We start from the raw sequence: 144,179 nt of genomic DNA on the forward strand, positions 1-144,179 counted from the left end.
TTGAGACTTCCAGAAGCTCATCCATCACGCACGGTCACCAGATCGACATCAGATATGAGAGGTACGCTCGTCAACACTGACTCTAAGTGTTGTTTACTTCAGTTAGTCGCAAAACCTCGCCAGCATCACAATCACAACCTGTGCACACATACGGTAGACCGGTTGTTAGGGAGACCTAGAGGCCACCAAATGGAACCAAAATTGAAAGACACAATGCCTATAGATTAGGGATCAAGCCTATGACCTCGGAAAGCGCGAAGGAAGCCGCTCAGAAAACCTTAATTTCACAAGACCTGCAAAAGGGCAACTGAACCAAGGTGATCGAAAATGAGCCAAAACTCATAGACAGCAAGCCAATAACCTCGACAAACCGACTGAAGGGTTAGATCATGAAAAAGTTCGTCAAAACGGAGCCTAAAGTCCCTATCTGATGGAAACTGCACAAAGCGTCACGATACTCTAACGGGCCGACTAAATGACAAAATGACACCAAATTTAACAAGGTACATCCAAAAGAGGTCAACTACGAGATGGAATGTGTCCACTCAGGAAAAAAGCTCTTCCACTAGGACAAATGCCAGCAACAGGCCAGAAAGATGTCCAAATGGTCGTTTTTCGTGTTGTAAACACCAAAACAACAACCGACTGCTTTGATGGAAGGTCAAAAGGAAATAAAAGAAAGCCGGAGTCATACAATGACCAAAAGGAATGGCGACCATCACCTAAGTGGTCTACTTCGACTCCAGGACTAGCTAAGTGCTGCAAACAGAGAGTACACTCTTCTAAATTGATTAAAACTTGATGTGTGTGTCTAGGAGAGCCTATTAACACCATTGTGGTCAACTAACATAAAAAAAACTGGTAAAAATGACTAAGTACTAGTCTATCGCGATAGACTTGAATTTACAATTAGACAAGTAAAATTTTGATTTTGGCTTCATGAGGAGTTCTAACAAGGAATATTAACCACCATTATCAAATCAAAGTGCAAAAGGGATCTCTTTTGGCCAAATAACCTAGTCTATCGCGATAGACTTGCTACTACAATATTTGGGGGAAAGACTTTTCAAAATTTTCACAAAACAGACTTGGGAAAGCACATGAAGGCAATACACCAAATTTGGTGACAGGATGGACTCATATGGCAAGCCGAGAAAGACATGACGACAACTCAGAGTCAGAACAGGACATCTCAAGGGCAGACAGTTAAAATTCACATGTGAGAGGTCAAGAAACCTTACATCAACTTGGAGAAGGTAGACAGATGATCACAGAGCCAAAAAATGACAAATTGACACTGAGTACCAGTCTATCGCGATAGACTAAGCAGAGGGATACTAGGCCATCTAACCAAAAATTTGAATTAACAGTTGGATTCAACATGATGCAAGAAGACTACCCACTAAGTTTGAGCCCAAAACAACACAAAATGAAGGAGATAGACCAACATCTCCTTGGAAGGAATGTGGAAAAAATGGGAGTTGATCCAAAAAGGGGTCACTTGACATTTGAGGTGAAAATGGGATCAGATCATGTGCAAGGTATGAAAAACCAATTGGTGGAGGCACAACTGCAAAATAGGACCCTTGTCAAAAGATGGCTAGTCTATCGCGATAGACTGAGCAAAAGTTGCAAATGAACTGATTTTCAATTTGGGATTATAGAGTGACCTTACATGCCCTATGAACATACACCACACAAAATTTCAAGGCATTTGGACTTGTTCTCCTTCACCAACAACATTAATTTGAAGCCGTCAGAGTCGCACAATGGAAGAGCTTGTCTATCTGCTAACATTTTACCTTAACTCATCTTGGGACTAAGAAGGCTCATCTAGATGCATGATTAAGTGGTAATCAATTTAGAAGAGAAGTACTATGTTTGTACATTAACTGTTAATTGTGAATACAGGATCCATGGATGCTTCTCTGGGGAAAAGAAAAGGCAAGAACCAACGGAAGGTGCAATACCCTATGCACTTCTACCCAATTCACTAAAGCCAGCGGCCACCTGGATACTTGCAGACGTGCAACAGGCAGCAGCCTTTCAGATCTATCAAGGTTCATATGTGGATGACAAAAGAAATTTAGTGGATACAGTGATGATCCCCAAGGAGGCAGAAAATTACTTGAAAAGATCACCGCAAAGGTCATGGCTCAAAAAAGTTGGCTTATGGAACTTTGTATCACTACCACCAGTAGGGATAGATTTCAAGAGGGTACAACACCTAATTGAGACTATCCAAGAAGATGGAACTTGCAGAGTGGCAGGCATGGATAATGAAGTGATGGAGATCCAGATCACCAAAGAAATCATCAAGGAGGCATTGAAATTGTCTGATCAAGGAGCCAACATGAGAGAAAGAAGGAAAAACCTCACAGTCTACTTGCAAAAGTCCAAACTACCATCTTTTGAACTCATAGCAAACCCGGAAGTAAGAGAACTGACACAGATCTATAGTCAGTGTTTGTTGAGCTACAGCAAAAGACCGCCAAGATACACTACACCACACGGGAGCATCTCAACCACACTGACATGGGCTATGGGAATGACCCATGAGTTCTATATAGATCACGCATCATATCTGTTTGAAGAAGTGACAAAGCTAAGGCAGGACAAGCCAAATTACATTGCAGGAGGAGAAGTCCTCACCAGAATCATATACCAGGCCATAGGCGCGGCAGATCAGCTACCACCTGCTCCCCATCAAAACGATTGGCTGGTGTTAAGAGAGAATATCGAAGACAGATCACAAAGGAAAGTACCGGCCTCTATTAACACCATTGGAGGACGCAGGCTGGAAAGAGTAACAAGAAGTGCACAAGAAAAGATGGAAGAAGAAAGAAGAACTGAAGAGGAAGATGTCCGACTAAAGAAGCGGAAATGGAAAACAACACCAGGTTGCAGAAGATAGTAAAAATGGAAAGGATGCTAGAAGGATTTGTTCTAGAGAGATCTCTACGAGGCGATGTAGGCGCCACTTGGAAACCTTCTAGTAGCACTTACACACTGAGAACGAAGAATAAAAACAACCCAGCTTTTGAGTTGGACTGGTTCGAGAGGTACATCCAAGAAAGAAATGCTAGGGACGAACCAGAATTGCTACTAGAAGAGGAGGATCTCCAAACTTTGAGAGATCAGTTGAGGCCAACTTCACGAGATCAGGAAACACCACCGCCATCTCCAAGGCCAGAGACAAGTGAGAGGCAATCTACCCCACCTGCTGACTCTCCTTTGCATTCAGAAAGCTCACATCGTGATGAGAGAGTTCATACACCACCCAGTGAAGAAGAAGAAGAAGAAAGAACAGATGGTCACCCAAACACTGGAACCATATCACAAATCGATAAAGGCAAGAAAAAGGAGGTGGATCAGACAAAAGATAAAGCTTCCTCCTCTCAAGAAATTGAGCTGGAAGCTACTATAGATGAAGATTTGCAGTCAATGGAGACAATACTAAACCGAACAAGACTGCACAGTCAATGGTTAGCTGATCAGAACAGGTCCAACAAAACGAAGTTAGAAAAAACCCATCAAGAAGTTATGAGACTGCAGGAGCAAAGAGATGACACTCTAAAATTGATCAGCATCAGAGATGCTGAGATCTTGGGAATCAAAAGCACGGTAAATCTCCTCAAAGACAATTTACAGGAGTTTGAAGATTTCAATGCCATTTGTGAAGATACAATCAACGTATTCCTTGAAGATGTCAGTGACAAAGATGAACACATCCATAAGTTGGAAAAAGAAAAGCAAGATGCGCTGGAGACAGTCAAAAGTTTGCAAGTCGTCATCGATGACTTACAAATTGAAGTCAAAGATTTGAGGGCAGTAACAGATATACAAGCAAGGGAAATCGAACGAGGTAAGAAACAAAAAACGTCGCTACCAAAAACACCGGTAGTCCACCCACAAGAAGAAGTGGCTGCACTGAAGAGGGAGCTGGAGTTGGAAAGAAAACAGCGCTTAATGATAGCCGAAAGTGCTCTTAGAGCAGAGGATCAACTACAAAGGCAAAGTTCAGACTTACAAAGTGAACAGCAACAAGGACCAGCTCCTGACAGTGAAATGGAAAGCATTGTTTCCAAATCACTCAGGGAAGAAAATGAAAACTTTCACATCAGGGTAAAGCAGTTAGAGGAGTCTGCAGCTCAAAAAGAGATGGAATTTCAAGCTCTCCAAATCAACAGTAGAACAATGGCTGCGCAAATCGCAAGTCTTCAAACTGCAAGGCAACACCAAGGACAGGTACGAGTGCACTTGGAGCAAGCAGCCACGGATTTGGCTGGACTTGCCGAAGTATATGGGGGTCAAGATGACTACGAGGGAGAATCAGATGATCAGGAAGCCCCAGATACACAAACTGATCAAACTAGCTCCAAAGACAAAGAAATAGACGAAGATTCGGTCACGAGATTGGAAGAGCAGAGGCTGGCCGAGCAAATGGAAAAACAATCAGAGATGATATGGTACAAGGCAATGCAACTAGAAAAGGAGATGCTACAAGGGCTCTCCAGATCATGCAAAACAGCAGCAAAGCTACGGGAGGAATGGAATGCCCCTATGTTACCCTATGCTCTGCTGAAATACGAAACTCTAACACATCAACGGCAGCTCGCAAAAGAAGAACAAGTGTCAGTGTTTGAAGGAGAATTACAGGATCGGGAACAGCAAAACAGAATAGTAGACAGCAAGCCAAAGTGGAGGCGTCAATGGCTCTTGGATCATCCTAATAACCTGATCCACTTAGTCAACGCACCGCCTGAGCTGAGGAATGACATAACTTTTTGCCCAACTCCCTGAACATACACCTACAGCCAACATAAAGCACTACAAAGCAGAAATCCGACATGGCTAAATTATCCAGTATTGCCAGGGCCTGCAGAGGGAGAGAGAATATCCGGTTCTTACATGGTGAAAACCCTTCAGGGCGCCATTGCAGAATTCGGAGGCTCTCCCGACCTATCCTGCAAGATGCTATGTAAAATAGCTCGAACCTTTTTGGCCTGTCTCACAGTCTTCTCAGAAAGCTGGACTTCAGAGTATATGGATACCGAAAGAAGCATCTCATAGCTGTCATACAATCTAAGTGGGCCACCCACAGAGCCAGTATTGTATGCCTATTTCAGACGGCTAATGTTTCTGCCAAGATACCATCTCCAAACCTTCGAAGAAGCATTTTACACAGGCTTCTTCATGTACAAGTCCAAAATTTTTGGCCCATTAATGGCAAGCGAGTCTATGCGATATGATGCGTTTCTACATCAAATCAACCAAGAAGGATGACAACGACACTGAAGACAAAGACGATCATGTCATGGTAGACATGAATTAGGAGGGGGGGAGTGTTGGAGCCCATTTTTCCAACTGTTGTAATGAGGCCATCTTGTAAAGCATATCAAATTCCCATTTTATGTCAAAGACGTCTTATCATTTTGATCCATTTGTCTGGGTCATGTAAAGATTAATCAGTTAGTCAGTACTCAGATTTGTTCCCACTTTGTAATAATGAGTAAGAGAATCCCATGTACATTTTTGAGCTAAGGTGACTAAAGTATAAAAGTCACCTTAGAATCATTTTGCAATAACATTGTTTTTTAATATTAATCCTATGTCGTACGAGTCTGAGAGAGAGAGAGAGAGAGAGATTCTTATCCTCTTCGCTAGGCATTCTCCCTCACCGGATTCACGACGTGACTACACCATCGTGGTAGTCTCTCCGAGAGCTACGCGCCCACGCCACGCATTCACATTTTTGAGCTGTTCGCGATCGATCCTTCCTCGAGCTTGTTTTGTTTGTAAGTAGCACAAACAATGTCTGTTTTCAACAATCAAGTGCTTTATGGAATGAGAAAGAGATTAGCTACACATAGATACTCATGAACTTAAGTTTCGCCCACTTTTGGATTATGACCTGTTAGTCTATCGCGACTGTATTCGAGATAACTAGGGTTCAAATCTGGTGAGATTAGACTTATAGGTAAGTATATCCTAGTGAGAGGATGGTGCCTACAAGGTTTGATGCGATTCCGAGTTCATTGGAAGTGTAAACGGTGTTGTGAGCGGTTAGGGATAGAGTGGGTTGCATTCTTCCAGGGTTAGTGATTGATGCATCATAAAAGTGTGTATGTGTAGATTGGTCTCAGCCTGACAAGATAACGAGATTTCCTACGTGCACCTACGGGTTAGTCGTGTCATCGGATGATAAGTATGTTGTCTGTGTCGTGCTTGTGAGTATGAACAGGGGAGTAGTTAAGCCCTAAAACATCGGGATTTGCAAACAACTAGTGGTCACGCAATAACTCAAAGACAATATGCAGGTGATTTTTGTGTTCATGCTCATCATGCCTAAAAATCAAAATGTCATCAAAGAACACAATAACAAAGTCTTGATAATCAAGAAATATTTTGTTCATCATCCTAGCAAATGTGGCAGGTGCATTTGTGAGACCAAACGGTAAAACAATAAACTCATAATGACCAGACTGGGTACGAAATGCAGTTTTAAAAATATCATTAGGGTGCATACGGATCTGATGGTATCCTGATTTCAAGTCAATTTTGCTAAACAGTTTGGCTCCTCGTAAGCGATCTAGGAGATCGTCTATACGTGGGATGGGATAGCGGTTTTTGACAGTAACCTTGTTTAATGCACGGTAGTCTATGCACATGCGAAAAGTTTTGTTTTTCTTTTGGACTAGGAGAACTGGTGCACCAAAAGGGGATGCACTAGGACGGATGAGGCCCTTATCTAGGAGTTCGGTGATTTGTTTTTGGATTTCTTATTGGTGCAAGGGACTGTGTCTATATGGTGCTCTGTGTGGAGGTTGTGAGCCTGGAAAAATTTCAATTTTATGATCTAATTCACCACGAGAGGGTGGGAGGTGAGGGGGGTAATCATCCACAAAGCAATCATTATACTGTGAGAGGAAACCTTACGTGTGTGAGAGAAAGATGATTGTGTGTGCTCCACTTCAGTAACAAATATCATGTATGCTTTGTCATCCTTTCGTAGTGCACGTTTTGCTTGTGTGTGGGATATCAAGGGAAACATAGCAAGTGATGCAGCAGTAGAAAGTGAAATAGATTTGCCATTGAAAGTGAAATTCATTGTGTGTGTGCGATAGTCAATTTGTGGATTATGTTAGTGTCGAAATGGCATGCCCAAAATGATATCGGTGGATTGCAATGGTGCAATTAAAAAATCACGTTGTTCTGTGTAATCACCAATGGTAATTGTGAGAGATTTAATTTCACGTGTGCCATTGTACTTAGTTCCTTGAAAAGCACATTTAACTTTGTATGCAGATGGTGTGGTGGTTAAATTCAATTTTCTTACCAATTTTTCAGAAATAAAGTCGTGTGAACTACCATCATCATGTAAAATAGACACGCTTGAATCTTGAATTTTTCCTATTTGACGGAGCAAGGCATGAATTGAAATTGGCTTACCTGGTAGGTGAGGTGGTGTTGCAGCTGTCCAATCAGCCATGTCATCGTCTAGGGGTTCTGATGCATCTTCGATGTTGTGTATGCGAGCTGTGGGTTGGCGAGGTCCGGGTGGCCGATTGTTGGTGCAGTTGGCTTCAACATGGCCGTATTGGCGGCATTTGAAGCACCGAACACCATTACGACATGCTGGGGAATTGGGATATGTGTTTGAAATTTGAGGTGCAGTTGCAGTAAAAACACGGGAATGGTGATGATGCAGTATGCCTCTGCAATATATTCGCGCACAGAGTTGTTCCTCTTCTTTTGATTGAGCCTAAACCTCACGCTCTTTTTTCACGATAATTGTGTCGCCTATGTCAAGGAGGTAGCACCGATTGTTAACAGAGAATCCCGATTCTTCTAATTACTTCCTCAAAACTCCACCATTCAAAAAATCTTGTTCAATGTCTCCTGTTTCTTTAAATCTCTATGCATAGACTAAGTATTATAATTATATATGGGGGATGCTTAATACATTGTAAGTAAACGCTTAAACAAGTTAATTCTATTGAGTTTCATACTTAATTATTCTTCAATCATCTTTTAATTCCATGATAATTCGTGTTGATTATTTTATTTATTTTAAACTTCAAGCAAGGTTTGTTTTAATTGAATTATATAACGATGTTTAGACACTTGTCGAAATAAAAAATTGATACCAATGATACTAATAAGATAAGTAAGGCAAACTTAGCTGTGGGATTGATTGGTCATGAATCTCCTCGCATGCTCGTATCTAGCACTATCAAGAGCATTTTAATCTGGCTCAAATACCACTGCTACAGACGGGGGCGTGGCTGCCCTGCAAAATACTCAAAAGAACACGCTGCAATCCATGAAAAAGCACAAATCAACATACCTCGAATCACACAACGCATAATCCAAGTTGTACACGAGCAGAGACAGAAAGAGAGTGTGATAGAACGAGAGAGCACGTGTAGGCGCACCACCTAGAGCAGAGTGCTACGCCGGCATGGCAAGAGAGAAGAGAAGAATAACACAGACACTGGGTACAATCTCCCCCCGTGCAAGAGTGACCATGTCCCTCTTGCACGTATTTAATTTATAGAGAAGTTCATGCTCAAAATTGAGTTACATCCAATTCACACTTGGGCATAAAATAGTCATGGCTCATAAAGAGCTCAATGTAACAATTAATAGCTGTCTACATCTCAACTTATAACTAAACCATAAATACTAAGGCTTGCCACAGAAATCCACTGGTGGCAATTTTATTCCAAATAACTGCTATCGCTTTATTGTCCAGCACGTGCCAATCACTGATCTGCTCACACAACACCCAGCAAGTGATCATATTCCACAATTCAAATCAACATTGCAATGCTTCATCAGAATATCAAATATTTCACAAATATATCATCAAAATATCAATTCCATTACATTCTTGGACGTAGTGTGATCTAAAAAAATTCAATTTTCTATGTGCTCAAGATGGCATTCTTATCAAGTAAAGATTGGTGAAGGCATAACCGAGGTGTATCCATTGGAGTGTACATTTGTTGGGGTGTCCATGGTAGCTTCTTCATCACCTTGGTCTTCCCAGTCCACTATGAGCTCCACAGAGGGTATTAAAGTAACAGCATCTCAAGTGAATAGCCCAATGTGATCCCAATATTTATTTTGGCTTTAGGTATTTATTTTACTTATTTGTCAATTCTTGGGTGGGGCAATTTGAGAAGGTGCGTATATAAGCACCACCTTGCCCCCATTGTAAATCATCAATTCATTGCCAAGGTTGGTTGGTTCACCAGTATTTCTCTCTGTTTCCCTTTCTCGTGTGTTCTCCCCATTGTTTTATGCTTCCGCATCGTTGACTTTGACAGACGCCACCCTCTATTCTGTGAGTCGGGAATGTAGTACCCCTACGTTTGAGCAAATGATTCTCTGCCAACACCTCCCCTCCACACTATCTCGCACGGGCAGCTTCAAATGGGATCCACGGTTGAGGTGATTCGGACCGCTAGATGCACATTTGTAAATTCGGGACATTTGGTAAAATCGGGGAGAAAAGTAAATTCGGGTAGGCTTGTGAATTCGGGGCGGTCCGCACCCATATCTTGAACCCGCGACCTCCCCACTACGAGCCATGAGCACTAACCACTACGCCCGCATGCGTTCGTTGAAATATAGGTGATTCTAGTATGTCATATTGTAAATGTGGACCGAGTAGTAAATTCGGGGCAAATTTGTAAATTCTGGCAGACTAGTAAATTCGGAAAAAATGTCGAATCTGACGGTCCACGATTGGCGCGCCCTACGTTTTCCTCCTCCACCATTGATCCCATTTGACCATGCCCGTGTGATATAGTGATGAGGCCCACCCCCACAAGCTCTCTGTCACCACCTTCCACAAGCTCTCTATCACCACCTTTTCAGCGAGGAATACAGAGATTGCAGATTGAACTTAGATCAGTGGTGTGCAATCGCTGGAGTCGAACCAGCACGCTAACGTTCATTGGATGCCAAAAATGTAGAAAACCAAATTAAAAATTACCATCGCCTCTTGTGAACAAGGGGGAGGCGGCACTTGAAAAAGAGAACGGGTGTCGTCGGCTTCGTCTGAATCCGCCCTAAAAATCGATACTTACAAAGATGCTATTGCATCTAATTTTTCAACACTCAACTATCTCTACTTCTTCCTCTGTGCAAAGCATGCCTCACCTAGCCCCCCTTGGAAGGTATGCCATGGCGCTGCTGCAATTTCCTAAGCACTCATCCCCTCGCAAATTGCTGATTGTTTGTCCTCAAGGTGGACCCGAGAGAGAGAGAGAGAGAGAGAGAGAGAGAGAGAGAGAGAGAGAGAGAGAGAGAGAGAGAGAGAGAGAGAGAGAGAGAGAGAGAGAGAGAGAGAGAAATGAAAATGAAATAAAATGTTATATTAACGTCTTCAAAAGGCCAAAGTGACCTATGGGACAGAAAGTTACAATGTGGTGGATCTGATACAAAGTCAGAGTAACAAGATGACAAAATGACAGAATGACAAAATGACAAAATAAAATACTATGGAATCCTAAACTTCTAGGTGTGGACGCTTAGCAGCTAAACAACTAGCTGGGATAGCTAGATCACATGAGATCCAGCATTGGTACTGGTGGATCTCATCAATCTCCTCCATGGTCAATAGTCTGGCTGGGCGTCGTGCATGTCGAGCCAAAGTGACCCGAAACCTCTTATGCAACCTCCGTCGATGCTGTGTAGTCCTCCGCAGTCATGGGTGTCTGGATCTCCCCAGCTCAGTCGCTCGATCGATCAGTATGCCTCTGGTGTAAAACGACGAGCTCTGCTGTGGTAGTAACTCCTTCGGGTGTCCAGTGGTAGCTCTAAAGAAGTATGTGATCTGTCTCTGAGACTGGCTAGCCTCTCCTCTCATCAGGCTCTCTCTGTGTCTGTGCAGCTCGAGCAAGAACAAACCCAGGCATCTCTAATCCTCGTACCGCATGACTCTAGAGAATGGTCCAAATCCCTCTCTGAAAAAGCAATAAGCGGCCTCGTATCTCGTAGTAGACGGGGCAGTGGCATGTGTAGTGCAACTCTGTCTCAGGCTCGATGTCACACAAGGGCATGTCCTGGCCTCTGCTGGAGAGAGAGAGAGAGAGAGAGAGAGAGAGAGAGCACACAAGCAGGACACAGATTGATTCAATTTTAGTTTCATTCTAGATTGACTGCTGCCATGTTAGCTTGCATGTCCACCCCTTCAATTTCCCTTTCCATCGCATCATGGATTCTCCCCTCTTGCAAGAAGGCTGGTGCATAGATTGTAGTTCTCATCGGGATGGGCGCGCATGTGAGAGAGAGAGAGAGAGACCGCTATGAGATCTCATTTTTTCAATGAAAGAAGATAGAGAATTTAAGAAGATTCTCTTCTCTTTTATTTTTCAAAATGGATATTTCCTACTCAATTATACCCTAAGTAAATATAATGCTAAAAGATTTACTTAAGGAACATACTCTAAGTAAATATAATGCTAAAAGGTTTACTTAAGGTACATATCCTAAGCAAATATAATGCTAAAAGGTTTATTTAGTGTACATACAGGTAGGTTTTCAAAGAAATCTATGTAGGAAATTGCCTACATAGATTCCAAGGAATCTTGAAAGTAATAAGTCATTTTTGAAACCTACTTGTATGTACCCTAAGTAAAAGGTCATTCTAATAGTTTTTTTTTTTTAATCATCACTACCAAGATTCCTGGGAATCGATGTAGGTGATTTCCTACATAAATTTTGTTCCAAACCTACTAGTATATACCCTAAGTAAACCTTTTGCAAGCATCTTTTCAGATTCCATTTAATTCACCTGCTTTCGAAAATTGACTGGGCCTATTAGTATATACCCTCAGTAAACCTTTTAGCATTATATTTATTTAGGTCACATATCATAAGTAAATATAATACTAAAAAGTTTACTTAAGATACATACTTGAGCCATGGACAACCACTATTCTTGAGAGATACCCTTTCCCAAGGGCCTATGCAAAAATTACACAATTTGTAAATTTGTGAAATTTTAATACACAACAAAGTTGAAAAAGCGTTTATAAAGGGGAGGAGTTCTCGGCGTCCGGCTTAGCATGGAGTTTAAGTGATGAGCCAGACGGCATCAAGAGGCACCTAGCAACTAGTGCTACCTCTAAATGGGGGGTATGAATAAAAGCGTACCCCAAAAAATGACCAAGTGGAGGGTGAATATATGTGTACACAGCATTGCGGGAAGAGAGAGAGAGAGAGAGAGAGAGAGAGAGAGAGAGAGAAATAGAGTGCGCACAGACATAGAAGAATGAAAAAAGAGAATCTTTACATGCTCCATCTAAATGAAATAGGCAACCATAAATTAATGCAATAACAGAATATGGGTATACCATAACATCAAAAATGTAAATGACTAGTAGAGCACTGGACCCTATGTAGCGATCAACCGGTTCACCCATCCACCTCCTCTCTACCATAGACAGAGAGAATTTTACTTTGTCAAGAGCCAGCTAGAACACTTTATAGATGGTGGGAACAACTAATTACAAAGGCCATTTTTACTGTGATAACTGATACAATGCACAGTAGTCAGAGGTCCAACCCGGTGGCTATAAATAGGACCCACTATTCATTTCGCGGGATCTCTCTCTCGATATCTCTTCTAGAGTTCTTTATGCTCTTGTATCTTTGTAACCCTAGTTGAGCTCGGAACAGACTTGGCTCACACTGTTGTATTGGCTTACACTAACCCTAAAATATATTCAAGTTCCAGTCTCCAGTTTTAGTGTTTAATCTCAGTTTCTAGTTCAGTCTATATTTCAGTTCCAATCTTACATTTCATTCCAGTCTTGTCTAATCTAAAGTCTTTGTCTGATCTGAATAACTCTAACTGACCAGCCTGGAATAGCTGTCATAAGGGTTCATTCTGGCGCGATCACGGTGGTTTGAGCTAAGTTGATCTTGACAAATGAATTATCTCACATTTGGTGTTAGAGTTTCCAGATATTGACAATGCCGTCCACACGAGTTTCACGCGGCAGAAGGCTAGCTACCAAATTCATGGATAATCCGGACTGTGTCAACCCAATCCCAAAAGTGTGAGCGAGGCTTTGATTGTGAGAGAGAACCCAGAAATGACATAGATGGATCAAGGGATTCTCAACATTCTACTCATTCCACGCATAGACGTATAGAGAGAGCGAAAAGACGGACCCGGTCTCATGGATCTCAGCGAAGCCGAAAACCCACTAAGGAAAGCGAGGGCAGTAAGCGAAGTTATCGGTCAGCAAGACATAAATCAACAAAGCAAGCTGAAGAGGACACAATGACTCAGATCTAGGATAACAAGGACTAGAAATCTGATACAGATCATTACACAAAAATAAGATCCAAAGATAGAAAGCCAGCTCACCTTCAACTTTCAAAGGAGGCAAGAAAGATGACCGAGATGTACACATCCAAGCTTTTGAATAGTATGTTGAACTCAAGGACATAGATGAGGACGAATGGGGGGAATATTTTCCTCACACACTAAAGGAGACAGGTAGAAAATGGTACTACCACTATCCAGCTTGCCAACTTAGATCCTACCATAAATTGCTTAAAGCTTTTCACTTGGAGTATTCAGATAATAGGGGTGATGAGGATATAATGTGCAAACTGGATAAGATCAAGCAAGGCAAGTTGTCGGCCAGAAGCTATGTAGAAAAGATTAAGGAATTGACCAGATAATTGTAAGAGCTTCCATCAGAGAAAAGGATGCAAGCCTAGTTCCTTAATGGTTTCAAAAGCAAGAAGTTAGGGGAACATGAGGTTCCAGCACCCACATAACAAATTTAATATCTAATTCAAAGGGCATTGAAGTTGGAACAACAAGCCAAAAAGGAGAAGAGCCACAAGAGAAGACAATTTGTTACCATATACATGTGGTAGTGATGTGTGTGAACACGTTAGGACCGTTGGGGCATTTTTTCCCTCTTTAGGAGGTTTTTTCCCCCGTGCATTGTATATATGCCCATCACTCTAGGGCTATCTATCTTTCCATTGCACACTAAGTAACACACTCTCAGTTGTGTGCCTTGAGCTTCCTTCATTTTCTCCAAGCTGTGTGTGTTTCTCTGCAACCCTAATTCCAACAATTGGTATTGGAGCAGGTTGCGTCCTCCCGGGCTTAGTCGCTAGCTGCTCCAACACATGCCTGCTCACTTTCTCCGATTTCAGTGAGCTTTGGCAAGCGTTCGTAGGTCGAAAAAAATTTTGGGACTGCTCAAAGAGCTTAGGTTTCTCAGATTTTTGAGTCGGGCTCATTTCGGCCTCTGTTTCCACTATAGGCAAGTCTGCACAGGCAATTTCATCATTTTGTGCAGAATTTCTGTCAGTGCTGTTTTCTACAGAATAGGTGTCTTACAGTCTACTACGGCTTGTGCTATATAGCACATGTTGTTCCCGCTTTGTTTCTCCTCTTTGCGGGCAGTTTTCACATCAGGTGCAGCATTTACCATGGTCTACAACAACAACATAGATGTGTTCAAGATGTTTGTTGTTGAGGACAGGTTGGATGGATACAATTACCCTATGTGGGCTTATATGATGCAACATGTTCTTGTGTCAAAGGGTGTCTAGAATATTGTGCACGGCATTGATGTTTGTCCTAGTTCTGAGGATGCAGGTGATGTTGAGGATGTGGCAAGTCTTGCTGCAATGATTGCTGCTATTAGAGTTGTTTTGCCTACGGTAGAACAAGCTCGTCGGGATGTAAAGGATGCGCAATATCATGCATTGATTGCGTTGTCTGTGAAGTGCACCATTATTCCTCACATTCGTTCAACAAAATCTGCAAAATAGGCTTGGGATATTCTAGCAGGTCTTTATGCAAGCCGCAATGAGGCTAAAATTGTTTTGCTGCGTAAAGAGCTAGAATCAAAGATTATGCATGAGGAAGATGATATGGACACTTTCCTTGCTGGTGTCAAGGATATCAATGAGAAACTTATTTCTGCAGGTGAAGTCATTTCAGACAGTTCCCTTGTGCAGACTGTTCTTGATGCCTTACCAGACTTTTGCTAGTACATGACCCAACGAAATCCTGAAGTTGTCAAATTTGATGCATTATGCACATTGCTGTTGCAAGAGTCACTTTCCAAAAAAACCAGGACTAGGTAGCTTGCAGCTGAACAGGCTTTTATTGCTTCTCAAAGAAAGGGTGGTAACAGCAGAGCCACTTCTTATGGTTTTGCTGCGAGTGGCAAAACTTTTGTTCCTAATGCTTTTGTTGGCAACAATTCATCTGGAAATTCTGGTGATAAGGGCAAAAAGAAGATGCGTTGCCACTATTGTAGAGCTAATGATCATTTTATCAAGCAGTGTCCTAAGTTGAAGGCTAAAGAGGCTAAGAAGAAAGAGGGTGGTTCCACTGCAAATGCTGATTCCACTACAAATGCAGCCATTGTTGAGTCTTCTGTAAAAGGAGACTGTGATGTTGATGTTGATGCAGAATGGGGTTTTGGTGCAAAGTGCACTTACAGTCCAGCTGTCCATGATGCATGCTTGTCAGTTGCTGCAAATTCACATGTGTGGTATTTCGATAGTGGTGCTACAAAGCACATTACCTCACATCGTGAATTGTTTACCTCTCTCGAATCTATCCCTAATGGGAATTCAGTCACTTGTGCCAACAATGCCTCTCATCCGGTTCAGGGAGTTGGAAAGATTGTGCTTATTGCTGCAAATGGCAGTTCCTTCACACTTGTTCATGCACTTTATGTACCTGGGATTAAGAAGAATCTATTGTCTGTATCTGCACTTGCTAGACTTGGACTTGTAGTCAAATTTGTGGATAACAGATGTACAGTTCATGATCTTGATTTTGGTGATGAAATTGTTGCATCTGGCCTTTTGTGTCGTGGGCTGTATAAACTCACTTTGTATGACAAGTGTGGACAAAATTTTGCAAATGCAGTTTCAGATTCAAGGGCTATTTCAGATGCAAAACTTTGGCATGCACGTTTTGGTCATCTAAATTTTGCCAGTTTGCTGCGTTTACAGAAATCTGATATGGTTGCTTCTTTGCCGCCTCTTGAAGCACCTGTCAAACATGTTTGTGAAGGCTGTATTTTGGGTAAAATGCAACATTCTAAGTTTCCAAAGGATGGTTCAGTTAGGGCCACATGAAGGTTGCAGCTTGTGCATAGTGATGTTTGTGGGCCCATGCAAACTCCGTCCTTGGGCAATTACCTGTACTTCGTGAATTTTATTGATGATTACTCCAGGCATGCATGGCTATTTCCGCTTAAAGCGAAGTCCTAAGTTTTTATGTGCTTCAAACAATTTCTGGCTATGGCTAAAAATGTATTGAAATGTACTATGGGCACCCTCCGTTTCGATCGAGGGGGGGAGTATATGTCTCATGAATTTAATGCATTTCTGGCTAGTCGTGGGATAAAACACCAATGTACAGTGCCGTATACGCCTCAGCAAAATGGTGTTGCTGAGAGGAAAAATAGGTCTCTTACGAAAATGGCAAGATGTATGGTCAAGAGTCAAGCTTTACCACATTCATTTTGGCTCGAGGCTGTCATGTGTGCCACTTATGTACTCAACAGGTGTCCTACAAAAGCGTTGCAGTCTGTGACTCCATATGAAGCATGGCATGATAGAAAGCCATCTATTGAGCACATGCATGTTTTTGGTTGTTTGGCTTATGGCTTAGTGCCACAAGTGCAGCGCAAAAAATTGGATGATAAGACTGTCAAATGTATTTTTGTTGGTTATAGCATTAAAAGCAAAGGTTACAGGTTGTATCATCCGTAAACAAAGCGTATTTTGGTTTCACGGGATGTAGTGTTTGTGGAAGATTCTGTTCAGCCCTTGCTGTCATGTACTAGAGACAGTAATGCAAGCTCACGGGACATTTATGACACTTTGTTGCCTCTTTTCAGTGGTGGAAGTTCGAATGTAAATTCCAATGAGGCAAATGTACAGCCTATGGGGGTTTTCAAAAATGTTACAAATCAGCCTATTACTGATGCAGATGTACATGATGTACTTGATGAGGAAAGGGCTGAAAATGAGCAGGCTAGAGGTATGCCCAAATGGCTGGTGCACACTTTGTGTGATAGTAAATTGGATGCACCTTTGTCTAGTCGTACTCGTTCAGGCTCTCGCCATGCATCTTATGCATCAGATTGTCATGCTTTGGCTGTGTCTAGCTTACATGATGTTGAGGAACGTCTGTCTTCTGACGGAGCACAAAATTCACAAAATTGGATGGCTGCCATGTAATTAGAATATGATGCACGTATAGAAAATGACACATGGACTTTATGTGATTTGCCTCCTGGTAAAAAGGCCATTGGTACGAAGTGGGTTTACAAGTTGAAACACAAGCTGGATGGTGAGATCGATCGTCATAAGGCTCGACTTGTTGCAAAGGGTTATGCACAGCAAAAATGCATAGATTATGAAGATACTTTTGCTCCCACTTGTCGTATGACTACTGTGCATTTTCTATGTGCATTGGCATCTCATTTTGGTTGGGATGTACATCAATCAGACATTGTTACTGCTTTCTTGAATGGTGACATATTTGAGGAAGTTTATGTAACACAGCCTCGCGGTTTTGTCAAGAAAGGACAAGAGAACAAAGTGTGTAGATGTAAGAAAGCTTTGTATGGGTTGAAGCAATCTCCACGTGCTTGGTATGAGAAAGCTGAAACTCATTTGATCAAACAAGGTTTTCGTAACAGTCCAACAGAAAGCACATTGTATGTAAATCATGAGGGTGATGTACTTCTCATTGTGGTTCTTTATGTAGATGATTTTCCGATCACTGGACCAAATGAGAGACTTATTGTTGAATTGAAGGCTGATTTGAATGCTACTTTCAAGATGAAAGATTTGGGGTTGTTGCATCATTATTTGGGTATACAGTTTAAGCAGTGTGATGGTGGAATTGCCTTGTGTCAGAAAAGTTACATAGAGACATTGCTATGTAAGTTTGGACTTGAGGATTGCAAACCTATTGCCACTCCCATGGAAACAGGTTTGAAATTGAGTCTTCATGATGCTGGTGATCGTGCAGATGTCACTCTATACCAAACTGTTGTTGGATGCCTCATTTATGTATGCAACACGAGACCGGATATTTAGTTTGCAGTCTCACAGGTCAGCAGATTTATGCATAGCCCAGGGTCTAAGCATTGGCAGGCTGTCAAGAGGATTTTCCGCTACCTTAGTGGCACTTTACATCTTGGCTTGTTTTATCCCAAGGGGGATCATTGCCGCCAGACTTACATGCTTTTTCGGACTCAGATTGGGCTGGTTGTTTTGACACGAGAGTGTCCACAAGTGGTTTTTGTTTCATGCTTGGCAGTTCATGTATATCATGGTTGAGCAAGAAGCAACCTACTGTGGCCACTTCAAGTTGTGAGGCTGAGTACAGGGTAGTCTTCACAGCTACGGTTGAGTGTGTCTGGCTCAGACGCCTTATGGCTGATTTGGGTGTTGGACAAGACATTTCCAACACTATCTACACTGACAGTCAGAGCGCATTGGCAGTTGAGAGGAACCCAGTTTTTCATGCTCGCACAAAGCACATTGAGGTGCATTACCACTATGTCAGGGAGAGGCTCTCAGCAGGAGAGATCATCTTGGCTTATGTGCCAACACAGGACAACCTTGCAGATCTTTTCACAAAGGCATTGTCTCGTGAGAAGCTTGAAGCTTTCCGCAAAGCTTTGGGCTTACTCCCCTTTGTGGACTGATCATGTCCTCAGGGCATTTTTGCCCTCTTTAGGAGGTTTTTTTCCTCGTGCATTGTATATACGCCCATCACTCTAGGGCTATCTATCTTTCCATTGCACACTAAGTAACACACTCTCAGTTGTGTGCCTTGAGCTTCCTTCGTCTTCTCCAAGCTGTGTGTGTTTCTCTGCAACCCTAATTCCAACACAATCTAGTGACAACGAGTCATCAAATGATGGGTCAGAGTCCAACACTACTTCCACCTTATCTAAAAGTGACTTAGATAATCAAGGGAAAACCAAGAAGAAGGGTTCCTAGACCAGAAAGCTGGAAGAGATATCAAAGCAAATTGCTGAAATGGCTCAGACGAGGTCTTCAATCAAAAAGATGGAGATCTGGTGTTCAAAATGCAAATCTAGAGACGACAAATCTAATGAATGCTCACAATGCACATATTGCAAGGTTTATGTGCATGTGTGGGGTAACTCTGGCATCAAGATTTGTCATTTCAAGAAGGGAAAAGACTTATCAATGATAGCACTGACAAATCCTAAAGCAGTGAACGCAAAGGGGCCAAGTGGATCCAAGGACAATGACACTAGTACCAGGTACTAGTAATGGCAGAGGCAACTTGCAAGGAGGTACTGGTAGGGAGAGAGGCAGATGTGACTTTGGCAAACAAAGCTTAAATTGTTATACATGTGGAAAGTATGGTCACTTTTCATCTCAGTACCCAAACGTTGCCAAACCAAAGGGGACTAAACAAAAATCCCCAAAATAGTAAGGGTGGTGACCAAAAGTAAAGGACTTATAATTAAAGAAATCCTAGATGAACCTGCAAAGAAGCAACCTACTGAAGCCAAGAAGTGGGAACAATAGAGAGCCACATGGAAAACCGAAGGCAAGGAAAAAGTAGTTGATGAATGGAAAGAACAGGGAGCGATGGAAATTAGAATCACAGAAAACCTGGCAAAGAAAATTCTAGAACAGCCAGAGTGTTCTGAGTCTTGAACAATATAGAAACTACAACCTCAACCTTCAGGGACTCAAGAGGAGCACTCAAGAGAAAAAGTAGTATCTGGATTGAATGAATCCTTGATAGCTACAGTGTAGAGCTTGGTTGAGGAAGTATGACAAGTCTGATCAGACTTGATCAAAGCTAGAGGCATTGAATTGATGAAGGAGCAGTCAGAGAGTCCACTGGTCAGTCAACGGCCAAACAAGGAAAGCCATCCCAGTGGAACTGTGAAGATAGTCAAATAGATGAGAAATCTTTCAGTTCAGATTGTAGTTCTGGTAATGAATAGGATGAAATTTATGTAAAGATCTGTGAACGAATCCAAAAGCTGACAGTGGAGCTAGATGATATCAGATGCGCATTACTAGAAGCTGCAAAATTTATCAAACAAAAGATAAAGGCACAAGTTAAAAGTAGGGCAATAGACTTGGCAGCCATAAGAGACGATGAGGTCCCAATTATACAAGTAGAATACAAGCTAAGGAAGCAATGGGAACCATTATTTGGAGTAATACTAGATGGGCAGCTGGAGTTAATATCCTCGGTGAGCATTTGAGGTAGAGATTGGGGATTCAAGATTTAGAACCAACACCATTGAAAGTAAGAATGGCTGATCACAGGGTAGTTCAAGCCACAAGTTTGATTGAGAACATGTAGTTCATAGTAGGAAAAAATAAATTCAAGCCCAGATTCTTGGTATTGGATGTGCAGGGAGCCTGTGGGATGCTTCTAGGTAGACCATGGCTAAGATTCTAAGAATGGCTAGAGCAATCCATGATTATGCTAATCAAACACTAACAATTCAGGGATCCAGTAGGAGAATAAAAGTGACACCAGAAGCTGGAAGAAAGATCTCAAACTAGAGGAACTACGCAAAAAGTACATCACTAAGAAGATCAAGTGAATTGGCTTCAATGAACATTTTCCCATTGACAGAGATAGATTTAATTACTCTATTGATTGACAAGAACAAGCAGAAAGGAAGAAAAGACAGTACCCATACCAGTTCACTGAACTGAATCCTGGGAAACACCTAGTTCATCTATTATATGGACGACCACCAGAACAACAAGCATAGGATAAGTTTGTTTTCAAAATAGCACCAGAAACCAGTCATATTGACTCTGAGCAAGGAAACCAAGCAGCTGATCAGAACACATAATGGACTACTAGAATTGATTGATCCCTTCAATAATTATGATGTTGGTATTAGGACTGAGAAGGAAGCTGAGTCATTGGATAAGCACAAGGGAGGAGGTCCAAATTGGCTACTTCCAAATGAACAAGAAGTGGAAGAATCTCAACTAAGAGGAGAACCCTCGAATGATAAAGATCAATAAGCACCTAAAGACAGAGATCAAGGAAAAATCAAAGGCACTGTTCCAGAAATACAAGGATGTATTTTCTTGGGAATATATTGATTTGAAAGGAGAAGATCCAAAGGTATGCCAACATCAAATACCACTAAAGCCAGATTCTAGACCAGTGAGACTGCAGAGATACAAGATGAACCCCAACTATGCTAAGAAGGTCAAGGAGGAGATAGACAATCTTCTCAATGCAGGGTTCATAATAGAGGTGGCGAGCAGTGACTAGTTGTTTCCAATAGTGGTAGTTCCCAAGAAGAATGGCAAGTTAAGGGTGTGTGTGGATTATAGGAATTTGATTGCTTGGATTATCAAGGACCCCTTCCCATGCCCTTTACAGACATGCTATTGGATGAGATTCTAGGCCATGAAATGTATAGCTTTATAAACGATCACAATGGCTACAATCAAGTTAAGATTGCACGTGAAGATTGAACTAAAACCACATTAATCACTGAATGAGAAGCATTTTTAAGGGAGGCAAATTAGTTCGGGTGGCCTCTACACCAAGACAATTCCCAGAGGCATCATCAATGCCGGGTTGGAAATCTTGGGGGGGGGACCACCTAGCAAATATGCTGCTAGGACGCAAGAGAACTTAGATCATGAATGAAATGCAGCATGCTAGTGGTGTTCAATCAGTGTGTCTCACAAAGATAAAAGTAATCATAATATGTATGTGACATGATGCACCAACAAAGAAACCATCAACCAATCAAAAGGAGTGTTTTTGGGCAGATACATTGCTTGGACAACAAACAAGATGTCAACCAAGAGCAGAGCTTGATCCGTAGGTGCATGGAAACAAATAGATGGGTGTCAATCATCTACTCGACCTCTCTAGATAATCACTACCAAGGGAAATCAACTCAAAGCACACTAGGTGTACACAACCGCTGCTTTACCTACGATGCTTGAACTCTCCAAAACATTTCCTAACGTCATCGAATCGTCATGAATCTCAAGGATAACGTCTACACACTTAGAAGACACTACCCTTTAGTCCCTAACCCAATCTACTACCTGCAACCACTTTGTGTGAAAATCGCGTATGAAGAGAGGCCCAAAATTATAAGTCATCGATTCTCAAAGTGCTTATGCCTAAGATGTAGCTTGGCTTTCCGTAAATGCAATGACATATAGCAATCATAAAACGGATGCACGGTTGGAGAGAAAACTCACCTCAAAGATCGTGGAGAGCTCTTTGCGAGGAGACCAAATTGTGCAAGCTTGGCGTTTTAACACAATGGTGTAGTCGCCTTTGCAATGTAGCTTTAGTAGCACATCTAAGGAAGAGAAGAAGCTCTCACTCACTCTGAACACACAACACACAATCACGATACACTTCCTAGAGCTCAAAAAGATGATTGATTCAAAAGTTGTCTTAGGTTTACAAAAATTGGCTTTTAAACCTCAGCCTTGGAGGTTCTAACTCATCAAAATTAAATTCTACTTTCTACCATGGGTTTTATTGATCTGCATATTCAATAGGTTACAATCTGGAAACTCAATGGAGTCCCAAAAAATAATTACAAATGTATTCGTCAAATTATATGATACAAAAATAGGCTTTCTTGTGTTCAGTTGTTAACACTCCCCCCCCCTCCGCGTCAATGTCGTCCTCGGCATGAGCTTTCCATGTGTTGGGGATTTGTTTTTTTGAGTTGGTGGCAGTCTTCTTCAGCTTTTGTCAATGGAAGCCTAGTGGCTTTATGTATGACTCATATCTCACGTTGCCCATGTTGATTGTAGGGCCAAAGATCCTGCTGTCATAAGTGAAGAAGTCGATGTAGAAGGCTTCCTTGAATGCTTGCATATGGAAGATTGGCAGGAACATCAATCTTTGATAGAATAAGTGGAGCACCTCCGAGGATGGCTTCTTTGACAAATCATAAATCATCTTGGTGACAATGTCGCTCGTTGATAGTAATGTTGAGTCTGTGGCTTTGGACGACGCGAACTCCTTGATGCAGGCTAGCATTGTTTTACATATCTTTCTAAGCATCACACAGCTCAAGTCAAGAGAGCCAGTGAAAAGCTTAATGGCACCGGTGAGGGTTTTCATCACATAAGTTCTTTTTATTGTCTCTGGCTCCTTGGATGTGGAAGATTAGGATAATTCAGCCAATTTGAATGCCTTTGCAACAACATTGCATGATCTTTCCAGGACCTCATTTGCGGCACTGGTAGAAGGAGACATCATCCCTTACTGACTTTGACGCGTCAACCAGACATACAAGGTATGTTGGATATTTGGAAAGCCACCCTTTTTTACATTTAGGATGTGAGTCCACTATACATTTGGAGGCCTTGTGATCTTTGATATCACCATCAAAAAGTGGTGCTGGCTCCTCCATTTAGATGCGCTTTTTCATGGTCATTACTTCATACTGAGTAGAGGATAAGGAAGGGATGGTTGCATCCTTTCTGTTGTGGTCACATTTGTGTCAATATTTTGGACACCCATGGAGTGTAGCATCCTCTGTTCCCACTCTATGGCAGCTTCTGAGCTCTCTTTGATTGCTTTCTCTATTAGAGTACAAAGATGAGCCTCGTCTTCTGCTTTTAACACTTGTCCTTCTTCTTGGATTTGCGGAGGTATCTCCACTAGTCATGGTTCTTTGGAACTATTAGGGAGTTCTAGAGGCTCGTATTGGGTGTTGTCTCTAAGGTCACTTGGACTTGGATTTGTAGTTTGGCCCCGTGCCCTTTCCACTTCTTGCCTCAAATCTATCATTTGATGTTGGGCTAGCTCATCTCTTTTCATGACCTCTTCTGCTTCCACCTGCGAGCGGACAACTTTGAAAAAACCCCTATATACGACTCATACTAGGGAATATGACCCCCCTTTCTACGCTTATACGATAATCAATGAAGATGTAATAGGACTAAATTTTGAAGTTCTTAAAGTCGAAAAGAATGTCGTAAGCCATATCTTTCGTTTAGCATGATTTCAAAGATTGTTGAATAGTCTATTAGATAGACACTACAAGAGGTTGTGTGCTCTTGTGACGCTGTTAGCGACGGAAATACACTGGGTTTTTATAACCCCCGGCGTCGCTAAAACCGTCGCTACGAGAGCGTCGCTATAGGCGTCGCTATATAGCGACGCTCATAGCGACGCTCTCACAGAAGAGTATAGCGACGCATATAGCGACGCTACAGAGCCATAAATAGCGACGCTTATAGCGACGCCTGAGAGAATATTTTTTTGGTGGCAGGGCATTGAATGCCCTGCCACCCATCAACCATATTGTACTTGATTCAGTTTTTAAAAAAAGTGCAAAAGTAGATAATAGACCCAAAATAGTCACCCACAAGACGCATTGTTTGCAAAATTGACAATTGTACACATCATAGGCAAACTGAATTGATTGGCAAATGTAATAATGACAATTGTACAACATCATAGGCATAAAGAATTGATTGGCAAAAGGAATTGCGGTGACAAATGTAATAATATACATGGTTCAAAAAGACGTATAAAATCCGTCTCATGATACATAAGCTACGAGAAACCCTAAACTAATGCTATCTAGCTACGGCTAAACTGACGTCGTCTAATCAGACGTCTCATCGCGTCCAAGCGGCGTATCTGTCGGATTCTGCAAAAAAAGACAATAAGACAGTTTTCAGTAAATATAAACATATAACGACATTTATAAAACAATACAAAAAATAAAAAAGAGTAAACCCTAATACTAACCATGCCACCGCGAGAACTGAGAATGTCCATCAGGGCGTTTAAGCCCTTCCTGCCTGCGTACTCGCACTCGTACGGTGTGGGATCACGTCCTGTCATCGACCACTGTCAAAACATACAAAGATTTCATTATGTTAGAACTAAAAAACTCATAAACCCTAAACTATCGAACATGCATAAAGAGCAATGTGAAAAGACTTACAAAATCGGCCTCGAATGATGCCCATCCACCGCTCCCCAAGTGGTGCGAGCTCCCTGCCTCTACTCGCGCTCTGGCTGCATCCTTTTGTTGCTTCCACTTGTCGGGATTCTCGCGCGCTGCTTTCTTCGCATTCTTCCAATCTTCTTTGGCCAGCCAATCTGGCCTATTCCACCCATTCTTGATTGCTTTTTGCACTTCGGAACGCTTGTGTTTGCAGTATTCGCGCATTCGAATCTTCATCAGGTCTTCATTGAAGCGTTGATCCCGTGTTGGAACGGGAAACTCATCATGAAGTATGCTGATGACTCTGTTTTTTAAATCACTTGGTACTTCACTCCATTTGTTTAGTATGTAGTGTCTAAACAGTTGAGAGCAAAGACCACGCATGCGCGAGATCACCTTCTTGCCGTCATCATCCATGATGATGCCGCCACTGATGTCGACGGAGTAAGGCAAGCCCTCTGGCCGGTGACGCGTGAACCTGGGTGTCCCGGCAGGGGTCTCTAGCGGCGTGTCGATGGGGGTACGGACGTCAGGTGTCTCCACCGGCGTCTGGGCGCCGAAGCGAGGAGTGTCGAGTGGGGTGGCTCCCGGCGGAGTAGGTAGAGGTGTGTAGCTGCTAGGAACAGTTAGCCGTGCAAAACCTGGCGTAGATGGCGATGCTGTGGCTGGTGTGGGGGCGGGCAAAGAAGGGGAGGGTAAAGAGCCTCGTCGAACACGAGGCGGTGTGGAGGCATCGGTGGCGGAATCCCCACAACAACCGCCACCGCCACCACTAGAGCACCGGTGTCTAGACGAGTGTGACGCTCGTCTCGTCGACGCCGAAGCTTCAGAGCGCGCCGAATGCTCCGAAAGAGAGGGAGATGCGGATGGTGTAGGAACGCGCGATGATGCGCCAGAGCGATGACGCTCCACGTACCACTGTCTCTGCTGCGGTGACAAAGAAGAAAGAAACTCCTCATCATCCATACCTGCATTCAACACACGAATATTTAAACTTAATATTGAATGAATAGAGTAGACAATGACGCAAAGACCATTAAATACAATGACGTAATGACGCATATAAATACAATGACGCAATGAATCGAGTGATAAAAGAGGCAAGTCGAAAACTCAGAATTTTCAATCAAAAGATGTGAGCGCGAGTAGAAAAGAGCGTTATACACCATGGAAGCTACTTAGAGAGCCAGAGCTTTTACAGCACGGAGCAAAATTGTTCAAATACAATATTTGTGGCTTTAAGAGATCTCTCTCTCATCCTCGCATAACTCAGCATAACTTCCTATATCTATATAGAGCTCTCCGTTTAAACACATATCCTCTGTTTCATTTTGTAGCTCCTCTACATGCACCCCATATAGAGTAGTAGCATCTTGATGCTCGTCTGGCACCACCGCAGCGGCTTCTGATTGAGCATCTTCTCTGATCTCCTCCATTCATGTCGTTGTGATTGGTACATGGTAGCCTTCATACGTCCTTGCACTACGAGGGGCTACCTCTATGACGTACCACCAGTTTGATGTAGACTTTGTAGGATGAAATACTACCTGCCAGAGCCACATAACTTACATGAGAGCTTTCAAGCACATAACTTGTAAAAGGGGGATGTTAACTATTTATATACTTACTTGTTCACAATGCTCGGGTAGTACGAAAGTGTCTCTTAGGTCAGTCCATTTCTTAGTAGAATCCACCTCAAGAAAACCAGACTCTCCTCTACGCACAGTAGCGTTTCGACCCTCCATGATTATCTTGAACCATTGCACGTCGAACAAGTCGACAAAAAATCCTCTGTAATCGATCCTCAAAATCTCTTGCAGCGTGCCGAAGTAAGTGAGTTCCGCCACCACGGGATCTGCATCAGAGGAACGTCGTCGACTAGACTGTTCAAATTTTTCCATGATTCCACAATCTTGAGTAAAACGCTTTTTGTCGGTTCGTTCCACCCTAAAATGTCGACCTTTACACCATGCTGCTGTGTATGACTTATACTACAACGAACAAAGATTATGAGTGGCCGTTCAAACATTTCGAAATAAAGTCACTAGCTAGTCGTACATTGCAAACTTACCTTGGTCGCGCAACCCTGAGAGTACTCCCACTCTTCCTCAGTCACTTCGTCATCGCATTGTTGTGCGCTTTTCAATTGGTTGTGCAACCATCTTAAGCTCATGAAGGTTGGTAGGCTCTCCAGAACCGTCGGATAGTGCATCGGTGGTCGTCTTCCCCGTCTCCACTCGATTCGTGCCCTTTGTCGCTCTTGCTTTGCATCCTCATATTGTGAAATCCACTTTTGCATCACTGGATTGTGAAGCATGCAAAATCGGTTGATTTTAGCCTCTAGATCTTCCGTCATCTTCTTCTCAACACCGAGATTGCACATGACAATCCCAGATATGCGCTCATCATCTATGGTTCGTCATAGCGTGTCCCGGGCTTTATCAAATCCGTCTAGCCACTCTCCAATGTACACTAGGGACTCTGATACCAACCAACCTTCTGCCATGCTACCCTCCGGACGTGCCTTTTGACGCACATATCCCTTAAGCGTTTTCATGAAACGTTCTAAGAAGAACATCCAGCTGGAATGAACTGTGCCAGCTATTTCCACCTCATCAACTATGTGAACAAGAAGATGCACCTGAATGGTTAGCATGGTAGTAGGAAAATGTTTCTCAAACATGCACACAAGCTCCGCAGCATTTAGTTTGGCGAATGGTATGGAGTCTACGTTGATCTCCTTTTGTGAGATCCATTGCACCAGCTTTGCAAGTTTGTAGATTGTGTTACGGATGTCGAGAGACAAACATCCCTCAATGGCAACCGGTAAAATAAACTGTAAAGTATGTGCAGCAATGATATTAAAGTCCACATTTTATGCAATGATATTAAAGTCCACTATGAACGTACCTGACACATTTTATGCCAATCGTGTGACTTCAAACCGGTAAGCTTTCCTTCTTTAGTAAAACACGTTCGGAGCGAGTGCATTACGCCAGTGGGGGTCCGCAAAGATCGAATGGCCTCTTTTACTTTGCGTTCTTGGGCTCCTGTGAAAATCCATGGTGCTTTAGGAAGTTTTATCGATCCATCAGACGCTGTTTGCGGCCAATATTGCTCCATACGATCCACATTTCTAAGGTCAACTCTGGCTCCCAAAGTATCTTTCTTGCCGGTCAAATGGTCCCATAGTAGATTACCCACATTCTTGAATATGTGCATTGGATCGAGCAAGTGATTGATCACGAGTCGGGGCCAGTATGGTAACTCGTACCATAGAGATAGTCTCTTCATCCCTGGAGGCAATCCGTCATCGCACATCTCCTTCTGCTCTAACCATGCTTGTGCAGACATCCTTGGTGGCTCTCTTCCCAAAAAGCCGTCGCGTAACACATGATTCTCCGGAAGATACGCTTGATGACCTTCGTAGATTTGCTTCTTCAGTGAGGGTGCCCTACGTGCATTCAGTCTAGGTCCACATGTGACACATGCTCTGTATCCGCTTGTTTGAAGCCCTGCATGTATACACATGATAATAGATCAACTATGGGGAAAAACAAGATTTACAGTGTCTGAGTGAGGAGTGTCAATAGATCACCTGAGCATTCTGTTAGCCCGGGATAGTCATGCATGGTCCACATTAGAATACCTCTGATCAAAGCATTCCGTCGTCCTGTGTGTCGGCTCATATCCACCACCTCTATGCCAATCCACAATTGTTGTAGCTCTTCCAATAGTGGACGAAGATACACATCCATATTCCCCACTTTATATCGCCCTGGCACAATCAAGCTTAGCCATAGGTGCCCCTTCTTCGTAGTCAACCACGGGGGAATGTTGTAGTTGACGATGACAACGGGCCATACACTGTAAGATGTTGATCTTTGACCAAATGGATTTACGCCATCCATAGCCAGGCCTAAGCGCAAATTTCGAGCTTCCCTGGCAAAATCCGACCATGTTCCATCTATATGTTTCCAGGCTGCGCAATCTGCAGGAATCCGTAGCACACCATCCGAAGATTTATTCTCCTCATGCCATGATGCTAGGGCGGCCATGGACTTACATTCGAAGAAATGCTTGATGCGAGGAAGCAAAGGAAAATGTCGCAAAACCTTTTGTGGAATTTTTGTCCCGTGGAGATCTACTCGATATCTTTCGGAATCACATTTCGGACACTTCTCCATGTCTGTGTATTCCCCTCTGAAAAGAATGCAGTCATTAGGACAAGCGTGGATAGAATTGTAATCCATCCCCAAGTTTCGCAAAATCTTTCTTGCTTCATCTCGGGAATCTGGTATCACATTGTCAGCTGGTAGAATGTGCTCTTTCAGCAATCTACACAACATAAAAATATGATACAGTCGTGTAAAAATCTATCAGATCATTATACATTTAGAGTTCTATTAAAGTAAACTAATTGTAATAGATCACCTGAAAAGCGTTGTGACGCTAATGTCACTCCATCCAAACTTTGCCTGCATGTTGAGAAGAACCAGGAGTGCTTTCAATCTAGACATACGTGCTCCATTATACAATGACGTATCGGCTTCACTTTTCATATCATCATAGATAAGCCTTTCTGAATCCATGATCGTCTCGATCATTTCATCAATCTCGGGCTCAAACATTGCCTCGTTGGGAATGTGCTCTGCATGATCATCCCCCGAGATGTCAGAGGGTACATCTTGTGGCCTCACATATGCTGCTTGACCAAAGCGCCTGCGAATACGTCTATTGGGTTGCAAGATTGCTGCTTGTTGGCCAGCGTCAGAGTCCGACGAGTTATAATTGGCAACAACTCGATCTATAATAGATGGATCGAACTCGCCAAATTCGCGAACGTGCTGCAAAGAAACACGTCTTGTCCGTCGCACAGCATGCTTGCATTGATTACAAGGACATAAGACCCTCGTTGAGAGATAGGTGTTTCGGTTGGACAGTCCCACATCCTCGTCGCTACTCATAATGAGGATAAAAAACTTATAACCTAGACAACAAATTTAATATTCTATTGGCATTCTTCGTCTTATCTCTCTCTCTCTCTCTCTCTCTCTCTCTCTCTCTCTCTCTCTCTCTCTCTCTCTCTCTTACCTCACATTCTCTAGTCATGTCCAATCCCCGCACACCTCGGTCTAGAGGTGCACGGAGATCAGAACCACCGGGTTATAATCTCGTCTTTATTGGTCAATACCTATATTTGTGGGTACAAGAAATCTACACACCCACGTCTACATGATACTGCATGTAGTGGACAAAATCCCTTTGCCTCTTCTCTAGCTGTAGCACTTCACTTCATCTTAACATCTTTTCACAGTAGATCTTTTCACTGTTCGTCTAACTCTAAACCCTAAACCGTAAGTAATTCTTGCGTGGACTCGATCTAACGTAAATAAACGTAAATCTAACTAAAAATAAAGCTAAATCTAATTTAACGTAAGTCTAATGACTAGAGGTTGTTTAGATGGTCATTGTGTCGGGGATGTAGTGACTCTTGTCGCCCTGAAGATCCACCTTCTTCCCTATCTTCTGAAGACATTTCACCAGTACTTTTGGATCGACGGAGCCCACCATGAGTGAAGGCAGCAATACCCTATATTCCATTGAGGGCTTTCTTCACCCGCTTCATGCAGGCATCGCAGTCTATGGAGACCCGCATCTAATCTAATATAACGTAAATCTAAATCTAGCTTAAATAAACGTAAATCTAGTTAAAAATAAACCTAAATCTAATTTAATGTAAGTCTACATATAACCTAATCTTTAACGTCTTTTAAGATAGTTTCCTACGACGTTATAACTCTCTTCTTGCTGTGTGTGTGCGCGTGTGTGGATGTGTGTGCCAATAAAAAGAGATAAATGGTATAACCTTTCTATCACCCATGCCAAGTATGATAGATTGATTATGCCATTTCCCTCTTGAATAATAGGTCTTCAGTTCAACTCCTCGTCGGCTAGATCTTTAGGTCTTTTAATTTTAATTAGTTTCCTACGACGCTCCCTTAGTTTCTCTTTCTTTCTCTCTCAATGTGTGTGCGTTTTTTTGGATCGTATGCATGTTTTCTTTCTCTTTTCCTCTCTCAATGTGTGCGTTTTTTGTTTATGCATGTTCTCTCTCTCTTTTCCTCTCTCAATGCGTGCGTTTTTTGTTTATGCATGCTCTCTCTCTCTTTTTCTCTCTCAATGTGTGTGTGCATTCTTTGTTTATGTATGTGTGTGCGTTTTTGTTTTTGTTTGTACTCTCTCTCTCTCTCTCTCTCTCTCTCTCTCTCTCTCTCTCTCTCGCTCAAAAACACTATGTGTGTGTGTATGTGTGTGTGTGAGAGAGAGAGAGAGGGAGAGAGAAAGAGGGGAAGGGAACATGAGAATGAGGAGAGGGAAGGAGCATACCTGGCTCTCCTTCCTCTCCTCGTGTGTGTGTGTGTGTGTGTGTGTGTGTGTGTGTGTGTGTGTGTGTGGAGAAGAAAAGAGAGAGAGAGAGAGAGAGTGAGGGAGAGCGTTACCTGCTCTTTGCTTGAGGGCGCCGAAAAACTCAGATCTGAGATCTGAGTTTTTGGGCGCGCTCGGTTATTTTTTTTACCCCAGCTGGCGTCGCTATGAGCGTCGCTATAAGCGTCGCAAATTTACAAATAAATTTGCGACGCTTATAGCGACGCTCATAGCGACGCCGGGAAATTTTTTTTTGAGCGTCGCTGTGTGAGCGTCGCTAATATGAAGAGCCTCTTGTAGTGAGAGCTTATATGAATGAGTTTAAGATATTAAGAGAAAAAATATACTCTCTTCTTTTCAAATACTACACCAAAGATATATTTTATAAAGATTAATGAACAACAGATAGTCTGTCTATGAACAGTATAATAAAAACGTAATTAAAACTGAGATTTTTATTAGTATCAATGTGTTATATTTATGTGTTTTAGCTTAAAATGCATGGGTAGGCTTGAAATAAGTTGAAAAAGTAGTGGAGACCCAAAAATAGTGTTTTTAGGAGTCGCGACCTAAAAGTTGAGTTTTCAGCCAAAAAAAATACGTTTTTCGCAATTCTGGCTACCATGCCTTGTAGACCAGATCTGTTCCCCTCGTTTTGAGTATCTGGAAGTCTATGTTCTGAGTTTGTTTGACCAAGTTGTGACAAAAAAAAATTGCCAGCAGCAACAGGGTAACCTACAAGCAGCCAACAGGTTAGCTTACAAACAAATATACAGTACAGGTAATATCTCTTTTGTTTGATCCAATCAAGAAGTGATTATACTCTTTTATGATGGTACAAAATGATGTTTTGAATTTGATTACCATGTTGATTTGGTTGCACGAGTATGTTCTTTTAGCTATTTTGTAGACGATGCAGGGTGTCATGATATTGGGATTGTGATCGTGTTGCGATTTCGATTATGATCGTTGTTGCCATTGATAGCCGTTTTTCAGCTTTCCATAATTGCCATAGTAAGCTACCTCACCCTATCAAATCACTCAAACATTTTGGTTATCCCTATCATTTCACTGTACATAGGCGTGTGTGAGTTAGAGACTTTCTCCATATTTTCTTAAAAACCCTCAATTAGCTAGTCACTGGGCTAGTTGAGCCAAAAAAATAATAAAATAAAAAATATAAGTATATTATGGTCCATTTGTGTGTAAATATTTTATTGTATATAGGGCCTAAATAAAATGATTTTCATAATTATTTGGTATTTATACTTAGGTGTGTGTTATTTATGCTATGTACATTGACTCACCATTACCATATTTTTTCTTACCATTTTGCATACTCTTTATTCCATATAAAAATAATTTCATGCAAGCTTCTTTTATTTTTGGTGTAACTCCATCCCAACAAAAATCCAAAAAAACTAGTTTTATTTATGTTTTTTCACTATTGTGATTTTTCCTTCCTACATATATTCTCTTTTACTCTCATAAATTAGAACACCAAAAATATTCATCTTTTTATGGTAGACTTATAATGAGAGAGATTTATTTTGACCCCTTTATATTTTTTCCACCTATATTATTTCTATTTGACATGTACATATTTTTTTAGACCCCTCAATATTTGATTTTCTTAGTTATACTATTCATTTATATCATGATCTCAACAATATCTTCAATTTTAGACCTACCAAATAAGGTCAAGGGTATGTGGAATGCATGCATGCACCATGGGGAGCTCACTCTTGGAGGTATTCAAAAGAATCATCCAAAGAAAGACCTCACAAGGACCTTGTGCAGTGGAAAAAACAGTCGGTTTTGCTGAATTTTTAAAGATCACATGCTCCCCGAATTTGAAAGGTGATACAAACAAAAGTTGTAGCTCGTGAGCTGAACTTTCACCTCAAATTTTTTATATTTTTTTTGAGCCATGAGCTGTGAGCTATGATTTTATTGGTGGATCCCAGTTTGCCCATGCTATGCAGCCACACTCCCTCTTCCACTTTATCATTTTCCTCTTTCACACACACTCCTCCCTCTCCTTCCCACTCCCAAACCTGCAACTCCCATGTCCTAATTCACCCTCTTCACCATTGCCACATCTCTCACACCTCAATAGCCTTCATCCTCCATTTCTACACCCTATGTGTCCCCCTTTCTCTTTACATATATGTCCATATTACCACACTCTCTTCAGCTTTGTAAAGAACTTCAAAAAATCAACAAAAATCCAAGGATAACCTCTGCAAATGAAGGCTTTTATCATGAATTTTCCAAGGTTTGAAGATAACATAGCTTCATCGACACGCGTTGCTTCACCATGCTGACCGCTTCTTCTAACGGTGCTATAAAGAGGTGAATGTCAACTTCTCCAAGCTTCAACCTTGCTTTACAAGTTTATCCCTTCTCTAACTTTTCTCATCATATATCTCACCATTTGGTGAATGATTTTGTAAATATTTTTTAGTCATAATTACTAACTACTAACCACTAACCTTATTGTAAGATGCACCCTCTACTGGAGTAGGCACTCCCAAATTATTCACTCAATCCTCTCTCCTTTCATCCTCAATAATTCTCTTCCCCTGAGCCCACATCCATGTGACTCAAAGGACAAGAGAGACCCACCCTCATTATATATATATATATATATATATATATATATATATATATATATATATATATATATATATATATATATATATATATATATATATATATATATATATATATATATATATATATATATATATATATATATATATATATATATATATGCATAATCTTTTATTCCTTCAAATAAACTTGATTAGGCCTAATCCTAATCGGGGCTTCTAAAACCTATAAATAGAGCCCTTCTCTCCCTTGTAAATCATCCCATGATCACACTACACCACACCATTCTCAACACATAACACACCACTCTTCAACCCTAGTTGTGTAGAGTGTGTGCATTGTGAGTGCTCTATTCCATCACTACACATAGGTGCATGGAGAAGCTTGAAGTTAGTTATGTCATCTAGAGGAGTGGAGTGATACTATACTCTACAATCACACTTGTAGCCTACTCTTGTCCATAAATAAGATTCATAGTTTTGGGTGCAATTATATGCTGCAACTAGGACTCTTCTCTCCAAATTGACTTGATAAGTTGGCTCATCAGGTGGTTGAAGGTATATTGTCCTTGAAGTTTGTTGTGCCATTTCATGCTTGGTAGTTTGAGGGCTTGTTGAATTGTTTGCCTAAAAGGTAAATTGTAAGAGGGTGCTCGGTGAGAGGGCTCCCGTGACCCTAAGACAATTTGTGTATTGGCAACAAGGTCAAGTTTTGTGTTGTCTCTCTATTTCTCATCAAGCTTTGTGTGCATCTAGTCTTTAAGGCTAAGACTGAGTTGCTCAAGTTGATTTGTGCTCTTTACCTCTCTCTGGCGTGGTGAATGTTTGTGTTTGGTGTGTGTGGCTATCTTGCATTCCCCTCTCTTTGTGCGTTTGAGTACAAGGAGATATCATGTGCGTCCTAGTTCGCATCTACAACTAGGTGGTGCCCCTTTTCTTGTTTCGTTTCTGACTGTGGGTTGTTGTTGTCTCTGATTGTGCTTGCCCCAGCCCCAATTGAGCAGCACGAGAGCCTTGAAGGGTGTTTAGAGGACGCTCTTCTTGTTGCCGTCCCCGGACCGCCTCACCATCAAGAGATTGAGATTGAGATTGAGAGTGTGATTGTGATTCACTACAAGAGGTTGTGTGCTCTTGTGACGCTGTTAGCGACGGAAATACACTGGGTTTTTATAACCCCCGGCGTCGCTAAAACCATCGCTAATAGCGTCGCTACGAGAGCGTCGCTATATGCATCGCTATAACCATCGCTATATAGCGACGGTTATAGCGACGTTTACACAAAAGTCTATAGCGACGCTACAGAGCAATAAATAGCCACGGTTATAGCGACACCCGAGAGAAAAAAAAATTTGGTGACAGGGCATTGAATGCCCTGCCACCCATCAACCATATTGTACTTGATTCACTTTTTAAAAAAAGTGCAAGGGTAGATAATAGACCCAAAATAGTCACCCACAAGACGCATTGTTTGCAAAATTGACAAGCGTAAAATTGACAATTGTACACATCATAGGCAAAATGAATTGATTGGCAAATGTAATAATGACAATTGTACAACATCATAGGCATAAAGAATTGATTGGCAAAATGAACTGTGGTGACAAATATAATAATATACATGGTTCAAAAAAACGTATAAAATCCGTCTCATGATACATAAGCTATGAGAAACCCTAAACTAATGCTATCTAGCTACGGCTAAACTGACGTCGTCTAGTCAGACGTCTCATCGCGTCCAAGCGGCGTATCTGTCGGATTCTGCAAAAAAAGACAATAAGACAGCTTTCAGTAAGTATAAACATATAACGACATTTATAAAACAATACAAAAAATAGAAAAGAGTAAACCCTAATACTAACCATGCCGCCGCGAGAACTGAGAATGTCCATCAGGGCGTTTAAGCCCTTCCTGCCTGCGTACTCGCGCTCGTACGGTGTGGGATCACGTCCTGTCATCGACCACTGTCAAAACATACAAAGAATTCATTATGTTAGAATTAAAAAACTCATAAACCCTAAACTATCGAACATAAAGAGCAATGCGAAAACACTTACAAAATCGGCCTCAAATGATGCCCATCCACCGCTCCCCAAGTGGTGCGAGCTCCCTGCCTCTACTCGCGCTCTGGCTGCATCCTTTTGTTGCTTCCACTTGTCGGGATTCTCGCGCGCTGCTTTCTTCGCATTCTTCCAATCTTCTTTGGCCAGCCAATCTGGCCTGTTCCACCCATACTTGATTGCTTTTTGCACTTCGGAACGCTTGTGTTTGTAGTATTCGCGCATTCGAATCTTCATCAGGTCTTCATTGAAGCGTTGATCCCGTGTTGGAAAGGGAAACTCATCATGAAGTATGCTGATGACTCTGTTTTTTAAATCACTTGGTACTTCACTCCATTTGTTTAGTATGTAGTGTCTAAACAGTTGAGAGCAAAGACCACGCATGCGCGAGATCACCTTCTTGCCGTCATCATCCATGATGATGCCGCCACTGAAGTCGACGGAGTAAGGCAAGCCCTCTAGCCGGTGACGCGTGAACCTGGGTGTCCCGGCAGGGGTCTCTAGCGGCGTGTCGATGGGGGTACGGACGTCAGGTGTCTCCACCGGCGTCTGGGCCCCGAAGCGAGGAGTGTCGAGTGGGGTGGCCCCTGGCGGAGTAGGTAGAGGTGTGTAGCTGCTAGGAACAGTCAGCCGTGCAAAACCTGGCGTAGATGGCGATGTTGTGGCTGGTGTGGGTGCGGGCAAAGAAGGGGAGGGTAAAGAGCCTCGTCGAACACGAGGCGGTGTGGAGGCATCGGTGGCGGAATCTCCACAACAACCGCCACCGCCACCACTAGAGCGCCGGTGTCTAGACGAGTGTGAAGCTCGTCTTGTCAGCGCCGAAGCTTAGGAGTGCGCCGAATGCTCCGAAATAGAGGGAGATGCGGATGGATTAGGAATGCGCGATGATGCGCCAGAGCGATGATGCTCCACGTATCACTGTCTCTACTGCGGTGACAAAGAAGAAAGAAACTCCTCATCATCCATACCTGCATTAAACACACGAATATTTAAACTTAATATTGAATGAATAGAGTAGACAATGACGCAAAGACCATTAAATACAATGACGTACTGACACATATAAATACAATGACGCAATGAATTGAGTGATAGAAGAGGCAAGTCAAAAACTGAGAATTTTCAATCAAAAGATGTGAGCGCGAGTAGAAAAGAGCGTTATACACCATGGAAGGTACTTAGAGAGCCAGAGCTTTTACAACACGGAGCAAAATTGTTCAAATACAATATTTGTGGCTTTAAGAGATCTCTCTCTCATGCTCGCATAACTCAGCATAACTTCCTATATCTATATAGAGCTCTCCGTTTAACACATATCCTCTGTTTCATTTTGTAGCTCCTCTGCATGCACCCCATATAGAGTAGTAGCATCTTGATGCTCGTCTGGCACCACCGCAGCGGCTTCTGATTGAGCATCTTCTCTGATCTCCTCCATTGATGCCGTTGTGATTGGCACATGGTAGCCTTCATACGTCCTTGCACTACGAGGGGCTACCTCTATGACGTACCACCAGTTTGATGTAGACTTTGTAGGATGAAATACTACCTGCCAGAGCCACATAACTTACATGAGAGCTTTCAAGCACATAACTTGTAGAAGGGGGATGTTAACTATTTACATACTTACTTGTTCACAATGCTCGGGTAGTACGAAAGTGTCTCTTAGGTCAGTCCATTTCTTAGTAGAATCCACCTCAAGAAAACCAGACTCTCCTCTACGCACAGTAGCGTTTCGACCCTCCATGATTATCTTGAACCATTGCACGTCGAACAAGTCGACAAAAAATCCTCTGTAATCGATCCTCAAAATCTCTTGCAGCGTGCCGAAGTAAGTGAGTTCCGCCACCATAGGATCTGCATCAGAGGAACGTCGTCGACTAGACTGTTCAAATTTTTCCATGATTCCACAATCTTGAGTAAAACGCTTTTTGTCGGTTCGTTCCACCCTAAAATGTCGACCTTTACACCATGCTGCTGTGTATGACTTATACTACAACGAACAAAGATTATGAGTGGCCGTTCAAACATTTAGAAATAAAGTCACTAGCTAGTCGTACATTGCAAACTTACCTTGGTCGCGCAACCCCGAGAGTACTCCTACTCTTCCTCAGTCACTTCGTCATCGCATTGTTGTGCGCTTTTGAATTGGTTGTGCAACCATCTTAAGCTCATGAAGGTTGGTAGGCTCTCCAGAACCGTCGGATAGTGCATCGGTGGTCGTCTTCCCCGTCTCCACTCGATTCGTGCCCTTTGTCGCTCTTGCTTTGCATCCTCATATTGTGAAATCCACTTTTGCATCACTGGATTGTGAAGCATGCAAAATCGGTTGATTTTAGCCTCTAGATCTTCCGTCATCTTCTTCTCAACACCGAGATTGCACATGACAATCCCAGATATGCGCTCATCATCTATGGTTCGTCATAGCGTGTCCCGGGCTTTATCAAATCCGTCTAGCCACTCTCCAATGTACACTAGGGACTCTGATACCAACCAACCTTCTGCCATGCTACCCTCCGGACGTGCCTTTTGACGCACATATCCCTTAAGCGTTTTCATGAAACGTTCTAAGAAGAACATCCAGCTGGAATGAACTGTGCCAGCTATTTCCACCTCATCAACTATGTGAACAAGAAGATGCACCTGAATGGTTAGCATGGTAGTAGGAAAATGTTTCTCAAACATGCACACAAGCTCCGCAGCATTTAGTTTGGCGAATGGTATGGAGTCTATGTTGATCTCCTTTTGTGAGATCCATTGCACCAGCTTTGCAAGTTTGTAGATTGTGTTACGGATGTCGAGAGACAAACATCCCTCAATGGCAACCGGTAAAATAAACTGTAAAGTATGTGCAGCAATGATATTAAAGTCCACATTTTATGCAATGATATTAAAGTCCACTATGAACGTACCTGACACATTTTATGCCAATCGTGTGACTTCAAACCGGTAAGCTTTCCTTCTTTAGTAAAACACGTTCGGAGCGAGTGCATTACGCCAGTGGGGGTCCGCAAAGATCGAATGGCCTCTTTTACTTTGCGTTCTTGGGCTCCTGTGAAAATCCATGGTGCTTTAGGAAGTTTTATCGATCCATCAGACGCTGTTTGCGGCCAATATTGCTCCATACGATCCACATTTCTAAGGTCAACTCTGGCTCCCAAAGTATCTTTCTTGCCGGTCAAATGGTCCCATAGTAGATTACCCACATTCTTGAATATGTGCATTGGATCGAGCAAGTGATTGATCACGAGTCGGGGCCAGTATGGTAACTCGTACCATAGAGATAGTCTCTTCATCCCTGGAGGCAATCCGTCATCGCACATCTCCTTCTGCTCTAACCATGCTTGTGCAGACATCCTTGGTGGCTCTCTTCCCAAAAAGCCGTCGCGTAACACATGATTCTCTGGAAGATACGCTTGATGACCTTCGTAGATTTGCTTCTTCAGTGAGGGTGCCCTACGTGCATTCAGTCTAGGTCCACATGTGACACATGCTCTGTATCCGCTTGTTTGAAGCCCTGCATGTATACACATGATAATAGATCAACTATGGGGAAAAAACAAGATTTACAGTGTCTGAGTGAGGAGTGTCAATAGATCACCTGAGCATTCTGTTAGCCCGGGATAGTCATGCATGGTCCACATTAGAATACCTCTGATCAAAGCATTCCGTCGTCCTGTGTGTCGGCTCATATCCACCACCTCTATGCCAATCCACAATTGTTGTAGCTCTTCCAATAGTGGACGAAGATACACATCCATATTCCCCACTTTATATCGCCCTGGCACAATCAAGCTTAGCCATAGGTGCCCCTTCTTCGTAGTCAACCACGGGGGAATGTTGTAGTTGACGATGACAACGGGCCATACACTGTAAGATGTTGATCTTTGACCAAATGGATTTACGCCATCCATAGCCAGGCCTAAGCGCAAATTTCGAGCTTCCCTGGCAAAATCCGACCATGTTCCATCTATATGTTTCCAGGCTGCGCAATCTGCAGGAATTCGTAGCACACCATCCGAAGATTTATTCTCCTCATGCCATGATGCTAGGGCGGCCATGGACTTACATTCGAAGAAATGCTTGATGCGAGGAAGCAGAGGAAAATGTCGCAAAACCTTTTGTGGTTTTTGTCCCGTGGAGATCTACTCGATATCTTTCGGAATCACATTTCGGACACTTCTCCATGTCTATGTATTCCCTTCTGAAAAGAATGCAGTCATTAGGACAAGCGTGGATAGAATTGTAATCCATCCCCGAGTTTCGCAAAATCTTTCTTGCTTCATCTCGGGAATCTGGCATCACATTGTCAGCTGGTAGTATGTGCTCTTTAAGCAATCTACACAACATAAAAATACGATACAGTCGTGTAAAAATCTATCAGATCATTATACATTTAGAGTTTTATTAAAGTAAACTAATTGTAATAGATCACCTGAAAAGCGTTGTGACGCTAGTGTCACTCCATCCAAACTTTGTCTGCATGTTGAGAAGAACCAGGAGTGCTTTCAATCTAGACATACGTGCTCCATTATACAATGACGTATCGGCTTCACTTTTCATATCATCATAGATAAGCCTTTCTGAATCCATGATCGTCTCGATCATTTCATCAATCTCGGCTCAAACATTGCCTCGTTGGGAATGTGCTCTGCATGATCATCCCCCGAGCTGTCAGAGGCTACATCTTGTGGCCTCACATATGCTGCTTGACCAAAGCGCCTGCGAACACGTCTATTGGGTTGCAAGATTGCTGCTTGTTGGCCAGCGTCAGAGTCCGACGAGTTATAATTGGCAACAACTCGATCTATAATAGATGGATCGAACTCGCCAAATTCGCGAACGTGCTGCAAAGAAACACATCTTGTCCGTCGCACAGCATGCTTGCATTGATTACAAGGATATAAGACCCTCGTTGAGAGATAGGTGTTTCGGTTGGACGGTCCCACATCCTCGTCACTACTCATAATGAGGATAAAAATCTTATAACCTGGACAACAAATTTAATATTCTATTGGCATTCTTCGTCTTATCTCTCTCTCTCTCTCTCTCTCTCTCTCTCTCTCTCTCTCTCTCTCTCTCTCTCTCTCTCTCTCTACACCTCACATTCTCTAGTCATGTCCAATCCCCGCACACCTCGGTCTAGAGGTGCACGGAGATCAGAACCATCGGGTTATAATCTCGTCTTTATTGGTCAATACCTATATTTGTGGGTACAAGAAATCTACAGACCCACGTCTACATGATACTGCATGTAGTGGACAAAACCCCTTTGCCTCTTCTCTAGCTGTAGCACTTCACAGCATCTTAACATCTTTTCATAGTAGATCTTTTCACTGTTCGTCTAACTCTAAACCCTAAACCGTAAGTAATTCTTGCGTGGACTCGATCTAACGTAAATAAGCGTAAATCTAAATAAACGTAAATCTAACTAAAAATAAACCTAAATCTAATTTAACGTAAGTCTACATCTAACATAATCTTTAACGTCTTTTGGGATAGTTTCCTACGACATTAAAACTCTCTTCTTCTGTGTGTGTGTGTGTGTGTGTGTGTGTGTGTGTGTGTGTGTGTGTGTGTGGTAAACCTAAATAAATCTAAATAAACCTAAGTCTAATCTAATATAACATAAATCTAAATCTAACGTAAATTATGTTATATTAAAAACAAAGAACTAAACTAACAGGGATTATAAGAACCTTAAAATTGATTTAACACATAATTTTTCACATAACTCGGCAAGAGTTGGCATTCTCATCACTAAAGATGTGAGAGTTAACTTCCGGCGGTGACGTTGCCTCATCTCCATCCACATCTGACAACAGCAATTGGCCCTTTAGACCGTTCTTGCTCTTGTTACTAACTTTGAAGTTGTTGTTGAATGACTAGAGGTTGTCTAGATGGTCATTGTGTCGGGGATGTAGTGACTCTTGCCGCCTGAAGATCCACCTTCTTCCCTATCTTCTGAAGACATTTCACCAGTACTTTTGGATCGACGGAGCCCACCATGAGTGAAGGCAGCAATACCCTATATTCCATTGAGGGCTTTCTTCACCCGCTTCATGCAGGCATCGCAGTCTATGGAGACCTAAATCTAATCTAATATAACGTAAATCTAAATCTAACGTAAATAAACGTAAATCTAATTAAAATAAACCTAAATCTAATCTAATTTAACTTAAATAAACCTAAATCTAATTTAACGTAAGTCTACATCTAACGTAATCTTTAACGTCTTTTAGGATAGTTTCCTACGACGTTATAACTCTCTTCTTCTTGTGTGTGTGCGCGTGTGTGGATGTGTGTGCCAATAAAAAGAGATAAATGGTATAACCTTTCTATCACCCATGCCAAGTATGATAGATTGGTTATGCCATTTCCCTCTTGAATAATAGGTCTTGAGTTCAACTCCTCGTCGGCTAGATCTTTAGGTCTTTTAATTTTAATTAGTTTCCTACGACGTTAAATTAGTTTCTCTCTTTCTCTCTCAATGTGTGTGCGTTTTTTTGTTTATGCATGTTTTCTCTCTCTTTTCCTCTCTCAATGTGTGCGTTTTTTGTTTATGCATGTTTCTCTCTCTTTTTCCTCTCTCAATGTGTGCGTTTTTTTGTTTATGCATGCTCTCTCTCTCTTTCCTCTCTCAATGTGTGTGTGCATTCTTTGTTTATGTATGTGTGTGTGCGTTTTTGTTTATGTTTACTCTCTCTCTCTCTCTCTCTCTCTCTCTCTCTCTCTCTCTCTCTCTCTCTCTCTCTCTCTCAAAAACACTATGTGTGTGTGAGTGAGAGAGAGAGAGGAGAGAGAAAGAGGGGAAGGGAACATGAGAGTGAGGAGAGGGAAGGAGCATACCTGGCTCTCCTTCCTCTCCTCGTGTGTGTGTGTGTGTGTGTGTGTGTGTGGTGTGTGTGTGTGTGTGTGAGAGAAAGAGAGAGAGAGAGAGGGGGAGAGCGTTACCTGCTCCTTGCTTGAGGGCGCCGAAAAACTCAGATATGAGATCTGAGTTTTTGGGCGCTCTCTGTTATTTTTTTAGCCCAGTCGGCGTCGCTATGAGCGTCGCAAATTTACTTGTAAATTTGCGACGCTCATAGCGACGCCGGGATTTTTTTTTTGAGCGTCGCTGCGTGAGCGTCGCTAATATGAATAGCCTCTTGTAGTGATTGAGATTGAGAGTGAGAGTGTGATTAAGATTGAGATTGTGCACAAGATTTAGATTGAGAGTGAGAGTGAGAGTGTGATTGAGATAGCTCGGGGGTGGTCGGGAGGTTATGAAACGAGCTATGCTCTTCTTGTAATGATTACTTTGTATCCATACAGACTCTTTATTCCCATTTGTTTACTCTGCGTACTCTGTATATTCTTTGTTTATTATCAATGTATTTCGCTCTCCCGTATCGCATGACAGAATAAAACTATCATACCCTTATCTTACATATAAAATTTAGGTCTCACATGATTTAACTGAGTAAAACTAGTCAAAGAGTGTGTAGCATAGTGACTGGCAATGTACTAAGGACCAATTCTGTTGATAACTAGATGTACCCTCAATGTGTCTTAGTTATACTTTCAAACTATGTGCCCGATCAACCTGCACTCTTGTGGCTACTCGTCTAATTCTACCCATCCAAAGCTAGCTTAAATCAACCCTTGACCTGCTCCAAATCAGTCCTTATCTATGATCGACTTGATGCAAAATTTGATTTGTGACCTGATAAAAAACTTCCCCTAAATTCATCCAATTTCTAGTGCACATTGATGACCAGTCGTCGTTACAAGTAATCAACCTGGGTCAAGTTCCCCCTCTCCCCATAAATATAACACCCCCCTCCCTTATTTTGAAGATAAATTACTAGGGGTCTAGCCCTAACTTATACGCTTATGTAACTTGTAAAAAAACCACCCTCCCCTGCACTTACGTGGTGCGGTAAGTTTTCCATGGTGAATCCCCCGGGGCCAGCCCTAAGAATAGGGGAGGAGAGAGAAACACACCCACACGCTCCAAAGCTTTCCCCTTGTTCACAAAGGGAATAAAGGACACATGGCAGGCTCTTAGCCCAATTCCCCCCAATCTTCCCTCAGATCCTATCGGATGGCCAAAGCGGTGGACCAACGAGAATTAGGCTAGAGTAAAATTAGTCTAATCAATTTAAAATTGCTTGATAAAAGAACGAATAGAAATTAAGCTCCGTAGGAGACTATTGGATAGTCTACCAAGGGGTCAAATGAGCATCAAGCAGCCCAATGGCTTGCTGGATTCCTATTGGCCAAAAGACTAAAAGGTTCAATGAGAGTTTAATAAATTATTTTAATTACCTAAAGCTCTCACAAAAGGGGAAAGGGGGACACTTGTCACAAGAATATTAAATTTACCTCTTAATTGTTATTGGCTAAGCCTTGCAGGAGCCAATGGGAGGCCAGAATGAGTAAATCCCAAGAGGGGTCGACCAAGAAGAGAGAGAGGGCTGCATTTTTTACTAATACAATTACACACACACACACACACACAACTCATGTGTGGAAGAAGAACTCCATCTCCTTCTCCAAGCATTGAGAAGTAGAGGCCTACACCAACAACTCTTGGCTATGAAGTGCAAATCCAACCAAGAGCCAAGCTTCAATGGCATGCTCATCTCCTCTACCATGCTAATTACTAAGCTAAGCTATGCTCTAAGAGTGATTATGTGAGGAGAATACTTCTTTCTTGTAAGATACATCTTCTTCCTCTTCATCTTTCCTCATTCCCTGCTAGCTCTCACCATCTTCGAAGGTGTGTGAGGTCTTGGGACTCAGGCTAGTCCATTATGTGTGTTTTTTAAGCATAATTTGGTGCATGAAGCTTCCATCTTCATTGCACCAATGAGTTTTGTCAAGGAACACAAAGATTGTATTGTACAAAAGTCTCCCTTGATGGGAGAAGCTATAATACAAAAGCCTTTTGGAGGGGGACCGGCTCCATGTAAATCCGATTCTCAACTGTTGTCAATTGTTCTATTTCTCTCTCTTTTCAAGTTTTGTCTATGCCAAACTAGCTAGGTGTAATTGCTATGTTGATTTCTCCAACCAAGTACTCTCTCTATGCTCATTAGGAACTTGTTCTTAATGAAATGCTCACTATGTCATTATTTTCCGCTACACACAAGTTACCAGTGCATTAAATGTTACATCAATTGTTCTATTTCTCTCTCTTTTCAAGTTTTGTCTATGCCAAACTAGCTAGGTGTAATTGCTATGTTGCTTTCTCCAACCAAGCACTCTCTCTATGCTCATTAGGGACTTGTTCTTAATGAAATTCTCACTATGTCATTATTTTCCGCTACACACAAGTTACTAGTGTATTAAGTGTTACATTGGTATCAGAGCTATTGGTTTCTCTTTTCCTGCTCAACAAGAGAGGTCCTCAAGCTTGCTACAAACGGTTGGTGTTATTAATTGCAAAAGAGTAAGTAGACTAGGGATTTTTTATCCTTGAAGCACGCCTACTCTATGAAGTTAACGGGATACCGGAGAGCTATGGTCTTAATAATGGAGTCCTATGGGGCTTGCCTATGGCTTAATCATTATTAAGCTATTAGAAGCTTGACAGGAACCAATGTTGTCTTGCTCTGTGAAACCCTCTCTTCTATTCCTTGCAATTTATAATAATCGAGCCACGGGTATAGATGCTTGAGTGCTTATCTTTGAAGGTAAAGAGGAGTAGCAACTAGGGCTTGAAGTGCCAAAGTACTTGTTGTGACTTGTTCTAAAGGGAGTGAAAGATTGGCAGCTGCAACTTCAAGACTGTTAATAGACCCGATAGCTATAGTGATCTGTGCTATTATGTCTCGATCACGGTCCCACCATTGGATTCATTCTTGACCTTGTTACTGACTTTCTCAAAAAGATGCTTGGTATCTTCCACGGGAGCAAAAATGACACACATTATGTGACTACCCATTGTAACATGCACCTAGTTGTCAAAGCATTGTATATACACATTGTATTTTCGTTGCATGGTGTGACCAATATTAGTTGATTATTCAAGGTATCTAATAATAATACAAAAAAGTTATGGGAACATTCATATCCATTGATATGTAATATGAGATCCACAAAACCTATAGCAATACTAATAGTTCCATTGAATCCGGTAAATGTTTTTTCCAAGGGGTGTAGGATCAATTTTGGAATTTGTTGCTACATATTCCAACTAATTGTATTCACATGAGATCAATGCATGAATAGGTAACATTCTGACTCCTAGCTTTACAGAAATATATGGATCCACATTTTTGTCATTGTCCTCAATGTTGGTAATCTAATAACTTTTGTGCTTCCTCTTTGCTACACATTCTCTGGCTTCTTGTTGTGCCTCTTGAATCTTGAGCTCTTGCTTCTTTTTCCTATTTTTAACTACATGTGTCCTTTTGAGCATGCATGTGTCAACGGCAAGTGATGTTTTAAAGCTTGCATCCACTAATCTAGTTTGCCATTTCCTGTCCATCCAATGTAGCAAGCTTAATGGCCCACTCGGTGATATGGAATGAATCACAAATGGTCCCATTCCATGCTTCTTTAATTTTTTGTTTTTTGCTTAAGAGTGTAGACAAGCACATAATTCCCTAGTGTGATGTCTTTGGACTTTACGCGCTTGTCATGAAACTCTTTCATGCATTTTTTTAGGCACATATTGTGACCACTGCCTTTAATTTAATTTCATGCAAATTTTCTAAGTCAATTAGACGGTCAGACCATTCATGTCTAGTCCATTCAAGTTTATTGGCTACTCCCAAGGTTGGAACCAAAAATTCTATGGGTAATATTGCATTAAGTCCAAACACCATGTTATAAGATGTAGTCCCTAAAATAGTTTTGTATGCAACTTTGTAATCCCAAATAGCGGAGTAAAACTTTTGATCCCAATCCAATCTATTGTTTTTCACAATTTTAGTGAGAACTATGCACAAGACTTTGTTGCTGCTCTTGGATTGACCATTATCTTGTGGGTGATACGAGGCCAATTTTCTATGTATGACAATGAATTCATCAAGCAAGTACTCAATGACTTCATTAACAAAATATGTCCCTCGATGGCTAACAATTTCTATAGGCAGATTGTACATGTGAAAACATTTTCATATAAGAATGTATTGTGGTGCATGCATCATATTTTTGTGTGGTTTTAGCTTCTACGCACTTGGTCAAATAGTATGTGACTACTATGATATATATTTTATGAGTTTCTGTAAGCCGACGGTGCTATGGGACCCAAAATTTGAACCCTACTTGGAAAATACACGTGCTCCTACCATCAGTCTCATCAGTATTTCATACCTTTTATGGGAATTTTTGTTCTTTGTTGACACTCATCACACCGCTTCACAAATGCTCCAGCATCCACGAAGAGTGTAGATCAATAAATTTTGACAAACATTATAGCCTTAGCCCTTTTATATATTGAAAGATGACCTCTCACTTGCTGTGAATGTGCTTTCCCCATGTAAGATTGGTATGTACTCATTTTTTGATGCACAAAGTGTGAGTTGATTATGCATGCACATAATTTGCAATTCCTAACACACATGTGTGCATCAAATTTCATACTAGGACAAAAACTCCCATTCTCATCAAATTTTGATACGTTTTGATTTTCCCATGATGGATAAAGTCCATCATGACACGTGCTTCCTTCAAGTACAAAGGAATATCAAAGGCTTTGATGCACAACTGCAAGATGCCATCCAAACTCCTAACATATAGTCATCCACTAAGTAGTTGGAAAGGATTTCTTTGCTCAATTATGCATCTGTCATCTATTTTGTCATGGTCTATTGACAATTGTCCTATAGACAAAACTAGGAATATATTATCACTCCACCTATGTATCATTTCTAGGTTAAAGAGATCAAACTCAAGCAAAATGATGAGCCATCTCACTATTCGGCATGTGTTGCATGGCTTATTGAGTAGATACAATAGTGCTTGGGTTATCCGCAAAGAAAATGAATTGGTTGGCTAGGAAATAATGCAAAAATTTCTTCATAACATAAACCATTCCCAATCCTTCCCTTTTCATAGTTGTGTAATTTTGTTTAACATTGTTCGGTTGAAGGCTAGCATAGCATATTAAAAATCCATAAAAAATCCATAACTCCCTCACCAGGTTGTGCCAGGATACATCCAATGGCAAAAGCAGAGGCATCTACATGAACATGAAAATTTGCTCTAATATGGTGCCGTGAGAATTGGTGATGATACCAATGGTTGCTTCAACTTTTAAACTAATTTCTCACAATATCAAGCTCAATCAAAGGTTACAATCAAACCATAGAGAGGCTTGGCAATGATTGCATACATGTAAACAAATTTTCAGTATTAACCACAATGTCCCATGAATGATTGGAACTCCTTCGCTATTTTTAGATGTGGCATATCCACAATCACCTTGATTTTGTCCATATGCATGGATATTCCATTTGTGGACATAATATGACCTAGGATCTTGTCCTACCTAACCATGACAACTCATTTTCTTGGATTCAGGTAGATTCGATAGGTGTCAAATTTCCAAACGCTTTTTAGGTGTTCTATATGGTCTTTGCATAACATTGAGTGCACAAATAAGTTATCCATTTACATTTCTAAAAATATATGCAAGCGCTATCTGAAAGCTTGATCCATGAGTCTTTGGAATGTGGTAAGTGCATTTGTCAGCCCAAATGGCATCAACCCATAAGCAAACATGCCCCATTGAGTCACAAAGGTTGTTTTGTGCTAATCTTTTGGTTTAATCACCAATTGATTATAACCTGAAAATCCATCCAAAAAATTGTATGTGTGCTTCCCCACTACTCTTTTCAAGACATGATCATTGATAGGAAGAGGATAACTATCATGGATAGTAGCTTCATTTACTTTTTTAAGATTGACACACACTCTTAACTTGCCATTGTTTTTAGGTACCACTACAATTGGGGATACCCAATCCATGTGCTCTATTCGTAAATGAACTCACCTTCCTTTAGCTTATCAATCTCGTCTTTGATTTTCTTTGCAAATGTCTCATTGTAAGTTTAATATTTTTGTCTCCTTGTCTTAGCATCACAATTTAAGGGAATTCTATGCTGACAAATGGAAGGATCAACCCCTTTCAAGTCTTTATAAGACCTCGCAAACACATCCTTATACTCCTTGAGCGTCTAGATCAACAATTCTTCCTTGTCAAGTGTTAGATCCATAGAAATATAAGAAACTTTAGGCTCTTTGCATGGCTTTGCTAGATCTATCCTTTTACCATTCTCAAGTCCAACATAAGATTTTCTTGGTTCAACCTTCTCCCTCATTGGTTGTTCAATGATGGTTTTGCAATCATGAATAGTGTACTTTTTGTAATGAGAGGATACACTTATTCCATACTTTCTCAATTCTTTCCCATTTTCATCATCAGTTTCCATTTTTGTTGTCCAAACCTCTCTAAGTGTGCGTTTCAATTCCCTATACTTCTTTTTTTGCTAAACTTTTGTCCATTTAGGTTCACTAGCTTGTCTTTGATGCGTCTTTTGGAGGTTTTATTGTTTGTCCCTTTTTTTGTTTCAATTTGTTTGGCTGAGAAGGTGTTGTTTCCTTTCTAGTTAACTTGTCATTTATGCAATCAAGGGCTCCCACTAGTTTCAAGTATGATTGTTTCCCTTTGATATATGGCATTGGATTGTTTCTCATCCTCTTTTTTGAGCGCTTATTTCTGTAACATTGTTGTCTTCTAGGTTTTTGGTTTGAAAAATCAAAGAATTGTTTTGATTGTGTTCAAGATCACTCTCATGACCTTCTAATTTTTCATTGTCTATGCGAAGATCCACGTACCTCGAGTATCAAGAGTGTCATAGTAACATTCATCACTTGATTCCTTATTTTTCTCCAAGATGTGGCTTGAATCAATTTCCATGGTAAGATCTCTAATAGAAATCTTGTCTCAGATACACAAACACTATACTTCAATCCCCACTTCTTGTTTCACCTCACCAATCTTGGTTGTTTCTCAGTGATTCACGCCTAGATCCACTCTAATCATGTGGAAAGGAACTAAGTCCAAGCCATTTTCATCACAAAACTTGGTAGCTGTGATCTCATTTGATGCACACATCTAAAGTGGCCTTAATTTGAGTTCACTCCAAGGGCTCCATTCTTTCTTTGAGAAAATGCTCCGTTATATAGTCTGGATCCTCAAATGGGCTTGTTCTCTTGCATTTGTCCTTGATAAAATTTTCATAGTTTGAAGCTCCAAACATCCATAGGTGAGATTTAGAGTTTAGCAATGCAGGTACTTTAAATTCTGTAGCAGTTGTAGAATTGAAATCCTCTACGGGTGTTCTCTGTCATCTTTGCATTTGTGGTCACTTAGGTTGATGAGTGTGGACCTGGTCTCCATGTGGCACAAGTACATATAATCATAGCTCTAGTCGTGAACCATCTCTAACTGGTGCATGAATGGCCTTCCTAGAATAACATCATAGTTATTCTTAGTACCTAAATCTACTATAGCAAACTTATGCTCATGCTTGATTCCACAAGAATTCATCACCACCTGTTCCAAAATACCAATAGATTTTGCAATATAGTCATTAGCTAGCTGCAAATTCATCCTATTTTTCCCAAGGTCATCTTTTCCCATTCCCCTAAATATGCAAGGAGTTCAAAGAACACAAGTTTGCATAGGATTTTCTTGGGGTGCCACTATAAAGCAGGACTATGGGTGGTACAAGTGAGGAGAAGTTCTTGCAGAGAGAAGCTTTCTCTTCTCAGGGCTTTTGGGGTTGACATCTAAGGGTTCATTATCTTACAAGAAATTTAATAAGCTGCCTAAGTGGGAGAAACAATATGTTTCAAGTATTCAAAGTGAATTGCAGGGATGTGTTGATGTGCTTGAGCTAGATGATATGATTTCAAGAATCTTTGAAGAGGTATCTTATGTTGATACTATGCCAAAGCTTGAGTAGATCAAGCAAAGCAGGTTACAAAGTGGAACTGACATTGTTAAAGTGCACTCAATGGACATGTATGAAGAACTAGACATATACACGGCACTTATTCATATTAAGGAAGATTTAGATGAAGCAGTTGAAGCACGGGTAGAGACCAAGTACAAGACGGTTGCAAGAAAGTGAGACCACTGGCTCCACCTCTACCAGAAGGAAGTGATGGGATGTTCAATGAAGCTTTTTGACATCCTATACTTAGAAATTAGAAGAACATTGGACACAAATTTACTAAGGAGACATTGGAGCAGTTGAAGATTGGAGAGGATGGTTTCCTCAATGAAGAGGAGATTAAATGCTTTCAAGGTATGCCTGAAAACCACGGTAAATATTTTTCTTTTGATCCAAGCAAGATTGGGTGTGTGGATCCGAGTGTTGTTTCACCTATGTTCATACTCATTGTTCCTCACATGCCATGGAGCTTACATCCCATTCCAGTTCCAAAATCTCACTTGCCAAAGATTATTGATTTGCTTAATGAGAAGATGCCATGGAGCTTACATCCCATTCCAGTTCCAAAATCTCACTTGCCAAAGATTATTGATTTGCTTAATGAGAAGATGCAAATGGGCATTTTGAAACCATCATTTGCACCCTACTACACTTGATGGTTCATTGTGCCAAAGAAGAATGGTACTTTAAGGTTCATACATGATATGTAGCTGGTTAACAAGGTAACAATCTGCAATGTGGGTATTGGTGGCCCAATTGTGAATGAATTTGTTGAGGCCTTTGCAGGTAGATTTATTTACTATATGGGTGATCTCTACTCTTGATACAATCAATCTTAGTTAGCTTTGGAGAGAAAGGATCTTACTACGATGCGCACAACTCTCATTTTGGTAAGGATGTGCACTCTACCACACGGTGCTACTAATTCAATAGCTCATATGATGAACGGCATGAATAAGGTATCAAGGGACTTTATTCCTCATGTGCCTTTCATTGATGATCTACCAATTAAAGAATGTGAAGAAGGGTCCAAAGATGAGGTGTTAGCAGCAGCTAACACATGCTACACCAATTATGCACCAAGCTATGGATGTGCTATTGTGCACAATATTTCCTATTCATTGTATAAGGATTTGGGATCATTTAGGAGTTCCATGTTGTATAAGATTTAGACAAAATGGCTCAACTTAATCCCATAGTTGAAGGGATTGAGGTCCAAACCTATAAAAGAGCCCTATGCTTAAAGAGAAGCCATTCTTGAGTAGTCACTCTTGAGTGTTCACTTTATGGATGGCATAGCCTTGAGCTTAATGCCCATGCTTAGAAGGCTAGTGCTAATCCTTTGTAATTAGAGTAGCTCTTCTTGATTAATCTAATCTCTATTTTGCTCATTAATCTAGCCTTCTCTATATTTCATTATGTCATGAAGTAGTTTTGCACTCTCATTATTCTAGATTTGAGAGAGGTAATGACTTCTTTCTTTGATCTTAACACTCTTCTTCCATGAGTACTTCAATTAGTTGATGACTCCTCTAATTCTCTTGATTAGTGTAGTGTGTGCACTATTCGTCATGTGATTAGATTTTGTGTCTAATTGTGTGCTTAATATGTGGAGGTTTAAGGGCCTTGAGCTTAATGTCACTTGTGTGTGATATGATTAGAGTACCTTGATTGGCATGTGATGATTGGGGAGGCCAACTTCAATGCAATTAGTGTGTGCTGAAAATTCAATCATTGGATAAGCCTAAATGCCAAAAATTTGGGCAAAGAAAGAGTGTGTGTGCCCAATTGAAGACCACTTGATTGAATGATTGATGGTCAATTGGGCCACCCAAATGCTTGTTGATTGTAAAATATGTATCAAATGTGCATGTAAACATTAGGGATAGGCCTAATTGCATGGCCAAAAGAGCTAATTTTGAATTTTGGTGCTTAATTTTTTATTGTGAGTATTGCTTGATTGGGTCAAATTAGTGTTAATCTTTGAGAAATTAAGCATGCATGCATTCATTCATTCATTCATGCTTGATTGAATATGCAATTTGAGCTATGTAATGTGAAGTCGATGGAATAATTGCATATAGTTTTGGTCTAAATTTGGGTGTGTGTGCCTACTCAATGGCATTTGATGTCCAAATTTGAGATGAATGATTGGTCTTGGTTACCAATCATAATGATTAATGGAGCTAAAGATTGGTGTGTATCATCAAAGGATTTGAGATGAATGACCCGATTGGTTCTCACTTGGGGATGATTTTAAGTGCACTACCATTACAATGTATGCCAAGTTCATTGGTATGGTCAAAAGTGCATTGATTTGTGTGTTTATAAGTACAAATGTGAGTAGCCATATAAACCAAAATGACAAATCCAATTGGGTTTGGATGATTTGAGCTATTGGAGATGAGAAATTCATATTGCAATGATTTTGATTGGTCTTAGAATGGCCAATAAGGGAATATATGCATTGTTTAAGTGTGCTACCCAAATGGCAATCAAATTGCATCAATTTTGAAATTGAAGCCCAATCTTTGTGCATGCATGATTTCCAATTCGTCTCATTTCATGTTGTGAATGCACGATTCATGGGCTCAAGCATGGATTATGATAGTTAGAATGAGGTCAAGTGTTTTATTGATAGAATATGGCACTCTTCATGAGAGAAAATGAGGCCGTAATTTTGTGCTTGTATTGCTAAAGTGGCATAAAATTGAACATATTTTTTTGTGTGCAAGCTCGAACATCAAGGTTGTATGCTTGATCCATCAATGACAAGAGGATTTTGTGATTATTATGTTTTTTGGGGAGTGTGCATGGCAAATGATTGCCATTTTTGGGTTAAGATATTATTATTGCAAAAATTTACAAACCTCGACACTCATATTTGTCCTCTTGCCATTCTCTTTATTGTATCATGTAAGAGACTCCCTCTCCCTCGCTAGTTAGCCGTGGGGGTTCACATTCAAAGGCCTTTGTCTCTGTGGGAACAAGATCTTATTGGTTTTCTCTTTTTAACATTTACACACCCTCCATTCTTGACATCATCTCGAAACTGGCTTGGCGCTATCTGCAAACTTGCATACCCTTTTTGGGCTCCCCTTGACCCACCCAAGCTGCACTATTTTTTAATCCAATGCCTTGTAGTTGCTCGCTTGTCTTTATCACATGAGCTCACCCACATGCTCCTACATGCTCATGCCCATAATCAACACGCCACAATTTTCTAGATCTCATCATTGTTCCCTCCCGACTTCTCGATGCCTCACCAACATCACACGCACGAGTTATGGTCTGATCATGGCCCTATCCTCCATACAATGCATACAGCACACAACCTGATCTTGCCTTGACTCCACTGAGTCAATAACCAGCCCACCAATATTAGGCGATAAGGTTGATTACTTAGCCTTCCTTGTATCCAATAATCTCATAGAGGGACCCACTGAAGGCATGTGGATCACTTTGTTCTGTCTCTCCAACTCAATAACCCTATGGATGACATCACAAACTCTTTGTTGTCGATCCTCTACACTAGTAGCACCCATTGTGGATTGTAGGACATCTAACCGACCCACGTGATAGGTGTGACTTGTGTATAGGTCGATTAGAGTTTCCATTTGTATTTCATACTCCAGTTCTCATTTAGAAACGCTCCATCTAGGATTGAGGTGCTAGGGTGTCCTTTGAACTAGATGCAACGTGGCTCTCAATGGGTTGACCCTAGTGGTTGCTAATCCATGAGCACTCAATTGCTCGACTAGCATGGATGTTGACATAGGGGCCTTTGCCTTAAGCTCTCTCCATTGCTCTACCTTGCGTAGGATCTCAATTTCCTTTTCCCTAGTCACAATGATATATCACTCAACCTCTTGCACTTCAGCAAGGCTTCTACCATCAGGTAATATAACCTTGGAGAGGAATAGCTCTGAAGAGTCACGGGGTCTAGTGAATGAAGTATTCACGTGCACACTCTCCAGGAGCATGGGTTCTACGTTAGTCATGAATGGCAAATTTACTTCCCCACTCCCTTCATTTACCTTGTTAGCTCCATGTTTGGAGCGAGTGGCTCTACTAAAAGTTTCCTTCAAGCGGCTAAGCACGCTCGGCCCGGACCGTGGGCCCATGGCATGCATGTCTTAGCTTTAACTATCATGATTAGGTATCGGGTAACCTTCCATGATGTTGTAGTCAGAGGAAGAGTCACTAGACGCAATATGTGGGTCCTGAGTGGTACTACCTTGGGTTCCCGTTGAGGGCCTAGAGCCTAAGGTGGAGGAATAATGAGTGCTCGCGTAAACAGAGATAATCTCTATGTGCTTGTCCTCTAGCACACAACCAAAGTGTAGGTGCATGTGATCTCAACACTCTGGAAGTATTGGCGAGTGCCCGTGAAGGCCGCTCACCTAGTTTTTTAGGTGTTTACAACCCAATTTTTTTGTTATTTTTTGTTTCTTTTTTTAAACCAAGCCACAAAATATGGCGTGTGATAGCTCAAAACGAGCGTCTTTGCTAGGGGGAGGTGCCATGCTTTACAGCTCCTAATTTGGTTATGTAAATCTCTCAGAATCCTAAAAATAGTATTTTCTAGGTGGGAAGAAGGCTAGAATTAGTAAGTCCCAAGGGTGAGTGTGAAGGGGATGGTGGAGGACTTGAGGAACTTATCCCGCATGCCCTCCCTTCAGTTGAGGTCCTAGTCTTTATGCATAAAGTAGTGTGTATAGTATATCATAAGATTGAGGACTAAGGCCTGGGTGGACTCGGGCTCGGGCTCGAGGGAATGACCCCGATCTCGATCCTTCCTTTTAAGAAAAGGTTTCTTTAATTTTCTTTCTGTTTTCGTTTTTTGTCTCAATATTTTTGAGCGTTTTTTTTAATTTAAATTATTTTTTAAAAAATCAATAAAGCTTTTTTTGAAGATAATGTTGCCGCGTAGACGACGAGCTTATGCGCACACACAAAAGCTCCTAATAGCTCTGTCTAACCTCCTTGCAGCTAACCCAGCTAATTACCACTAATTACCTTTGCTCACACATTCTCTAACACAGAGCTGCACACTCAAAGATAGTCAACTCTACTGCTCACTTTCTACACTATTATTCACTGTCTACACTAACTAATAGAACAAAACTGCTCACTCACAAAGTACTCAATCTACTCACAGAGCACATTACAGATTTACACCAGCTAATAGATCTATTAACACCTACACATTACATATCTTAGCAAACCTAACAGAAAATTTGCACATTTCAACAATAACAAATTCTAACAAACCTGCGCATTACAACCACTTAGCAAATCTACACAAACCCAGACAAAAACTAAAAATAGATGGAGAAAAGGCTTCCAGAGGTAGCCCTGAGTGCTCCTCAAGCTTTAGTGCAAAGCAGTCCTCGACAGAGGCACCAAAAATGTGTGCTTTTCCGCACGTGTCGAAGGCTGAAAACTTGTGTGCAAGCCTCGAAAGGCTGCAAGCACACAACTAGATAGTCCTAGCAAGCTCAAAGAAACAATGGTGTGTCACTCACTGCTCAATGCTTCCATCGTGAAGAATCCTGTGCTGCGAAGAACAAGGGCCGCCGCTGCAATGCTCTCTCTCTCTCTCTCTCTCTCTCTCTCTCTCCTCTCTCTCTCTCTCTCTCTCTCTCTAGCATACACACACACACACATACACACGTGAGAACACGAAGGAGAAGGAGACAGAGATGGAGCAAGAGCACTTATTAGCTTGCACCTCCAAGAATGAGGATTTTTAGGTCAAATGGACCTTTTATAAGAGTTTGATCCATTCACACATGGACGCCCACAATGGCCGGTCGTTGCAAAACTTCTGTAAAAATATGATAAGTGGTGCGCTTCTCATTGGCGATCACCTACACACCTATTGGACCAACAATCCCACTCCATGACTCAATCAAATAAATAATAAGGCGTCCATCGAAGGTGATAGGGTGTTTGTGAGGATTAACACTTTGACTAATGCACTTGTGTTCCAATTGCCTGGATTTGACCAACCATTCTTTTGTAGTCATTGATGCTAGTGGAAAAGGTATCGGTGCAGTTCTTATGCAAGATAACCACCCACTTGCATTTGAAAGTCGTAAATTTAAAGCCTCTGAATCTAAATTTAGTACATATGATACAAAATTGACTATTGTAGTAAATGTGCTGAAAATTTGAAAGCATTTTCTAATCAGTGCTAACTTGATTTTGAGGGCGAGGCATAAGGCTCTAAAATCTAGAGGAGCACCACTTCTCTAATGTGACTCTAGTGTCGTCGTGCTCCAAAAATATAGGAAGATTACAAACTCAAACTTTTGAAACGAATAATGACAAAATTAAAGGTGAAGGTTGATCGAGATGCACTTTAATTTGAACCTTCCAACTAGACTTTAATTTGAATTTGCACTTTAACTTGAATTTTGAGCCAGGGTTGACGCTTCAGGTTGACGACTGTCAGGAGCACTGGCAAACATATGACAAGTTCAGCTCCTTTGAGTCGTGAAGCTTTGTGGGACGATTGCATCAACCACATTGCGAAGGCTTTTTGTGTAGAAGAGCAAGGGTTGATTCGGTGTGAGACAAGCCGCGACTCTCAATACGATGAAGAAAGGGTTTATATATGTGGTGTGGTGCATGAGTTGTGTCGGTGGAGAGGAGAGGAACAAGGTGGAGCTAGTAGTAGTAATAGTAGCAGTTCAAGCACCACAATATTGCAGGGGGATGATCTTGCGATGTCTATGGTGGACTTCTAGTGATCTTCCCTACATAGTGTCTTATCATGCAGTGGGCATGCCGGTGAAATTTTGTGAAATGAGAAAGGGCGAGGCCGATAAAGTGGTGTGCACAAATTTGATGAGCATTGGGTTGTCCAACCCAAGGAAGAGGATGAGTGCCATGACATCGTTTTGGCACATGGCTCAACTGATGTCTGTGCTGGCGGACACATGTGCCGGGATGCGCAATGTGTACAGTGACTACAACAGGTGCCAGGGTGCAAAGCAGCAGCTGCAAGGCAATGAAGGTGATGATGTCACATGTGTGCAAGTGTATTAGAGTAGGAGGCGATGGGTAGCAGTGAATAGTATGTACGAGGTGTTGGTAGAGCAGCACATTCCCTATGCGGAATGGCTCTTGAGATGGGATGAGATGAGGTTGTCATTGGACTTCAAAGCCAAGAGGGTATCCCATCAAGCCTGCCTCCGTGGAGCGGCTTTTGAGGCGCTCAAATGGGTTTGCACGGCACTGGTGTCACTGCACAATATCTCCCTCATGCACTGCGACATAGTCTTCCAATAGTGACAATAAAACCTTAGTGGCATCGAAAATAGGTATTGGGTCTCTTACACACATGCGAATGGTAATGGCAATGGTGGAGCTGCAAGTGCAGGTACGATGAGTGCACCATTGAAAGCAAGGTCCCTTCTCTACCAAACTTTGCTCTCGTATCCCACTTAGATTATGGTTTGAAAGAGGTGTTAGCGTGAGTCACGATGCACACCATCTCACCAGTGGGTCGTGCTAAGAGGCGCTAAATGTGACTCATGATGAACACCATCATTAGGAGAACATTCTTTCTATAACTATAAGGTGACTTCCCCCACCAACACAATGCCCTTTTGATGTGTCAGCTACTAAGGGTTGGGAAGGAAGCTTATAGAGAAGAGCACCTCCACATATAAAAATTGAGAAGATCTCTACCATTTTCTAAGATGTTTTGAGCTAGCACTAACCCATGAGGGTGGATGCCAAGCTTATAATACCTTAACTCAAACCAAGCAAGCGTAGGATTGGTACCTATATGTGCGTAAATGAGGGGGAAGCATGGAGGCTTTGTGGGATTTGTACCTATAAGCAAGCATGGACGCTCGAACTTAAGTTCGAATCTCCATGCTTGTTCATGGTCATTATGTATGTAAATGAGGGGGAGGCATGGAGCCTCCATGCTTGAGGGGGAAGCATGGATGCTTGCAAAATTTGTACCTACTAGCAAGCATGGAGGCTCTTAAGTTCGAGCCTCGTGCTCATTATGTATGCAAATGAGGGGGACGATTGATTCATGCCGATCACATGCTTGAATGAGGGGGAGGCTTTCTTTTAGGGATTTAGATGAACTCTTTGTGTGAAGTCTCTTAGCAAAAGGGATATTGGTACAAAGTGGGTTTGCAAGTTGAAATGTAAACCTAATGGTAGTGTTGAATATTGTAAGCATAGACTTGTGGCAAAAGATTATACTAAAGAGAATGGCATTGATTTTGATGAGACTTTTTCTTGTCTCTTTTTGTAACTACCATTTATAACGGTTGGGCATTGAAAACTCATAATGCTTGGAATGATGGAAATTGAGAATGAATCTAACTAATGAAGAAACTGTATAAGGAGCTAAGGACTACTTATTCATGACATGATTATTAACAAGACAATCAAGACGAACAATAGGAGATTGATGCATAAAAGTGAGATAAATTTTTATTGATTGAAATGGGATTATACATGATGTTGTATACACGATGAACAACATAATTATCAATAAAATCATACTTGAATGAGATGGTGAATGATGTCATGTGAAGCATAGAGGTAGAGGTAGCTCCCACACTAGGATTATTACATGGCTTGTTTCTAATAGCCCCTCTCCATGTGAATGTAATGGAAATGGCCTATGAACTTTGAGAATAACGGAATTAGAAGAATTAAAGAGAGCATTTTTGTGAGATTACTTTGAGAACATAGAGGGTGAACTTAATTAGAGGTAGCAACATAACCATTATACTTAATTAACTTGGCATGAACAATACTTTTGTGAGAGAGAGAGAGAGAGAGAGAGATTAGAGAACTTGAGAACAGTTGAGGATCGGATTTATGTGGAGCTGGTCCCCCCTCCAATAGGCTTTTGTATTATAGATTCTTCCCTAAAGATAGACTTGGTAAAATAAAATCTTTGTGTTCCTTGTGACCTTGGTGATGCTATGAAGATGGAAAGCTTCATGCGTCACGAGCATAACATAAACTTTGTAAAAGCATTAACCATCCCCGGCCTCAGTCCCAAGGCCTCAAACACCTTCAAAGGTGGAGAATGAGGGTAGGGAAGAGGAAGAAGAAACATTCATAGAAGAAAGAAATAGTTCCTCACTTATCATTACTCTTCTTGCTTAGCATAGCATAATAGCATAGTAATGAAGATGGAGAAGATGGCAAGCTTAAGCATTGAAACATGGCTCTTGGTTGGATTTGCATTCCATAGCCAAGAGTGTTGGTGTAGGCTCTCAACTTCTCAACAAGCTTGGAGAACAAGATGGAGTTCTTCCACTTTCACCAAGTGAGAATGTGTGAAAAATGAGTGTGTGAGAGGGTGTATATCCCCAAGCACACCCCTTGCTTTACTTGGTCGACGCCTCCTTGTAGCTCAAGCTTGAAGCTCATTGGACCCCCTCTAAGCCTATCCAATCACACGCACACTGCATTTCAAGCAACAAGGGTAGCCTTTGCGCAAGTGTCCTCCTTACCCCTTGAGAGAGAGAGAGAGAGCTTGAAAATATCTAGATATTTGTTGAATTGAACTAGAAGCTCATTGGACCCCTCTTTAGCCCAGCCAATAGGATTCAAGCACACCATGTGGCTAAGCATAGGGAGAGTCTAACATGTGTCCATGTGCCCCTTGAGAAAGGGGGTGCCCTTTGGGTGAGTGGGAGGTTAAGTCAAAGATTCCCCTAACTTTGGGGCTTCCCCCTCCTTTGTAGGGTCTCTTTTTGACTCAAGCACCTTACCCCCCATGCATGGGAAGCTTCTCAAGCACCTTCCTCATCAAGCATGACAAGCACCTCGAGCACCTTCCTCATCAAGCACGACAAGCACCTTAAGCACCTTAGTCGGCAAGCACGACAAGCACCTCAAGCTTCGGTCGGGTTCCCACCTCAAGCTCAGCCCTAGCTTGCCTAAGGTCAAAGGACTTTTAACACTAACCTTTGGAGGTCTTTAATGAAGCTAACCCTAAGGTATTTAAGTTCCATTAGATGCACGTTGCTCTTTGATAGACTTCTCCTTTTGGACCCCTATTGAGATGTAACCATCTCTCCTCTTGGTCCCCTGTTGAGATAAGTCTAGGAGCACTTATTACACGTTGCTCTTTGGTAGACAATCTCGTTTTGGACCCCTATTGAGATGTAGCCATCTCTCCTCTTGGTCCCCTGCTGAGATAGGTCTAGAAGCACATGTCTCTATTCTAACTCTTGTTCCCGTTTATTATCCCACATTAAATGATCAATTTAATATGAGAAAATCATTTGGGTTAGCTAGATATTAGATTCTGTGACAGTGAATGTCCTATGTGAACAAGATTTTGATTTGTGTATGGGTGTGAGAATCAACTTATGGTATTGGCCCTTTAGGTTTTGACATTTTTATGACAGTGAATGTCCTATGTGAACAAGATTTTGATTTGTGTATGGGTTGAGATTCAACTTATGGTATTGGCCCTTTAGGGTTTTGACATTTTTTGGATCATGTGGTGTAGTTACTTGACATTGAGTTTGGACTTTTGGATCAATTGTTATGGTCATTTGACATTAAATTTTGGCTTGAATTTATGATTTTAGAGGAGAAAGTTTAGGATGTGAATTTTGACTCTAGTGCCTCCTAATAAACCTACTAAACTCATCCCAATAACTCTAAGGTTTGCTTCAAGATATGAAAATGCATCTTATATAGGATTGGCTTCAAGAGATGGTCGTGATTCTTTTGCTTGTTCCTCTCCTTACTCAATATGCTAGCATGGTTCTTTGGCTTGATTTTGACACATGTAGCTCTTGGGTAGCTCTTTGGAATGACAAGAGATTCTTCTTCTAGATTGATGGCTCAGACATGGTCTTTAACTCCTTATTCAATTCTCTTCTTGTATGGGCTTTGGTTGCACTTCCTTGTTCATGGACAACTCTTGTGCTTTGTATACCTTTTTTTTTTCGCAACAATTCAATAGGATGTAGATCCTTGTAGATAACTTCTTTAGGTATGCTCAAAAGGGTTTGATTGATCCTTATGGTTTGCAAGTTAAGGGCTAATTTGCAGCTCCTTGGCCTATAAAAAATCTATAGATCTATGAATAATGTTACAACACAACCTCAAAATTCCTAGAAATTATGAATCGTTACCTAGATGCATAGCAATTATTTTTGGATTCAATTGGAGTCCTTGATTTAGCAAAACGGATATCCAGAGCTCTGTTGGTCATGAAAAGACCCCAACAAAAAATTTACTAGCTATCCTTAGGGCTAACCTAAGGCAACACTTCTTGTAGAACCTGATACAAGGTATGGTAAAAGAAAGAGCTTGTAGAAGCTAATAATTGGGCTAACAAAGAGGCTAATTGGCTAAATTAATGCACACTTTATGGGATAATGGGGGTCTAATATGCATTCCCAACTAGAGGACTTTATTAGATGATGCTAATACACATCAATAAGAACTAACTTCTATTAAGATAGTGGTGACTGAAGGTATCGCCATGAACATATTTGTTGTTAGTAAATTCAAAGGTCTTTGGTACCAATTGAGTATGAAGCTAACTAATGAAGGATCTAATGATCCACTTATTAATGGAAAATTTATTAACAAGGGACTGATACATAAAAGAACGAGAAACTTTTATTGATTGAAATGGGCCTTGCATAGGCTCATGTACATGATGAGTGACAGAGTTAATGATGTCATACTAGGAGAACATAAGGAATGTTGTTCATGAAGCAAAGAGACAGAGTAATTCCCATACTGGGATTTTTACATGAAATGTATAACAATTTGACATAAAAACTACACTTTTGAATCGTGACAAGCATGAGGCAGGTAAAACAAGCTCCTCCTGCTTTTTGTATGAGAAAACACATGCTTAATTGATTGCACACAATTTTTAGAATAGTCCACTTGACAACACTTTGCATGTTAGGCATGCAAATATTGTTTTTTTTGCCATTTTTCTTTATGCTAATGGCATGTTAATGAAATAACCAATTTGATGAAGGTATTGTTTTGTCCTAGACAATGTATATCGAGACAATGCTATGTAGATTTGACCATAAGAACTACAAGCCTATCAATACTTATATGGAGATAGGTTTAAAGCTTAGTCTTTATGATGCTTGAGACAACACGTAGATGATTGCCTTATTTATATGTGATTACAAGGCTAGATGTTTAGTATGTAGTCTCACAAGTGAGCAAATTTATGCGTAGCCTAGGGTCTAAGAATTTGTAGATGTTAAACAAATCCTCCACTTGCTCTAGCCCAAGGGGGTATGATAGCTATGTGATTTACGTGATTTTATAAGGGTTGATTGCTATGGCACGTGCGTGCCCACAATTGGTGCCTTGATTTCTCCCAGGTAACTCATGCATCTTGTTTTAACAAAGAAGCACCCTATTATGGCTACTTCTAGTTACAAAGTTGAATACAATGTGGCTTTCACATCTACTTTTGAATGCATTTGGCCTAGAGGCCTTATGATTGATTTGGGCACTAGAGTGCAATCTGGCCACAAGCCCTCATTGAAAGTGAGACACATTATTGTTGTTCTTTGTTCAAACGACGTGCTACTAGCTGGACTGAATGAGAAGCACACTGCTAATTTAAGAATGATTTGAATGTTTCCCTTGAGATGTCACACTTAGGATTCTTGCATTGTTACATGGGCCTATACTTTAAGTGGTGTGATAGGTATATGCTTTGTGCCAAACAAACTCTATCGAGACAATGTTGCATTTGCATAATTCGACTTTGAGGACTATAAACCCATGGATACTCCTATGGAAATAAATGTGAAGCTTACCCTTCATGATGTCGAAGACTACTTTGATGTCTTTTTCTCTCAACAGACCATTGGCTACCTTGTTTATGTTTGCATTACTAGGCCAAGAATTGAATACGCAGTCTCATAGGTGAATAGCCCAAGATTTAACTATACTAGGATTTTGCTAGTCGAGTATACATCTTGGTGTTTTATCCAAGAGGAAATCATTGATGTCCGCTTCAGATGCTTTTTGGGCTCATATTGGGCTAGTTAATATCAAACCATCAAACTCTGTACACCATTAAAAATAACTAGAGATAAATCTTAATAGATAAAAGGCTCTTATCAAAATTCTATTATGATTACTTCTTGAGCCAAACTTGCAAAAACTAAGAAGGATCCAAACTTGGTTTTTGCCATCCTCAAAGATGATCTTGTTTTGGGAGCACTAAACCTGATATGTTGGATTCTCATTGCAATTTTTTTGGAAAGAGGATGGGCCTTGCAACCACAAAGGAGGAAGTCAAAACCAAATGTTGGCATGAGAATCAACATTGCTATATACTATTCTCCTTAATATCTGCCAACTTATTGGATTTCCCTCTAAACATCGTGCACGAGTGGACAAAGCCATCATCTTGCACCTTATTAATAGTTTATAATCGAATGGGTTCATCAAAATTGTGGACTTGTCTTGTCTTTATACAAGTTTTGCTATGTTAGGTCCATTTGGTTTTGTTATTATATCCTACAACATTGAATTCTTGAACATTGCCAATATGTTTGATTTTGTTGAGGCTTTAGAGTAAAGGGAATGAAAGCCAAACTTTGTGATCATAAATCTTGTAGATGGCAGATATGCAAGGCTTGAGGAGCTAATTCTATGGAATGCTCTTTTAGCACAATCTAAAAGCATATTTTAAAGCCCTTTATTGCCATTTAAAAGATATCCCTTAATGTCTTTTTGAGATAACCTATGGAGCCAATCTCCCTATTCTCTCTACTTACATGTAGTATACTCTTTGACCCAATGGTCATGCCATTAGGCTTCAATGTGGAAGTTCGAGGCTCAAGTCACATTTTTCTTCATCGATTTTGTTTAGTGAGAGTGGAGTCAAAAGCATGCGATCAAGCTATAGAATACAAATTGCATTACAATGCACCCCCACCCAAAATTTTCCTTCTCTTGAGTTTTCAACACTTGTCAACGAATAGATCTTTGAGGTATATTGAATTGTTTCTACGATGTTAAAAGCTTGTCTTCGCTTCTTTGCTTCTAAGATGGCGTGCAATATAGTAGCTTCACGATGATGAATCATTGGACCACACAATGAACGCGGCTTTCCTACAACGCCAATGTATCACGATGTGGGAAGAATCTGGAGGTTTGCACTTTACCATTATACCACCCACAATGCTCCAGTTACAAAAGTGCGTTCTTCTCTAAGAGAAAACACCCTTATTGATTGAGCTTATCCCCTTGTATGCAATTTGCACCTTTATGAGAACAATCTAGCCTAGTTCGCACTCCTTTCAGTGTGAGATAAAGCACTGAGGCACTAGGGACCCTTCCTTGATGCACACAATGCCCTCGCAAGCACAAGAGTTTTGACATCATACCTGACTTGAGTGCTCATCTTCTGTTCACATTTGAGCTTGTTTTTCTCAAATTTGTAGCTCGAAGCACTCCCTTCATACCTCTCTCTCTCTCTCTCTCTCTCTCTCTCTCCTAACCTTATGTTGTGAGCTCTCAATTGCCAACCTCATCTCCAATGTCAGGCATGTGACATGTTTCATCGGGTCCCATGATTTTTTGACCATAGAGGGCACTCGTATCATCTCCCTCTCTCTCTCTCTCTCTCTCTCTCTCTCCATTTACAATTTTGGATGTGAAGAGGGGAAGATGGCGGGTCTAAGAATTTCCCTCTCCGGCAGCCCCGCTTGTGGGTCGCCCAGACGGTCATGGGTCTGCCCAGTCTGCAAGGTACAATTTCAGCTGCTCAAGAGGGTTTTAACTTGAAATGTACAACCACAAACAGGTTTTCTCACGCAGATTTATGGGCATGAAGTACACGTTTAGGTTTTAAAAGGCATTTTTTTCGAAATGGACAACCAGGTTTCTGGGTTGCAGAGAGCTCCATTTTTTCTGGCCAGGCCAAAAAGGCAGCAGACACATCCATCACCACAACAAAATAGTATGTGCATTGGGTGGTTCTTCTGATGAAGGTAAGCTTGTTCTCTACTGCCAAGGTTTTTCAATCCTGTACAATATCCCGTGAAAATCCTGTAATAATTGTTGAGAGGAAATAGTTTAGTTGTGTTTCTTCTCTTACTCGGTCACGGAAAAAATTGTAAGACGAGTTTTGCGCCTTGTGCTAATCCCATTCATATTTCCTCTGCACCTGTGTATGTATATGTGTTCACAAAGTGAAGCCTTCACTCATTCTAGTTTGGCTTATTTTGTTATTTTTTCTGCATCATGTTTATAGTGATGGCCAAAACTGCCTTGGTCTCTCCCTCTCTCTATTGTTCCATCATAGGAGTGCTCGCTCAGGCCTTAGTGTTATTTGCTAATGCCTGCATGTGTTTAAGTTAGTCGTCTCGTGTATGTACAAGGTGCGAGCCCCGGCATCTTTCAGGGGCAGATGATAGGGGGTGAGGGTTGTTTTGTGGTTGTTCGTTGCTGTTTGTGAGGTAGTTCTAGTCCATACATTGCCATATATCATGCCAGTCTTGCCCAAATCGCGTGTTGATGCTGTATGGATATAATGCCTGGGCCCGTGCCACATATGTTTTCCCCCTTAATGGCGTGATTATGTGGCCCTTCTTTTGGGGTCATTGTGGCTATTATTCCATATTCCACCTTCTATGCTGTGGGGCAAGCAGTTTGATCGCCAAAAGCTAACTAGGGAAATCTTGGCCTGGTAGAAGCAGAGATGTATCTGGTGAGTGCCTAGGGTGTTAGAAGGAGCCTATCACTACGCGGATGTAGAGGAGCTGGAAAGCCATTCAAATGGTACAGGTGGTATATAAGAGGAATTTAGGATATACCACATTGGTGGGTCCATATTTCCGAAGTAATCTTGCCCCATGTGAGGTGGAAGAAAAGTCGTGTACGAGGCCAATTCCTCGAAACAAGTATATGACGCTCTTCAATGAATAGCCAGGTAATTTAACGCATTGAGTGTGAAGGGTGTGGAGAAGCTCTATTGATCTGCCAATGAGCGTACTAGCTGTTGAAGGCTCATGGTATGCAAGCAATCAGTGTTTTGCACCACCCATAGTGCCATTCAACAAATAGTAGAGAAGATAGAATCCTTCACAAAGCATGTATAGTAGCCGATTGCATATCTAGAGTGTCGCTTCTATATCCTAAGTGCACCAACATGAAGAGTGGATCCTTAGCTTCTGCTCAAAATAAGATGAGAACCAAAGAAATTTTAAAATCTAGGAGACGGCCTCAAGTCTTAAAACCATAGTGAAGGTCCACACATACATATAGCATACCATATTGAGCATGAGGGCTATATGTATTTTTTCTTCCCAACAAGTCTAATGCTCTCTCTCTCTCTCTCTCTCTCTCTCTCTCAATAGTGGATCAATCTAGTTGAAGACCAATATAACTCTATAGTCTTATCTTGAGAAGGGACAATGGAGGCGTATGTATTGATTTAATTCATTTCTCTCTCTTAAGAGCAGTTCAACAACAAACTTCTCTTACCTACATCCTTTGTGGAGAGGATGAATAAGATAGTGAGTGAGATGGCATTCCCTCGCTTGCATCATGCCCCTCTCCCTCCCTCTTTTTGAGGTGAAGCAGTTGATTTATGTAACCACTTTCGGCGAATGGTCGGACAAAAAATAGTGAATTACCACAATTTGCAACTCTTAAAACACTTTTACTCTTCTAAGCATCTGATAATTGAACAAAACAAGAGACTGAAGAGAGAGATGACAAAGATTGTGAAAGAGAATCGGTCGCCTTGAATCGCCACTATCGACGCCCCCGGTTGGGGATTTGTCTATTGATTGACCGTGTACAATTGACGGCGGGAATTTGCAATTAGTCTTCTTCAAAGTCGCAATCTGTATGTACGAAGTGTGTGCTTAAACTATTCATTGAGTGTGTCAGTGCACACAATATGCTCTTAAAATGGCTGGCGCTCAAAAAGCAGCCCAATAATTATAGTTTGCAAGAAAAAAGCCCCCCCCCCCCCCCCCTCGGTTCCCCCCCTTCTCCAAATTTGCGATTTGCAATAAAAACAGCTTATGCTTTTTCTCTATTGTATGAGAGTGTAGGGAGAGAGAATCCTCTCTCCTGCCGATGAGGAGAAACCTCACCCTAATGGAAAAAGCTTTTGGTATGTTATGTGTATGGTTATTGGATGCAACATGGAAGTGGATGGTGAGGGAATTCATGTTTTTTTAGCTCTCATTGTAACAAACTTGGACACTCTAAGTCAAGATTCTACCGCGACACAGCAGAGGTTCACTTCAAAACAGTTCACAATTCACAATTGATTCGACACGGCCCGACGGAGTTCCGTTCCTAGAGATATTGGCCCCAAAGACTGGCGCCCCTTTCGGTATTTCCTTTTGTATTAATCTGAGTTCAAAGTACAAGAGAGTGGGAGGGTTCTCACTCTCAGACTCTATGTCCAGATGCTTTGAGTTGTGAGGGGCTTATATTTAAAGGTTACAAGGGATGCCCATAAGCAAAGCCCGAAAAGCAGTCAATTTTTAAAAGCCTCTTAAATAAAGCAACTGGTCCAAAAGCTTCCCCAAAAACAGCCAGCATAAAATTCAGCTTGCGCAAAAGCTGGAATTCTGTACAGCCTGCTTTTTCCGTACGCACTGTCACGTCAGCAGCTTCGCGTGAATTCCGCCGCATTTTTTGGAATCTGCCACATCACCCTGTCTCCGCGGGTGCTGCCAGCCGAGGTGTGTGTGTTCTCTGCTGCCCCACTTATAAGTGTGTCTAGGGCCATGATACGTCACCAGTTTGTGACATACCCCCCTCTTGAAAGCATTGTAATCGCCCTTGATTACGCCTGCAAAACAAACAAAGGCCATAAGCTGTTTTAGCAGACACTGATTGTTAGTACCCACGCTCTAGGAACAACACATCTAGCACATGTACCAATCGACAGTCATCAGAGGATATCACTGGACATCACAGGACACCACATGGCAAATCACATTCAACAGTCATTCCAATCTCAGACTATGATTAATCGGCAACGTATTTAGCAATCGCATCTAGATCCAATGGGGACCTCACAGATGCCCGATTAACTAATCCTTATTGCAATCATGTCTATAGAGATTTCACACAAAATGCTGCAGTCATTTCGTCTATCACTTCCTGCACTTAAACAAGTCAAGTACAAATCAGTATCATACTATCGGGAATTCCAAATTTTAAAGTCATTACAGCAGAATAGTGTCAACTCACAGTATCCCTGAAACCCAATAGGGGTACCAAACCTATTCTTGATGGTATTCTTGTTCAGTGCACGGTAGTCTATGCACATACGCCATGAGTCATCCTTTTTCTGCACCAACAACACTGGAGAACAGAATGGAGATGAACTGGGCTGAATCAGCCCCTTTTCTAACAGCTCCTGTACTTGGCTCATTATCTCTTTCTGCTGAGCCGCACTAACCCTGTACGGAGGCTTATTTGGTGGGCTACTGCCTGGCACCAAATCTATCGCATTGTCCTCGGGTCTCTCTGGCGGTAATTGAGACGGTAATGAATCGGAAAAGCAGTCACTATACTGTTGTAAAAACATTGACCTTTCTTTATCTAACACAGATAAATTTGATTCATCACAATCTGACACTTCACGTGCAAAAACCAAGTACGCAGAAAGATGCTTTTTCATTACAGAAGTAATAGCAGAAGCTGATACAGTGGGAATAGACTCCCCTTTAAGCTTTACATCCGGAATGTGAGTCTTTCCCCTGCTCTGTACAGTGATCTTTTTGTTGTAGGCATCCATGATTCCCTGTACACGAAACAACCAAGGAATACCTAACAACACATCACATCCGTCCAGTGGCATGATATAAAATTCTTCAGCATCTACATAGGACTGGATATGTAGAGGCAGCTTTCCAATGATGGGTGTCACAGCCTCTGTATGGCCAGGACATGCCAAACCTGCCTCTGCTGTATACCCCATCTCTTCAGGTCTGATTCCCAACTTTGAAGCCAATTCTGGGGAAATAAAGTTGGCTTTGGCCCCTGGGTCAAAGAAGATAAGCACTGTTTGATCCCTGACCTTTCCCCATGCTCTGCAAAGCTCACTTGCATCTGAATTTGGCTTGTCACCCACCATATCTGGCACTAGACCAGCCATGGGCTTCTTTCCTTTCTTGTCCTCCTTGTCTTCAGAATCAGCTGGCCTTTTCTTTGTAGGACAATTGTAAGCAATGTGGCCAGGCTGCTCACAAATAAAGCATTTGTTCTTTGTCCTCAGGACCTTCTTTTGATGGTATTCTTGTTCAGTGCACGGTAGTCTATGCACCGCCATGAGTCATCCTTTTTCTGCACCAACAACACTGGAGAACAGAATGGAGATGAATTGGGCTGAATCAGCCCCTTTTCTAACAGCTCCTGTACTTGGCCCATTATCTCTTTCTGCTGAGCCGCACTAACCCTGTACAGAGGCTTATTTGGTGGGCTACTGCCTGGCACCAAATCTATCGCATGGTCCTCGGGTCTCTCTGGCGGTAATTGAGATGGTAATGAATCGGAGAAACAGTCACTATACTGTTGTAAAAACATTGACCTTTCTTTATCTAGCACAGATAAATTTGATTCATCACAATCTGACACTTCACGTGCAAAAACCAAGTACGCAGAAAGATGCTTTTTCATTACAGAAGTAATAGCAGAAGCTGATATAGTAGGAATAGACTCCCCTTTAAGCTTTACATCCAGAATGTGAGTCTTTCCCCTGCTCTGTACAGTGATCTTTTTGTTGTAGGCATCCATGATTCCCTGTACACGAAACAACCAAGGAATACCTAACAACACATCACATCCGTCCGGTGGCATGATGTAAAATTCTTCAGCATCTACATAGGACTGGATATGTAGACGCAACTTTCCAATGATGGGTGTCACAGCCTCTGTATGGCCAGGACATGCCAAACCTGCCTCTGCTGTATACCCCATCTCTTCAGGTCTGATTCCCAACTTTGAAGCCAATTCTGGGGAAATAAAGTTGGCTTTGGCACCTGGATCAAAGAAGATAAGCACTGTTTGATCCCTGACCTTTCCCCATGCTTTGCAAAGCTCACTTGCATCTGAATTTGGCTTGTCGCCCACCATATCTAGCACTAGACCAGCCATGGGCTTCTTTCCTTTCTTGTCCTCCTCGTCATCAGAATCAGCTGGCCTTTTCTTTGTAGGACAGTTGTAAGCAATGTGGCCAGGCTGCTCACATATAAAGCATTTGTTCTCTGTCCTCAGGACCTTCTTTTGCTCTTCTGACTTGCGAGGAAAACGTCTTTTCCATTTCTTTGCCGGTCCCTTTTCTGATTCAGCCGTAGCTTTATCTTTCCCTGCATTGGCTGACTCTTGAGTCCCTTTCGGAGCCTCATTGGGAACGTGCTTCTTGGCTGAATTTTTCTTGCCTGATCCTGCCTTGACGCCAGTGTTAAATTCACAATCTTCTCCCTTGAGCAAACCATTGCCAGTGTTTGCTACCTCGATGAGCTGCGTCAAAGTAGTGACTTTGGTCTTCGTGCAGTATTTTCTCAATCCTTTGGGTAGGCCACAACAATATTTTTCAATCTGTTCTGTCAATGGCACAAACCTATAGGAAGTTACTGGAAGTAGAGCTTTTCAAAACTTTCGATTGTAATCATCCAGATTTCTGCAAGTGGCAGCATTAAGCTTGTGCCATTCTGTCATGACATCTGCTTCAAAGTCATCAGATAACCATGCTGCTGCAAAAATCTGCTTGAAGTAAATCCATGTGGATGGAGCGTGCCCTTGAAGCAATAAAGTTGTCCACCATTGTCCTGCATTCCCTGTCAAGAAAGTGGCTGCCTTGCGGACCTTTGAAGCCTCTGTAAAGTTTCCCCCTGCATAGGCCTTGTCAAACTGCTGGAGGAATGAGAGAGCCTTCTTCCTGTCATCGAACCCTGTAAAGGTAGTGAATGACACACCTTTGCCACCTTCTTTGTACGGAGTTGGCCTCTCCAGCGGCGTTAAATTGTCATATGGAAGTGACTGAAACATGGGAACATTATTAGGGTTCATTGGTGTTCCCTGACCGCAATTAAGTTGACCTGGAAACACCATATTTGGCTGCTGATTTGTAATTCCAGCCATACCAAAATTTGCTTGTGGCATCCCAAATTGGCCCTGAGTGCTCTGAAACCCTGGTAGCATGCCCATGACACCATACATGGGGTTGGGTATCATCGTTTGAGCACTCCCGAACATTGTTCCTGGCGTGTAAAACTGATTTCCAGGTGCATGACCAGCCATGCTCTGGAATACCGATCCACCTCCAAAATAGCCAGGGTGTACTGAAGGTGGTGGGAAGACCTGTTGCATAGCCTGTAGGTTGCTTTCGTGCCCATTAGAACCAACTATAGGCTGCTGAAAGGTGGCGGGCTCAACTGGTACAGCTTGAAAGACTGGCATCTCAGCCACCTGTTCTTGCACCTTAGGCACAGGTTGTGGAGACTGCATGTTCTCCGTCAAGTGTACAGGTGTTTCCATTGACTGTGCAGTATGAATCACCTGTGCTCGAGCCTTAACAGGCTTTTGAATATGATCCAGTGACCCAACTTGCTGAGACGGAACAGGAGGTTGCAGAAAGGCTAAAAACCTCGGATTCTGCATTACTTGTGTGAACATAGCCACAGCAGTAGCCTACTGGGTCCTGAATATATCATCATCTGTCTGTGGTGGTCTTGAGGACTCACCCACTTCATGTGTCTGTTGACCCTGTGAAGAGGAAACCTCTTCAGTCACATCATATGGTCTGTCAACCATAATTACAATTCCCTGTGTCTGGTCTATGATCCCCTGCGTCTTCAAGCCCAACCTGACCAAGGCTCACTTCTATGGGAAAAAGTGATTTAATCCCGTCGATGGAACCATGTAACCGGCCTGTTCAATCCAAAAAGGGCGGTAGACTTTACTTCAAACCTTGATTTAGTTTTCACCCATTATCAGTCGTCTATTATACCTGCGCTATAGTGACACAAGAGAGGGGAATGGGATACAGATGCTAGAATGCACCTGTATGAGAAGACCGACACCAGATTGGCCCCTAACTTAGGCGCCCCTTTCCGTATTTCTTTATTGTTTAAAAGAGGGAATAAACGCTGTGGTTCTTTCCAAGCTGCCCCGCACAACCTTGGCTGAATTTTGACTGTTCTGGCCTGATTTCGGCAGCATAACTGTACTAGAACCCTTCACAGTCAGTATTCCCACGCATTAAATGACTTTCCCGACGCATACGGGCACTTTGCAAAACCTGGCGAGAATCTGCAGCACGCTGAATTCTCTGTTTTCAGCCCTGAAAATGCGCCAGATCGTCTGTACAGCGGTCCCCTTGCGTCCGCGAACTTCTTGGGGGTATTAGGGTCCGTTTAGGGCCAAAACCCTAAACCTGCAAAAATACACAGCAGGCTGTAATTCACTGTTTCGGGCTCCGTTTCGTGTGCCGGTCGCATCCGTAGCAAGTCCTCGAGCTCCCGCACCTGTAGGGCTACTTGCCCTTTGAATCGGACGAGATTTCTGGCGTGAAACCTCTCGGAATTCACCTGTACCTGCGGGGGGATTAGCCGCTAGCTAATCTAGTACCTGTGCAAGAGGCTCTTGCCCTCGGCAATCGCGCATGAACCCACACAACTGTACATTGGTCAAATGAAGAGCCCACTAGTGGGGCATAACATACTGCCAAAGGGGGGAGAGAGGGCAGTGCGTAGCGTGCAGGGCATCACTCCTGGCACCGCACTGTGCATAAGAGGGAAAGCCAGCACTCCATAGCTCTTAACCTGTGACAAATTCTGAAAATCAGCCTCTCCCAGCTTAAAAATCAGCGCCCAATTTTTTGCATGAGGAAAGTGCACAGAATTGTGCCACTTGGCACATTTACAAGCATTTTCCCGTTTCGGGGTTGCCGCCTAAAAATCTCCCAACCGGTTGCCCAGTGGACTTCACGGTAGAGTAAGAAATGTTCCCTTTGTCATTCCGGAGGTAATGACGCCAACACATTTTCAGGTCCCAAAATAGCAGTTCCCTAAATTTTAGGAGATGCTGCCATTGTATCTTTCTAGGTCATCCGACCCTCTTTGTACACTGTGGCCACATCTAGAACTGAAATGTAGCCTCTGTAGCAAAGGATTCCACTTTGGCTAGTCAGTGACCCCACTTGGCTAACCATAGTCCTTGTCCAACTTTAGTGCTCTCTTGCCCTCAGGCCTGGACTCCCTCTGGACAGTTCCACACTAGCTATGCAATGCAGAGCAGTTAGATTTCCCGAGGGGTGTTTCCAAAAAGTGAAAGTAAATAGATAATAAGAAAGAAATCAACAAAAAGGATAAATAGTAGTCACACGCTGGTGACAACAGGGTTGATCTGATCCCAAAACGCTAGCTTTAGGCTTCTGCTCCAAAAACACTAGGTCTCCTGGGGGGTTCTGTTGAGAAGTTGCCTGTTCAGCGTGGAGCTCCTGCTGCCTCTTCTACCATTGAGTGCTAACTTGGGTTTGCTTATATACAAACTTAGCAAAATTGCCCTACCTAATTTTGTTGGAAAGTCACTTAAATTAATAAGTGAAAAATGTCAAAAATAGGAAAAATAGCCTAAAATCATTGGAAAATTCCCCTAACTGATTCTAATGGATTCTGATGGAAATACTGATGATCATGCTGTGTGCAACGAGGGGATATGCATCTACACTAAGTGACTGGGCATGCACGGTCTATGAATAGGCTCAGAAAAGTGCCAGATCACTTCTAATCTAGACTGACTGGACTGACTGAACCCTGATCATGCTGTAGCTTGTCCACGGACACATAGGGTTGGATGTGTCACGTGACATCCCATCCGATTGGAAGTGATCTCGAGCCGTGGCGCCAATTCCGGTGAAATAAAGTTGGCCTTGGCTCCTCCATCAAAGAAGATCAGGGCTTCTTGGTCTTTCACTTTGCCCCAAGCTCGGCAAAGTTCTGTACTCTCGTCCAACGTGATGGGATCGGTACCCACGCAATCTGGAACCAGTCCTGTTTTCATCTTGCCTTTCTTCCACGTTCCTCAGCTGCTCTCGAACTCTCAGGCCTTTCGTCATCCTTGTCGTTCTGTTCTTTCTATGCCTTTTTAGGGCACTTTGCGGAGATATGTCCAGTTTCCCCGCATCCAAAGCACTTCCCTTCCCTAATGAAGCGAGCCCGCTCCTGAGGAGTAAGCTTGGGTCGTGCTGCAGGGTGGAAAGGTACGTAGTGTACGGTACGGTTTAGGTACGTACGGAACGTACTTCCGTACTGAACCAACCTTTAGGTACGTGATAGGTACGTACCATTTGTAAAAAAAGATAATTACACTAAATTTAAGTTCACAGACCTTTCAAAATTCAGCCTCATTAACAATGCAATGCTGAAAATAAACATATTGAACATAAAACTTAATGACTCAAGACTCAATACTCAATGAGAAAACCAATGACCATAAATCATAAAACCAAATAACAACTACAAACATCATGTCCATGGCATCAGCCAGAAGTCGGCATATACCATACAAACTGAATCAAGATCCAAAACAAAGTATTGTGAAATACTACAATGCCATGATAACAATGAAAGTCTGTTGCAGCCTGTCCTCCAAAGCATGCAGTCACCAGTGTGCACTAAGACGTGCAGCCTCAAAAGTCTGTGTCAGATGCGGAAGATGAATCGTCGGTATAGTGAGCAAGCCCCCATCAAAACATTGCCCTCCTCATCAAACTCACAGGTCTTAGCATTATGTCAACTATGTCAACTCTACAAGCACCTTTGCACCACAAGCCTCCTCAGGCATATCAACAATCTCTCCATGGATGAGCCGGACAGCTTCATTTCCTCGCCTGCGATTGGAGCGAATAGGAAGCTTCCCCCCGCGAATACTTTCTCGTCTCACAGTGTCTGGATCTCCTCCCACCGTGCGTAGAGGAAGGCTAAGAGCTCGTGCACGTGATCTAGTCACACGACGATCCACGCTCTCGAGCTCTCTATGCAGTTCTTTGAGAATCTGCTCTTGCTTGTCTCTGATCTGTCGGTCCACCTCCTCTGGTCTAGGATCATCTACCATTTTCAGCTCTGTCGCATCAACCTGTTGAAGAGTAAAATAAAGTTAAAATGACTTATTTATGGCATATGCTTGCAGGTTGAGTTTAAAGTGGCCAACATCGAGATAATTTACCTGTTTGGGTTGCCCCAAAGAATGGTAACTCCGCACGAGCCTCATGTTGGCTCTGCAATACACCAACTTCTCCAACTAAGAAGTGCTAAGGCGATTTCGAATCTTCGTGTGTATGAGAGAGTAAGCACTCCAATTGCGCTCACATGCTCCAGTCGAGTCAATCCTGCTCAGTGCTCAAGCAAGAGCACAATCATCAATGCACACAAAATTAGGAGAGTGACAAGTGTCAAGTAATATAAAGATGAAGTTAGAAGTAGTATATACAATGGAATCATTGATGGTAGTTTCCTAACCTGAGAAAGGATACGAAGAGCAACGCGTGAGAGGTTGGGAAGACCAACTCTCCCATACGAAGTGCCACCACGTCAAAGGATACTTTGTGGCTTCCTTCCTCAAAGAAACTGCTCTTGTGAAAGAAGCGCCAATGCCATTCATGTAGTTGGTGAATTCCTTGTCTATCCCAAGCTGATCATCCTCTGAAAACATGAGCCCAACATACTCTGATTGTTTAGCTCTGGCGATCTGTAGAGAGGATGAAGCATGGCAGCCACCGCATGCATGGGACGGCTCATGAAAGTCCAGCGGCTCTCAACACATCCCAATAAATCTGATCGGCTGAAATATCAAAACAACTTGTCAATACAAGTTAGAACTTAGACTTGATGGTTAAAACAGACAACCATTAGAACATGAGGAACCCCTTACCGATCAATAGTCAACAGAGAGCATTTGGAAACGTGGTCTTTCATCTGCATAAACAGATGATAGACTAGTCCCAAGGTCGATCCCTCCATATCCGTCAATCGAAGGAGGACGTAGACTGGCTTGAGTGCCACTAAAAGAGCGTGCACTTCCTGCCAAAATCTCTCATCAAGGATCCGTCTTTGCAAGTATTTTGTAGATTCATCTTGCGATCTTGACATGCCTCGCCATTTTGGATCCACCACTGTCTGGTGTAGCGGATCTCTAAGTTTGTAGAGCCTCTGTAAAACCAAGTAAATGTAGGCAAACCTGGTTTTTGAAGGCCGAACCATATCCAAAGTGCTATGGCTGCGGAAGATAGCAAGAGCCTGATGTTTCTTGCGAAAGAATGTGGTGACCTTGACTACATCTGCAACTATGGGCTGCACCCATGAAAGTTTGCCAATATCCTCCATGAGCAAATCCAAACAATGTGCAGCAGATGGAGTCCACACTATGCCAGGAAACTGTTGCTCGACCATAAATCCCATTGCCTTGCAATTAGCTGCATTATCTGTCACCACCTGCACAACATTCTCCTTGCCAACCTCCTCTATGGCTGTTTTGATGTGACTAAATATAAACTCAGCCGTGATCTTTTCCCCTGCTTTTCAAGCATCCACAGCACGCAAGAAATAGGTGCCCAAAGCAGAAGACACAAGGATTGATTATGTGTCGTCTGCTAATGTCTGCCCAACCATCTGAGATAATGGTGCATCCAAACTCCTTCCATTCAGCTTTCACAGGCGTAAGTGCCTTGTCAATTAAGGCCTTCTGTTCATCTAACATAGTGGTGTGCATCTTGGTGTAATCAAGACGTGTCCATGTCTCAGTAGGCCCCACCTGTGCAATGGATTTTACCATTCTTTTCCACTGATATGTGCGCAAAACATTCAAAGATATATTGCACTCAATAAAAGTGCGACATATCTCCATCTCTACCACCCTCTGACGCTCTTTGACCCAAGCTTGAGAAGAGATGCGACTAGGCAAAGTGGTATGTGTTGGTGTTTCAGATGTACCTTTTTCACGTGGCAAGGAATCCTCATCTTCACCGCCAACACGTGCTCTCTTCCTGGAAGTAGGGGGTTGCATGGAGGCCGAACCTCCTCCAACCTCTGTCTCCGCACCTAAAGACTCCAGCTCTCCAACAAAAGCATCATGTAAAGCATCCTGTGTGCTGGGAGCACCTCTCAAATCAGGAGCACCAACAGGAAAATACTCTTCAATAAGCTGCTCCCTCAAAGGTGGTGGTATTTTCTCACATGCACCAATTTGATCAGTGCACACGATGCTTGTCAAGTGCTTTTTGACTCGCGTAAGGCGTACTGGTCCGCACAATACTTGCATTGCCATAAGCGTGTGCCGGAACCTTGCTGAGAAGTGGTCGTGATGATGCTCAACACATTGGTGTGGAGCGATGAGTTGGGGTTGGTTTTACGGGGCATAATGAATCCTGCACATTGCAAATGCAAAAGAGTGCACACATGAGGAGTACGGAGTGCGAGAAGAGTACGGAGTGCATGGTGGCAGAAGCAGTACCTTTTCACGCGCGTAGCTCGGCTCTGCAGGTCTCTATGCACTGCTCTACAGACTTCTCTGTAACAGAACAGAGACTCTTTTGGTTTCGTGGTCGATTAAAAAAGCCTGAGGCTTTCTCCCCTTCACACTATTAAGCCCATCTGAAAGCGCCCCCTAGCGCAACTCGTCCGAGGAGAAAACGCCTATTTTTTTTTAAAAATGTTGCATTGTACCGTACGTACCGTACCGTATGGCTGTACTGTACGGAATGGCACCGTACGTACGTACGGATTCCACCTTGGTTTTCAGCTCGTCGTCGTCGCATCATCGTCATTGCCGTCGTCACCGACATAGAGTCAGAATTCAGCAGATAAAGATTTGCAGATTTCAGCCCTTAGCGTTTTCAGATTTCAGCCTGTCTTGTCGTCGTCCCCATCGTCGTCGACATCGTCGGCAAGTCCAAAGCATTGTAGAGATTTGTGCAATCAATAGTAGACCTCTCTCGCCATAGAGAGTGGGGCCTTCGGAGGAGGGTTTGACAACATTCTGGTGTCGTATTCTCTTCTCTCTCTATCTCTCAGTCTCAGCACCTTCATTCATAGTGTTCACCACTTTGTTTGTGTCCATTGCACTCTCTCACTAAAGGAACGGAAGGCTCTCCCTTCCGTAAGTAAAAGGAATCCCTGAGCACAGTTCGGAGCACTCATCTTGAACAAAGTTCAACGTTCACTTCCGCTGCAACTTACATTGGTATCCGAGCTTTGGCAACGTTCTGTATCACTCAAGGAAAGAACCACAAGAATTTTCTTTTTGCTTGTTGTGGTCGCACGTAACCCAAGTCCTCTTGGGCGTGTCGATTCCTAATCGTGTTTTTGAAAAGTGACAAGAAACCCAAGAAAGAAGGGCTTTCACTTTTCACTCATTGAGAGCGGACTGTGCACTTGGCGGCTGGCCAATCGACGTGAGGTGGGAAAAAGCAACCTTGGTGTGAGTGCAAGGCCGCCAAGGGGTGCGCCCGCGGGAAAGAGAAGAGCTCGGGTAAGAGAAGATTCTTCTCTTAACACAGATTGCAAGCTAAAGAAGAACCACAAGAACCTCAAAAACCTCAAGACTCTAGAACCTCAAGACTCAAGAACCCAAGAACCCAAGACCCACAAGAACCCAAGTTCCTCGTGAACTTAAGAACCCAAGACTTCAGTGTATGGTCATCACCCGAATTGAAATGGATACTTTGCATGAAGGTGATGAGCATGAAAGTGGCGAAGAAGAATTTTCCCCATTAGGAGGTTTTTCTGACCCTCCCCCTTCCCCATCTACGCCAAGGATTGCACCAAATTCTATGGAGGCTCTGGTCAAGACGATGATGGATATGATGTCACAACAAGAAGCGAATCGCGTTGCCTTGGAACGCGAAGCGCATTTGGCGGCCGAGGAACGGAAAGAAAGAAAAGCAGCAAGAAAGGCAGCTATTGAGCGTGAGCGTGAGCAAGTGTGCTTGGCGGCCGAAGACAGACGATCGGCCTTGGAGGCAGAGCGTGAGGTGTAGAGAGACCTACGAATGCAAGAGTTGGTCCGACAGGTTCTCACCTCGAAATCCGAGCCGGCCAAAGATGTTGGTAGTTCATCAAGTGGCGCAAGCCGAGATTCGGACTCCAACAACCTCGTCACAGAGAAGATCACGTTCAGTAAGTATGATGGTAAGATGGAATTATTCATTCTTACTTGCATCAATTTAATGCTTATTTTGCGACAACTAAGAAGACAAGAAATAGCAAGGTTTTGACGGCAGCTATGTACCTTGCCGGTGATGCCATTAATTGGTACCACGCATGTCAAGAGGCACAGTTGACCGCGCACCTAGAGGAAGCCGAGGAAGGCACGCCTCTTTCCTTCAATTGGGCCGACTTCCAAGACAAGCTCAAGGCGTGGTTTATGCTATCATAGTACCTAGCACGCTTGAAAGATGATTGGCGCGGTCTCAAGCAAAATGGTATGTCCGTTATGTCTTTCTCTAATCGTGTTTTGCAGCTCGGTACCCAATTACGCAAATCGGATTATGAGCGCAAGGAGGCATTCCTTTATGGATTGGACGAGTATATCAAGTATGATGTCAAAGTACTCGATCCAATCGATCTCAAAAAGGCGGTAGCGATTGCTCTCGCACAAGAGATGAAGCACAACAAGGGAAAGCCTAAACGAAAACAAGATTTCTCCAAGTACCACTCAGACTTCTTAGAACCCTCAGAACGGTATCTCTTCTACCCAATCTTCCTCTAGTCTCTCAGAAAAGCACACTCGAAATGAACCTAAGGGTAAAGCAACCACAATTGCTTAACCTAAGCTTACTCCATATGAAAAGGCAGAAGAAGGAATTAAAGGAGGATACATCACGTCAGAAGAGCAAAGCATTTATTCTAAGGAAGGTCGTTGTTATCATTGTCACATCAAGGGTCACATAAAAAGAACATGTCCTAAGCTTGACTCTAATGAATCTAAAGAACCCACAGAACCCACTTCCTCTATCAATGCAATAAATGAGAACACGAGTGTGACCCAAGTTTCTCATGATCCTCCCATTGATGAGTCTCTCATTAAGTGTTATGGTCATGTGTAGGGTCAGTGGTTTTGTCTTATTGTTTGACCCAGGTAGTATGCATGATGTGATTAGTGACTCTCTTGTCGAAAGAGCCCGCTTGGAGGTTAGCACGACATCTCCTTTCGAGGTGTCGGGCTTCGCTCCCGGTATGAACTCTCTCATCACGCAAGAGTGCTTTGATGTTTTGTTCAGTGTTCAACAAGCGTCCTTCCGCAGAAAATTTGTAGTCTCTCCTCTCTCAAGATGTGATGTCACCAGCGTGTGACTACTATCTATTCTTTTTGTTGATTTCTTTCTTATTATCTATTTACTTTCACTTTTTGGAAACACCCCTCGGGAAATCTAACTGCTCTGCATTGCATAGCTAGTGTGGAACTGTCCAGAGGGAGTCCAGGCCTGATGGCAAGAGAGCACTAAGGTTGGACAAGGACTATGGTTAGCAAAGTGGGGTCATTGACTAGCCAAAGTGGAATCCTTTGCTACAGAGGCTACATTTTAGTTCTGGATGTGGCCGCAGTGTACAAAGAGGGTCGGATGACCTAGAAAGATACAATGGCAGCATCTCCTAAAATTTAGGGAACTGCTATTTTGGGACCTGAAAATGTGTTGACGTCATTACCTCCGGAATGACAAAGGGAACATTTTCTCACTCTGCCGTGAAGTCAACTGGGCAGCCGGTTGGGAGATTTTTAGGCGGCAAACCCGAAACGGGAAAATGCTTATAAATGTGCCAAGTGGCACAATTCTGTGCACTTTCCTCATGCAAAAAATTGGGCGCTGATTTTTAAGCTGGGAGAGGCTCATTTTCAGTTTTTGTCATAGGTTAAGAGCTATGGAGTGCTTGCTTTCCCTCCTATGTACAGTGCGGTGCCAGGAGTGATGCCTCGCACGCTACGCACTGCCCTCTCTCTCCCCTTTGGCAGTATGTTATGCCCCACTAGTGGGCTCTTCATTTGACCAATGTACAGTTGTGTGGGTTCATGCGCGATTGCCGAGGCAAGAGCCTCTTGCACAGGTACTGGATTAGCTAGCGGCTAATCCCCCCGCAGGTACAGGTGAATTCGGAGAGGTTTCACGCCAGAAATCTCGTCCGATTCAAAGGGCAAGTAGCCCTACAGGTGCGGGAGCTCGAGGACTTGCTACGGATGCGACCGACACGCGAAACGGAGCCCGAAACAGTAAATTACAGCCTGCTGTGTATTTTTGCAGGTTTAGGGTTTTGGCCCTAAACGGACCCTAATACCCCCAGGAGGTTCGGGGACGCAAGGGGACCGCTGTACAGGTGATCTGGCGCATTTTCAGGGCTGAAAACAGAGAATTCAGCGTGCTGCAGATTCTCGCCAGGTTTTGCAAAGTGCCCGTATGCGTCGGGAAAGTCAGTCAATGCGTGGGAATACTGACTGTGAAGTGTCCTAGTACAGTTATGTTGCCGAAATCGGGCTGGAACAGTGGAAATTCAGCCGAGTTTGTGCGGGGCAGCTTGTAGGAATTCACAACGTTTATTCCCTCTTTTGAAGAATAAAGAAATACCGAAAGGGGCGCCTAAGTTAGGGGCCAATCTGGTGTCGGTCTACTCATATAGGTGCAATCTAGCAGCCTGTATCCCTTTCCCCCGTGTTGTGTCTTGAAAGTACAGGTAAAATAGACGACTAATAATGGGTGAAAGCTAAATCAAGGTTTGAAGTAAAGTCTACCGCCCTTTTTGGATTGAACAGGCCGGTTACATGGTTCCATCGACGGGATTAAATCACTTTTTCCCATAGAAGTGAGCCTTGGTCAGTTTTGGGCTTGAAGACACAGGGGATCATAGACCAGACACAGGAAATTGCAATTATGGCTGACAGACCAGATGATGTGACTGAAGAGGTTTCCTCTTCACAGGGTCAACAGACACATGAAGTGGGTGAGTCCTCAAGACCACCACAGACAGATGATGATATATTCAGGACCCAGTTGGCTACTGCTGTGGCTATGTTCACACAAGTAATGCAGAACCCGAGGTTTTTAGCCTTTCTCCTCTTCCGTCTCAGCAAGTTGGGTCACATGGATCATATTCAAAAGCTTGTTAAGGCTCGAGCACAGGTGATTCATACCGCACAGTCAATGAAACACTGTACACTGGACAGAACCTCATCTCCTCAACTTTGCCTAAGTGCAAGAACAGTGGCTGAGATGCCATCTTTCAACTGTACCAGTTCAGCCCCACCTTCAGCAACCTATAGCTGGTTCTAATGGGCTGGAACAACCTACAGCTATGCAACAGGTCTTTCCACCACCTTCAGGACACCCTGGCTATTTGAGGATCGGTATTCCAGAGCAGGCTGGTCATCACCTGGAAATCATTTTACCCCAGGAACATTTTCAGGTGCTCAAACTAATATGCCTAACCCCAGTATGGTGTCACGGCATGCTACCAGGTTTCAAGCACTCATGGCCAATTGGGGATGCCACAGGCAAATTGGTATGGCTGGAATTACAAATCACAGCCAAATATGGCATTTCCAGGTCAACTTAATTGCGCCAGGGAACACAAATGAACCCTAACAGTGTTCCCATGTTTCAGTCACTTCCATATGACAATTTGACGCCGCTGGAGAGGCAAACTCCGTACAAAGAAGGTGGCAAAGGTGTGTCTTCACGACCTTTACAGGTTTGATGACAGGAAGAAGGCTCTCTCATTCCTCCAGCATTTGACAAGGCCTATGCAGGGGGAAACTTTACAGAGGCTTCAAAGGTCCGCAAGGCAGCCACTTTCTTGACAGGGAATGCAGGACAATGGTGGACAACTTTATTGCTTCAAGGGCAAGCTCCGTCCACATGGATTTATTTCAAGCAGATTTTTGCAGCAGCATGGTTATCTGATGACTTTGAAGCAGATGTCATGACAGAATGGCACCAGCTTAATGCTGCCACTTGCAGAAATCTGGATGATTACAATCGGAGGTTTTGGAAAGCTCTACTTCCAGTAACTTCCTATAGGTTTGTGCCATTGACAGAACAGATTGAAAAATACTGTTGTGGCCTACCTAAAGGATTGAGAAAGTACTGTACGAAGACAAAAGTCACTACTTTGACGCAGCTCATCGAGGTAGCAAACACTGGCAATGGTTTGCTCAAGGGAGAAGATTGTGAATTTAACACTGGCGTCAAGGCAAGAAAAATTCAGCCAAGAAGCACGTTCCCAATGAGGCTCCTAAAGGGACTCAGGAGTCAGCCAACGCAGGGAAAGATAAAGCTACGACTGAATCAGAAAAAGGACCAGCAAAGAAATGGAAAAGACGTTTTCCTCGCAAGTCAGAAGAGCAAAAGAAGGTCTGAGGACAGAGAACAAATGCTTTATATGTGAGCAGCCCGGCCACATTGCTTACAATTGTCCTACAAAGAAAAGGCCAGCTGATTCTGATGACAAGGAAGACAAGAAAGCAAAGAAGCCCATGGCTGGTCTAGTGCCATATACGGTGGGCGACAAGCCAAATTCAGATGCAAGTGAGCTTTGTAGAGCATGGGGAAAGGTCAGGGATCAAACAGTGCTTATCTTCTTTGATCCAGGTGCCAAAGCCAACTTCATTTCCCCAGAATTGGCTTCAACGTTGGGAATCAGACCTGAAGAGATGGGGTATACAACAGAGGCAGGTTTGGCATGTCCTGGCCATACAGAGGCTGTGACACCCATCATCGGAAAGGTGCGCCTACATATCCAGTCCTATGTAGATGCTGAAGAATTTTACATCATGCCACTGGACGGATGTGATGTGTTGCTAGGTATTCCTTGGTTGTTTCGTGTACAGGGAATCATGGATGCCTACAACAAAAAGATCACTGTACAGAGCAGGGGAAAGACTCACATTCTGGATGTAAAGCTTAAAGGGGAGTCTATTCCCACTGTATCAGCTTGTGCTATTACTTCTGTAATGAAAAAGCATCTTTCTGCGTACTTGGTTTTTGCACGTGCATCGACTACCGTGCACTGAACAAGAATACTATCAAGAATAGGTTCCCTATACCTAGAATTGATGATATTATGGACAAATTAGAAGGAGCAGCTATGTTTAGCAGGATAGATCTAAAGAGTGGGTACCATCAGATCCGCATTAGATCAGAGGATGTGCACAAGACTGCTTTTAGAACGACGTTTGGCCTTTACGAATTTTTAGTGATGCCCTTTGGTCTCACAAATGCTCCTGCTACGTTCAATAGGATGATGGATAGAATTTCCCGTCCACACCAGCAGTTTGTTGGTACATTCTTTGATGACATGATAGTCTACTCAAAGAATGAAGAGGAGCATAGGCATCACTTGGCCATTGTGTTCAAAGAGCTACGCAGTCATAGGTTGCTCATCAATGCAAAGAAAAGTGAATTTTTTCTGGAAGAGATTCGCTTTCTGGGACACATTGTCTCAAAGGATGGTGTCAGAATGGATCCTGCAAAAGTTGAAGCGATCAAGTCATGGCCAAATTTGAAGACGGTGCACGATGTCCGAAGCTTCTTGGGACTATACTCCTATTACAGAAGGTTTATCTGAAATTTCGCTGAGATTGCTTCACCTTTACATGCTCTTCAAAAGAAGGTTGTCACCTTTAGATGGACACAAAAAGAGATTTCAGCTTTTAATCTCTTAAAGGAAAAGATGACTTCAGATCCAGTCATTGTGTTGCCAGATCTTAGGAAGTCATTTGTGGTCCAGTGCGACGCCTGTGGTAGTAGCATTGGTGCTGTGCTAATGCAAGATGGCAGGGTAGTAGCTTATGAGAGCAGAATTTTGCAAGGGCCAGAGATGACCATGCAGGTCTATGAGAAAGAGTTACTGGCTGTGATTCATGCGCTCTTAAGTTGGAAACACTACGTGCTAGGTGCAGATTTCGTTGTCCAAACGGACCATCAGACCTTGCGGTACTTCTTGACACAGACAAAGTTATCTGAGAAGCATATGCGATGGGCAAATATCTTGTCAATGTTCCATTTTCAGATTGTGCATGTGGAAGGCAAGAAGAACGTTGTGGCTGATGCCTTGTCAAGGAAGCCACAAATTTCAGCTGTGTCAATTCCTTATCATCATGAACTTGATGATATGAGAGAACAGTATGCAAATGATGAAGATTTTGCAAGGGTCTTTGAGCAGCTAATGGATGGACAACGTCATGAACACTATCTTCTCAAAGATGGGTTCATGATGATGCATGGCAGATTGTGTGTCACAAAGCCATTGCGACGCAAAGTGATGGAAGAGAGTCATGTCCCACCGTATGCAGGGCATCGTGGTATCGATGCTACAGTTAAAGCGGTTGAGACATTCTTCTATTGGCCTACATTGAGAAGGGATGTGGATGCCTTTGTGCGAGAATGCCTAATATGCCAAAAGGTCAAGTTTGACAGGCAAAAGGCACCAGGGTTATTGCAACCACTACCTATTCCAGATAAACCATGGGAAAGTATTGCTATGGATTTTATCTTTGATCTTCCGAGAACGCAGACAGGAAACGATGGTATTTGGACCATTATTTGCAGATTCAGCAAACAAGCTCATTTTATTCCTGTCAGGAAGAAGATAAAGCCAGATCAGATGGCACGCTTGTTTATGAGCAATATTTTCAAGTATCATGGCATGCCACAGTCGATTGTTAGCGACCGTGATCCACGCATGACAAGTTTGTTCTGGAGAGGCTTATTTGAGAATATGGGCACCACGCTCAAATTCTCTTCGTCATTTCATCCTCAAACAGATGGGCAGTCGGAAGAGGCAAATTCTACTGTCCTAGATTTGCTGAAGTGCTATGTGTTAGAGCATAAAGGAAAGTGGGAGCAGTATTTGCCATTGGTGGAGTATGCATACAATAATACAATGCATTCATCAACTGGCAAGGCACCTTTTGAGATTGTTGAAGGTGGCAAGAAAGTTCCTCCCATACTGCATACAAAAGACAAGATATTTGAAGCAGATAAGTATGTTCAGGACATGGATGAAATGTACAAGAAGGTCAAAGTGGCCTTAGAAAAGACTCAGGCAAAGCAAAAGAAAGCAGCTGATCGTCACCGTCGTGAAGTGGTATATTCACTTGGTGATTGGGTGCTTTTACGCTTTGAAAAGGCAAGGTTAAAGAAGATGAAGGGCAAGGAAAGATAGTTTCCAAAGCTCAGCATGCGTTACTATGGGCCTTTTCAAGTATGCGACATAATCAGTGATGTTGCATATAGGCTGAAATTGCCTGACAGTTGGAAGATTCACAATGCGTTTCATGTGAGTCTTCTCAGACCCTATGTGGGTGATGTGCCAGAAGATATGCCAGCTGAAGATCAGCCGGAAGTCGAGGAACTTGACGAGATCTTTGTCCTTGAACAGATTTTGGCACACAAAGAAAGGAAAGTGAAAGGCAAGGTTGCTAGGCGTTACTTGGTAAAGTTCAGAAACTATCCACCAATGGATGCTAAGTGGATGGAAGAAGGTGAACTTGCAGAGTCACCAACTGTGTTATCACTTTACCTTGAAGCCTTCGGTTTGCAACCTACCTTGACCCCATGAGTTTCAGAGCTACATGGATTGTCAGTGTGACAATGGCTTCCGAAACAAATGATGTACATGGTATTTAAAGTGAGCTCAAATGAAATACCTGTTACATGAATGTTAGAGCTGTACAGATTGTCAGTTTGGCAATTGCTCTTATGGAATGTCCAAAAGTTTGGTTAGTGCTATAGAAGTGAGTATTTCTTGTCAGTTTGTCAAGGATACAGTAATTGCTTCTATTAAAGAGTACATGTGTAACTGCATTCTTAAACTGTCGGTTTGGGTATGCTTGAAAGTGTTACGGGATCCAACGTGTACTATAAGACAGTGGCAAAATGTGCAGCTACCATTTTGTCATTGGAAAGTTAGTGACTCAAAGCAATGGCAGAGTGCGAAGCTACCACGATGTCATTGGGACAGGGTTCACACGTAGGCAATACATGAGTCGACGAGGTGTTAAATACACGAGGGTTGACAATGAGCATGTATGTGTCGTATATGTGTCGACAGGTGTTGAATACATCAGTGTTGACAGTAAGCATGTACGACATAGATGCAAACGAGGACGTTTGAGATTTCAAGAGGGGGGTATGTCACGAGCGTGTGACTACTATCTATCCTTTTTGTTGATTTCTTTCTTATTATCTATTTACTTTCACTTTTTGGAAACACCCCTCGGGAAATCTAACTGCCCTGCATTGCATAGCTAGTGTGGAAGTGTCCAGAGGGAGTCCAGGCGTGAGGGCAAGAGAGCACTAAGGTTGGACAAGGACTATGGTTAGCAAAGTGGGGTCATTGACTAGCCAAAGTGGAATCCTTTGCTACAGAGGCTACATTTCAGTTCTGGATGTGGCCGCAGTGTACAAAGAGGGTCGAATGACCTAGAAAGATACAATGGCAACATCTCCTAAAATTTAGGAAACTGCTATTTTGGGACCTGAAAATGTGTTGACGTCATTACCTCCGGAATGACAAAGGGAACATTTTCTTACTCTGCCGTGAAGTCAACTGGGCAGCCGGTTGGGAGATTTTTAGGCGGCAACCCCGAAACGGGAAAATGCTTATAAATGTGCCAAGTGGCACAATTCTGTGCACTTTCCTCGTACAGAAAATTGGGCGCTGATTTTTAAGCTGGGAGAGGCTCATTTTCAGTTTTTGTCACAGGTTAAGAGCTATGGAGTGCTTGCTTTCCCTCCTATGTACAGTGCGGTGCTAGGAGTGATGCCCTGCACGCTACGCACTGCCCTCTCTCTCCCCTTTGGCAGTATGTTATGCCCCACTAGTGGGCTCTTCATTTGACCAATGTACAGTTGTGTGGGTTCATGCGCGATTGCCGAGGCAAGAGCCTCTTGCACAGGTACTGGATTAGCTAGCGGCTAATCCCCCCGCAGGTACAGGTGAATTCGGAGAGGTTTCACGCCAGAAATCTCGTCCGATTCAAAGGGCAAGTAGCCCTACAGGTGCGGGAGCTCGAGGACTTGCTACGGATGCGACCGGCACGCGAAACGGAGCCCGAAACAGTAAATTACAGCCTGCTGTGTATTTTTGCAGGTTTAGGGTTTTGGCCCTAAACGGACCCTAATACCCCCAGGAGGTTCGGGGACGCAAGGGGACCGCTGTACAGGTGATCTGGCGCATTTTCAGGGCTGAAAACAGAGAATTCAGCGTGCTGCAGATTCTCGCCAGGTTTTGCAAAGTGCCCGTATGCGTCGGGAAAGTCAGTCAATGCGTGGGAATACTGACTGTGAAGTGTCCTAGTATAGTTATGCTGCCGAAATCGGGTTGGAACAGTGGAAATTCAGCCGAGTTTGTGCGGGGCAGCTTGTAGGGATTCACAATGTTTATTCCCTCTTTTGAAGAATAAAGAAATACCGAAAGGGGCGCCTAAGTTAGGGGCCAATCTGGTGTCGGTCTACTCATATAGGTGCAATCTAGCAGCCTATATCCCTTTCCCCCGTGTTGTGTCTTGAAAGTACAGGTAAAATAGATGACTAATAATGGGTGAAAGCTAAATCAAGGTTTGAAGTAAAGTCTACCGCCCTTTTTGGATTGAACAGGCCGGTTACATGTGATATGCTTTTAGGCATTCGATGGTTTCGTGAGCATAACCCTCTCATTGATTGGGCAGCTAATACGTTCACTTTCAATGCTAAAAGTGACTCTCCCATTGTCATTCGTGGGGAGCAAGTTGTTCATTCTTCATCTCTCATTTCTAATGTGCAGGCGAAGAATGAAAAGAACCAGGAGAAGGAGATTCTCTCAGTCTTGTCTTCTCGAAAGCATGACGCACATGATTTGCATTATAATGATAAGCATGATCAAGATGTGATTATTGACAAGCATGATGATTTGCATGATCAAGATGTGATTATTCACGAGCATGATGATTTGCAGGATAATGATGTGATTGTTCACAGGGATGATGGTTTAGTTGATGCTTTTTCTAGCGAAGCTAACCTCGTTGCAGATACGATCAATCACGAAGAACCGATCTTGGCTCTCGAGTCGAGGTCCAAAGAACCTCCACAGGAAGTATTGTGTATGCGCATGATTAGTCTGTACACATTGTTCGAGTGAAACAGTGTAAAGGCATAGCCTAGTAGGGTATATGTGCTGGATATACTATGGGGCTATGCGATGAGAAGATACATACGAACACTAGATTGCTTCACTCAATTTAATGGTGTGATCAGGCAATGCTTTGCTAAACATACTATGGAACCATGTATTACGTTGTGAGAAACCAGCATCGGATTGATTTGGCAACACGACACACTTGAGCACTTTTTGCACTGGGCACCAACTGACCTATGCACATTGTCAGTTGATTGATGTATAAGACCCCTCTTTTGTGTTAGCAGATGAGTATCTGCCAAGTGCAACGGAAGGGTTTAAGGATTTAGCTCAAATCTAGTACTTAGCATAAATACTAGGTTACTTCACTTGAGAGGGAAGCTGAACTGAACACACACACACACACACAGAGAGAGAGAGAGAGAGAGAGAGAGAGAGAGAGAGAGAGAGAGAGAGAGAGAGAGAGAGAGAGAGAGAGAGAGAGAGAGAGAGAGAGAGAGAGAGAGCACAATGCATGTTGGGTCCCAATCACCCTCTAGGGCCCCCTTGCTCTGTTGCCAGAGTAAGTACTTGCTTTGATTACTTGTAGAAATGCTGTTGCAATGGTTAAATGCTGGTTTGGTGCAAAAACGTTGGGCTGAACTGATGCAAAAATGCTAGGTTGAATTGATGCAATCTGCAAACGCTAGGGTTGTGAGGTGCCGTGGGCGCTAGATCTGCTACTGCTGATAATACTTCTTGGAACTTGTAAGCAAGAGAAGGGCAATTGCTGGCCCCTTGTAGGTGAGGGGCTGATCTACCAAGTTGCTGCAAGAAACACGGATCCTTTGTAAAACGTTGGGGATGGGTAAACTCCTATGCTGGCATGAGGTTTTAAGATCCTAAAAACTGGAGGCCAAGTGGCTCTATTATAGTTTTTAGCCATTTGCCCTATTTATCTTTAGAAATGTCATTTCAAAGTCACTTATTAATAAATGACTTAAGTGACTATTCATGTCTGTATGCTGAAGTGACTGTATAGTGCAAGTAAGGGTTTGTGACTATGACTGTCACAAACTGCTGACGTCTCAAAGCCTAAAGAATGGAGCCAACTTGCAAATGCTGGCCGAGGGGCCTAAACCCTAAGAAGAACAAGTAAAAGAAGAAGTCCTACCAACTTATGGGGACCCCGTTCGATGGGGCCCCAAGTGACATAAAGGATTAAAATAAAGCAGGACCTTCACATACGCAAAAACTGATGACGTGGCAGATTTTCGAAAATTGCGTTGGCATGATGACGTGGGAGGCTGTACGGATTTCCGCATTTTGCGCTGGTTGATGACGCGGCAGCTGTACGGATTTCCGTGATTTACGATGGCAGCTTTTTGGCTTTGCTTTTGGACCAGATGCTTTTGAGTTTGAAGGCTTTTTACTGTAAACTGCTTTTGGGGCCTAGGGCCTTTAAATATGTGCGAAGGGCTCATTCTTTGGCATGCTTCTTGGAGAAGGTGCGGAGTTTGGAGTACTGGCTTGTACTTTGTTGATGCAATATAAAGAAATACCGAAAGGGGTGCCAAGGTTTGGGGCCAATACTCTTTGGGGTGGAATTCCGCCACTCTGTGTCGCGTGTCGTCTCTCTCTCTCTCTCTCCTCTCTCTCTCTCTCTCCAGTTCAGTTGTTATTGAAGTGCTAAAAGTCTGCTTAGTCTGTTCTTTTCTATTGGCACGTGGTGCCCGTCTTGTGACAGTGGTATCAGAGCATCAGGCGTGTGCTCTTCTGAAAGCATACCGGTCCTACAAAAGAGCAGACAGAGCTATTGGAATTTTATTCCAGGTATCTTCGCCCTCCAACCCGGACTTATTAGCCACTCCCACCCTTACTTCATCGCGCATCGGGCGCTGTCACAAAACGGGAGCGTACACGAGCACTTAGAAAATCTGAAAATTATAATTCTTTGAAAAACATGAGAGAAGGGAGAAGATCGACACAGTATTGGGGACCGAAACATCTTCTGGTCCCCCCCCCCCCCCCGTTCAGAGTATTCTTTTATTCAGGGAGAATTCTTATACAGGCACGAGAACCCGAGGAAACCCCTCCGTTCTGTAGTCTTAGACCCGAAGGTCGTGCTTTCCCGTAAAGGGCTTGGGCACAAGGCCGTTCCTTCCCGTGAGGGACTTAAGCGCGAAGCCGTACTTTCCCGTAAGGGACTTAGGCGTGAAGCCGTACTTCCCGTGAAGGGCCTTCCCTTGAGACGGGAGATTCCTGCAAAACAAACCACACAAAGGAGCAATTCTCAATGCGTATCAACACCTTATACCCGTCGCTCCTTGCTCGGAGAATCAACCTCCGTACTCAGTCGTCACACGAGCACTTGCAAATTCCGTCGCCAGTCTCTGCTCCAGAATCCCAGCGCTTGCACTTCTTGCTGCTTCCGGCTCCTCCAAACTAAAACGCTGGCTACCCTTTTATAGGGTCTGACACCCGACAGGAATAGGGGTCCAAAAGCAGAGCTTGGCGCTACCTAGAGAGAGGAGAGAGAAAATCGTGTTTTCTAGAGAGAGGAGAGAGAGAGAGATCGCAATTCAGCCCCCCTGCGTTGGTTTTAGCGCTGGCTTTTTCTATAAGAGCCTTGCTTGCTTTATTATATTAATAAAAGTGATCGGTCACTTTATAAAATAAAGTGTGAACCTGTTCAAACTTTAAAAACTCACTCAATTAGTGAAAACAATGCTACACGGACACATTCCAGGCGTCCCTGGGTGCAGGACACGACACAGATGCAATGCAGACACAGACTCCTCGCGGGAAAACATCTGTCCTCCCGCGACTGTGCCTGCTTTTCGTAAAAAGCTTCATTGAACCCATCTTTATTCTTGTGCTTGCGTTCTTACACGTATTTTCTTACTCAGTTCGGATTTCCTCCTTAGCATACGGGATGCCCCCTTACTGATGCACCCGTCACCCATCATGTGACGCATCAGAGGCACTCGTAACCCGGCCCTTTCCACCGAACTTACGGAAACTCCTTCGCGATGTTTACCGTCACCCATCAAATGACACATCAGAGTTGTCCGTTCCTGATGGCAGTTCCTGTAGCTACAATCTTTTTAACAGTTTTTAGTGCACATAATAAAATATCCTAAAAAAGAGATTTAATCATTAAAAATAAGAAAATAGTCCAATTAGCAACAGGCGTGCTCCCGTCTTCACCGTGTTAGGGAATAAAGGCCTAAGTGCCTTGTACTTATTAACTATAAGTTAAAAATCTTATAAGTGAGGGGGCCCAAGTGTGAATGGCCCCCTAGTCACTTACTCATATACTCAAAGGTCAAGCCCAAAATGTGACAATCGTGACTTTTCCCAAAAACTTCTACGAGCTCTCTCTCTCTCTCTCACGTTTTCTCTCTGCGTGTGCTTCTTCTGCGCCACTCTCCTCTTCTCCTTCACTCTCATTGCATAGAATAGTAAGTGGGCTCTCTCTCCTGCTCCCCCACACATGGTATCAGAGCTTTAGGGTTTCCAAGAGAGCCATTTTCGCAACACAGATCAGAATTCTGTTCTTGCTCGCTGCGGGAAGGATATTCAACCGTTTTCGATCAACTCTGTCGCGAAGGGATCCTCTCACCGTGTAGAATCGACCTCCGGTGACAGTTTCCCCAAAATTAGGGTTTCAAAAACTGGCGAACAGCAGCCTATTTCTGCTGAAATTGACCAATTTCGGGGTCAATTTGATGCAATTTCATTAGGGCAAGTCTCACAGGTCAATCTTACAGGTGTTTCCACCAACGAGGTTCTGAAAATTCAGCAAAACAGGTGTTTACAGGTCTGATTTTTGCCCCAAAACAGGGAATTTCAGCAAGCAAATGATGTATACACCTTGTGGAAACCTTTGGTAAGGGTTTGGCAATGAATGTACGCCGTTTTGGGGTGATTTCGCGTGAAATTTGCTCGCTGTTTTTTTGTAACAGCAAGCTGTTTTTTGCCCGATTGCGCACATTTGGGCGTGTTTAGGTCTGCAAAACAGGGTTTCAGTGTTTGCAATCACTCAGAATGGCTTCTAGCAGTGAAAGTGGCAATTTGTTGCACATTCGCAAGCTTGAAGGTGCCCATAACTTTGCTATATGGAAGAAGCAATGTTATAATGTGATGTTGCAGAAGAAACAGGCGAAACCTATTAAGTTACAGGGTGTGAAACCGGTTGATACGGAGGTTGAAGAATGGGAAGAAGTGGACGAGTTGGCTCGCTCCACGATCATGCTTTCGGTGTCTGACAATTTACTCTTCAATGTAGAGAATGAGCAGACAGCATGGGGCATGTGGAAGCGCTTAGACGAGTTGTATGCACAGCAGAGTGCTGCCAGTAAAGTGTATTGGCTTAAGAAGCTTATGGATCTCCGCATGAAGGAGGGCACGCACATGTCAGTGCACCTCAATGAATTCAATTCTATTTTCAGCCAACTGACAGAGCTGAAATTCACGATTGATGAGGAGTTCAAAGCTACTTTTCTGCTATGCACATTGCCCGAGAGTTGGGATGTATTCCGGACAGCTCTTAGTAACTCAAGTGCATCACTTAAGTATGCAGATGTAGAGAGTTCTCTCTTGATGGAAGAGATGAACAGGAAGAACACCACAGGTGGGTCTTCTAATGCATTGCACTTGAGAGGCAGGTCTCAACAGAGGGAGAAATCTGACAGTAAGGACAGGGCACGCAACAAATCTCGTAGGAAAGATGTTGTGTCATCATTGTGGAAAGAAAGGGCATTATAAACGGGAATGCTATGAGTGGAAGAAAGAGAAGAACAAGGGTGCTGAAACTGATGCAAAGGACAAGGGAAATGCCAAGAAGAGCACTGTGTTGATTGAGGAAATCAATGTTGCTAGTAGCTGTGACAGTGACAGCAGCACTGATGTACTCAATGCCTCCTCTGTGGACGCACATACCCTTGCTATGGGTTTCGATGTGAACATGCATACTTGGATTCTTGATTCAGGTGCCTCCTTTCATGTAACACCTCATAGGGATTGGTTTACACAGTACTCAGGTGAGGTGCAGGGCACTGTTTATTTGGGAGATAACTATGCGTGTGACATTGCAGGTATTGGCAGTGTCTAGTTTTCCTTTGCTGATGGTATGACTTTTGTTTTGCACAAAGTGCGCCATGTGCCACAACTCAAGAAGAGTTTGATTAGTACAGGGCAGCTAGATGATGCAGGCTATCACACCACTTTTGGTGATAGCAAGTGGAAAATTTGTAAAGGGGCCCGGATTGTAGCCAAGGGTTGTAAATCGGACACTGTATTCTTTGCATGTATCTAGTGTGCGTGACCATGTTGTCGCCGTAACCGAGCAGCCAAGTGTTTCTTTGTGGCATGGCCGGTTGGGACACATGAGTAAAAGAGGAATGGAAACTTTGTCTCGTTGTGGTTATTTGCCGTGTTTGAGGTATGCTGATTTTTCTCATTGTGAGCACTGTATTTATGGTAAGCACAGTCAAACACCGCACAAAAGGTCTCTTTCTTTGAAGTCTGACAGGTTAGACTTAGTGCATTCCGATGTATGTGCCAATGTCAGTTGTCCTTAGGGGGAAAGAAATATTTTGTCTCGTTTATCGATGATGCTACACGTAAGGTGTGGGTGTATCCAATACGTGCTAAAAGCGATGTTTTGGATACTTTCAAGAAGTTTTTGCGTTTGTTGAGAATCAAACTGACAAGAAGCTTAGGTCTTTGCGCTCAGACAATGGGGGGGAGTATGTATCAAAAGCATTTATTGACTTTTGTGCCACTAAAGGTATTAAAAGAGAGCTCACGGCTCCTTTTAATCCCTCTCAGAATGGAGTTGCAGAGAAGTTGAACCGGACTATCCAAGAGAAAGTTCGGAGTATGCTGTCACATGCTGCATTACCTCATGGTTTTTGGGCAGAAGCTGTGCAAACAGCTATTCACTTGATTAATCGCTCACCTAGCAAGGCTTTGGGTGGAAGGTGCCTGAGGAGGTGTGGTCTGGCAAGCCACCCTCATATGCACATTTAAGAGTGTTTGGTTGTGAGGCCTATGTTCACATCCGGAGTGAATTGCGCACCAAACTAGAATCAAAGTCTCATAAATGCATTTTCCTAGGATATGGTGAGGATGGTGAAATGGGGTATAGATTATGGGATCCCGCATTACGGAAAATCATACGTAGCAATGATGTCATCTTCAATGAGAATTGCATGCACAAACAGCCCACAAAGGTCGAGGAAGTGCGCCGGGTTGTTTTTCGTGAAGATGTTACATATGGACAGCCAAGAAGGCCCAATGTTCAGCAGCCTTTACATGCTGAAAATGGTGCTGAAAATCAGCCATTAGCTGCTGAAAATCAGCCCCAACAAGTTGCCATTGATGCACCACAGGTAGGGGAACAGGTTGATGCTCCTAGACCGCCCGTTGTTGCGATGCAACCGGCTGAACAGCCTGCTGTTTTTTATGGTTTACAGGCTGAAAATCCACCTGTTATGGATCATTGGGTGCGTAGGTCTACTCGGGTGACAAGGCCCCCCGATAGATATGAACCGTCTTTGGACTATGTCATGCTTACTGATTGTGGTGAGCCGTCTTGCTATAAAGAGGCTATGCAACGGGAAGACAGTAAGAAATGGTTCAAAGCAATGGTTTCGGAAATGCAGTCTTTGGAGAAAAACCATACATGGGACTTGGTTGATTTGCCTAAAGGGCATAAGGCTCTGCCATGTAAATGGGTTTACAAGACCAAGGTCACATCTGATGCTTCTTCTAAGTACAAGGCACGTTTGGTTGCTAAAGGGTACAAGCAAAAGCATGGTGTGGATTTTGATGAGATTTTTCTCCTGTTGTAAAGCTTGCCACATTACGTCTTGTTTTAGGCCTGGTTGCTTCTGAAGATATGGAGTTAAAGCAAATGGATGTCAAAACAGCGTTTTTGCATGGCGATTTGCTTGAGATGATCTATATGATGCAGCCAGAAGGTTTTGTGTCAAAGGGGCAAGAGAAGAAAGTATGTAGACTTTTGAAGAGCTTGTATGGTTTGAAACAGTCTCCCCGTGCATGGTATCACAAGTTTGATACATTCATGAGGTCTCAAGGATACAAAAGAAGTAATTCTGATCACTGTTTGTATATCAAAACGGCAAGTGATGGATCTCGTCTATTGCTGATTTTGTATGTTGATGACATGCTTATTGCGGGTAAAAATGTCACGGAGTTGGATGCATTACAGCAAAGCTTAAAGAATCGCTTTGACATGAAGGATCTTGGTGATGCTAATCATATTTTGGGCATGCGTATCTCTCGAGATAGACCTAACAGGCGTCTGTATCTATCTCAACGAGATTATGTTAATAAGGTGCTACATCGTTTTCATATGGATGGGGAAAGGCACTTGGTACTCCGCTGCCTCCATATGTAAAACTGACTGCACATGACTGCCCAAACACAGATGATATGCGGGCTGAAATGGCCAAGATTCCTTATGCATCAGCCGTTGGCAGTTTGATGTATGCTATGGTTGCTACACGTCCGGACATTGCATTTGCGGTGGGAGTAGTAAGCAGGTACATGAGCAATCCTGGCAAAAAGCATTGGGAAGCAGTGAAGTGTATCTTGAGATACTTGAAAGGCACTAAAGACTTGTGCATTTGTTTTGGGAAGAGTGAGACATCTGTGCATGGCTTTACAGATGCAGATTTTGCTGGACATCCAGATTGTAGGAAGTCTACCTCTGGATATGTGTTTACATTCACAGGAGGTGCAATTTCTTGGATTTCTAGACTGCAAAAATGTGTTGCTTTGTCTACCACTGAGGCTGAGTATGTGGTTGCCACTGAGGCATGCAAAGAAGCTTTGTGGCTCATGCGTTTGGTAGAAGAGCTTGGCATTAAGTCACCGGTTCCTGTGCTACACTGTGATAGTCAGAGTGCTATTATGCTTGCAAGGAATCCTGTTTTTCATGCCAAGACAAAGCACATAGAGGTGAAGTATCATTTTATCAGGAGTGTGCTTGATGACAAGAGCATTACACTTGTCAAGGTGCACACAGATGACAATCCTGCAGATCTTTTGACCAAGAGTCTTCCAGCAGAGCGGTTTGCATATTGCCGTCAGATGATGGGTGTTGGATGAGTAAGTGCATGATCAGTGATGTATCATAGTTAGCTGATTCTTTGATCTCCCAAGGTACATTGCCTTTAGGTGGGAGGTTGTTAGGGAATAAAGGCCTAAGTGCCTTGTACTTATTAACTTATAAGTTAAAAATCTTATAAGTGAGGGGGCCCAAGTGTGAATGGCCCCCTAGTCACTTACTCATATACTCAAAGGTCAAGCCCAAAATGTGACAATCGTGACTTTTCCCAAAAACTTCTACGAGCTCTCTCTCTCCTCACGTTTTCTCTCTGCGTGTGCTTCTTCTGCGCCACTCTCCTCTTCTCCTTCACTCTCATTGCATAGAATAGCAAGTGGGCTCTCTCTCCTGCTCCCCCACACACCGCTGATGTCTTACAGGGCATAAGCCATTAATATCACTTGCAAGAGAAGGATCCAAGATTTGTTTCAAGTCACTGTTTTTCTCAAAAGCAGTGCCATGCAGATGTTGATGTCTACAGCTACCAAGCAGCACACTCCAAGGACTTGGCAAGCTTTCAAGAAAATTTTTGCCCGAAGTTCTATGGTTTCTGACATCTTCCTTCAGAGTGCAACTTTTGGCAGAGTGTGGTATCCTGAAATGCTTGCCATGGAAAACCCAAGCAGATTATATCTTGAAATTTCTTGACATCTCTCAGTAGATGTCTTTTCGAGCAGATGACCTTGGAGGCTTAGTGTGATTGCTATCTTGGGACTACCATTGTCGCCAAAGAAACACTGTTTGTCCAAGAGCTGTGGACCATGCTGTGCTCGGCTACGACCCTATGGAATGAACCTAACCCTAATTTTTTTGGTGCAGGTTTTAGGATGGAAAGTCAGTCGACTTTTCGAGCTCGACTGATGTCGAGATTGCTTTTTAAGTTTGAATTTTGTGTGAGAATCTGTTTGAGAGCTTGTTTGGTGATCGTGTTTGGAATTTGTTTGAAATGGATGCTATCTGTTTTAAACCTGTCTTGGTGCCGATTTGAATTGTTTAACTCTGGTTTTAATACTGGTTTCAATGATTGGTGATTTTACTCCCGGGTGGAGAAGTGAGAAATACTGTTTTGGTATTGTTTGACCTCGGAATGGCGCAGGTCGATGCTTGGGGAGCGTTATGTTGTATGCTAGAAAACCTCCGAACGACGCAGGCCGATGCCTGGGGAGCGTTTGGTTGAATGCTTGTAAAATAATTGTTGTTGTGACTCCCGGCCGGAACCTGGATGGTTATACGGGAGGAGTATTAAGAAGATGAGCAGTGGTTTCTCTCAGCACCTCCAAATGACGCAGGCTGCGGTCTGGGGGGGCGTTTGGTTGTAAAAGGCCTCTATATCTCCCGGCCCGTACCTTTTTAGGTTATGCGGGAGGAGTGATGAGGGAGTCGTTGAATATCTCCCGGCTCGGACCTTGTTAGGTTATGCGGGAGGAGTGTTCAACGGCTTTATGTTTCTATGTCTTGTAACATGCATATGTAAGCATTTGTGTTGCATTGTGATGTGCCAGCTACTGAATATTCCTAATTGGATGAGATTGCTTGGGTATGTAATTTTTTAGTGCATCAAGACACCCGTGGAAGATCAGTACGGTCTGGGTGTGATAGCTAATTTTACTACGCCGGAATATCAAGAGTTCCGATCTGGACGAAAGGAGAAGCTAACTCCTTGATCAAAAGAGCAGAAAGGAGAAGCTAACTCCTTAATAAAAAGAGCAAACTGATTGTCCCTCGGAAATTTTTGAGCTAACTTGAGTTGTTTTGCAGACATGCTGTAATCGCGAACGATTACTCTCCTTCAAGAAGGGGCAAGGCGGTACCAAACGTACTGTACATGGCGTATATGTATGTACTGTACGTTGTTCCTTATAGGAAAAAATTTTACGTACGTAAAAATACGTACTCTTATAAAAAAACCGCAAAGTACTAAATTTTCTAGGACATTTTCAATAAAAAACAAGAGAGAAGCCAACAACTTATAGAGACATTCAAAGACACGTTTCACAAGACAACCATATACTGTGTAACTATTGCAAGAGATTTGGATTTTTATTTTAAATCAACATTGTACGGGCTTTCCACACCCCACCCAAAAAAAAAAAAAAAAAAAAAAAAAACGGCGTATGGATCGTTCCGTATGGTACGGATCCGTACAGAACGTCCGTACGGTACGGAACGGATCAATACGTACGTTTTGATCCAACCTTGGGAAGGGGAGATGTCACAAACTGTTGACGTGTCAAAGCCTAAAGAATGGAGCCAACTTGCAAATGCTGGCCGAGGGGCCTAAACCCTAAGAAGAACAAGTAACAGAAGAAGTCCTATCAACTTATGGGGACCCCGTCCGATGGCGCCCCAAGTGACATAAAGGATTAAAATATAGCAGGACCCGCACACACGCAAAATTGATGACGTGGTAGATTTCCGAAAATTGTGCTGGCATGATGACGTGGCAGGCTGTACGGATTTTCGCGTTTTGCGCTAGCTGATGATGTGGCAGCTGGCTATATGGATTTCCGTGATTTACGCTGGCAGTTTTTTGGCTTTGCTTTGGACCAGATGCTTTTGAGTTTGAAGGCTTTTTACTGTAAACTGCTTTTGGGGCCTAGGGCCTTTAAATATGTGCTAAGGGCTCATTCTTTGGCATGCTTCCTGGAGAAGGTGCAGAGTCTGGAGTACCGGCTTGTACTTTGCTGATGCAATATAAAGAAATACCGAAAGGGGCGCCAAGGCCAATACTCTTTGGGGTGGAATTCCGCCACTCTGTGTCGCGTGTCGTCTCTCTCTCTCTCTCTCTCTCTCTCTCTCTCTCTCTCTCTCTCAGTTCAGTTGTTATTGAAGTGCTAAAAGTCTGCTCAGTCTGCTCTTTTCTATTGGCACGTGGTGCCCGTCTTGTGACAATGACCTACTTGATCATGCATGTCCTGCTAGAGGCTCACAAAGTGCCAAGCTAGATCCTAAGATAACTAAGACTGATGTTGACCTCTAGCAGTAGCTTGTCCTCAAGTGCAATGTGCACGTGACAATATCTGTATTTGGAGATGAATTATTGCAGGATTCTCTCTTCATCAAAAGGGTTTATGTCCAAAAGATTGAATTTGTATGCATGATTGCATCGGGTAGTAACTGGTAACAATGTGGTTTATTTTTTGAGTATGTGGGTGTAATCGAGGGGACAATAACTCTTAAAGTACTCTTCGTTAAGAGAGGGATAGGTGACAAGCAATGACGTGGCACTAACACGTGGTGAAGCAGCAGGAAAATGGAAAAACAAAGGGACTTTCTCTGGGCGTAGGCGTTAGTGAAATGCAACCCAAAAACCTCTGCAAGTCATGGATTGTATGAACTAAGACATGGCTGCAGCATGCTTATGTAACACTGTTGTACATGGCTGATATTTATCAGGGAGAAGCTTTTGTGCAACCATTTAGTTGACAACTGTTGACCTAAAATTAATTTTAGCAAATGATTTTTGAGTCGCTTTTGAGGCTACATTCCCATAAATTAAGGGCTCTAGTGCTAGATGTAATTGAGATCAGCTTGCACGGTCACACAAACAATTGTAAAAACTCTTGAGATGGTATGTAAAGATATACAACATGGGGCGCTCGACTTGAGGGCCAATACTCTGTGGAGGGTAAGTACGATTCTCTCGTGTTGTCTAGTGTCTTCAAGTGTCATTTATATTGTTCTGCTCAGTCTTGCAATTGCAGTTTGTGAGTTCGGGTTGATCATCCGCTTGACAGGTGATTACACTGATGGTCTCTGCCTCTCTTTCACTAAATAAGTAGCCATCCTTACACAAGCTAGCAGTTCAGTAAGTTTCCAAATGGTTTGCCAGCGAGTGCCTTAATGGTTTCGCTATCTACAAACAAACCTGATACCTGCTTTCTACTACTGGAATGAGCATGGACCGAATGGGGCGAACCAATGAAAACAAACAATTATTATTTCAAAACTATAGCAAATGGGTTTGATCTTAGGAGAAGTTTAATTGTTAATGCCCTTTGCAAATGCTTCTGTTCGAGCTACAACTTCATTTTTTCATTTTTTGACCTTGTACCAATGTTGGCTGTTTTTGGTTCCCACTCCAACTAGAAAAGTGCAGGTATTTCTGTATGTCAGAATTGGTCCCATGCAAAAGGAATGACGTCTTTTATGGTGCCTTGTGATTTCTGTACTTTTACATGTACGTGACAGCTGAAGAAACCTGGCATGAACAATTTTTCTTGATATTCCAATGATTTTTTTTGCAGGATATACAGCTGTATTCCCGAGAATCTATGTGCGAGATCCACACAAAGTTTTAGGGGTTACTCGGGATGCATCCGAGGAAGAGATTCAATCAGCTCGCAACTTTCTTGCTGAACAATATGCACATCATGAACGAAGTAGGGAAGCTGTTGAGGCAGCTCATGACAAAATCATCATGGAAAGCTTCCGAGCAAGGAAAAAATCAAAAATCAATCTTAAGAGCAACCTTAAAAAGAAAGTTGAAGAATCACCTCCGTGGGTGAAAAGAATTCTGAATATTTTTGAAGTTCCACCTTCTCAAATTATACTACAGAGGGCGGCCTTTTTTGGACTTATGGGAGTGTGGAGTGTGATGAATCCAGCCGAGGGGGGCCCCGCATTTCAGGTTATGCAACCACCATATGAAAGAGCATTTTACAAACATTGTTGAGCTTTATTCTAATCAAAGATGATTGTGAGACTGCTCTTAAGAATCGAATCATCTGCAGGTGGCTGTTTCTCTAGCAGGATGTGTGTATCTTCTTAATTATAGGCTCAAAAGCATTGGGCGGTCCTTCATGCTTGGGTTAGCATTCGAAGTGTTTATTCACAGTTGATATGAAAGAATTCGTTCTTTTGTCGTTTGTTTGTGTTGCCGTGTCTGTTGTTTAGAGTAGAATACTTGTTTCACAGTTTCAGTCAATCAAGCCTCTTCTAAAAGGATTTTCAAGTGAATAATGGTTTTCTTTTTTCAAATCTTATTTTTGTTTAGAAACATATCAGGTCATGTAGTTTTTCTTCTTCATCTGTTTTCTTGTGTTGCCTTGCTTGTGTGTTTTAGCCTCTCTTATAATTTGTACGCTGAGAACTTTTCTGTGTGTGTGTGTGTGTGTGTATGTATATATATAATAAGTTTCTCTGATTCATCAAGCATTTGATCTAATTGAGCATGTCTGTGGTTTCAGATTCGGCGGGCTTGTTGTGGGATGGTTGGTTGGCTCCTTCATTGTACCTGTCGTGCCAATGGCTTTACTGCCTCCGAATTGGAGCCTAGAAATCATAACGGCACTGATATCATATGTATTCATGTGGGTTGCATGTACTTTCTTGAAGTAAGGACACCTTATAGATATTGTATACACGGGCCTCAAAAGGCTGGACTTGCAAGTGGTGGCTCTAGCACTCATCTATGCCTGTGCTCAAAAGGATGTCCGTTAAATGTTTCAGTAACACACTTTCTAGAGTAGATAGAGCTTTTCTTCCTTTTTAATGCACCATTACTATTTCTGTCACACTAGCCAATTTACCCGATCGACATTTTTGTAATGTACCCATTAGTGGTGAATATCAATATGTATTGGGATTTGTTCAAAAGAAAGCATGCTCTATGAAGTAGTGATTGTCACTTGAATGACCGTTTTGGGAGGGATTTCTATTGAATTCCAAGCAGAGTGTCAGCTAATGACTGCTTTTGTAGTACTGAGCGGTGAGGACTGGTTTAAATCTTGTGGACTTGAAAATTTGTTTACAATCTTCAAGGCTCTAATGGGAAGTGCAGTTAGTAGTGGCTTCCTTTTTGGTGGTGGTATTTCTCTTTTGCTTGTCCTATTATTCTCAAAGCACACACTCAAACACTTCCCCCTAAAGATACACCTTCATTTGACATGAATCAATCCATGACTAAATTTGCAATTAGGATTTTCTTCTTGTCAATTGCTGTACGTAACGGATCCCAGTTACCTCTCTCGGGCGCTCACTCTATGTAGAACTCCTATATCTCGTGCGTTCAAAGGGTATCATAAAAATTCCTTACCTGTGATTTTTTTTGTGAATATAGCACACCCTTTTTGTGTTCAATCCGTATTTCTTTTTGAAGCTATACCCCTTTGTAAATGAAGATGTGGCAATTTTTTGAAATTAAAAAATATCCTTCTATTGAACCCATGTGATAAGTAAATATCAGGTGACCTCCCGTTATGTTCCGTCTTGAGTAACAGGTGGAGTTCAACACTTGTTGGATAGATCTTGGAGGTTTTTGGGGATTGTTTTCTACCACATTAAAGTTTCTTCTGCCTGTAGCTACTACATTGCAAAGTGAAGAGTAGCCTGTTGATTTATACCACCTGATTTAACAAGAGCAGTTGCCTTCTCAGCACTTGCAAATGAGAGGTTTAGTGCTAACTGGCTCATTGATCTTTTTCCTTGGATGAACACTTTTGTTTCGAAGGTTTCCCGACCTGAACCAACGTTGAATGTTCAAGAGGCACCCTCTGAATTGCACCCTTGTAAACTGCATGTTAGATGTTAACAATGTTGGCATTATGCAACACAAAAAGCTCGAACTTATCTCTTCTCTATCTCTCAACAACCTTTGGGCGTATCACTTTGATCTTCCACTCCATTATCGGCTCAATGTGGTTTGGTTGAGGCATTGCTTTCCCCTTTTGCCTTGCCTCCTCTACTGTGTCTATGTTAGATGGCAGTGCCATTGTTTGTGGTTGATCGGCTTTGCTTAGATGCTTCTTGATGTGAGATTAAGTACTTTGCCATAACCTTCATTCATACGTTCTTCATTTTCGTATCCTTAATTCATACCTTCTAGAATTTTCCTATTGATGTGGTTGTCACTCAAAAAATGTGTCTTTCCACATCCAAACATCTTGCCAGTCCTAATAGTGAGCTTCAATGAATTGACATTTAGACGGGCTTTGTTCGTATCTAGCACGAAAAAGCTCCCTAGCCATGAATATGTTATTAATAAATAGTACTTTTCTTGAAGGAATAAGAGTTCCATAAACTATTAATAATTTATGGATCACATGTGGATTTGTATTGTCATGCTGATGATAACAAGGATCTTATCCATAATAAAACATGCATTTGTATCCTAGCATTCATAGTAGGTAGATTTTAAATGTTCTCAATAAGCTCCTTACATTGGCAAAAGGGTCAAAGGTTGGTTTTTGGAATAAAAGGCAGGAAAGAAACATGATTAATTTTTGCATTTTGTTGTCCCATTAGAAAGATACCCAAGTTGACGTCTTTCTCAACCTCTCTTTATGTTAAGGTTCTCATATAGCCAACTTGTTTGAGCACAAGTGTAGAAGCAATGCAAAAATTCATCACTTGGCATGTTTTACAGTTAAGACATTACAACCGTGGGTATATGAAGCAAACATAACGTTACATATGTGCATATTTAGCCTCTCAAAATTCATCTAGTGTTGTGCAAGATCTAAACTCTTTGTTAAGAATCTCAAAAAACAAGGTCTTCATGCTTCTATTCAAGTGTCGAGGTATTTTCAATAAAGTAACGAGAAATGCTAAGGTCAACTCTTAGCTTTTAATAACCTTGCCTTTGGACAAGTGCCATAAAATGTGGAGTGACGAGTAGTTTAAATGTGATGCTGTCTTAGCATGGAAATGCTAGTTGATTGAGGTGGGTCCAACAAACAATTGAAATTCCACCTTCAATAGTGTGCTTCCTCAAGCACTTGTGCCACCAAAATTGGAATGAATTACTCAATAAACAATGTCGACTAGATGCTGGTTAGAAGCAAGTTGGATTCCATAGAGTCAGTAAACTAGTTGCGGGTAGTAAGTGTGCGCAAAGAAGTAAACTAGTTTTGATCACATGATACGTAGTGGGCATGCATTCTACAATTTGAAAGATGTGTCCATAATAGAATACACTTTTTGCAAATCATGTGTTGCATTCAAATTTGTTTCAAGAATTTTTCTTTTCTTGAAATGGTCATTTGGTTGATGTAAATCAAGACTTTGACCAACAAGTGCAACCAAGAACTTGCTAACCATGCTAGAGGTTCGGTATGGAAAAGGGCTAGTGAGAAGTGATAAGCTTTAGGGACTATGTCTCTGATAGGCGAGGGACTCTAGCATATTCATCTCCACATATCTGTACTCCTCTTATAGGCCCCTGGCCCATCTTCAGTAGACCCCTTGACAACTCATGCTGGACCGTGTCCTTCTGGTCCTACCTTTCTCTTGACATTACTCCCTCCTTGAAGGAGAGTTTTTGTCCTTAAAAAAAAGGTGGAATCTTTGTTCCTAAGAACACTCATGTCTTCTTAAGTGGCACTTTCTTTATGTCTATCTTTCCACTTAACCAATACTTGTGGACGCACATGATGATGAGTACATAAAACTTGATAGGAAGAAAACTTGTAGGCTATAGCTCCAACTCGCTTGAATATATTTGAATGGGCCACAATATGTAGGAGATAACTTAGCTATCTAACCAGTTTTTATACTTTTTGAATGGTCTGGAATACGTAAAAATATATCTTCACCTTCTCTAGAAGTGACTTGTTGATTTTTTTTTTCTCAACATACATTCTGTATCTATCTTGTGCTTGTCAAACATTTTGACGAGAAATCTTGCGCATATCCACGTGATCTTGGATAATATCCATGACTTGCTGAATTGTTGATGTAGCCAATCCCACCCTTACTGATGGATTGGGTGGAAAGGTGTACATAAGACTCAACAAGTAATTCACTTGTTTTCATTAAAATGCTTCATAATTAGTCAAATGAATGAATTTACATGTTGCTTCACATATGAATTTTCTAAACACTAGGATCCATAACACTTAGTTTGCATACATCAGCAAAAAATTATCCGAGCGTGTGTTTCCACTATTGGAGTGTTTTGTGCTTGCCTATGCTCATGGCACAGTTGATGCACATAGCATACATGAGACTTGAGGGAATAGATATGTAAATAGCTCTTTAAAAGAAATTAAACACTTTCCACTTTGAATCGTAACAATTCATAATATACTAAACAAAACAATTACTAAACATGCTAAAATATGTGAACCATGATAGAATGCAAACATAAATCACATCCAAGTAAAAACAATGAAACATTTTTATTGACATGAAATAGCCTTTGCTATGTACGTAATAGGTGTGCATAATTATAACCTAAAAATCTTAATCAACCATTCATTAATGTTGTTTGTCGTACTTGTTACATCAACAAAGTTTTACTAGATGTTCGATAAGCTTTGGCCACTCAAATTGTTCCCAATACCTCATGCTTGAAATGATCTAATAAACGGATTTCACCAGCACCAAATAGGGACTTTTTTAAAAAAAAAAATGAGAAAAAGATCCTTCTATTAGTTACTGAAACTGCCCATAGGGCTACAACCACCTCTTCAGAGAGGGCTACAACAACCATGGTGGGAGACTCTCCCAATGAAAAAACCAGAATATGTACAATGGGGCTAAATCAAGAAATGGGGGGAGGGAAAATCCACACAGGTGGTCGGTAGTGCCATCGTAGTACACCCTGGACCATGGTGTAGAAGGGCCCAGGATGCCAGAGTCGTAGGAAAGCCTCTCTGCGCTGCCGCATGCGGTCGGAGCTGCCCTGTAGTCGTCCTCTGAGAGTGTGGATCAGCTCTAGCCAAAAATCGCGTACAGTCTCTGCTGGTCGCACAGGGCGAGCCTCAAAGATGCAGAAACAACGGGCCCACCAGATGAACCAGAGTGTCAGGCCACTGATGCGCTCCCAACACTCCTCTCTCTTGCTGCACCACTCCTATGGAGTAAGCTCTGTATAGCAGGCTGAAGTGTAGGTCACCCCTCCTGCCAAATAGGGACTTTTTTATGATACATAATTAAGAAAAAGGCATTAATATCTGGTCCATAGACTCATATTCTTCACATGTGGAATATTTCTCATATAGTGATGTCAATAAATGTGATATTTGTCAAGTACAAGAAGTACTTGTGTGTGGAGTTAACTTGAGACACTCAATGATAGGATTGAGAGGGACCTTCCTAAAACCTTGCCGCACACTGGTTGAACCGAACTCGGTGAATTCCTAAACCATGTTGTACAATGTGTGATTGACAACATGTGCCAAAGAACGATCCCCACTTTGTAGGCGTATGATCGCCTTAAGAGAATCGACCACTAAAAAGTATATAATACCCTGAGTAGACCTTCATAAGGGAAATTTATTGGGGTTCACACCAACTGGCTAGCCCATCTCTTAACCCTAACCTTATTCTTTCATATACTATAGAATAAGGAGTTGTGAGATTACATCCTCACATTGTGCTCCACCCAAACCCGTGCTCCTACTTCCCTCATTTTCCTGCACGCACGCACACACACACACACACCCACACTTGTGCACGCGCACTTCACAAGTGGTATCAAAGCCTAGGCGGGAGGTGCATCAGCATCTTCACCTTCATCTTGCATGCACAGGGCTCAAGAGGAGCATAAGGTCTTGCAACGCTTTCAAAGCTAAGGAACTAGAGGAGGATCTATAGAATCGAGTGAAGAGGAACTTGACTCATCTGGTAGCACTGGATTATGATGAGAACTGAAAAAAGGTAAAGGAAGTGCTAGTTACTTTGTACAATTAGCACTGGTGATTGCAAAAGCAATGCAAGGCAAAGTAAAATTGCAACACTGGTGACACCAATCTGTAGTGCAATAAAGAGAGAGAGAGAGAGAGAGAGAGAGAGAGAGAGAGAGAGAGAGAGAGAGAGAGAGAGAGAGAGAGAGAGAGAGAGAGAGAGAGAGAGCTTCCTTGCCTCTCATGACACTCTCGACGAGAAGAGAAAGGAGTTTCGATAGCGAGAGAGAGGGAAGAGGCGGCATTGTGCTTTTGAAAACACACACAAATGGTTTCAAAGAAGCAAAGTATGTGAAACACACACACATATACTTAGCCTCATCCTCATGGAAAGAGAGGAGAGAGAGAGAGAGAGAGAGAGAGAGAGAGAGAGAGAGAGAGAGAGAGAGAGAGAGAGAAAATGTCTTCTTAGCTCTGCAAGCTATGTTCGTTTATGTATATCTACTACTTTTTTATTTCATGGTATGGGCAAATTTGGCTCTGTGTGAGGGAGTGTTTATGTGGTGGCACCCTTGCTTCAGATAGTGCTTTTCTCTTCTAGGGCTCTCTAGATCCTTAGGGCAGTTGAATGAGGTTTTTATGCTTTGTAAGTTTTTAAAGTTGTGACTACCTATAAAAGCCTATACTGATGTAATGGTTTTTCTTTTATAGTTTCACCTAGGTCATAAAATGAGCATTGAAAAACAAAAAAGGGGGAGTTCCTTTATGGCCTTCAAAAAGCAAAGTAGAGTCACCTTCAAATGGCCTTGAAAAGGAAAAGTAGAGTCACCCTTCAAATGACAAATGGAGGCATATAATATAGATATTAGTTTGGAGGTGCCGCCTCTAGAGGCACTCTCTCTCTCTCTCTCTCTCTCTCTCTCTCTCTCTCTCTCTCTCTCTCTCTCTTTCTCTCTTCTCTCTCTAATTGGACAGCCAATGCACACCGGTTTAAGACACCCGGACACAAGAAATGAGGACATGTGGGGGGAGGGGCTACATGAATCTCTTTCCCCTTTATATATAGTATATATAGACCTTTTTTTTGCCATACTCACAATTGTGAGTGGAGATGTATATAAACTCAACAAAATAATGTACAAAAGACCTCAAGCACATCTTGTGCCTTGAGGGATCAACATTACTACAGATCGGCCTTTTTGTTACGGACATAAGAGACTTACTTGAGAGAGATATAATGGAGGGTGTCACCCTCGAGTTGGCTAGAACCACAATCATCTTTCATAGTGTCAACTGGAATGGAGTGGGATGGCTTTAATCGCTTGGATCCACTCACCAAAGCTCCTCCCTTTTCCATTAGAGACTATCACTTCCCTGCTTTCTTGGATTATCTCGTTGAAGTCAGTAGTTGAGAGTTCATTTTTGAAAATACATTTGTTCCTAGTTCTCTAGACTTGTTTAAAGTAGCCAAAGCACAAAACTTGTGTGCATGTAAGGAGCTTGGTTCTTTATAAACTTCCCTCCCGTGATGAAATAATTATGTAGAAAATAATCTTTTGTATCCATTTGCAGACTTTGCCTGCCAAGCCACTTATAGTCAGATATTATGATCTTCATTTGATGTTTGCATCCTAAGAGTGCTATCTGATCGAATTGCTTCTTTGCATCCTGAGAATCTATCTTATCCAATTTCTCTAGCAAAGAATCTTATTGACTATCAAAATAGCCCCCTAAAGTGCCTTCCATAGGAATATCTTCATTGCCTGGGGCCATTAATGGTCCCAAATGTTACTGATTAGCATTCTTCGCCTCGTTTCTAGCCATTTCTTATGCCATTGTTTATTAAGAGGGGCAAACCAATTTGTTTTAAGCATTAGGCTAAAGTAAACTTCCTTGGTTTGAAGTTTTAAGAAAATTTTGTTCCACAGGCCACCACTAGGCTTTCCCCTCAGATCCAGACTCACAAATAGGCATCAGAACTTGATTCAAATCTTCGATGGCTCTTTCAATTAGAAGTCTTTCAGGAGAAACAGAGTCGTTAATTGGTTTGCTTCTTTCCATCTTGTGTTGCTGCCATCCCAAAATTGAGCTAGATATCTCAATCCTTTGTTATTGATCTTCCTAGCAATCTCTCTCGAATGGAGTTACTAAATCCCTTCCCACTTTCGATAGCCATGGGAACTAGTGTGTTATGGAAATATTTGGCGGACTCCCCCGATTCGAGGGTCTCTATACCTTTGACACATGTACAAACTAGATCGCTCGTGATGGCCCTTAACCTTAGTTTTTCCCACTGAGGTGCTAGCAGTTTGTCGTGAATCCCTAGTTCCTTCCAAGGGCCCCTTGAGAGGAGACCTTCACTTTGTTAATCATGTCATCTTAATGGCCCATGCCTGGTCTTGTTTGGCTAGTGCAACAAAAAAATTAGCACACCGAGCCTTTGCATGCACCTTAGGGTTGAGGATTCCAATGACGCCTTGCTCCTTAGGTTTTGCAACAATTTTCCATCTGACCCACTACCAGGGGAGCAAAACTCGGGTGCTATTCTTCCAAAGGAATTTGTTCACCAGTTTCAAGAATTCCTTTCAGCCATTTTTAAGAGAGGACCTGCAAAGGATATGTACGAGATCATAAAAATATTAATCACTTGTACTCTACCCTTGGAGGGGGGGAGCACATACTCCCACTAATGCATCTTGCTTTGCACTTTGTCCAAGACCCACAAGAACCTCTGCTTGTTGGTGATGTTGACCCCAAGTGGGGCCGCTAGATGGCGGAATGCCTTTCCTTTAGAGACGACCTCTCCTAACCATTCAGATGGGTCAAACAAGTGACTCTCTAATAGCAAGCTCAATCTTGATTCTTCAATATTGCACTTTGACCTTGAGGTGGTGGAAAACATTTGAACGATCCCCAAAGCCATAGTAAGGTAGACTTAAAGCATGCCATGAATTACTTTATGTTTCAAAAAAGATATAAGGATAATATAAACATATTAATGTGGGTTTCTCTTCATTGGATTGCCTTTGGAGAGTTTTTGGATGTCATCTCCTACATCCTTCTACAGGAGATGTCACTATTAATAGCTATATTAGGACGATGATTTTAATTATTTGGTAACAAAGCATCCAAGATATAATTATCACTACCTTGATGTGGATGCATAGAGAGTATTTACACATGTTTTCACCTTGGAAGGAAAGGGAGGAAGGAGAGTGCTACCAAAATTAGGCCTTACTTCTTGTTGTCCACAACAACATATGGGTCACTTACTAGTATTAATTATATACAATAAGTACCTTAAAAATCATACATACGGGCACCAACACAACCCTGCTAGCTGACACTACATATGTGAGTTGCTTTGTATGTACACCTTGCTAAAGCATGATAAAAATCCCACAAAAGGAAAGCATGTTCACTATCATTACACTCCACTACATGTACATATATACAAATTACAAAAAGTGGGGTGTTCAAAAAATATGCGCACCATCATAATTTTTGAACGGTATCCTTCTTTTGCAATAAGCTCAAAAAATGCACAACAAAGAAACTTAGCTTCCACACAGAATCAATATCCAACTAAAAAAAAAACGCTAGCTCTAAGAATACAGAAGTTTCACCAAGCCACAAACTAAGGAAATATACTCAAACTCATATTCAAAGCAAACTAGTTCTCCCCAAATAACTAACAATGGTGAAAGCTCTGGCCAAAATCTAGTTGGGTGTTGGCGGAAAAAATATATGGGACCCTCAATGGCCCCCAACAATAAAGATCTTTCTATGGAAATACTTTGGGGGGCCCTTTCAATTGTGGTCAAGATTTTAACCAGAGAGATAGGTTTGAATAGATGCTTAGGGTGCAAAGCGGCCAGTGAGGATCCCCTCCACTTGTTCCAAAATTATCCATCTACAAGAGGCCTAGTGGGAAAATTATGCAAATGGGTACAAAAGACTTGGATGATCCCATTCTTCAAGATGAACTACTCTTGGGAGGCAAGGTGTGGAAGAACCAAGCCATCTTGATTTGCACACAAAGTGTCCGCTTTTGCTACTTCAAACAAACGTGGAAGTCTAGGAACCAGTGTGTCTTTGGAAAAGACCACTCGATGGCTAGCTTCAAAGAGATTACTCAAGAAAGTAGTGAAGCAACCATCGATGTTAGAAAACATAAGAACTCTGAAGACTGGCGTCAAGAAATATTTTCCCTCTTAACTCTAGCTCCCTCCAGCCAAAAAAATGTGACTCTCTCAGTAGCTATCGTATTTTATGGATTATGTAAACCCACATCCTATATCTGGTCCCTCAAGACATCCGTCGTGCTTGAAGTTGATTGTACATTTCTTTCTGGGTTAATTTAAGTAATCCACTCACAATTGTGAATTTGACAAAAAGAAAAAGAAAAAGGAATAAAATGATGCAAAATAAAGATATTGTTCATAAGGTAGGCTCCTTTGCACTACAGTATGTTTGAAATGGACGATATAGTGAATGGAAGAAGTATGCATAATCAAATTGTCAACAGTTTTAGGTTTATTGCCTTTTTCTTCATTTGCATGCCATGTAGTAGGATAGGATCTATGTGGCAAGGCACAGGTTCAATTCTTCAAGTTTGGGAGATACTATCCCAACTCTTGCAACATACTTTAGTATGGAACCCTATTACTCTAGGCACTATATACTTTATCAGTATTTTCGCAAAGCTTTCATAATATGAACAATTTAACTTGATCTTTTAAAAGCAAGGTTATTTAATTTACAAACATGTTTGAATGAACACATTACCTATTCAAGTCAATGCTCGTTTTGTCATGAAGTGTTCATTGCATTAGTGCTTTACACCAAAATGAGCAACTTTAATATAAGATCCGTCCGGGTTGGTTGCAAAGTGAACCCTTCTTGATGGTGATCGAGATTACAGGCTCCACCCATATTGCGATTATGCTTTGTTGTATTCCTAATGGTTTGGTTTATGGATGCCTCTCAGAAGGGTGGCTCCCTATTCTAGCCTTTGTAATGTTTTGGGTTTTGGCTCTGAGGTAGTCCATCTCGAGGGGGATGTCTTATTGAGGTGGCAATCCACCTTATTTCCCTGTCAGCCTCTTTGTGTTTTTGCTTAGTTGTGACTTGTCTGGGTGAGCAAGTTGTCCTATTGTAACTCCTTTTGAACTCCATGGCTCATTTGGAGCATGGAGGTGGTGTATGCTTTTCTAGTTTTTGATATATTTCAACTCACTTAGTTGAGTGAGTACTGCCAAAAGAAAAAAGATTCGTGCTCCATACAATCTAATCTTTCATAAATGATCTTGAAACATATTTTAGTATGATATCATATTCAAAAAATCATGAGACTTTGTACCCCTAGTTTCTATGCAACATGAGATAGCGTGTCCTTAGATGAAGCTAATCAAGCATGATAAGTTCATCCAAGCTATCTCATAGAATGATTTTGGTCTCTAGTAGACATTAATAAGCCTCTCTCTCTCCCTCTCTCTCTCTCTCTCTCTCTCACACACACACACACACACACACACACACACACACACACACACACACACACACACACACACACACACACACACACACACACACACACACACACACGACGCGAGATATGGAACACATGGGAGTTGCTTAGAAGAGAGGCAAAAATGTGTCACACGGAACACATGGGATTTTCTTAGAAGGGTGAGATAAAAAGTGTATGTGTGTGTGTGTGTGTGTAACTTTTTTGGATGATATATGCAACTTTATGGGGTATAAAAGTCTAGTTCTGGCTTTTTAAAAGAAGCCTTTTTCTTAGCAAACCAGACATAAAAGAAGCCGTACAGAAGAAGAGAGTTAAGCGTACATGTGATACTTTATTACTTTCTATCCTGAATGGATCTACCTTTTGGAGTGAAATCTCTTTGTTTTTTGTTTTTGTTTTTTGCAAAACTCAGAATTTGTGAGTGGATTGTATTAAGCACAACATCAAATTTACAAACTAGCCTTAAACTCAAGCCGAGCCTTGAGGTGCTGAAGATTACAGATTGATTTTTTTCTAATTTTTCTATAGGTCCTTTAATTTCATACCCTTGCATTGCTCGATTTCCTTTTTATTTTATTTTATTGTTTTCACTTTGTTAGGTTAGAATTGTGTACTTTTTCTATAGAAGTTTCTACACGTTAAAAGAGAATCGAGTGCATTGAGGAAGTAAGCCAAAAAAGGAAGGTTCAAAATATATCTAGTTGTTCTTACACGTCAAAGGTTTTCACATTAGACAACTATATTTAGTGCTTCAACACATGGAGACACGTACCATCCTACCATTGGACATTTAAAAGATTGCACTTATAGCTAGAGATAATAACACTTAGCTAATGATCTTATTTATTTCGCAAGTTGTTGAGCGAAGGACTACACCTATAATTTTTTGCTCACACGCATATTTTTGTGAACACTTATTGTAATAAACGTCTTTCCGACATTTCATTTCTTGATGGAGCCGATTCATTGTAATTAGCGGGACTCAATTGAGTTTCCAGCTTGTATTCACCAAGTAGTTTCACCTGCTTATGTAATTAGATTAGAGATGTGTTCACACCTCCAAGGCTGAAGTATAAGAGCCAATTATTGTAAACCTAAGGACAGTTTTTTTTGAATCATTAATCAAGATAAGTTTTGAGCGCCGTGACTGTGTCTGAGAGAGAGTCTTATCCTCTTGCTACGCGAGCTACGGAGCCGCCATTGGAGAAGCGACACCGCCATTGTGTTAGCAACGGCGAGAGCTACGCACCGATACCAAGTGTGTGCGTATTCGACTTCTACGCGAGGTGAGCTCCCACGAGATTCTATGTGAGTTTTCTTCCTACCTGTGTGTCGGAATTGAGCGTGCCATATATCTATAGAACCGCAGCGAGTAGAGCTACACATTAGTACCATCGGAGTCGAAATTCGGTCACCTAAATTTTTCGGCTGTCTTCATACGCGTTTACCGCACGGAGTGGTTACAGGTTGAGATTATATTGTAGATTCATAGGATATTGTCCTTACCTAGTGTAGAGATTCCCCTTTGAGTTTGAGGCTGATTCGATGACTTTAGATCACGTTTTGGATAGCATTTGTTTGTGGTATGATTTTCAGTCATTTGCGTATTTGAGAACTTAGGTTTGATTTCCTTGGTAGTGATTGTCATTAGAAGGTCGAGTAGGTGATTTGACACCCACCTATTTTTTTCCATGCACCTGCGGGTCAAGCTCCGTCCTTGTCTGACATTCTTGTTTGTCGGTTGAGTTCTCGCTATCATAGCCACCGCTAGCGGCGTAACCGCCCAACATTTGGCGCCGCCGCCGGGGACGAGAGCCCTAAGTAGGTGACCTTAGACTAATCCTACGAGGTGAATTGTTTCATTTACTTTGTATATTTTAGTTAGAAAGGTCTAGGAGTGGTGAACTCCGAGGATCTTTGAGAGGTACTAGGAAACTCGTGGTATTCCTGGGTCTTTCTTGTTTGACAGTTTTTTAGTTTAGATTAGATTGATTTTTGTTGGTGATTGAGTGATTGTTGAGATTGAGGTATTTGCTAGTCCGTGTGTGGAGTGAATCTCTTTATACTCACCATTGCAAAAACCCATTTATGATTAGAAGTAGCTTAGGTAGGACTTGATTTGATCCTGATCTAGGGCTATTAATCAGTGATTTATTTGCTTGATGTGTTTGTTTGCATGTTAGATCACTAAACCATTGATTTGGTAGTGAAACTTGCATAAACAAAGTGTAGAGAGATTTTCTGTGAAACTGAGTGTTGCTGAGCACTTAAGAGAGCTCTTGGAAGAGTTCTGTGCCAAAAAACTGGAATTCTGTAACATTAGACATCATACGCGTATTATGTCTTAGGGGCTAAACAGAGACCAGAACAGAAAATTTGACATTACCAGAGTGTTCAGAAGGGGGGTTTTACCCTAAGATCAACATAAAACAAGGGCTTTAACACTTCTAGAAACTCAAAATACCATGTCAGAGTGCAAAAAAACGCAAAGAATAGGGAAAATTGATTCAGAGCTCATTTTTGCATTCAAACTTGATAAAACACTTGAAACTCAAAGATAAACACTTGGAGAAGCTTAAAATAGAAAATTGGGAAAATCTGTGAAAAAAGACATCATACGCGTATAATGTCTTTTTGCACTTGCTGATGTGATTTTTGAATTTTGACTTGACAACATTGTTGCAAACATAGTGAATAGCTGAAATATCAAGTTTGGACCAAAATTGGACAAAAAGACATCATACGCATATAATGTCTCCAACTTAATTCTGGGCAAATTTTGACATTTTGCTATCACAGATCCTTTGTACTAGTTGTCTAGAGCTTGTATTTCAAGTTTCATACGTCAAAATTCGGGAAATTGCCTAGAAAAGCCTAATCTGGCCATAACTTGCACAACCAGAGTTCAAATTGAATTTTGTGAGTGGACAGAGCATAAGGGTGCTACTGGAGTGAGCAAAGCAAAAATATCCAAAATCTGGGAAAAAAGACATCATACGCGTATAATGTCTTTCTGAGCAAATCTGATACAAAATTTTCACTTGAGATAACAGAAGTCTTCCAATTGACAAAACAATCCATTTGACCAAGTATCATTCAGTTTAGATCACTTTTGATCACAGAAACGGGGATAAAACAAACTGCCGAGACTGAAAAGTTAGAATCCTCTAGGGGGATTGATGAATTTGAGATCCGGTAGATATCTCCAGAATAACCAACCGAGACAAAGAGAACAAGCGAGTGTTATATCAACCGAGGAGAGTGTAAACCAAAGTGTAGTGCGACCGTTAGAGCCGATCCTTGAAGGAAGTATTTCGATACTTCTTCAGAGAGATCTTACGAGATTTTCACTGAACACTTAGGATACTTGAACTTAAACGAAAGAGAAAACATGGCAGCAAGACCATCAAACCCTTCGGCTGCAATGAAGCTATTGTTCATCAAGTATCAATATGACAACAAGCAAGTGCCAAGATCTACAAAGATGGTATGGACCACTACTGTGTGAAAATAGAAGATAGACCAAGTGAGTTCAAGGACTTAGTGCCTGTGAGCTATAGCGGAGATAGGTACCTAGATGATGAAGGTATCATGTACTTGGTAGTCCTGAATCCTAACATTGTGGACAAGTGGGGATGGATGGGCACGAAAGCCAAAGTAGATGAAGAACCCGAAGAGAAAGCACCAACAATGAGCTTCCTAATGCTAGATTAAGATGAGAAAATGAAACTTTGAGAATTAACACAGACAACGTCTACGTGGGGTTATACAAGTATAATAATGGAGAGGAAGATCTCTATTATAGATGCGAGGAACCCTACGTTGATGAGTTGACAGAGCGGAAAAGACTTTATGTCTTTACCTACACAGAGGGATCAGAAACGAAGATTGTCGCATATGATAAGTATGGAAGACGATATGCAGCAATCGATAAAAAGGAGTTGGAAGGATACACATACTTTGGGGGACCACTCCACCATTATTATGTCACTCCAAGCCCACTGAGACCATCACCTACAACTGTCTTGCCAGACCCGATGGCAACAGGTAGAGAGAGGACTCATGTAACTGAATCTTTCAGTCGACCTCATTATTCTATGCCAAGCCCAATGGGAACATTACATTCTAGAGAGTCAATGTCTACGAATCGAGATAGTGCAGTTCCATTCTCTACACATACTACGGTAGGTCCGATGTTTGCAACAACACCATCACATTTGCCTCCTAGTAGTAGATTCGTGGCAAGGGAGCCAACTAGAGCAGCACATGAAGTCCATGACACAAGAGAAAGTTTTAGTCGGGATATAGGAGCAATGAGATTGGTGGCAGACAATAGACGCATGAGACCATCTCAAGTGGCCAAGTGTATGCCAAATAGTGGCTCAAGAGATCCTTATGCACATGTCTCACTCTTTAAGCAAGTCTTATGAGCTGAGCTGATAACAGATTTCCACACACAATACGAAGGATTTGGTTTTACTTTAGAAGGGACGGCATTGACATGGTTTCAACCACTGAATGGTGGAGGTTTCCATGATATTGACCACTTGCTGCGAGAGTTTGCCGAGGAATTTTCGAAAAGATGGATCAAACACAACATGGTATCCCAAATATATGCTTTCAAACAGAAGGAGCAAGAAAAGGTGAAGGAAGCTTTGCTTCGCTTCAAACAATACATAGAGATATGTCCAGTACGGGAACGACCGCAAGATGACAGACTATCTGTCCTCTTTATAGAAGGACCGAGAAATGACACTCTCAAGAAAGACTTGCACCTGAAAGCTTGTACAAGTTTTGAGCAAGTGACCAGAGAAGCATTGTACTTAGTGGATAACTGTGCTGTTTATGGTGAGGTGACAACGGATACGGATGTCGCATCCAATAGCTCATCATCCGTAGCTAGCGAGACCACCACTAAGAAGAATGTCCAAATAACAACAGTGCCGAACATGGAACAAATGATAGAAGATGCTATAAGGAGATTAGCACCATACCCTAAACCAATGCCAAAACTAACGAAATGGTGTGCAATCGAACAAAAATGGACAAATCATTCAACAGAAGAGTGCTATTACAACAAGGGTTATGTGAAGGAGCATCAGTATGCACCTCCATCTCAAATAGCACCACCTCAGGTACATCCAGTACCTAGATACCCAATGGGAAACGTACCAGGACCTATGGGGATAGAAAGACCGTAGCCGGTATTGGGGCAACAACCACCCTTACCAGGAGTGAGACCAGTGGGTAGTAGATATGCACCCACCCTAGAGAATCAGGAAGAACGAGCTTTAGTGCTTGTTCAGACTTATTATGAAGATTTTGGTGCATCCATGGCTCCTACTGTGTATTACCCACATGAAGAACCAAAACAACCAGAACCTTGGAGCATGATAGGAAATGTTGGACCACCAACAACCGCACATGCCTTAGATGAAGAGAGGTATAACTTGGACGCAAGAACACTTATGTTCATAGCTCATGGGGGGTTGTCAGGCCAAAGACCAGCCTACCCACAAAGAACAAATCAAGGGACACCAAGACCTGCATTGGGACCCTGTTATAAGTGTGGAGGTGACCATTTGATGAATGTTTGTCCACACATATAGATCATTAGAATAAATTCATATTGCACAGAGTGTGGTGTCACTCACTTCATTGAGGATTGTTCAAAGAATCCCAACAAAGTGCAAAAGACAACATTGAACATGCTAGAGTCGATTCCTGCTAGCAGTGGGTCTGAAAATGAAACCAAGATACCAACACAAGTTGTGACTAGAGCTCAAGCAAAGAAAACCACTAGAGAACCAGAGAATGGAAAGTCAGAGATGGAATTGGCAAGTCAAGGACGACGAAGCCATAGAAACACATGGAAAGCTAGGAAAGCCCGCATGAAGCTGAAAAAAGAATAGCAAGACGCAATTCTAGTTGAGGAATTAAAACAAACAAAAGACAGATTAGAGAAACTTGAGAGTAAAACGGAATACGGAAATGGACTCTGAAAAGTCAAAACTGAAGAGTGTCAAAGAGACAACGAGTGTAAGCTCAGGGGGATCAGTGGTAGTCGACAAAGTACACGAACCATTGGATACACTGATGAGAGCTTACGAAGCGAGATTAAAGAACAACCAAACTCAAGAACAACGGTGGTTGACTTATCCAAACGTGGAATTGGAAAAGTAGAGACTCGAAATGTGTCAAAAAATGATCGAGACTGCACAAGCCTTGTTAGAACCACCTAGAGAACCAATGAATTGTGGAGCGGAAAACCCAATTCATCAAGAGACTATCCTCTCACGGGTAGTTGAAAAGCCTAACAGTGCACAAAAGCCTAAAAATATGCACGGGGATGAACGTATAGTTATGAACACCACAGATCAAGAAATAGAGAGTTTTCATCCTGTGATACAGAGGTCTTACGGAAGAGATGAGGATTACAATGAGTTTTGGAAACAAGTGAGAGAGGCAAAATTTGCAAACGAGCTGAGTTGTCAAGCTAATCAGACTAATGGGGAAAAGGACGTCAGGAATCCTCCCATAGAGGAATTTGAGGCAGGATCTCAAGTGGACTTAGATCTGCATTCTTACTGGGGAGATGGAGGCTCTGTTAGAACAGTAGAGAGTAAACCTCATTTGCTGAAAACCTTGCCTTCATACTTAGGAGAATACGAAGTAAAATCTGAGATTAGAGCGCTTCCGTCACGAGGAATCTCTTCAGGAAAAGTTACAAACTCGCAAGGATTGATAGAGATTTTGTCAACACCACTAACATGCACTATCACCCTAGCTGAGCTTTTGAGACTATGAACAAACATGTGGGCAACTGTAGGAAAATGCTTGGATAAATTTGGGATAAAAGACCCAACTACAAAACTGCAAGAGGGCATACGAGAGCTGAGTACGCCACAAAAAAACGCTAAGCTTGTACCTTTGAACAAGGTTGGAGAGTATTGCGAAGGCGAAGAGGGGAATACAATCTTACCAGTTGAATTCCACGGAGTTAACACGATGTAAATACTTGACAGCGGGGCTGGAGTAGCCATTGCTACGAAAGAAATCTGAAAAAAATGGGAAAATCGGCGATAAGAAAAACGAGGTTGAAACTCCAACTAGCGGACGGACAAATGGAGAGACCTTTGGGACTGTTAGAGAAAGTTGTAGTGACTTCTTGTGGAATTGAATACGAGCATACTTTTGCTATTGTTGACTTTGGCAAGGAGAATAACTATGATATTATACTTGGAAGACCATTCATGAGACAATTGAAAATGGTCCAGGATTGGGGTTACGACCACATATACTTGAGACACATGGAAACCACTACTCGCGTGAACCTAAAAGACCATAGCTACAAGGATGTGAACACCGAACACTAGTTGAGAGTTTGATTCTTCTACTTTGGCAGGATCAGAGTTTCCAGCTTGGTTAGGCAAACCCAAAAGAGTTATCGATGTGTGGGAGCTTCGAACTGTGGAAGTTTGAAGCGTGAAGTATGTGTTTTAGAAAGGGAAATTAAAGACGAAAATTATATAGGTTGAGCCCTTTCCAGAGGATGCACTTGAACCATTAGAATGGACCACACATTCTAGCAACCCTAGATGTTTGTGCAATTCAAGATGGTCCCACAACGATGTTTTGTGATAAAGATGGATATGATGTGGTTCCGTACTTCGTGATGGAGCTGTACTCGAAAAGGAGACTGGAAAGATTGATACACCAGACAACAGAGATGAAGAGGAGATGTTTCACGACATTCCCGATCATCCAGAATGGGGAAATGAAGCTGACAACGAGTCCACAGACAACTCAAGCGGACAAGGAAACCATATAGGATGTCAGATTCTATGATTTCCCAAATCAGATTGAAAAACGCCAGAAATGCTACAGAGAAAAGAGAAAAAAAACGAAGGGGTTAGAAACACTCCGATGCTAAGATAAGAGGAAAAAACCAATTCCTAATTACTACTCCAAAAGTCATTGGGCAAGAGCTACAAATGAAACTTTAGTCAAGGTGGGTGATCTTGAGGAGCCATATGTTGCATTGATATATATCATGGCTCCAAAATTAATCTTATGTCCAAGAGTTTTTATATGAAGGGCTCATGAAGGCAAGTGGCCGATAGACACAAGCCATGGTTGGATGATTAGAGCTACAAATAACTCATCAAGATGGTCAAAATTGGTCAACCTGATTCTAGGGATAGGATGTCTGATCATCCAATACTACTAGTGGAACCTTTTTAAAAGTGGGTGATGGATTTTGTGGGACCAGTGAAGCCTACAACAAGCAAGGGATGCAAATATATTTTAGTTGCTACAGATAATTGTACTAAATAGGTGGAAGCAGTAGCTCTCAAGGAAAAATAAAGCTCAGAGTGTGGCTAGATTTCTCTATCATAATATCATGACTAGTTTGTGTCATGATTCCTGTGGAACTGGTAAGTGATAGAGGAATCCATTTCCTAAATGAAACGATTTTTGAACTAACAAAAACTCATATGATTATGCATAAGAAGTCTACAACTTATCATCCTCAGGCCAATGGACAAACTGAGAGTACAAATAAGACCTTGGTCAGAATCTTGAAGAAGATTGTTTAGGATAATTAGAAAGATTAGGATGAGAAGTTAGATTCAGCATTGTGGTCTTTTAGGACAATTTTCAAGGTCACAACAGGTATGACTCCATTTAAATTGGTATATGGTCTTGAAGTGGTGGTGCCGATGGAATTTGTAGTCCCAAGTCTCATAGTTAGTGCTAAAAAATGAGCCCTCAGATGTTAGTGCAACATAGGAGCAAATATTTGATTCAGCTAGAGGAGGACAGATTGGTGAGCTCTTATATTTTTGAGGTGATACAGAGAAGGAGAAAAGATTGGGTAAGTATGAATGTTGAATTTAAAGTTTTCCAAATTAAAGATTGGGTGATGCTTTATAACTCCAGATTGGTGAATCAGATTTGTGGTTGTGTCAAATGGTGATGATCTAAATCAAATTTGTGGTTGTGTCAAACACCAACTCAAAGTCACCAGATGGCTAAGTTCTAGGAATGGTCAGTTGGATTTTGCCGCGTTGTATGTTCTCAAGTCAAAGCATGGTTGCTCAAAATTTTCAAAGGGGCAAGATTCGAAAATGTTATAGAATTGTGGGATGCTTCTCCACTAAACACAATAATAGAAGTGCGGGTACGATTAGAGAGGTGTGGAAGGTGGGGTGTGCTAATTGAAGGTGCCATACATCAAACCCATCATGCAGGTCTTGTATGCATGTGGTCGCTTGAATTCAACAAGTATGCTCCCGCTGTATAGTTGCCCTTAGCCATGGTCAAGGGAAAGAATTCCAACGCCATGCAGTTGGGACCCGAGGATGATGAACCACCAAAGCGACCGCATTGCAACATGGAAATAGTTGTTAGCGTTGATGTTAGCAGCCAGGAGGAAGAAGAAGTATCTGTCGAAGAAGACTCACAGCAAAAACTCCTCTTAGTGCGGTCAAGCTTCGACAAGGTCTCATGGATCCTTTCATGGACTTCAAGGTAGGCATTGATTGTAAAAGAAAGTTTAATGCTGAGTGGTTAGGTAAGATTGGATTGCATGCTTTTGCATTATTACCATGGGGTGATTGGAAGCATAATTTCTATGCAAAGTCTTAGTTAGAGATTCCGAGGAAAACAAAAGGCATGCTGTCTAGCACTGTATTTTTTACTCCTGAATTGGTAACATAAGTTTTTTAATTTCCATTGAAGGGTGCTACCATGATACCTAAATGTTTTGACATGATCTTGAGGAAGGAATTTGGTAGTACAAAAGGAGGAAAAAAGTATTATATGCAAAAAAAGTTACCTATGACAGGAGAGAACAGTTAAAAGTGGTGCCTAGAAAAGACATGCTTCTTGATTAAGTTTGATTACATGTCAAAGGAGAACTACACACCTTTATCTTTTGCAGAGCAAGGGGGTACAGTAAATTGGGGAAATTGGTTGTATGAGAAATTGTCTGCTAAGGTATATTTGTCAGATAAAAGGAAAGCACATAATGGTAGCAGGTTGTCTGCATATCTGTCAACTTTATTTAACTTTGCTCAAAAGCCGCAAATTGAACAAAGTGAGACAGAGTATCAAGCATTACCTGATACTTCTAGCAAAGCATAGTTGCTGAAGAAAGATCAATCTACAAGTCAAACATTGGATTTGGCAATAGAGTTGGGAGGTAATCCAAAAAAGTTAAAGAGTCCTTCAAATTTCTGGTGCAGGCAGGATATACAGTGGAAGAAGCTTTCAGGTTTGTTCAAACTCCAGAAATGGTGGATTCCATGAAGAAGTTGGACATTTCTATTCCTAAGCCTGGCTTTAAGGAGCAAACACCAGCAAAGTTAGATAAAATATTTACTTTATCTAAAAAGAGGAAAATAGGGACTGAAGGAATGAATCTGGCAAAGCAATTAGATTTTGAGGATTCAAGTGCTAAGGGAAATCAAGGACGAGTAGCTATTGAATATGCAGGCATGGCTATAAAGATGCTGACAGAGGTTTAGAAATTTTTGAGCAGGCAACAGACACAAGTGGAGGCTCAGATGCAGTCAATGGTAGAAACAGGGGTAGAAAAAGTGTTGTTGCAGGAACAAATGGACATGGTGCACAATTTGAAGTTGGAGTTGGAGGATTTGAAGATTAAACATAGGGATGAGGTACATGATTTGTTGCTGCAACATCAAAGTGAATTGACAAGAGGTAAGATGTCCTTAAAGAGTGGACTTTGAATTTGGAGGAAAAGGTCAAGTATGAATTGGAACAATTAGCTGGCAAGAATGCAGAATTGCAGGTTCAGAATCTTATGTTTGAGCAAAGATTGAAACCTTTGTTGGATCTAGAGAAGCAGGTTTTAGGTCAAGAAGAACTTGATTTCAATGGGGTGCTGATATCTAAAGGAGATGTACAATACTTAACTAGCAAGTGATGGATAGTATTTCAATGGGGTGCTGATATCTAAAGGAGATGTACAATACTTAACCAGCAAGTGATGGATAGTATGCAAGAAGCATGGAGTTCCATGAGAGAGAGGCTGACTACTGTGTAAAGCATCCATATGAAGTCAAAACAGGTTTTGTTAGTGCTCATGAGGAAAATCTGCTGGTAGAAGTTGATCAACTCAAGAAAGAAAGGGAGTACTAGATTTGTCAGGTGCAGGAGCTTAAATTAAAGCAGAAGGGGAAATTGATTATAGAAGAGGAGAAGCAAAGTGCAGAGCAGGTTCAAAAGTGCTCAGAGCAAGCAGAGATTTTTGAAAAACCACTACAGGAGAAGAGCAAGCAACAAGTGGAAAAGTCCAATGTTGAGCCAGAAATACAGTTAGTTCTACGTGAGTAATCAATGCCAGAGATAGCTGGTTCTGATCAAGCTGGGGCTCCATTACCTGACGCAGAAGGTGGTGTTGCTAGTACTGAAGCTGTGGAAAATAAGGTCTAGTTCTAGGCATAGTCAGACTGAGCATCATATGTGTCTTTTTGAACATTTTGAGAGTTAGTATGTATTTTGATCAAGGGACATGTTGATCCGAGTCGGACGTGCCATGTGTTAAAAGGGGTATTTCTTAGTAAAGCTCAGTCAAAATATTTCTTAGTCCGACTTTTGATAGGTCGGATGCTTAATCGGATATTGCTGACTCTAATTGGTTGGACAATTATAACCACTAGTTAGTATTTTGTATGCTACATGAGTACTGAGAAGGATGTAGAGAAGTTATCTATGGTGTTTCTTTACGTGTATGAGTTCTGTCAGATCATTGCATGCTGATTCGAAATGTGTTTATCTATCTTTTTTGATAAGTCTGAATACAGTGTTTCTGTCTATTCTTGGTTAGAAGCTTGTATGGAAGTTTGATGCATGTGTTGTACAACCCCAACATGGATGCAAAAGTGTAACATGCATAAATAAACAAATCTCGACCGGCAACCACGACTGTGTTGAATGGTTAAGTTGATGTCTTGCAAAATCTCCTCCTCCAAACTGGCACCAATTATTGAAGCTTTCTTACGCTCCTTGCATACCCCACAAGCTACAAATCGGTGCATTGTTAAAACCACTACATTCTGTGTTGTTTTGAAAATAGGGTACTTGGCTATGTCAAAACAAATTTCACACACACCTGTAGTCTCTACTCTCATATCTTGCTTCTTTTTAATCATGTGCCCAAAGCATTGGAACATACCCATCAATGTGTCAACTGGAAATAGATCACTGTTTTGCTTGCACACTACAATGAAAAATTGCATGAGCAGATTGTTTAGGTCACAGAGATCTAGTTTCTCAAGAGGAATCTGCAACTCTAAGCTAGAAATTTTCCTCCACACCTCAAATTTCTTTCAAGCCCAATTGTCCTTGTGCTTAGTGCCAATTTACCCTATACCGAGTTGCCCTCTCTCTAGTTGAGCATCCCCAACAAGAAAGCCACTATTTGTTTGCAAATCAGATTCGACACCAACAAGAACACAAGGCGGAGAGCTTACCTTGTTGCCCTTGCCTCTCCCAACCAAAGCGGAAGCCTCAACCTTATTATAATCACCTTGTGCACTCAAACTACTATTCATGGCTACATTTTTAGTACAAGTGTCATAAAAACTAATATCTACTTATTCCAAATAATTTTCTCATATTGAATTGATCATTTAATATGAGAAGACGAATGGGAACAAGAGGTAGAATATAGATATGTGTTGTTAGACTATCTCAGCATTGGACCAACAAGGAGAGATGGTTACATCTCAATAGGGGTCCAAGGAGTTTGTCTGCCAAGGAGCAATGTGCATATAATGGAGCTTAAAAAACCTTAGGGTTAGCTTCATTAAAGACTTCCAAAGGTTATTGGTAAAAGTCCTTAGACCTAGGACCTTAGGCAAGATGGGGTTGACCTTGAGGTGGGAACCTTGCCCAAGCTTGTTGTGCTTGTTGAATAAGGTGCAAGTGAGGTGCTTGTCATGCTTAATGACTACGATGCTTGAGGAGCTTAAGGTGCTTGAAGTCAAAAAGGTGCCTACAAAGGAGGGAGCGAGCCTAAGAAGTAGGGGAGGAGAGAGAACACACATGCACCCTCTCAAGGGTCACCCCTTCCACAAGAGGCATGTAGGACACATGTCAAGCCCCCAACAAGGTTGCCCTCATAATGTGCCTAAAGCCTATTGGATGATCTTTAAAGAGGTCCATTGAGAATTTAGATTAATTAAATAATTATCCAAACATTATTCATCTCTCAAAGGGAAAAGAAGCACACTTGTACAAATGCTAACCCCTCTTGCTTGAAATGACCATACCCTACAATTGGCCAAGCTTGGCAAGGGCCAATAGGGATCAAGCATGACTGAAGAGAGAGAGGGGTCGACCTAGGCAAGGGAGAGACCTCATTTTTCTCATTCTCGCACTCACACACATTCTCTCATTGTTTTGAGCAAGAAATCAATCTCCTTATCCAAGCTTGAGAAGTAGAAAGCCTACACCAACAACTCTTGGTTGTGGAATGCAAATCCAACCAAGAGCAAAGCTTCAATGACATGCTCATCTTCTCTATCATCTATATTACTATGCTAAGCTAAGCTCCAAGAGTAATCTATGGTGAGGAAAGTACTTCTTTCTCGTATGCTACTTCTTCTTCCTCTTCCCTTCTGTCACTCCTTGCTAGCTCTCTCCACCTTTGAAGGTGTTTGAGGTCTTGGGATTGGGGCCGGGGACAAGTTAATGCTTTTGTAAGTTAGTTAAGGGCATAATTTTGGTGCATGAAGCTTACCATCTTCATTGCATCCACAAGGAACACAAAGCATGTATTGTACCAAGTCTCTCTTCATGGGAAAATCTATAATACAAAAGCCTTTTGGAGGGGGGACCGTCTCCAAGTAAATCCGGTCCTCAATTGTTGTCAATTTCTCTAATTCTCTCTTCTTTTACAAGTATTGTTCATGCCAAGCTAACTAGGTATAATGGTTATTTTGCTATCTTTAACCAAGTATTCTCCTTATGCTCATGAAAAATTCTCATAAAGAAATGCTCACTACAGTTATCTTAATGCTGCTACTCTCAATGTTATTAGTCCAATTCCATTGCAACAAGCATGAGAAGAAACATTAAATTCACAAAATGAAAAGCTGCCAAACTACATGTAAGACCTCGCAATCAACGAATAAGGAATATTTTGAACAAGAAATTTGCAGTATTTACAGTAATCAACTATGCTAGCAAGGTCTCTTAATCACATCTACACTAAATATTTACACACACCTACAAAACTTGCAACCTGAGATGCTCCTTACCTAGCACCTTCTGCGGATCCTCCATATGCGCATTGTGTCGAGACTCCTTCCACAAAAACGCCTTTAATACATGCTCCATCGCCAACTTCTATGGAAGTCCACAATCATTGGGCAAGAGAGAAAAAGACAGCACTCCAAACATTTGAGAACCTGCACAATGGAATACAAAAGGCTATGTTGAGAATGAAGCAAGTCCATTCGTGACATTATTACTAGAGAACCCACAAAACCTTACACTTGGAAAACCAACATCAATGGAACCTTGTCAGCACCAACGACACTTCTCCAAGCACAAACGCAGCTCATCAACACAAAACTGTGGTAGAAGCTGTTTTTTGGACAGAGATCGTTGATGGAGATCGCTCGTCAACACAAATTTGTGTAGAATCTACTTGACCATGAACCCTAACCTAGAATACACATAACTACTACCCTCCTAATAGACCAAAACAAAATGCAACCTGTAGGTAATTGTGCAGCCAATGGTGAGTGCATAGCTCCGCCTACCCCATCGATCACCCTGGCTTCAACTCCGCCATCGCTTCACTCGGGTGCGCAAAAAACCTATGCACGAGAAACGTCCGCCATCACTTAGCTTACATGTAGCACACTGGATTGAGCTCCCCCATCGCTTAGCTTACAAAAACCTACGCCCTGGACCATTGACGATCGGGAATGGTAGTGAAGTGATCATTTCCCCATAATAAGTGCTCCTACATGGCTCTCGACTGACGTCGATTGCTACGAGGTCTCACTTATTATGAGGAATGGCCACTTCACGACCATTCCCTACCCCAAAAAGTCAAAGCAATGCGATCATCTCTTGCCAAAAACTCAAAAAATCTCTCTACTTTCTCTTCCCCATAATGTTATGGAACAATCATTTTTCCAAATATACAAAATTCTTTTCCTTATTTTGTGAAGAGGAAATTTTAGAATAGTAGGTTGGGCGGAATTTTTCCTTTGCCCCCTGCGCTTAACCGGCAGTTTTGAAATTGAAAACGGCACCATATTAAGCTGACACATTTTTCTTGAACACTGCTTCCCCAACTCCAAAAAAGAAATGTAGCCTAACAGTAGCCTAGTTGCAGGTTTATTGAAGTCTTTTGAGTCTGAGAGCGTGCTCAAGCACAGAAAGACCCAAGGATGATCGGCGAAGAGCATGCTCGCATGTCTTGGCGCGGCGCCTCGCAATGTCGGCAGAAGCGCTTCTTTGTCTGGCAAGGCACTATTGTTGAAAGACGGGTTTCCTGCCACGAACCTCCTTGGCACGGCCACTCAAAAAGTCCATTCTTCTCTTTATTACAGGAAAATGCGGAAAACAACAGACCCATTTGAGCATGGTCGCAGTAAACGTAGAATCAGAAAAGACCCATTTGTGCGCACTCACAAAAGCATACCCGAGGACAGGAGGGACGTCAAAGTGCACAACACTCATCATCTCTCCTACTCAGAATCACTGGCAACGGTGCTGGATAAAGTGCAGCTCCCATGTAGCCGTGCAGATTTCGCTTTCCTTGCTGCTTTCTTGCGTTTGTGTGGAAATATGTGTGCATTGGCCCAGGGCCAACTGGTACACATCCACATTATAAAGTGTGAAGTTGATCAAACTACATTCTTGCAAAACGTTCTGTTGCAGATGTATGGCAAATGTGGTGCGGTAAATGATGCATATGCAGTTTTTGCAAAAATGCAGCAGCACGATCAGCACTCATGGAACTTTATGGCCTCAGCTTACACCAACAGTGGAGAGTGGGATCTAGCTTTGGAGATCTTTTATCGATCGCGTACTCAAGGGTTTATAGTGAACGAATATGTCCTCACTAGTATTATCTCAGCTTGTGCTGGCAAAGAGGACTTGAGACAGGGGAAGAATGCGTATGCTTGCTTAGTAGATAGTGATTATGAGGCATCGGAAGCAGTGGGCAATGCTTTGGTAAATCTATATGGTAGGTGTCATTGTCTTGATGACATGTGGACTGTGTTTAACAAAATAGTGGAGAAAAGTGTGATATCTTGGTCGTCAGTCATCATGGCTTACACCCGACATAATCTTGGAAGAGAGGCAATTTCACTCTGGCGCCACATGCAACAGGAAGCTATTTTGCCAAACAAAGCAACAATTATTGGTCTTATTGATGCATGTGCCAATGAGGCTGCATTGCATAGAGGAAAGCAAGCCCATTGCTGCATTTTGAGAAGCCTTTTTGAAAATGATGGCATGGTTTTGACTACCTTTATCAATATGTATGGGAAGTGTGGTGACATGGAGAATGCCTTGAAGGCGTTCGAGCGGTTGCAAGAGCACAGTGTGGTCTCATGGACTGCTCTTATGGCAGGTTATTCTCAGCATGGACATACCAAAGAGGCTTTTGAAATATTTGATAAGATGCAACAAAATGGAATTACACCCAATGAGGTTACGTTTGTTTGCATTCTTGATGCATACAACAGCCAGGGATTACTTGACAAGGCTAAGCAAATGCATGCTTGCATCGAACACAGCGGATTTGACGTGAACGTCGTGGTGGAGACTGCTCTAGTGAAAATGTATGGTAAGTGTGGCAGTCCAAGTGATGCACGAGCATTGTTCGATGCGATGCCACAGCGCAGCCTTGTATCATGGAACACAATGCTTTCAGTCTACGCACAGCATCGACATCGGAAGGATGCCTTTGAGCTGTTTAGTTTGATGTTGAGGAGGGGAGTAACCTTGAATCGAGTCACCTTCGTCAGCATGCTATCTGTATGTGCAGACGAAGGAGCTGTGACAGAAGGCAAGTGGATGCATGATCAAGTTGTACGGCGTGGCTACTTCAAAGATGCCGTTGTCGGCAATGCCCTTTTAAACATGTACACCAAGTGTGGCGAGGTAAATCCAGCGCAGAACGTTTTTGAAAGATTGTCTGAACGAACGGTCGTGTCTTGGAACACCATGATTCCTGCATATGCTTACCATGGACATGGTAAGTAAGTTCTATCAATGCTTCGATGCATGAAGAAGGATGGTGTGCACCCAAACCTAGCGACCTTCAAAGTTATTTTATCTGCTTGTGGCCATGCTGGCTGTGTTGATGATGCAAATGCATGTGTGAATGCCATGCGTGAGCTTTTTGGACTAAGAGCAGATACAGAGCTTTATGATTGTGTCATTGATCTTCTTGGGAGGACAGGAAGGCTAGATGATGTTGAAGAAAAAATTTCTCTGATGCCAGTGCAACCAAGGCTTGAGTCATGGTTAATGTTGTTGGGTGCTTGTAGTAATCAGGCTGATTTACAACGAGGAGAATATGTTGCAAATCAGGTTTTTGAGATGTTTCTGGAATGTACCGCACCTTATGTTATCCTATCCGATATGTATGTGGCTGCTGGTAGGGACTCAGATGCGGAGAGGCTTCTATCAAGGATGAAGGAAAAGGGCTTGATGCAGTCGGGAGAGTGCAGCTACATTGAGGTGGATAGAGTGGTGAAGAAGTTTTCTTGTGACGATCGATCCGATCCTCAAGAGCAAGAGATTCATGATGAGTTGGGCAGGCTGGAAAGACTAGCTGCTGATGCTGATTTTAAGGCAACGTCACATGGAGATGTTGCTAGTGATAATACCTCTTGTTATCATACTGAAAGGTTGGCCATAGCGTTTGGCTTTTCATGCACGGTCCACAAGAGTTCTCTCTTTGTTGCTAAGAGTGCTCAAATGTGCTCTGAATGTCATGTGTTTTTGAAAATTGTATCTAAAGTCTGCGATAAAGAAATCATCATCAGTGATTCCACAGGGGTGCACCGCATGCAAGATGGGGCATGTTCTTGTGCAAATTAATTTAAATTCTCTGCCACTTCCAGGGTTGGGCTCGTTAGCTTTGAACAAATTCTCCAGGGGTGTATAGCATGTGCATATTGTCAATTATTTGTGTAGCCACATAGACCTAGATAAGCCATAAGGATTTTGTATCAAATATAATGTGTTGCCCATTGATGGAGGTAACCTGCAACCAAGACATGTTGATGCTGAAAAAATTAATGAAGGCTTGCAGTTTTCAATGGAAAGTCTCAAGCGTTTAGTCGAAACACTTGGGAGCTCCTGTCATGCGGATGTGTGAGTGCTTTGTCGAATCTGTGTGTTCAGCTTGTCTTATAATTTGTGAGAATGCTCTTCTCACTCTATAGCCATAACTAAATATCACACAGGGATATCACTCTTCTCACATCTTTGCCATGTGCCACTTCTTAAAGGGATACCACCATTGTCATATATCACTCTTCTCAGATCTTTGCCATGTGCCACTTTTTACAAGGATACCACCATTGCCATATATTTGCAATGTGTCACTTACTGTATTCTTACTAATCCATTTTTGAAACAAAGGAAATGTTTTAAGCTTGAAAACTAGTCTTGCTTGGTGGGCCTTGCTAAGCAATATTGCAGCCATGAATAATTAAACAAACATGATTTTATGCGTCGAATCACTTCTTCCTAATTGAGAAGAAGTAATTCCCTATTGCGAATATCAGGATGTATCCTGCTGCCTTGGTACAAATCCTTGTTCATAGCAGTCTTTAAGTGAGCTCACAAAAGAAAAGCCCAACCGAGAAGAAGCATGTCATTATGCGTCGAATCACTTCTTCCTAATTGAGAAGCGTGGCCAGTGATGAGGAAAGCACGCTAACCAAGACAGCAGGTGATCCCACTACCGTTACGGTTGTTCTATATGTATTCTGTGTGTGGCTTGCTGCTGCCGTTGCTATAGTTTGCCGCTTTGTTTTTGAGAACCAGGTTGGCTGCCTGATTGGAAAGGGTGGCCGCATCATTGAACAGATGCGCAAGGATATCAATGCCTGCATGCGCTGCTTTGGTGATGAGCTGGTTTTCTTGCATGATGTGATTGTATTTGGCGAGCTGCCCTCTCTTTGAAAACATCCCAGAGCTTACTGACCCTGCCACTGTTGGGCATATCTTGTGATCATAGCACTCCAAGAGACGACATGGAAGCTTGTCAAGCACTTTTTGTGCTTTGACGACCAGCTCTATGCAGACCTTCAGAACGAAAGAAAGCACTACGTTTTTTGTCAACAGCCCCTGACTAACAATATTACCGTGAACTCTTTTGCCCATACCAACATGTTTCATAATGCCACATGCCTTCAAGATAGAAGCATAGCTGATTGCATTTGGAGAGTTTCCCTCTCTTTGCATCTGCTGAAAACAGCCCAGAGCTTCCTGGCCCTGCCACTGTTGGGCATATCCCGTGATCAGAGTATTCCAAGAGGAGACGTGTTAAATAATCATGTTGATCGAGGTCCCGACACAAACTGAACACTTGCACCAACCAACCCATGAATACACCACACTGACTTGGCAAAATACTCGACTTAGTTTTCAACATGCTTTCGTTAAACCCTCAAGCTACATGAATTAACGTCCTTCTCTTTGATCCATACAGCTTGCAGTATTCTTTCATTGTGGCACTCATTTGTTGAAAGTTGAGGAACGTTTCAGTGTGAGCACTAACCCATGACCGTCATAATGATAGAATAGCTTATGACATTAAAGTGCAACCCGTGGTCCCCTAAAGTACTCAGATCTCTCTTTTCTGTTGAGATAGAGCATTTTGACAGACACCCCAGTTAGAGATATGCCTCCAGTGTATATATACTCCAAAATAGACCTTTCAAACAAAGCACAGAAATATACCTCCAATGAATGGGAAGGCCGAAATGCAACAAAATGTTTATCATAACCCACTGTGTGCTCCTTGCTCAATTCAACAACCTGCAAAACTCTCAATATGCATCACAGGATTGAAACCTACCCATATTTAAATAAATGAAAAGTTTACAGCTTCCTCTAATCCCATGTAGTAACTACTCCCAAACAACCCAAATGTGCTCTTCAGAGGGAAGTTGTTTAGTAGTTGAAAATGCCAAGAGCTTCAATGAAAGGAAATCTCATTGCTTTGACATTACCTGCTTGAATGGGGCATTATTGAGTTTAATGAGGTTCGTGTTAAGAGTCTTCTATGATGCTGAATTCAATGTAATTCATAGTAGAGCTCTCTTTGTCAAAGAAAATCTGAGTGTCATCATAGTTATATCAGGTTCAAATCCATTTGCCATATGATAATCTGTCATCCCTGTGTTACCTGCATAATATTCGACTCCAGGGTTTGAAGAATCAATGTGTGAGGATGCCACATTCATTATCGACTCTTCACTTTTCCGAAAGATTTCAGCCGTAAAATTATTCAGGTAAGTTCGATGACCTTTTGCTGACGAAACTGTGAAACGGGCATTATTCTCTACCAATTCTGATGATGATGGTGATGATATTGTGAAATTCGAAGTTCCCCACTCACCATCACGAGTTTTGCTGATAACGAGGGCTGATTGCGTCTTTGGCGAGTCATCTGGATCATGTGTTAGTGTACCATTCACCAACCTGACTGGCTTGTCTCGAGTCTTAGACTCTCTACTCTTAACATCTTCGCAAGCTGTAGCTTCACTTGTCTTAAAGGAAACTTGTTTCTTCTTTGTCTGCCCAGCTGCTTTTCCCTTCTGAAATGTTAAAGTGTAATGATTATCATTTGTCTTAACCATCAACAGATGGGGCTCTCCGAAGGGATCATAAGCCGCAGAAAACTAAATTGAACTGGGAATCAGCAATCTTGCATGTCAAGCCAGCATCAGCAGGCTCATACAAGTCTTAAACGTTTATGTATGTGTGTATTTGTGTTGGATTAAATCTTTCTTTCTTCTGCATTTTTGGTTCAGCTATACTGTGCTTTGTTAATTTGTGGGATCTCTCTCTCTCTCTCTAAAAAACACACAATCTGAGTCCAAATTTGCATCGGTACACTGTGCCCAAACTTATGCAATATACTCATAGCAGCATGACAAGCATGTACAGGCAGACCCAAGCATCTTCTTAGACACTTCCTAATGCAAATCCAGCGTACTTGTCTGCATGGGAGGTTGGATAGAAAGCTAACCTCAATGGTTGCTTGAAGCTGTACGTTTTGAGTAGTGCAATATTCAGAGGTGGCCATCTGCTCAGAATAGCCCAAAGCCTCCAGTGGCCTGTTCTCAAGAGCTGATGGGTCAGGATCGATGACACAAGTCCTCCCACAGATGCCCACTACTCTGATCCTCTGAAAACAGCACTCTGCAACCTGTGGCGCCTCAATTGAGACTGCATAGTCGATCCTTGCTCTGTACCTCGAAGAAGATGGAGGGTATAGTCTTTGAGCAAGCTCGAACTGCGATGTGAGGACCTCCAGTTACGTGAAGGCCTCCATCCATCTGGGAGCTACTGACTCTAAAGGTGTGAGCCACTCGGCTGGTACTGCCTCGCTGATGTCCTGACACATGCTTTGTCCTCCTCTCATGCCCTACAGCTGGACGGTTTGTAGCTCCTCTATCAAACCTGAGAACTCAAGCCAGTCGCCAAGAGTGCGTGCTGGACCCTCTGCCATGGAACCCCAAGACACATGAGGCCTACTACCAACCAAGTGGCCTCTTTGAGTGCTGACCATGAGTGGAGGGTCTCCAAGGGCCTCTTGCCTGAGGCACTCGAGCTCAGAGTCGCTGTGGCAACAAATCCTTCCAAGGCTCCTCCCCTGGAAGCAGTCCTCTGACCACAAACTTCCCAAGAAGGGCTCTGCTCTGCTAAGCTGGGCCTATGATCCCCTAACCCCCCCTGAGAACACAGTAGAGTGATGATATGCCAAGCTACTTTTTCTTGGGCCATCTGAATGTCGCGCCCTGACCAAAGAAAGTTCTTGATCAGCCTCTCTACCTGGCTGATACAAGAACTCGAAAAGATCAAACAAGAGGTAATGTACCACATAGTGCAAACAACACCTGGTTGATCACTACAACTCTGCCTGCCAACGAGAGCCGTGCCGAGCTCCAATGAAGCAACTTTCTCCTGATGGACAAGAGGAGGGGAGCAATCTACTGCTCAGGAGACAGATCCAGGCAAACCTGGCAACCCAAGTAACGAACTGCAGTCCCTTGAGGGATCCATCCAAAACCCTCACCTGGCAGCCAATCAGGCGTCAGCACTGCCAACCGAGAAAGCCACTGTCTTTCTCCAATTGATCAGTGCGCTTGATGCACAGAAAAATGTCTCAAGAGCCTGCTCATACCTGTGTAAGTTTGCCTCATGTCCTCCAAGTACAAAGTTGAGTCGTCTGCAAACTCAGCATTCAATAGCTCATCGCCCCGAATAGGAAGCGCTAAGCCTCGTAAACCAACCTGCTGGAAAACGAAAAACCTGCTCATCGCCTCAGCATAGAACAGAAAGAGGAAAGGGGCAAGAGGACAGCCCTGCCTGACCAAATGTGTAAGCAAGAAACGGTCTCCTCTACCTCCTGCAAAAGCACCTCACTGTGTGCACGTCTATGAAGAGTAGACACTCCTCTGATCCAAGCATCTGAGAAGCCCATCCTGTGTAGAGTGCCCTCCAAGAAGTTCCAGTCAACTTTGTCGTAGGCCTTCTCAAAATCGAGAAGTAGTATCACCAGATCCTCCCCTTGGAGATGCGCAAGGGCAGAAGCCTCCCAAAAGGTGAAGATGTTGTCAAGGATACTGCGCTCCTTAACAAAACCTGTCTGGGTCCCATGGATAAGGCTCTCTAGAAGTGGATGAATCCTCAAACTCAGAATCTTGGATAGAATCTTATAGGCTGAGTTGAGGATGGTGATGGATCGTCACTGTCGAATCTCATCCAAGGAGCCACCTTCCTTAGGAATGAGGTATATCAACCCCTCACTGATGTTGTCTGGCATCTCGCCTGTGTGCAAGATGTACTAAAAGGTGCTGCAAAGGTTTGAGCCTAGTAAATCCCAATACTCCAAGAAGAAGCTGGGAGTCAAACCATCCTCACCGGGACAGCTACCACGAGGAAGTGCTCTGAGGGATGTATGGAGCTCCTCTAACTGGAGAGGCAGCTCAAGACTCTGACGCATCTCCTCAGTCACAAGACAAGGCATCTGTGCCCAAACTTGCTCTCTGCATGCGTCCCGACGCTCTGACTTTGGCTTTGCGGACAGCAAGCCTCGGTAAAAGTCAATGGCAACTGCATGCATATCCTCTGGCTCTGAAGCTACAAACCCGTTAGGTCTTCTCAACTGGCTGACACTAGCGTGCGCATGGCGGGGACCCACCGTCTCAAAGAACGCCCCAATCACTCTGTCACCTACCTGGGTCCACTGAGATGCCTGTCGATGGAAAGCGAACTCATGACGCCTCTCCTCTATGCTAACTAGCTCCTGGCGAGCCTACTGCAACTGCTCCTGCACCCAAGAACTGTTTGAATCCTGCTCCTGCATCCTCTGCAAGGAAGCAACACCCCGTCCGAGACAGAGGGTCAATGTTACGTACTTTTGAGTAGAAAAGCTCATTGAACTGAGTAGTCCAACCGAGAAGTTCTGCAAATGAAAGCAAGAAAAAGAGCTCCACGCAATTAGTAACGAAATTTCCTAAGCTCCAAATGCTGTAATTATAACAAAGATCGATAAGCTTGCTTGGTCATGACAAGGCTTGATCAGACCCAGGTTTAGCAGAAAGCAAGGTTGGCGCCATTAAAGCTTGAAACTGTAGAAAAAATGACCTTTGCATATAAGGCACGCTGCACTCTAGTCATGCAGAGCTGCATGTCTTCTCCACATGCGGTGCAGGCGATGGCGGCTGTGGAAGGTGAGGGAGGAGGTGCAGCAACAGCAGGTTAAATGGCGTCCGAGGAGCTGCAGTCTGCAAAGCCTACAAATGAAAGTTGAGAGAGCGCACAGAAGAATTTTGAAAACTTGAGTGCACTGCGTGGAATGCATAGACCTTTGGAACCTGGGTGGCGCAACCGGACTCGACTCTAGAAGCGCCGTTACTCAGATGGTAGGCAGCTGACGAGAGTTGACTGGGAGAGGACTGCATCCTTTCGCCCTTCGAAAAGACCTTGCTGGGTTGCTGCAAGTAGTCGACGCATTACGAATATCATCTCGGTACTTCCAAAAACATTGCATGAAACTGAATTAGGCACTTGGATTTAGACACCTTAATCTTGTCAGTTTTCTAGTTTGGCATTGCTGTTTTATGTTTGTTGCCTACAATCTGGGTCCTACTTTATTAGATCATCACATGCACTGGCGTAGTGTGGCTGTGACGGTAATTTACAAGCTTTTGAAGCTATTAGCAGTATGAGCTCATGAAGAGGGATTGCATATGAGTGACTTCATCTTGCAACATTCTTCTTGCTGTCTAAGATGTTGTACGTGTTGGAGTGCAATGACTGCACAATATGCCCAACATGGTTGGATGTTAAATGAAGTCCGTTCCTCAAATGCAATCACCTTTGCATGCGCCTTGAAGAGTTGTTGGCATTGGGCAAGAAAATTTGGTGAGAATGCTAGTTGCGGGGCCATTGCGTATAGTTGCTTGGCATTGCTTTGATCCACATGCATGCAAAATGAGACGAGAGAGAGAGAGAGAGAGAGAGAGCTTTGTATAAGCAGATACCTTACGTTGCGCTCCTTGCTTGCTCAAGTCTCCAGCTTGCGCAGCGCAAAGCTTTCTTTATGCAAGCGCTAGTTTTATTACAAGCATGCATCATATATGGCTTAAAAGGAACGCACGAAAGGCACGCAGTGCCAACAAATTCACAAGGGGCTTTAGACAGCTTACCATATGGTAAAAAAAAATATAATTGCTAGATGATTTACTAGTTCCAATACGTACAAACATCTAGTAAGAGTGCAAACTAGCAAAAAAAAAACAACTCCTAGATGCTACATATAGTAATTCTCTTACTATATGGAGATTTGAATAGCCATATGATAATTTAAGTCTCAATATGGTAAGTAAATTGCTAGTTCAATGTAGGAGTTGACTCACTTACTAGTTTGATCTTACATATGAGTGCTCTCAAACTAGTAAGTCAACTAGCAATTTTTGTTTACGACCTAGAAATTCATCTAGCAATATATGAGGACGGTTGCTTGCAAACTAGTAATTCATCTGGAAACTTTTTTGTAAACGAGCTAGTAGTTCACCTAGTAATTCATTAAGGAGCATGCAGACACAAACTAGTAATTCATCACGAAATTTTCTCCTAAGCAAAAAATTTAGGAGAGTTTTCTTCAACATTAGGAGATTAAAGTATGCTTAATTCATAAAGATGGCAACAAATAGAATGAAGTTTAGCAATCTTTCAAAACGTGCATTACATGCTACAATTCTTAAATCATGTTGTTGGATTATAAAAGTACTTGTCATATGTTACAATCATATCCTTCATGGATAAAGGGCCAAAAATTTCAAAATCAAAAACTATCAAGGCTTCCAACAACAAAAGCCATGTAACTAAAATCTTCACACATAGTGGAAGTATTAGCATCATCGTTTGCTCTCTTCTCGAGGAAACTATTCGATCTCTGCATAGCAAAATAGGTAGGTTTGATCAAGTGGTACAAGTCTTGTACTTTCTTGAGATTCAGGCACATCATTAATATAGTTTCTTTGTCATCCTTGGGCAAATTTTGCGCCTACACAATTGTCACAACAAAATAACATGATTTAAAGAGAGACACATTATTTTTGTAAACATAAGTAAGGCAATGTTGTTAGCTTTTATTACAAACCTAAGATTTTAGAAAATATTGATTTTAAATCATTGAACATCCCGATTCATTGAACATTCCCCATCAGATTTATGCTCCTAAACATTTAAAGTCCACTCTTTTATTTTATAGCCACATGCAAAAAGAATCTCATTGATGTGAAGAAAATTACCTTTTTCTTTTTAAGCTTTAAAGACTTTGAAGCTTGATCTTTCTCTTTTAGTAGCTCTTCAATCTCATAAGTATAGAAGTGGCAAAACATAGCTTTTTTATAACATTACAATTAAGTAGGGTAAGTGTTTTATAAAATAAATATCCATGTGAAACATGTTTGAATAGCACATTGCACTTTAGTGTGCTTTTTCTTTTTTGTTCTTGGTTTACACCATGTGCCCTTTCATTGATTTTTTCCTTCACAAAAATTCAAAAACAGTGTGCAATCTTAATTGACACAACAAAAAGTTCTAGAGAAAAAAATACATGAAGTAGAATAGTACCAGGTTTATGATATGGTCAACACACTCATCAAATTCATCGTTTACTTCCATATCCTTTTATTAAAAATAGTTGACAAACTCTTCATCTTGCATATAGTTTCTATATGCCTGACATTCAAAATAGTTTACCCGCATTAAGCAATACAATTTGGATCACACACACACACACACAAAAACACAAATTAGCCGAATTTACCTCAATTATTTCAATTTCTATCTTTGTGTGTGTGTGTGTGTGTGTGTGTGTGGCTTGAGAGAGAGAGAGAGAGAGAGAGAGAGAGAGAGAGAGAGAGAGAGAGAGAGAGAGAGAGAGAGGAGTAAACCCCACATACCTCATAAGCATCTGCCATCACTTTGTGAAGCATGATTTTTCCATAGCATCTTAGGAACATATACTTTCGTCACTCTCTAAACACATAATAACAAATTTTATCATCATAGGTCATATATTATTGTTATTTTAAGATAAAAGTGCTTACATCACTACAAGAGGCTATTCATATTAGCGACGCTCACACGACGCTAAAAAAAAAAATTCCCGGTGTCGCTATGAGCGTCGCAAATTTACAAGTAAATTTGCGACGCTCATAACGACACCGACTGGGCTAAAAAAATAACAGAGAGCGCTCAAAAACTCAGATCTCAGATCTGAGTTTTTCGACGCCCTCAAGCAAGGAGCAGGTAACGCTCTCCCTCTCTCTCTCTCTCTCTTTCTTCTCCACACACACACACACACACACACACACACACACACGAGGAGAGAAAGGAGAGCCAGGTATGCTTCTTCCCTCTCCTCACTCTCATGTTCCCTTCCCCTCTTTCTCTCTCCCTCTCTCTCTCTCACACACACACACATACACACACACATAGTGTTTTTGAGAGAGAGAGAGAGAGAGAGAGAGAGAGAGAGAGAGAGAGAGTACAAACATAAACAAAAACGCACACACACATACATAAACAAAGAATGCACACACACATTGAGAGAGGAAAAGAGAGAGAGAGCATGCATAAACAAGAAACGCACACATTGAGAGAGGAAAAGAGAGAGAGAACATGCATAAACAAAAAACGCACACATTGAGAGAGGAAAAGAGAGAGAAAACATGTATAAACAAAAAAACTCACACACATTGAAAGAGAAAGAGAGAGAAACTAATTTAACGTCGTAGGAAACTAATTAAAATTAAAAGACCTAAAGATCTAGCCGACGAGGAGTTGAACTCAAGACCTATTATTCAAGAGGGAAATGGCATAACCAATCTATCATACTTGGCATGGGTGATATAAAGGTTATACCATTTATCTATTTTTATTGGCACACACATCCACACACGCGCAGACACAAGAAGAAGAGAGTTATAACGTCGTAGGAAACTATCCTAAAAGACGTTAAAGATTAGGTTAGATGTAGACTTATATTAAATTAGATTTAGGTTTATTTAAGTTAAATTAGATTAGATTTAGGTTTATTTTTAATTAGATTTACGTTTATTTATGCTAGATTTAGATTTACGTTATATTAGATTAGATTTAGGTCTCCATAGACTGCGATGCCTGCATGAAGCGGGTGAAGAAATCCCTCAATGGAATATAGGGTATTGCTGCCTTCACTCATGGTGGGCTCCGTCGATCCAAAAGTACTGGTGAAATGTCTTCAGAAGATAGGGAAGAAGGTGGATCTTCAGGGCGGCAAGAGTCACTACATCCCCGACACAATGACCATCTAGACAACCTCTAGTCATTCAACAGCAACTTCAAAGTTAGTAACAAGAGCAAGAACGGTCTAAAGGGCCAATTGCTGTCGTCAGATGTGGATGGAGATGAGGCAGCGTCACCGCCGGAAGTTAACTCTCACATCTTTAGTGATGAGAATGCCAACTCTTGTCGAGTTATGTGAAAAATTATGTGTTAAATCAGTTTTAAGGTTCTTATAATCCCTGTTAGTTTAGTTCTTTGTTTTTAATATAACATAATTTACGTTAGATTTAGATTTATGTTATATTAGATTAGACTTAGGTTTATTTAGGTTTATTTAGGTTTACCCACACACACACACACACACACACACACACAAGAAGAAGAGAGTTTTAACGTCGTAGGAAACTATCCCAAAAGACGTTAAAGATTAAGTTAGATGTAGACTTACGTTAAATTAGATTTAGGTTTATTTTTAGTTAGATTTACGTTTATTTAGATTTACGCTTATTTACGTTAGATCGAGTCCACGCAAGAATTACTTACGGTTTAGGGTTTAGAGTTAGACGAACAATGAAAAGATCTACTGTGAAAAGATGTTAAGATGCTGTGAAGTGCTACAGCTAGAGAAGAGGCAAAGGGGTTTTGTCCACTACATGCAGTATCATGTAGACGTGGGTCTGTAGATTTCTTGTACCCACAAATATAGGTATTGACCAATAAAGACGAGATTATAACCCGGTGGTTCTGATCTCCGTGCACCTCTAAACCGAGGTGTGTGGGGATTGGACATGACTAGAGAATGTGAGGTGTAGAGAGAGAGAGAGAGAGAGAGAGAGAGAGAGAGAGAGAGAGAGAGAGAGAGAGATAAGACGAAGAATGCCAATAGAATATTAAATTTGTTGTCCAGGTTATAAGATTTTTATCCTCATTATGAGTAGTGACGAGGATGTGGGACCGTCCAACCGAAACACCTATCTCTCAACGAGGGTCTTATGTCCTTGTAATCAATGCAAGCATGCTGTGCGACGGACAAGACGTGTTTCTTTGCAGCACGTTCGCGAATTTGGCGAGTTTGATCCATCTATTATAGATCGAGTTGTTGCCAATTATAACTCGTCGGACTCTGACGCTGGCCAACAAGCAACAATCTTGCAACCCAATAGACGTGTTCGCAGGCGCTTTGGTCAAGCAGCATATGTGAGGCCACAAGATGTAGCCTCTGACAGCTCGGGGGATGATCATGCAGAGCACATTCCCAACGAGGCAATGTTTGAGTCCGAGATTGATGAAATGATCGAGACGATCATGGATTCAGAAAGGCTTATCTATGATGATATGAAAATTGAAGCCGATACGCCATTGTATAATGGAGCACGTATGTCTAGATTGAAAGCACTCCTGGTTTTTCTCAACATGCAGGCAAAGTTTGGATGGAGTGACACTAGCGTCACAGCGCTTTTCAGGTGATCTATTACAATTAGTTTACTTTAATAAAACTCTAAATGTATAATGATCTGATAGATTTTTACACGACTGTATCGTATTTTTATGTTGTGTAGATTGCTTAAAGAGCACATACTACCAGCTGACAATGTGATGCCAGATTCCCGAGATGAAGCAAGAAAGATTTTGCGAAACTTGGGG

General features: G+C 42.1%; 4 protein-coding genes and 2 pseudogenes across 6 annotated transcripts in view; 5 read left to right on the forward strand and 1 right to left on the reverse strand.

The window, feature by feature from the left end:
• Positions 1–57,674: 57,674 nt before the first annotated feature.
• Positions 57,675–58,370, forward strand: LOC147464743 (crinkler effector protein 8-like; annotated as a pseudogene).
• A 7,368-nt stretch (positions 58,371–65,738) lies between these two features.
• Positions 65,739–103,941, forward strand: LOC147464744 (protein CHAPERONE-LIKE PROTEIN OF POR1, chloroplastic-like; annotated as a pseudogene). The gene is made up of 5 exons (XR_015188620.1): positions 65,739–65,834; positions 65,967–66,076; positions 102,587–102,969; positions 103,073–103,149; positions 103,529–103,941. The product of XR_015188620.1 is annotated as a protein CHAPERONE-LIKE PROTEIN OF POR1, chloroplastic-like (transcript).
• A 19,658-nt stretch (positions 103,942–123,599) lies between these two features.
• Positions 123,600–126,202, forward strand: LOC147464745 (uncharacterized). 2 transcript variants are annotated; one of them, XM_086516372.1, is made up of 2 exons: positions 123,600–123,974; positions 124,987–126,202. In XM_086516372.1, the coding sequence occupies exons 1-2, from the start codon at positions 123,760–123,762 to the stop codon at positions 125,195–125,197; spliced, it is 426 nt and encodes a 141-aa protein (XP_086372498.1). In that variant the 5' UTR covers positions 123,600–123,759; the 3' UTR covers positions 125,198–126,202. The 2 variants fall into 2 exon arrangements, with proteins under 2 accessions (XP_086372498.1, XP_086372505.1); XM_086516379.1 differs by having other exon boundaries at positions 123,810–123,974; positions 124,691–126,202.
• A 3,684-nt stretch (positions 126,203–129,886) lies between these two features.
• Positions 129,887–131,708, forward strand: LOC147464746 (pentatricopeptide repeat-containing protein DOT4, chloroplastic-like). Its single transcript, XM_086516402.1, has one exon. The coding sequence runs from the start codon at positions 129,897–129,899 to the stop codon at positions 131,706–131,708; it is 1,812 nt and encodes a 603-aa protein (XP_086372528.1). The 5' UTR covers positions 129,887–129,896.
• Positions 131,709–131,717: 9 nt separating this feature from the next.
• LOC147464747 (pentatricopeptide repeat-containing protein At3g12770-like) lies at positions 131,718–132,785 on the forward strand. The gene has a single exon (XM_086516392.1). It carries the CDS (start codon positions 131,718–131,720, stop codon positions 132,549–132,551), a length of 834 nt encoding a protein of 277 aa, XP_086372518.1. The 3' UTR covers positions 132,552–132,785.
• Positions 132,786–133,980: 1,195 nt separating this feature from the next.
• LOC147464748 (uncharacterized) overlaps positions 133,981–144,179 on the reverse strand; it is a 13,097-nt gene continuing 2,898 nt past the window's right edge. Inside the window, exons 2-7 of the mRNA XM_086519255.1 lie at positions 136,876–137,003; positions 136,712–136,767; positions 135,718–135,999; positions 135,107–135,280; positions 134,696–134,743; positions 133,981–134,501 (exon numbers count right to left, since the gene is read on the reverse strand). Of these exons, the coding sequence (XP_086375381.1) occupies positions 134,277–134,501; positions 134,696–134,743; positions 135,107–135,280; positions 135,718–135,999; positions 136,712–136,767; positions 136,876–137,003 (913 nt within the window). The 3' untranslated portion in view covers positions 133,981–134,276. The remainder of the gene's footprint in view (positions 134,502–134,695; positions 134,744–135,106; positions 135,281–135,717; positions 136,000–136,711; positions 136,768–136,875; positions 137,004–144,179) is intronic.

Source organism: Adiantum capillus-veneris, chromosome 1 (assembly GCF_014529385.1).
Source record: "Adiantum capillus-veneris isolate H3 chromosome 1, ASM1452938v2, whole genome shotgun sequence".
Classification (NCBI taxonomy): Eukaryota; Viridiplantae; Streptophyta; class Polypodiopsida; order Polypodiales; family Pteridaceae; genus Adiantum; species Adiantum capillus-veneris.

Bases quoted from the DNA above. Each gene is read 5' to 3' on its own strand.
- LOC147464745 (XM_086516372.1), top strand. From the start codon at position 123,760: ATGGTCAAGGGAAAGAATTCCAACGCCATGCAGTTGGGACCCGAGGAT. The intron at 123,975-124,986 runs GTAGGCATTGAT...ATTTTTGAGCAG, and splicing joins ATCCTTTCATGGACTTCAAG to GCAACAGACACAAGTGGAGG.
- LOC147464746 (XM_086516402.1), top strand. From the start codon at position 129,897: ATGCTCGCATGTCTTGGCGCGGCGCCTCGCAATGTCGGCAGAAGCGCT.
- LOC147464747 (XM_086516392.1), top strand. From the start codon at position 131,718: ATGCTTCGATGCATGAAGAAGGATGGTGTGCACCCAAACCTAGCGACC.